General features: G+C 40.4%; 3 protein-coding genes and 1 long non-coding RNA gene across 4 annotated transcripts; 1 reads left to right on the forward strand and 3 right to left on the reverse strand.

Annotated features, from left to right (window-relative positions):
- Window positions 1-12,499: 12,499 nt before the first annotated feature.
- LOC120436104 lies at window positions 12,500-13,119 on the forward strand. Its single transcript, XR_005610140.1, has 2 exons — window positions 12,500-12,854; window positions 12,938-13,119. It is a non-coding gene; the product is annotated as an uncharacterized LOC120436104 (long non-coding RNA).
- A 28,124-nt stretch (window positions 13,120-41,243) lies between these two features.
- On the reverse strand, window positions 41,244-42,137 carry LOC120436097 (stonustoxin subunit alpha-like; the record flags this gene model as incomplete). Its single annotated transcript, XM_039606502.1, has 1 exon — window positions 41,244-42,137. A coding segment is annotated over one exon (585 nt), but the record flags the coding sequence as incomplete, so codon positions are not given.
- Window positions 42,138-42,450: 313 nt separating this feature from the next.
- Window positions 42,451-71,380, reverse strand: LOC120436282 (NLR family CARD domain-containing protein 3-like). Its single transcript, XM_039607040.1, has 8 exons — window positions 71,314-71,380; window positions 55,779-55,857; window positions 55,209-55,437; window positions 53,298-55,068; window positions 53,024-53,197; window positions 44,169-44,342; window positions 42,804-42,959; window positions 42,451-42,457 (listed from the first exon to the last, which is right to left on the reverse strand). The coding sequence occupies exons 2-8, from the start codon at window positions 55,779-55,781 to the stop codon at window positions 42,451-42,453; spliced, it is 2,514 nt and encodes an 837-aa protein (XP_039462974.1). The 5' UTR covers window positions 55,782-55,857; window positions 71,314-71,380.
- Window positions 71,381-89,579: 18,199 nt separating this feature from the next.
- Window positions 89,580-119,476, reverse strand: LOC116319845 (NLR family CARD domain-containing protein 3-like). Its single transcript, XM_039606481.1, has 12 exons — window positions 119,024-119,476; window positions 111,741-111,878; window positions 111,479-111,628; window positions 111,174-111,287; window positions 105,647-105,725; window positions 104,360-104,588; window positions 102,437-104,207; window positions 102,172-102,345; window positions 94,377-94,550; window positions 93,500-93,655; window positions 91,293-91,339; window positions 89,580-91,121 (listed from the first exon to the last, which is right to left on the reverse strand). Exons 2-12 carry the CDS (start codon window positions 111,827-111,829, stop codon window positions 90,520-90,522), a joined length of 3,585 nt encoding a protein of 1,194 aa, XP_039462415.1. The 5' UTR covers window positions 111,830-111,878; window positions 119,024-119,476; the 3' UTR covers window positions 89,580-90,519.
- Window positions 119,477-131,206: the final 11,730 nt, after the last annotated feature.

Consider the following 131,206-nt stretch of genomic DNA (forward strand, 5'->3'; position numbering starts at 1 on the left):
AGTTTTCCTCCGGCCACTGTCAACTTGATAAATCAAAGACCTGTCTGAATACAGTAAGGTATGTCAAATACAATCAATGGTCTTAGAATTGTCTCCTGGAATGTGAGAGGTGTGGGGAATGCAACCAAAGTCAACAAAGTTATGGCACATTTACAGCAGCTTAAAGGAGATGTGTTTTTTCTTCAAGAGACTCATCTCTGCAATAAAGAAGTAAGGCGACTCAAGAGAAACTGGATCGGCAATATATATCATTCTAAATTTAACGCCAAGGCTAGAGGGACAGCCATACTTATTCGTAATAATATTTTGTTTGAGCAACATAAAGTCATTGCTGATCCAGATGGCCGTTTCATATTTGTGTCAGGAAACTTGCAGGGCTCACTTGTGATACTGGCTAGCGTGTACGGGCCGAATTGGGACGATGGCTCTTTTATAGCTAAACTTTTCTCTTCACTCCCAAATTTGGAAAACTATCATCTTATTATTGGAGGCGACTTTAATTTCGTTCAGGACACTCTGCTGGATAGATCGTCAACTAAGACCTGTTCCCTGAGTAAATCTGCTAAAACCCTAGAAGTTTTCAAATCTCAGCTGGGGATTGTGGATCCATGGCGACATGCAAATCCTAGTACTAAGGCATTTTCTTTTTTTTCTCATCCCCACCATACATATACACGCATAGACTTTTTTCTTGTCGATATTAGGTTTCTCTGTAAAATTAGTCATTGTCAATATCATGCTATTGCTATTTCAGATCACTCACCAGTTTCTTTTGAGGCGGTATTAGCGACCCCGTCTCGACCCATTAAACATTGGAGATTTAATTCTAGCCTGTTGATAAGGGATGACTACACAAATTTTTTGAGATCACAGTTCTCACTTTTCCTTGAGTTGAACGACTCTACTGAAGTGTCAAGAGGTGTATTATGGGAAACGTCGAAAGCCTACATGAGAGGCCAGCTTATAGGCTTTGTCTCAAATTTAAAGAAGAAAGAGTTATTTTACACGTCCAGTTTATTGAATAAGATCAAAGATCTAGATGGCAGATATGCATCAAATCCAGATCCTAACCTCTATACAGAACGTGTGAAAGTTCAAGCTAGTCTCAATTTAACCACCACTGAAACAGCTATGGCTCAATTAATTAAGACTAAGCAACGCTTTTTTGAATCCGGCGACAAGGCAGGGAAACTACTGGCCTATCAAGCCCGTGCCGAAGCAACCTCCAAGTTAATCCCAAAGGTCAAATCTGCTGCGGGTGACATAATATTGGACCCAGAAGTAATTAATGAAATATTCGTTGGTTTCTATTCCAATCTGTATACTTCAAGCTCTCCCCCTTCACCAGAAAAAACTCTCCAAAATATACATTTTCCAAGAATAGATAACGATCTGACGAAGGGATTAGGGAGACCTATTACCGTAGTAGAGGTACAAGAAGCCATTAAATCCTTAAATACAGGTAAATCGCCGGGCCCTGACGGTTACTCTGCAGAATACTATAAAGCCAATTCTGATCTTATGGCACCATTGTTGAAAGATATGTATAATGAAGCCTTTTCAAAATGTCAGTTACCCAAGACTTTGTCCGAAGCTACTATCTGTTTAATCTTGAAAAAAGACAAAGATCCTCTGTTGTGCAGCAGTTACAGACCAATTTCTCTTTTAAATATTGATTTTAAAATACTATCTAAAATCCTTGCACTTAGGTTACAATGTGTTCTGCCACAAATTATCGCCTCTGATCAGACGGGATTTATGGCCGGCAGGCACTCATATGACAATTCAAGACGCCTCTTGAATATTATTTATACATCGTGCAACTCAATTCCAGAGGCTGTGGTATCTCTTGACGCGGAGAAAGCTTTCGACCGCGTCGAATGGAGCTTCCTCTATGAGGTGATGGATAGGTTTGGCTTGGGGGCTGACTTTATTCTTTGGGTTAAGTTATTATATTCCTCGCCATCCGCCTGTATTCGTACTAACAACAACTTGTCTTCGCCCTTTCCACTTGAGAGGGGCACTAGGCAAGGATGCCCTCTCTCACCCCTTCTATTCGCCATTGCCATCGAACCTCTTGCAATATGGCTGCGTTCAGAGGACAGATTTAAAGGTATTACAAGGTTCGGTGTGACCCACAAACTTTCCCTGTATGCAGACGACTTGCTCCTGTACATTTCTGACCCTTTAAACTCATTTCCGGTGCTTTTTGATATACTAGACCAATATGGTACATTGTCAGGATATAAGCTTAATTATAAAAAGCGAGTTGCAACCCCTTAATTCCCTGGCCAGAGCCCTTCCCCACTCAATAGTGCCTTTTAGGTGGACAGAAACCGGATTTAGATATCTAGGGGTTTTAATTTCTCTTCTATACCTATAATGATGAGGGAAAATTTTCTATCCTTATTAGAAAATGTTGGGAAAGAGTGTGACCGTTGGACTTCTCTACCATTGTCAGTGGTGGGGAGAGTTAACTTGATAAAGATGAGTGTCTTCCCAAAATTCTTGTATCTTTTTCAACATGTCCCAATTCTTCTTACCAAGGCATTTTTGACAAGTTAGAAAAAATTCTGTCACATTTCATATGGGGAGGGAAACAAGCTAGAATTGTAAGTCTATTCTTCAGTCCTTTAAAACTGACGGTGGCCTTGGTCTGCCCAATTTTAGACACTACTATTGGGCAGCTAACATACAAAAATTTTCACATTGGGTTCATAACGACCCCCCTGTACCAGCCTGGGTACAAATGGAAACTGCATCTAGCTGTTATTCATTATCATCAATACTCAGCTCACCACTCCCTTTTTCTCCAACCCTTGTTGGGGATAATCCAATAGTTAAGGAAACGGTAAATATTTGGCGACAGTTCAGAAAATATTTCGGCTACTTGGACCCTCTTTGCTAACACCTTTATCAAAAATTGTAATTTTCCACCTTCAAACATTGATGCGGTTTTTAGAACTTGAGAGATAAAGGACTTAGGACTGTTAAGGACTTATACAGTCAGGGCACCTTTCTATCTTTTGCTGACCTATCCTCTAAATACGACCTGCCTAATTCTAACTTTTTCCGTTATCTTCAGGCTAGAGATTTTGTAAAAACGCAGTTTCCTCACTTTCCCAATCGGCCTCCAGAAACAAGTCTGGATATCATCCTGCAGATGAACCCTCATCAGAATAGACTGATATCAGCCTTGTATAAAATGCTAGATGCTTTGGTCCCCAAATCCATTTCTCATACTAAGCTGAGATGGGAGGAAGAGCTACAGATAACCCTACCAGAACAGCAGTGGGATTCTGCCTTGAAATTGATTCACTCGTCCTCAATTTGTGCTCGTCATGCTTTGATTCAGTGCAAGGTGGTCTATAAAGTACATTATACAAATGACAAATTATCTAAAATCTATCCAACCGTTAGTGATGCCTGTAGCAGATGTGGACTATCGCCTGCCAACCATGTCCACATGTTTTGGTCTTGTTCGAAACTGAGTGCATTCTGGAGGAATATATTCGACACACTTAGCCAAGCATATGGCCAGACTGTCCCTCCTAACCCACTCTCTGCAATTTTTGGTATTCCTTCCGACTCGAACTTATCTGGCCCCCTCAAACAGGCCCTAGCTTTTACCACTTTACTAGCTCGGAGGCTTATTCTACTAAAGTGGAAGCTTCCCCACCCCCCAACTCATGACCAATGGGTGAGGGATGTACTCTTTAACTTAAAGTTGGAAAAACTTAAATTCTCCCTAAAAGGTTTTATTAGGAATTTAACAAAATCTGGAAATCATTTCTTCTCCTGGTGGATACCATCATTCTACTTCCTGAATCCGAAGTGAACTGAGCGAAGTGGTTTTTTTTTTGTTTGTTTGGTTTTTTTTTTGGTTTTTTTTTGTTTTTTTTGTTTGTTTGGTTTTTTTTTTGGGGGGGGGGGGCTTGTTTGTTTTTTTTTGTTTTGTTTTTTTTTGTGTGTGTGTGTGTGTGTGTGTGTGTGTGTGTGTGTGTGTGTGTGTGTGTGTGTGTGTGTGTGTGTGTGTGTGTGTGTGTGTGTGTGTGTGTGAGGGCAGAGACTGGCTCTGCTGTGTCCTGTCTAGTGTGGACCTGATAGGGGAGAATTCGGGTTGGGGGTTGTAGGGTATAATGGTCATACAATTGTTCTGAAATCAAGATTGACCTTGCAGTTGCTAACTTTGTATGCCATCATTGAAATCAATAAAACAAAGTGGAAAGATGCTCAAATATCTGAGAAACTCTCCCATAGCAACTTGAAGAAAAGATTATTTAGAAACAAGATTTCAGTACAACCGACTCAAATTATAAAAGTTAAATTATAAATAAGATGTAAAAAAAAAAAAAAAAAAAAAAAAGAATTTCTAAAGGGAACATTTCTTTTGTTTATTTTTATTTTATTAGTATTTTCCTTACATGTGTCAAATATATATTTTCTCATCTAAATGTCCACTGAGCTGTGAGCCAGGGGGCGATAGTGCGCCTTTACATTTGGTTCCCACCCAAGAGGAGGAAGAGGAGCTGCGAGCCAAGGAGGGAGGGGTGAGTGAGTGAGTGAGTGATTCGTTCGCTCTATGATTCAGCACAGGAGGGAGGGGGTTAGCGAGTCATGAGTGATTCGCTCGCTCTGTGATTCAGCACAGGAGGGAGGGGTTAGTGAGTCCTGAGTGATTTGCTTACACTATGATTCAGCACAGGAGGGAGGGGTTAGGTGAGTCCTGAGTGATTTGCTTCCCCACGATTCAGCGCAGGAAGGGAGGGGTGAGTAGCTCAAATGTGCTGTTAGCATGTTAGCAGAGCGATGCTACTGTGAACCGAGGAGCTATTGTCTTGATGTGAGGTTCTACTTAGGGTTTTTTCTTCCAGTTCAGAGCAGAAATGTTTTTGTTAAGATACTGGATGTTGTGTTTTTCTTCACAATTTGAATTATAAGCTAGATATATTTCTACTAATGAAATTAGTTTGCTAACAGCAACAGGGATGAGTCAGTGAGTCAGTTGCGCTTGTGAATCATGATTCACGAGTCAGTAAAGTGATTCTCGAGTATTGAACGATTCGTTCATGATTCGCGCATCACTATTATTTAACTTTATCTGTTTAATGTATGTTTTTTGGATTTGATTGGAAATGCTTTGGAGACATCAATAAAACATATAAAAATCGTGGAATTACACCTGTTATACAAATCCAGAATTTCCTTCGGGGCAAAAATACACATATCTGTACCATGTTTAGATTTAAACCCAAACTAGTTATCAGAAGTCTAGACAAGAACCTTGGATAACATGCTAGATAAGGCCATAGGTCGATAATTATCCTTGCTGTTTATTTTTCCCACTTTGCTGGATTCAATTGTTGCTGTTAGGTTAGTACCCATTATTAAGGACAGACTCCCATGAACTATGAACCCTGTGAAACAAATAGCAAGCACAGGACAAAGTTTTCTACTAGCAACAGTGTTGTGTTAGACTGCTATATTTTTATGTTCTTCGAACTGTAGATTTTCGCGTCTCTGGAATAGTTGGCAGTAACAAAGATGATTTTCTGTAAAAGCATATTGATATGACCCATGAATTAGATAACTGTTAGATCCGTTTTGTCACGTCAGGCGTGGCAGACATGTGGAGTAGGAGACTAGGACCCAAGACGCAACTTTTGATGTGAGTGAGCTTTATTTTATAAGGTGGGTGAAAACAAACAGTAACAGGAAAGACGAGGATGGAAAATAAGCAAAACCTAAACTTGGAAAAAACTAACAAAACAAAACTGAAACCAAAAACAGAGATGCAGGGAGACACGGAGAGAAAACACAGAATGATGGAGGGAGATTACGCGGACGAACCAGCGATGAGCATAAGATGACACACACTATAAATACACAGGCAAGCACAAAAGGGAACGAGGAACAGGTGGCAACACAGCTGGGACTGATTGGGGAGGACGAGACAAGGAAGCAAAACAGAACACACTCACATGAGACACGGACCTTCAAAAAAAACAGGAAACTCACAACAGACACACAGAGAGACACAAAGGGCAGAGACATGAGAGGGAATCCAATAAATTAAACAACCTAGGAACCGTGGAATAAATCATGAACTAACAAAATACAAATACAAGAAAACTGAGAACGCTGGGTCATTTTGACCCACCACCATGACAAGTTTAATGCTGCTGACACTTTCAGGTGACCGAGCTGGGAAACTCTGGGTTAACTTAGAGAGCTGAAGATGTCCTAGATATATCATGATTTATATTCACAATGAAAATATTAGTCAAACATCGCAAAGTATACAGAGTTTGTGTTTCATACACCTGTATGTGTATAAAACACATACAGGTGTTTCATAATGCCTAACAATCCTGGTACACAGATTACTGAACAAAGAACACAAAGATCAGATGTTTATTGGATTTATTTCTCCTCCTTAAATATGTTTAATGTTAATGTTAGTTATAATTCAGATTTAGCGACTAAAACAAGTATGACACATACGAACATCAGGAAATAAACACCCAACAGATATAACCTCAGTAAATGATGTTGTTGTACAGCCAGTGGGGATTATGACAGTTGTGCACTGGGAACTGAGCTTTGTTGGCGGTATAACAGCTCGAGCACCTGCTAGGCGAGGTCTATCCCATGCTTTTCCATGAGACTGGGCTGGGCAGACATCTCCAAAATCATCAAAGCACTTTTGCAAAGAGGCTCTATCTTGACAAACTGACCAGATATCTGAAGATTAAACCACTACATTCTAAAAAAATATTAAAAGTGTATTTGGTGACACACAAACAGGTTTTTTCAAAGTACAGTGCAGTTAGTTTCTACATGGTCATAGTTGTTGTTGAGAAATGCCCACTAAAAAGAATAGCCACCAGGCCAAAACAATAGTTTTGACTCAATCAGAGTTAACCCCGCCCCCTTAGTTTGATGGGTGAGGCTAACAGATACAATTAATTCATGAAGACAGCTGCAGAGCCAAGAGTGCCAAAATGAATTAAATAAATACATAATTAAATTAATTAAATTAAATTAAATGTGTCATTACTTAAATACAATTCAAAATAAATAAATAAATAATTTATTAAATATTTTAAATTAAACAAATGGGCATTTAATTAATTATTGAAATATTTATTTAATACATGAATTCCAATTTTAGTTAATCAATAAAACATTTAATTAATTAATTTTGTCACTCTTTGCACTGAGACCAACCACTGATTACCATCGAGATCTGAACTGGGATAGAAAGAGTAGAGCTAATTAGTTTTATGTTTCATTGATTATTTCTTATATTCTCCCTGGCACAAACACATCCTCCAACCACACACACACACATATTTCGTTTTCAAACTCCATTGCAGTTTATTTCCAAAAGGTTACCTCAAACCTTTTGGAAACAATTAAACAAATAAAAGTAAACTGCAATAAATTACAGGTAGCAATGAAATAAACTGCTACCTCTTTTATATAGCAGAAAACCAAACCACATTATGGTGTAATTATTTCACGTGTAGTTGTGTTTTGTAGTTGTGTAATAATATTCAACATTGCTATCAATACATTTTTACAAAAAATGCCTCTCTGTGCAAAATAGGTTTAAAAACAAACAACTGTGGGACACTGTTTGTCCGTGATTTGGACAAACGCAGGGTAAACAAATTCTATCATGGATACCTACCTTGGCACCACCACTGTGCAGGTGAAGCCAAAGGCAAGATATGCTTTATCATATTTTCTAGTCTTTGGCTTGGCAGGAAGTTGGTTTGGTAGCATATTCAGTGATGCTTTCGTCTGTTTTGTGTTTCTGTGGGAGCCCCCGTCAAAAACCTGTCTATTATGCTACCAGTGTTTAAGCATTCTTTCTTTTTTTCCCTTTCTTTTTTTAAATTAATACCGTGCCCGTGCCAGGACTCCAGTTTCATAGTTTGACTATGATCCTGTTCAGAGTCCAAGTGAAAACTGAGTCCTAGTAAACATCTCCACATAGTCAAACGTCTCTGTTAAAGAGTATCAGACAGTTCTAAATGTGATGTGAAGTGGATGGTGAGAAACATTTCATGATGTTGAAGCCAACCTGCATCTTCTGATAAAGACACTCAGACAGTTATTCTGATGTGAGGAGAATAAATCTCTACTTGCTGACTCTCTGTAAAAAGTCCATGAGCTGATATTTGTAGAGTTTATAGTTGGAGGAACTTTGTGGTTCGGTTTCCAAGACATCAAAGATGAAATGAAATGAAATCTGTTCTCTACATAAACACGCTCACAAAACCTCAGAGAATCAATTAATCAAACTGCTGTTCTGAAACTCCACTTTAAACAACAAACCAGACATTTATGAGTGTTTTATCACAGAGACAAAGCAATCAAAATAATCCTGAATTTAAATTTATGGCAGATTTCTGTGAAAAAAAAAAAATTTTGGTGGGAGAATAAAACATCAGTCTGTGACGGTGAGCAGAGTTTTTAAATTGTTTTGAAAAAATCAGTTATTTATTTATTTAATGCAATTTGCTCATGATTGTATACATGCAGATTTTGTAGTTCTTGAAAAAGAAGTTTATTTAGATGAGGATAAATAATATGCTCAGATCCCTGCTGTTTTGTTTTCATTAACAGTGACATTTTTTCACTTTTATTGTTACTCCTATTATCACACATTATTAGCAGTGAGAGAGACAGGCTATTTAATTTGACCTTGTATTTGTTATCTATCTACACATCACATGTCACATATGTGGTCATTCACACTACCTGGTCTCCCTTTCAGACTGTTGGTATTTCTTATCTTGTTTGTGGGCACCATAGAGCTGGTGTAGCTTGTATCAGTGGCATTGCGACTGACCCTATAGCTGTGAGGGACTAACTACAGAAGAACTGCAGTGGATCCCTCAAAGCCTCCACAAATCCATCCTGCAGTATCACTGGAGACTGACAGCAGCACTCAGAGGGAACCAGCAGGGGGCACTCACTGATCCATGTTAAATATTCTCCATGAATTATGGAGAATATTTAACAAATGAACATGAATCTTGATGCTCCATAAAACAACTTGAGTATCAGTCAGACTGGAGGATCTGAACCAGGTTCTCAAATCAGAGCTCGTTTTATAGTTTGATTATGAGCCTGTTCAGAGTTCACAAGAAAACTGAGTCTTACTAGATATCACATTACAGTCTGACCTCCTCTGTTAAAGAGGATCAAACAGTGGTAGATGTGATATGAAATGCAGAATGAGAAACATATAATGAAGCTGGTAACAACCTGCAGCCGTCTGAAGACACTGACACAGACTGTTCGCCTGAAGAAAAGAGAGTAAAGCAAATATCTACTTGTAGATGTCGACAAGTTTATTATTCAAGGCACATTATGTTTTTGAGTCTTTATCCAATGTATCACAGTCTTCATCTGTTCTCTGCAATAAACACACTGCAGCAGCTGCTTTGTGATGAAGACAAAACCTCAGAGACTAATGAATCAAAGTTTCACTTACTCAGCTTCTTCCAAAGAACTTTTTCACTCCTTGGCTCGCCACTGTGTGGACCATGTTTGTTTAGAAAAATAGAAAATCATCTGCTTCTTCTCTGTGATCCGGCTGCCATCACATTAAACACTTCAAACCATAAAAGAGTCTTAAGATGCAGCTCAAAGATCAGCTGCTGCACAATAATGTCTTTAACTTATCAATGATTACAGCAACAGCAACAACTTCCTGCTGTGACTCTGATGCTGTAAAACAAACAGACACAGCCACACTCAGCCTGCTTGTTTTATTTGAAATATGAACATTTGTACTGCAAAGGTTCAAATATGAATCAATTGGTTTACAGTTAACTTCTTCCAGTTAGAGCAAGAAACAGCAGCTACTTCAGACATCTAGAAGGAATCATGTTAGATAAGTATGAGTAATAAATAAAGGATGAATGTGATTATTTGTAAAAGTTCAGCACTGCTGCAAACAACAACAACAACCCCCCACCCCTACCCCTAGATACTGTGCAGTGAAATGTGCTGTCCAGTATCAGAAAGCTTTGTCTCAGTGTTTTTCTCTGTGTAAAATAAAACAGCTGCAAAGTTTTTTTTTCTTCACATCTGATTTTGTTGATCAGGTGCTTTGATGAAGGACTTCTAGCTTTTTCTGAGTAAAGGTTTATTACAGGAATAGTGCTGCTGTTTTGGATGCTAGAAACAATTTTTCTCTGCCTTTTTGCTCTTCATGATATGTAAACAGACTCCAGTTCCATATTAAACTGTGCCAGCATCATCATCACAGCTGCTGTTGTACTGAATTGGATACGGGCCTGATCCTATTTAAATCTGTTATCCTATCCAACCTGCCGGCCTGGACATAGTTTGCTGACCAATCATGAAGCCTATGATACACTTTGACAGCAACTTCATGAATGAGGAAATAACTGAATGTCAGCTGAGTGTCGAGCATGAGGGGAGGAGTCAAAAGGTAGTGGTGACAGAGCTGCTGACTTTACAAAGAAAAGTAAAATTATATTATGGGAAGTATATGAAGAGATACTTGTCATGGTCCTGGGTCGTGCAACCCAGTGTTTTGAGTTTTAGTTTATTTTGATGTTTATTGTTTGTTTAGGTTCATTAAGTTATTCAAGCTCATTTGTTATTATATTACCCTTGTTAAGTCTCCCTTGCCCTTCATGTGTTTTATGTCTGTGTGTCTTATGTTGTCAAGTTCATGTTGTCGTTTCTGTCATCTTCCCCTGTACTCAGTCTCCCTGTCATGTTTCATGTCTATGTGGTTATGTTAAGTTCATGTCATGTTTTATCTCCATGTCTATGTCTCCGTGTTTCCTGTTGTATTTTGGAAGAGTCTGGTGTTCTTTGTTCATTGTAGTTAGTGTTACTCTCCCCTGTATTGTCATTATGTTTCATTCCAGTCAGCTGTGTTCCCATGTGTCTCCACTTCTCCTGATCACCTCATGTGTGTATCTAAGTCCTCAATCTCCTTTGTTCGTCGTCAGGTCGTCTGTTTTCCTCGCCATAGTCAGAGTCACAGCCATTGCCATAGTTAGCTTTCATAGTTTGTTCCCAGTTTAGGTTTCTGTTTAGTGATTGCTCTTGTGCTGCCCTTGTTCTCGTTTGTTTTATTCGTGATCATTCAGCCACAATAAAAGGCTCGCTTTTTGTTTAAGTTCACTCCCGTATCCTCACTTGTGTTCGCACCTGGGTCCACCACACACATCTCCGCACGGTCTGTCTCCACAAACCGTGACAATATTAGCTATACTAGCTTAATACAAGCTAAAAAACAAAATGAGCATGCGTGACAGGAAAAGAAGTGAACAGAAGTTTCTTACTAAAAGGCATGTTTTAAAAGTTTGTTCAGTGAAACTGAAAAATAGCTGCACAAGTTACCACTGGGAATACACCCCTATATGAACTGTGACATTACCTGAATAAGATCAAATCCTATCTCGTAGTCATAACTTTTTAAAATTTTGCCTCAGGCAGTCAGAAATATTATAATTCTGATCACTTATCAGTCCATATCCATACTTTTATATCTATAAAAAGAACGCTGACACTTGTGAGACTTCATCAAAGGTGTAAACATCACAGCAGATGCCTTTGTGTCATAGTAACTCAGAATAAAACACAGAAAAAGATGAAGGAAATTTTCCTGGCCTGATTTTTCATAGCAGATAACCTTAAAACTTTTTACTTTAGTGCGACTTTGGTAAGCTACGAAGCCGCACCACTTGATGGATTGTTGGAGCATTACACCTACCGTAGTCAGGAGCCTCGCGGAGTAATCTGGGTCCAAAACTCCATCCGCTTCAGGTCCCAAAGTCAAACAAACACTGCAGCATCACTGAGAGTTAAAAACTGTCTAAATTCTTTCAGCTTTAATAAAATGATCAGCGTTGCTGCTTTACCGGGTGCAACAATTAAGAATAATGATTCTTCACTGGGGTGAAGAATTCTGCCACTGTCAGTATGGTTTTTTAACTCTCATGCTGTACAGAACCTGTGATGTCCAGACAGTATTCATCTTGTGTTCTGCTGTGAAAACATTAGGATCTAGGGATTAACATAGTTGCCAAGGTTTCTGTCTTCTTATTTTTCGGGTGTGATCAGGACAATTCTGGAGAAGATGGGCCTGCAGGGTAAAGTCACCCCTTGCAGGCCAGAAAAAAGTGTGATAACTTAAAGGCAAAATACAAAGTATGTTGTTCTTTCCAAGCTCCTTTGACTATGTTGTTATCATGAAGATGAATCGTGAGGACACAAGTCATTAAATGTACATTCACTGAGAGTTGTGTTGTTATCATTTGTCAACTGTCATGTTTTATTTCCTCTGCCTTTAGGACTGCAAGGATGCAGAGTCAGGAGAGGGAGTCAATGGGAAGCTCACTGCTGCTACTTGGCCCTGGTTTGCCCTCATGGAGGACAGAGGCCTTCGATTAGGCCTCCAGTCCTAATTTCCTCTATCCCGGAGGACACTCCAGGGCCAAGTTCAGCAGTGGGTGACCAAAATGAACAGGAATCTGTAGATGAGGAAGAGGATCAGCCAGCCACAACAGGGAGGAAGAGCAGAAGGGATCGGGACGACGAGCTGCTTAACCTCGTCAAAGAGGACATGCAGTACCTGTCATGGTCTCCGTGGCTGCCCGGCCGGCCCCACAAGGCTACATGTTCTGTTTTGGTTCTCTCTCTCTCTCTCTCTCCCTCTCTGCCTGGGCGGAGCTCACTGCGGGCTCCCGCCCTTGGCCCACACACCTGTCATCAATCACCAGTCATCACCAGGAGCACTACTTGAGGCTGGGACACAGATCCTCTCATCGCTGGATGATTGTGCTTAACACGTTAGTGACCCTCTCAGCTCTTGTGACGTTAGCTTGTGTGCGATTAGTGACTTGGAGTAACTTGCCTTTTCCCTGTGTGTTAGTTTTCCTCCCTGGACCTGTGACCTTCCCGCTGTGTGGTTGTGTGTGAGTTGGAGTAAGAGGAGGAGACGAGTGCGCGAGCGTTTTCCCCTGGATCTTCCCTGGGACCCTTCTCCTACCCGGATTTCCCCCACTGTACATATTCTGCACTTGGTGTTGTAAATAAACTCTGTGTTGGAACTGACTACCCACTCTGCGCTTGAGTCCCTGCACCAATTGTGACAGTACCAAAGGAAGTAGGAGGAGAGAAGGCCACAGGAAAGCAGACTTTTTTCCATCCTGGAATGTTTAATTCCAAAATGACAGATGCTTTCCTTTGAATATTTTTTTTTCTATTGTGACATTTGTGTTGTAAGTTAATTTTTCAGGCATCAAATACCTTTTGTTTCCTAAATGGCAGATGCTTTCGTTTAAGTCTTTTTGTTACATTGTGATATCTGTGTTGTACGTTAAAAGTCCTATGTTGTCAATAAATTAAAACAAGCAGTAATTGTAACTGAACCCATTGTTTTTTATTATGTATGTATTTAATGCTAACTCAGGATGATTGGAAATGGATATTTGGTCAATAACAATAGAGTACATATCAACAACAACAAAAAAGAATATTTAGAATGCACCAACAATATTTGAAGACAGAATAAAATATTTGCAGCTATTTCCAGTAGTTCACACAGGATTAACCTGAGTGACCTGTTCCTGGACCGTTTCTTTGACAACTTCAAGAAATTACAGGAAGTCTCTGGCAGTGTTGCTTGATCTGCTGAAGCAAGATCCCACATGATGGATGGGGTGCTGCAACTGAGACCTGCGGTTTGTCTTTTCTGGTCGGTGAGTGAAGAATCACACAGGGTGGTCAGCAAAGGGAACCTTAGGATGCTTCCTTCCACTGTCCACTGTATCGTCCATCCACAGGGTTTGCAGGGCTGGCTCAATCAACGGCTGCCACACCACTAAGATGTTGTGAGGAATATGCAAGCAGGAGATGGTGGATGCTATATTACGACTAGTACAACACTTGTAACTCTGTAGCAGACAACAGTTTGATAAAGTGCTAGATTATGCCAAGAAAACAAAAGGATTCCTAGATAGATTCCTAGTAGAAAGAATGCCACGGGTATGTTCAGCTGTTATATTTGCCAAAGGTGGCTATTTGATGAGTCAAAGGTTTAGAATACATTTTGGTCTATAAATTGATTCCATGATGGAAAAATTTGGGTGTTCTAAAACATTTGACCAGTATTGTACGCGGATATCACTTTGTATTCATTTTGGTGGATTATTCAACACAAGCTGGTTCCATGGAAGAGAGATCTCTATCCTAGTTATATAAAGTCTAACAGTCATAAGTAAGCCTGCAGTCTGAGTGTTAAGTGCTCTATTTGAATGATATGATACAATGTTGCCTTTAAGATATTATGGTATTTGGTGTATGGTAGGAAGCTGTGGGGGGTGTTGGACCTGATCAAGGAACACAGGGAGGAAGGTCCAACCCTAACCAGAAATGAGATTCACAACACTCTGGACCTGAGCGCAAAATAAACCTTTATTAATGATTAATTTTTGATCAACCCAGGCTGAAAGGTTCCCCTGCTTACAGTCTTTGTATTAAGCTAGGATAAACAATGCCATAAACCTGTCTCTATAAAAAGAATATTCTTATCTGACTCCAGGTCAGAGGGAGAAAAGTTTCATAGTTTAACATACAGAGATCTATCCAAATGGTGAATAAATAGTGACCATCTACATAATGTCGGGTCGGTCACCCAGTGTTTTTGGTTTTTGTACTTTTGATTTTATTATGAATTATTCAATTCAGTTCAATTCAAATCAATTTTATTTATATAGCGCCAAATCACAACAGTAGTCGCCTCAAGGCGCTTTATATTGTACAGTAGATCGTACAATAATAGATACAGAGAAAAACCCAACAATCATTTGTCCCTCTATGAGCAAGAGCTTTGGCGACAGTGGGAAGGAAAACCTCCCTTTTAACAGGAAGAAACCTCCGGCAGAACCAGGCTCAGGGAGGGGTGGCCATCTGCTGCGACCGGTTGGGGTGAGAGAAGGAAGACAGGATGAAAAACATGCTGTGGAAGAGAGACAGAGATTAATAACAGATATGATTCAATGCAGAGAGGTCTATTAACACATAGTAAGTGAGAAAGGTGACTGGAAAGGAAAAACTCAATGCATCATGGGAATCCCCCAGCAGCCTATGTCTATTGCGGCCAGTGATGGGAATAACGGTGTTACTAACGGCGTTACTTTTTCAGTAACGAGTAATCTAACTAATTACTATTTCTATCGTTACAACGCCGTTACTGTTACTAACAAGAAAATGCGGTGCGGTCGCGTTACTATTTTTCAACAAACAGACGGTTGAAGCTGTGTTCAGCTTACCGCATCTTATATCAGTTGCACAGAAATAGCTGTCTACGTAGGTAATCTGGGCGCTACAGCTTTAAGCAGCTGCGCGCGCTCCCGCGGACAGCAATCACTTTCTGCACGAGGATCACTTTTTGGCACAACACCTGGAGCTAAGGGGCAAAACAATGGCATGAGTGCTGCTGTTTGACTGAGGAAGAATAAAGTAGTCGTGGTAAGCCAATCACATGACCACTTCAAGATGACAAAGCAACAAGGTGATATATACCAGTTTTTAAATTGTGTTGATAGGCCACGTAAAACCAGAGTCATGACAAACAATATATACGCGACGTTTTTTCCTGAATAGTTTGGTCACGTTTACTGTCTAAGGACAGCGCTAGCAAGCACTCTCTGCTTATGAGCAAAAAAAACCCCAAAACAAAACAAAAAACAGCCCGTTCTTGTTCGTGGAAAAATGCACCATGTCGACCAATCAAAAATGATATGGCAACATGACATTTGGTTGTTTAAGAAGAGGGGGAAGTTTTAGGAGTGATGGCGAGAGAGAGAGAGAGAGAGAGAGAGAGTTTTGAGATGTGAGAGATTTGTGACGTTTAGCGTGTTTGGACTGTGTAGTTAATGTGTTGTCTTGTGTAGTTAGTGTGTAGTGTTGTGGATGGTTTTGTGCTGTGTGTCAGAACAATGAGGCGACTGCTGTCTCCAGGTAAAAAAAAGGAGTGATACACCTGCTGCTGACAGACCTGCTGTCACGGTTCTGGGTCTTTCTGACCCAGCTTTTTGAGTTCTTGTGTTTTTATATTATGGTTTATGTTTTGAGTCCTTTGTTGTACTGTTTGTTATTTCCCTAGGTTTCAGTTATGGTTATCATAGGTTTATTTCTTAGGTTTTGTAATATGGCTTCCCTGTGTTCCATGTTGTGTCTACTGTGCCTTTCTGTACCATGTTTCAGGTTCCTATGTTCTGTCTCCCCAGCTGCTGTTAAGTTTACCTGTCTAGAGTTCAGTCAGTGTGTTTCCTGTTTTACTTTGAAGGTCCGTGTCTCATGTCAGTGTTTCTAGTTTTGCTTCCCTTGTCTCGTCCAGCCTGATTACTCCTTCTGTGTCTCATTCCCTCGTTATCCCTCAGTATATTTAAGCCCTGTGTTTCTCTTTGGCAATGTCGTAGTCTCCCTCATGGCTGTGTTTCCTTGTGTTAGTTATCCATGTCCCAGTTTAGTTTTGTTATATTTTTTGTGCCATTCTGCAACAAAGCAGCTTTTCGAGTTTAATTCCTGTGTGGTGAGTTTTGCGTTTGGGTCCTTCTCCTGCCTGCACACAGCCGAAACATGACAGAAGACTACGACCAGACAATGGACCCAGCAGCTCACAATCCCTCCGCTGAGCTCCAGGAGGATATGATTTACGCGGTGGAGTTTCTATGTCAGGAGTGGTTTGCCCTGCCTATTAAGGAATACCAGGAGGAGCTAGCTATTCGGTTACAGAGAATGGTTTCTGGGTTTCCCTGGCTATTTGGCGCGCTACACCCACTCATTCAAGACTTCCTTGTTTCCACTGTACATGTCCACCCTGAGCGAAGAGCCGGAGGATTTTCAGCCGAGTCCGCTGGAGGATTCGCGGGCCGACTCGTCTCCTCCCTCTTCCAGGAGAAAGCGGCGTTCACGCCGCCGTTGCTCCACGGCAGCTGAGCAGACAACTTCCATGAGTGAAAATGACTGTTTGCTACATTCTCCGCAATCTGGTACCAGACCTTCTGCCATTTCATCCACGGTTAGTCATGCTGCTCCTATGAACACTTTAGTTTTTCAACCAGCTCCTCTGAACCTTCATAATCCTTATCCTGTATCTGAGACTCTTTGTGATGCTCCGCCAGTACCTCACTGTATTTGTTCTGTGCCTCAGATGGAAAATGTGACTAGCAACAGAGTGCCATCTGCCATATTAAAACTGGCTAGGAAGCTTGGACTCAGTGCCTCAGAACTATTGAATCAAGTTGAGTTTTGTGTTTCAGAACCATTTAACTTAGAACCTGCTCACCATGCTTTTGTGTCAGTCCCAGTTAACACTGTTCAGGCAGCATCTCATGAGACTGTTAGTATAGCTTTACCCCTGGACGGTGCTACTCACCAGCCCATTTACACAGAAACTGTCAATGAAAATGCTCCTGAGCTCCACTCTCTGCCTCCTGTCCCTGCACCCAGGGCAGCTCGGGCCCAGCTTTTCCCTGCACTTGTACCAGTCCCTCAGGTGAGGGAGGCTGAGGTCCAGCTGGTCCCTGCTCTGGTTTCCAGGCCGGCTGAGGCTCTGCCAGTCCCTGCACCCGTACCAGCTCCTCGGGTGGGGACAGCAGCTGCCCAGCTGTCGCCGGTACCTGTCCCGGCTCCCAGGGTGAGGCCAGCCAGCCAACACAGCCTACCTCCGCACCCGCACCTACTCCTCGGGTGGGAGTGGCTCATGTCCGGCGGGTGCCTGCACCCATCCCTGTGTCCGCTGGAGGCTCAGGCAAGCCTATCCAGTCCCTGTCCTTGTGTTCTGGAGGCTCAGAGTTAAGTCAGCAACCACCACCACAATCACTACAACCTCTCATTGTTTCCATAGTTCAGTCTGTTGCTCAGTTATTATCTCAGTCATTTGTTCCGTCATCAGTTTTGCCTCCAGGTCAGGCTTCAGTTTTGTCACCTCTACCCCTTTCATTAGCCCAAACGTCTGCACAGCAAACTGCTCAACAGTCTGCTCAGCACTCCGCGGCTCCCACGCCGCTGCCTGTTCCAGCTGGAGGGCCCGAGGGGCCCGTCCAGCCTCATGCCTCGTCAGCTGGAAGGCCCGAGGAGCCCGTCCAGCCTCATGCCTCGTCAGCTGGAGGGCCCGAGGAGCCCGTCCAGCCTCCTTTTGTTCCACCACCTGCGGCTTCCACGCTGTCGCCTGGTCCTGCCTCGCCTGGTCCTGCCTCGCCTGGTCCTGCCTCGCCTGGTCCTGCCTCGCCTGGTCCTGTGGTTGCTACGCCACCGCCTTGTCCACGTCCGGCTCAGCCTGCTCAACCTCGTCCACGTCTGGTTTGGAGGCTGCGGCCACCTACCAGGCCGCTGACTGGACTTCTTTGCCGGCACAGACAGCCTTTGGACCTGCTCAATCGCCACCACTGGCTCCGTGGTCGGCCTCCTGAACTGGTCGGCCTCCTGAACTGTTCAGTCATGGACTCCTGTGCTGTCACCCTCCTGGGTCGCCCCCCTGAAAGGTTTATGGACTATCTCCTAAGCTTGAGTGCCTTTCATAGACTTTTGTTTTGGTTTTCTCTCGCTTGGCTCATGTGTGATGTAGGGAGTTAAAGCATGGTGTAAAGCAGTGATTCTCAAACTTTTCACAATAAGTACGACCTCATTAAAATATATGGCTCTTGAAGTACCACCGTTATGACCGACATTAAAGTACAGTAGTATAGGCCGATTTACACCACATACAGTTTACACAAGACTATTTTATTTCTTATATGCATGTTATTTATTTTAACAGTCATAAACAGGATGTGACAAGGGATAATAATAACAGCTGTACTGCATTAAAACACTCACAGCATGTGTGATATCCAATCTTTAAGTGATGACCTGATGAAACATGTTTCCGGTCCCAAACTACTCTGCAGTTATTAAGGCTGCTGTGCTGCTGCTGTGTAAAGCGCTTTGGGGTCCTTAGGGACTGAGTAAAGCGCTATACAAATGCAGGCCATTTAATGGCCTCACTGAATCCGCTGTCCATCCACCGTGTGATGACCCTCCCCCGGATCCCCACACCCAAGGGAAATACACCGCTCTGAAGGCACTGCTGCTGTGGTGCTACTTCCTCTCTCGTTTTCTGGTTGACTCCGGCTCCCAGAAGAGCCTCGGGAACTCTCGTGTCATCTTTGCATACCTCCAGAGAGAGCCCAAGTGCCACTAGTGGTACACGTACCACAGTTTGAGAACCACTGGTGTAAAGAACATTTTCATAACCCCTTTAGCATGTTGGCAAAGAAAACTTTGACAATGAAGGTGAGATGTCAACTCCAGCAATATCCACCTCAATACAACTGGCAAGTTGAACAGGCACCAGAATTGTTTTCTAGTGGAAATCACTTGGTTGACCAAATGTACTCAGTTAACTTTTTGCTAAGTTTTTGCTAATACACCACCTTCATATTTTAATCCCTCTCTGGATATTGACCATTAACCATGTCACACAGTGCTCAAGCCATTTAATATTTCTGTGATTTATTAGGTAACAGTGTTTTCATTAATACAGATGACAGAAAATTATACCCCCCTGCATTAAAAAAATTATGTTTCTGCTTTCCTCCAGCAAATAGTTGGTATTAGTCAATACCAATAAAAATATTATATCATATACAGTTTTCTCTCAAAATTTAAATCTATTTCTTTCACATATGGTCCATTTGTGCTCATAGTAGTTCAGCTTCTCCAAAAGTTAAACAAGCTTCTCTTATTTAAGTAGACAGAATGACCAATTAACACAAATACACAGTAAGTGCCATTATGCATAGAACACATTTTAGAGTGGCTTTAACCTGTTAGTGAATAGAGAGAGACTAGATGCAGGAAACTCAGTCGCTTCCTTTGGCAGATCTAAATCTCAGATTAAATAATTTCACTCTGCCTGAGTGAAAAACTGGGGGACAGAAGAGATAGTAGATGATGGACCTTCAAATTCCCTGTTACTAAATGTTGCACATCTGGAGACAATGAAAAAGTGATATCATAGAGCAAACTGCATTTAATTTTTTGAAAGTGCTGAAGAAGAGTCTCCACTCCACACATGGACTGACACACAGGTGAGATTCCTCCAGGAAGGAGTCAAGACTCCTGCTGAAGCAGAACAGGAAGGAGGTGCTCAGCAGGAGCAGCAGACTTTAATGTTAACAGCAAAGGTTTTCTCTTTTCTTCTTTTCCCATTTCCTCCCTTTAAACATCTTCTCTAATTTTCCTGCAAATGCCACTCTCCCAGGTGACACAGGAACATCTCCCTCCTTTCCTTCCTGTTTGTACTGCATTAAATCTGCCGTTTGATTTCCCTCCCACCAACATGTTCAGGAAGCAGGCACAGCGTAACTTCACAAAACCTCCTCTGACCTCATGAATAAGATCAAATGAAAGTTTTTCTGGCACTCTGTGTCTCTACACAAGCAGAAAGCATTAATGTTAGAGTTCCATTCATACTGAGGGTGAGCCATTTTTAAATACAGATCATGTTAGGACAGAATAAGTAGCTGTGAGCCGGGAAACGACTGGAATGGAATTGGACATGGGCGTGATCAAACATAAATCTGTTATCCTTATCCAACCTGTCGGCCTGGACACAATTTGCTGACCAATCATGAAGCCTTTGATTCGCTTTGACAACAACTTTAAAAATGTGAAAATGAAACTGAGTGTCAGCTGTGTGTCAAGCGGGAGAAGAGGAGTCAGAGAAAAGTGTAGTGGTGAGCTGCTGACTTTACAAAGAAAGGTAAAAGTACAATATGGGAAGTATATGTGTCCCAAAACGTCGGCTGCATCCTCCGGAGGCCGCATTTGAAGGCCGATTACGTCACAGCCAGGCGACGAAGGCTGTCCCAATTCGTCGACTCCTTCAAATGCGGCTGACAAATGCGTCCTTCATTTCCCCGAATTTGAAGGATGGGTCGGGTGTGTCCTTCGTGGCCCACCATATCCCAGAATTCATAGCCCAGCCAAATTTCAGCTGCCAACAATGGCGGCCGCTACTAAGTTTTAAAATTAGTCTTATTTTTTTTTTTTTTTTTTTTTATTAATAATTTTTCCTTTATACAAAACAAAACAGACATCAAAACAGAAACAATAAAAGGAAGAGAAAAACCCCCAAAACAAAACAAAAAAACAAAACAAAACAAAAAAAAACAAACAAACAAAAAAAAAAAAAACAACCTCAAAACAGATCAAAGAAAAACCCCACAATGAGCAATCTGAGACATGTAAACGGAAACTGATACAGTATATATAATTCGGTCTACCAATCATTTACATATAACTCCTGACAATCTCAACCCGCCAGTGAAGTGGGGTTGTGCCTATCAGTATGGTTTTCTTCAGATCATCAGGTAAGTAATCCAATAGCGGGCGCCATATATCCCAAAAAATATCATCATTGCCACTTAATTTTGCACTCAGTCTTTCCGTTGGTAATACTCTAAAATTTTCTTTATACCACTGAGTTATTGTTGGTGGTTTTCATTAATCCAATTAAAAATACATTTTCTTGCCAAAACAGTAGTTTGCATAGAAGTATATGCTTGTTTTTATCTGGAAATTTGTTCGAAATTGGCAGCCCCAATAGATACTGAGCTGGATCTCTTTGTATTCTGCTTTTAAATATCCCTTTTAGTTCTTTAGTTACACAGAGCCAGAATTTTGAGATTTTTGAGCAAGTCCAAAGACAGTAACGTAGGACCCCGGCGCAGATTTACATTTAATACATTGTGCAGACCTGCTCGGATCAATTTTATTCAGAAAAATCGGTGTTCTATGCTGTCTATGTAAAATTTTATATTGTATTTCTTTAAATCTGTTACTAAGAAATAAAGAATGCACAGATTGTATGGACTCACCCAGGCATGATCATCACACTGACACTGGAGGTCACCCTCCCAGCTCCTAATCAGTTTTCCAATATTGTGTTTATTATAACCTTGTAGTGCATTATAAAACTGTCTTATAGTACTATTATCTGCACTTAAATGTAGGAAGAAATTTTCCATGGGTCCTAGTTGCATTGTATTATGCAAAGCATCATGACATGAAGTAATTAGGTGGCGAGCCTGTAAAAATGCAAAAAAATCCGTTTGATGTATAGTATATTTCTTTTGGACCTGCTCAAAAGACATACAAACATTCCCATCAAACAGATCACCCACCACACGTATTCCTGCACCAAACCATCTCTGAAATACTGCACTTTCCATTCCCGGTGTGAAAAAATTAGTCTTATTAATCTTTCTGGGTCACAAAATAAACTTTTAACATATTTTCAGGCGAGAAAGTAGCTGTGTAAATTTCAAATATCTGCTTGGTTTATCAAGACATCACATATTTGCAAAAGTGCGCCGACGTTTTCGGAGACGTCTGTTACCCACCCGCTCGATGGTTCAATGGTCACTCGGGCCAGCGAGAGCAGCGGACTCCCAGCTTCATCGTTTTCAGACCCCCGCTCTTTCGCTACTCAGGTTAAACATGATATATAAGTCACTCGGATAACTTAAAAATGTAATTGTTTGCCTTTTTTCAATGTTTTATTTGTTCCGGAGTAAATCGGGTTGGCTGAGATCAAAGTTATTAGATTATTAGATTAAATAAAACTTTATTAATCCATCGGGTGGGTTCCTCCGGGATTTTCACACAGCTGAATAAACGTCAAACAGAAAACTGATTAAGCAGAAGTGTGAGACGGTCGAGAATTTACGCCAGTGTCCTGTTATATTTTAGATAGGAAGGAGCAGACGGCCGACTTTATTAAACTCCACCAACACAGCGGTGATGCAAATCTGAAGGCTAGACCGTCCCATTTCACAGCCTCGCACTTCTGGCCTTCTCGGTCTTCGAAGGACCCGGCCCACGTAGACCGCGAAGGCCGGGTCCTCCGAAGGATGCAGCCGACGTTTTGGGACACAGCTGATATGAATTTGGCCAACGGCAGAGATACCGTCCTACCGTGATGGCGCATGTTGATGATGTCATCAAGCTGCGCCTGTTTTGGTCGAAAGCATAGCGGCTGTGGCTGTATCCCAATTCAGGGGGCGTTTATCAATATGCGTACTTGTGCGTACTTGCGTTCTCGTGTACTCGTGATACGTCATCAGTCGGAGACCAAGTACTGTTCCAATTTGAAGTACGCATCAAGCCGAGAACGCGAAAAAGTCCCGGATGTGTTCTCGATCCGCCCGTTTTATCGAGCATGCATCGGTGTGGACTTGGGACAGCTATATGTCCCAGAATGCATTTCGTCCAAAACTCAACAGCGGACTCCCGGCACATCGTTTTCACCCCCCGCTCGCGGACTTCTCACTACTCAGGTTAAAGAAACTCCAGCAGCTGTCTATAGTATTGAGTGTCCACTAGAATAGAAATAAAAGCGTTCTAACATCTCACCTGCTTGTTTTTATTAAGGTATGTACACGTATGTACATGTACACTATTTTTATTATTAGAGGTTTCACTAGTGCGGTTAAAAATGATATATAAGTCACTTAGATCACTTCTAAATGTTAATGGTTTGTGGTAAACTGGTTTGGCTGTGATTAAAGTTAAGCTTCATAACATGTTACTCACAGTTACATTAAGAGGGGACGGCAGTAAAAACTCCGGACCTGTGACATCATCACGTACGCTGGTGTTCCGACTGTACAAATCACGAGTCCGTGCTCGCGTTTGAGAATTGAGAAACGGCCCACGCAGTCCGTGTCGCGTTCTCGGCGGGTACGTACTCCCGTGCGCGCTCGGCGAGTACGTACTCACCGAGAACGCGAGTACGCATCGCATTTGGGCATTGATAAACGGCCAGGGTCTGCAGCCTTAAAGTACGCAGCCTCAACGGTCCTCAAGGGCCGCGTACTCAAAGGCTGTGTCCCAATTCAGGGTCTGCACGCTTGAAGTACGCACACTACGCGTACTACGTACGGTGCGTACTACAAGTACGGGAAGTGCGGAAGTGAGAGGCTTGTGAAATGGGACGGTCTAGCCTTCGTCGTCGCTGTTCAGGTTGCCTAGCAACCATGATACTAACCGCAAGAAATGTTTCATACAGCTTTGTGTGACAGAAATGAAGGAGAAAAAATGTTTTGTTGGTCATTCATTTTGTCATGACATCACTTTGATTAGTTGAGTATCTGAGGCTGAAACCACAGGACTGTAAAACATGATCATGTTTGAAATGAAGCCCAACTATCGATAGTTGGGCTTCATTTCTGTACTGAACAGTCATTTCAAGATTAGTTAGTAAATAATAATTAGCTAATGTTATTCATGAGACTAAAATTATATATATCTATATATACTGTATATATAGATATATACACACACACACACACACAGACACATATACATATATATATATATATTACAGCGGTGAGCTTGAACTCTGGGTCAAAGATTCAAGTTGCAGTTATTTATATTTCCTATCACCTTAAATCTTCACTCAAAGACAAGTATCTCTGACAGTGTATATAAAGATGTATTATATATAAGAGACAAACATTGTTCGTTTAATATGTTGGCATTATTACATTTGGCTCAATGCTTACATATATGTGTAAAAGGAAAATGTACGAGCTGTGAAAACTGTTGGTGATAGAATGAAGAGCAGACTGGTATATGAAATATTCCTTTATTGGGTGAGAAAATCAGACCATGTCATAACTGCTTTAAGTCATACAGAACAGATATCAGAGCCTTAAACAGGCCGACTTCTGCTAAATGGGTCAAACTGGGCAGAAAGTATACAAACACATAACATCCTTATAGAATATGATGTAACACTATAGATCAACTTACCTCAGAATATATAAAGCATATAAACAGTTACAGCAATATGATGCAACAAACACAGCAGTGCTATTAATCCAAAATACTCAAAGCTTCATAGAACTGAAACAAACATTTATTTTTAGCTCCATTCTGCTGCTGATACATACTTTAGGTTTCTGAATATTAAACTTGTTGCTGCCTTTCATAGTGTGTAACTTGAAGGCCCTGAGTACTTTCTCCCACACTGAAAACACTGGAATGATAAAATTATTTGAACATTACCTAATAAGACTGATTCAGGACAGACAATTAGTTATGTTAAACTTTCCTAGCAGTCCTTCACAAACAGGGAACAGTCTGTCTATTCTCTCCATCTGTCAGCTGCTGCTGGCTCTTCCTCCTCCTCTTCCTCACACACTGCTGAGTTTGTCCTGGTGGATCATCAGGGTGCAAAGCCTCACAGATGATGTGCAGCAGTGGGTCCCTCAGTCTGTCTTCACTCTGGACACTTGCAGTTGTCACACATGGAAATCAAATGTGTGATAAGCTGCAGGATTCAAACACAAGTGTAACTTATAAATACATGTTCATACTTTTATTCCACAATCAGAGAGAAAGAAACAGAGAGAGTGCAGGACAGACAGACAGGTGACAGTCTCAGGTGTATACACTGCTACAAAACAGCACAAGAGAAGGAGGATTTAGTGTTTGTGTTATTACGAGTGCTAAACAAGAAGAGTTCCCAGATGGTCCAGTGGACACATGTGTGACTCCTGTGATTAAAGCATCTTTCTTTCAGCTTAACGAGTGAACCGTCAGCTCGTTCAAACACACGTTAAAGTCCGTTTGGCTCGACACCACCGAGCAGAGGCAGCAATATAACATAGCTAACATTAACAGTGCAGTGAATCCTGCTTGTGCCGTGATATTCAGGACTGCAAACCGAGCAGCATCACTGACTTTCAGCTTGTTGTGTTTGTGGATATATGGCTGACTTTAATTATCCATAAAATCATCACATTCTCTGTAAGATTAAGGTCAACTATATATACATTTATAAGTAGAGGCTTTAAAACCAAGTTACCGCTGAAAGTACAAACATCACTAATGTCACATAACTTTGCCGACATGTGGCCAACAGTAATGTTTTAATGTTCTTAAACATTCGCACATAAATAAGTGACATAATATTCAGTACTTACTTTTGACAGTTCACTCTTCGGCCGCTCCCTTCTGCCGTATTTTGCGGCAAAATTATCCACACCGACCGCCGCGCTATGGATTGTGGGATATATGGGGCCACGAAGCGTGCACCGGACCACGCTTGATATTTGGGGAAATCGACGGCGCATTTGGAGTATGCATTTGAAGTACACTTTGAATTGGGACAGCCGTCGTCGCGTGGCGGTGACGTAATCGCACTTGAAATGCGTACTTCAAGCGTGCATACCCTGAATTGGGACACAGCCAATGACTGCTAAGGCCGGAAGTGTGAGGCTTGTGAAATGGGACGGTCTAGCCTCCGTCGCGCTGCCCAGGTTGCCTAGCAACCATGATAGCTGGAAACGTGTGGTTGACAGAAATGAAGGAGAACATATTTTGTTCGTTTGTTTGTTTCTACATGAGCTTTGTGTGATTTAATAAGTATCTGAGGCTGAGACCACAGGACTGTAAAACATGATTGTTGGGCTTCGTATCTGTATTGAACAGTCATATAAGATTAGCTAGTAAATAACAAATAGTTAATGTTGTTCATGAGACTAAAGTCAGTGTATATATGATATGGCCAATATTATAGTTATTATATTAATCATTATTAGTTACAGGGCCGTTGCTAGCCATTTGGGTGCCCTAAGCACAAATGCTTTATGGTGCCCCCCCCCCCCCGCCACTTAAAAAAAACCAAAAAAAACATTAATACTTTTGAATTTCTCAGTGGAATTTGTTTAATTAAATAACAACAAACATGACAGTTAAACAAATAAATAAGGTTAAAGGAGGTTAAAAATACTGTTACAAATAAATACTCAGGCCCCTTTGGAAAATTAAAATCAGAGCTGACATTAAAAGGACCTCTCCGCACAATTTCAACACGATCAGCATCTACAATGTGAGCTGGCCAAAGAGCAGGATCGGTTGAAGGGGCACACATGTCTCCACAGTGTCACTTTCTGATAGTCTCTCAGTGACAGGACTCTCAGTGGTACTTGTGTATGGAACTGTACCTGAACTGGTGGTTGATGGTTCTTGTTCTTCTTGGCTAGGGATTGTTGCAGGGTCTACAATGGCTGGTGGTTGATGTCCAGGGATGGCACTACTACTGGATGGTTCATCCTGTCCTTGAGATCCTCCTTGAACATATTTAAGCATTGACCCTGCATACAAGAGAAAATATTCAGGGATTTTACAGAAATACAATTTTGAATCTACAGTAGGCCTCACGAAAAATTGCATTATAAGACTAATAAATTAAGTAAGTCACTGGTACATTTAAAAATTACTAACTATATTTTACATGTATAGATTTTCATAATGGCAAATGGCAATATAAACATGCTGTACATAATTTGATATAAATGCGCAAGTAGGAAATCTATATTACTGAAGATATAGGTTTCATATTACACTGTAATATGAAACCTATATCTTATTTTATGCCGCATAAATAAGATATGCGTCTTTATAGATATCCTGAAATGCAGCAACATACAAAGTAATCTTGTCTAATCTGATAATAATACTTGACTGCATCACTGACCTATCCCAAAGTTAAGGTTAATCAGTAGCATGCATGACGTTAGCCAGCTAGCAACCTGAGGAGGGAAATGCTAGTCTCACGATTGCTAACGTTATCTGAAAACCGTCAATTGAGTGACCATGATGAGTTGCTTTTAGTAGTCCATTCTATATTCATATCCACAACGTAAACAAACTACCCAACATCAATCATTTGCAACATTTGTTAACACAGTATGAACACTGCTAACAGGAGCTATCACAGAGTTGACGGACATGAGCGTGCAAGCAAGGGCTACAATAATGAACTTTTTTATTGTTATTATTTAAACATTGCCTTACCGGCAAGCGACGCCTGAGTTTCATCACGCTTCCTCTTCTTCTTTCTTTTCTCCGCTCCCGACTCCTGTTGCCGTTTCGAGGCCATGTTCAAACAGGTGTTTACCAATACCGAATTGAGGCATTATAGAACAGACCACTGGGAGTGGGGGGGCACCAGGAGGAGACTGGAGACAGGGCACAAAGCAGATTCACCCTTTTCTCGGGAAAATTGTTTTATGTTGCTTTTTATTGTTTAACCATATTAATGCATATGATATTTATAGTATTAATATGGTTTTTTTTTTTTTTTTTTTACGACCCTGATTTTTTTGGTGCCCTACCGGCCATTTGGTGCCCTACGCAGTGTGCGTTATGTGCGTTTGCGGAGCTACGGCGCTGATTAGTTATTACAGCAGTGAGTTTGAACTCTCAAATCAAATCACTTTTATTGTCACATCACATGTGCAGGTACACTGGTACAGCACATGTGAGTGAAATTCATGTGAGTGAACTCTGTGTCAAATACTGAGCTTCAGTAAAGATTCAAGTTGCAGCTATTTATATGTCCTATCACCTTAAATCTTCACTCAAAGACACTCAAGTATCTTTGACAGTGTATATATAGATGTATTATATATAAGAGACAAATGTTGTTCCTTCAGTATGTTGGCATTACTAAATTTGGCTCAATGCTCACATATATGTGGAAAAAACAAATGTACGAGCTGTGATAACTGTTTCTGATAGAATGAAGAGTAGACTGATATATTAAATATTCCTTTATTGGGTGAGAAAATCAGACCATGTCATAACTGCTTTAAGTCATACAGAATAGATATCAGAGCCTTAAACAGGCTGACTTCTGCTAAATGGGTCAAACTGAGCAGAAGGTATCCAAACACATAACATCCTTATAGAATATGATGTAACACTATAGATCAACTTACCTCAGAATATATAAAGCATATAAACAATTACAGCAATATGATGCAACAAACACAGCAGTACTACTAATCCAAAATACTCAAAGCTTCATAGAACTGAAACAAACATTTATTTTTAGCTCCATTCTGCTGCTGATACATACTTTAGGTTTCTGAATATTAAACTTGTTGCTGCCTTTCATAGTGTGTAACTTGAAGGCCCTGAGTACTTTCTCCCACACTGAAAACACTGGGATGATCAAATTATCTGAACATTACCTAATAAGACTGATTCAGGACAGACAATTAGTTATGTTAAACTTTCCTAGCAGTCCTTCACAAACAGGAACAGTCTGTCTATTCTTCCCATCTGTCAGCTGCTGCTGGCTCTTCCTCCTCCTCTTCCTCACACACTGCTGAGTTTGTCCTGGTGGATCATCAGGGGTGCAAAGCCTCACAGATGATGTGCAGCAGTGGGTCCCTCAGTCTGTCCTCACTCTGGACACTTGCAGTTGTCACACATGGAAATCAAATGTGTGATAAGCTGCAGGATTCAAACACAAGTGTAACTTATAAATACATGTTCATACTTTTATTCCACAATCAGAGAGAAAGAAACAGAGAGAGAGTGCAGGACAGACAGACAGGTGACAGTCTCAGGTGTATACACTGCTACAAAACAGCACAAGAGAAGGAGGATTTAGTGTTTGTGTTATTACGAGTGCTAAACAAGAAGAGTTCCCAGATGGTCCAGTGGACACATGTGTGACTCCTGTGATTAAAGCATCTTTCTTTCAGCTTAACGAGTGAACCGTCAGCTCGTTCAAACACACGTTAAAGTCCGTTTGGCTCGACACCACCGAACAGAGGCAGCAATGTAACATAGCTAACATTAACAGTGCAGTGAATCCTGCTTGTGCCGTGATATTCAGGACTGCAAACCGAGCAGCATCACTCACTTTCAGCTTGTTGTGTTTGTGGATATATGACTGACTTTAATTATCCACAAAATCATCACATTCTCTGTAAGATTAAGGTTGACTATTGTATTATTATATTTTAAAGGCTTTAAAAGCAAGTAAAAGCTGAACGTACAAACATCGCTAATGGCAAATAACTTTGCTGACATGTGGCCAACAGTAATGTTTTAATGTTCCTCATTATTAAACATTTGCACATAAATAAGTGACATAATATTCAGTACTTACTTTTCACAGTTTACTCTTTGGCTGCTCCGCTTCTGCCGTCTGCGGCAAAATTATCCACACCGACTGCCGCGCTATGAATTGTGGGATATGTTGGGCCACGAAGTCTACACTGCCACAGCCTTAAAATTCAGGGAAATGAAGGACGCATTTGAGGGCCGCATTTCGAGCAGCCTTTGAATTGGGACAGCCTTCGGCGCGCTACTGTGATGTAATCGGCCTTAAAATGCAGCCTTTAAGGCTGCAGACCCTGAATTGGGATACAGCCTCAGTCAGGCTGCAAGCATGGAGCTTACAGGTAGGGAGGAGGAGGAGGTGCTCATAAAAAAGACCGGTGCGACGTCAGTCATATAGACCTGGTTTGGATTTAAGCAGTCGGATGTTGAGCAGAAAAATATCATCTGCAAATTATGCCAGGCGACAGTAATAGCAAAGAGAAGATATACAAGTAATTTATTTTATCACCTTACAATGAAGCATGTTTTGGAATATGAGGAAAGCCAAAAACGGCACCTTCCACAAATGCCCAGTCAGTCACATGGAAAGAAAAAAAGTGGCCCTACACACCAGCAGACTGATATTTTCCAAGCCTTTTCTAAAGGCACTCTGTATGAGAAAACAAATCAGCGGTGGATATCACAAATGCCATTACTGTGCACTTGTGGTTCCGTTTCTTACAGCGGAGAAAAGTGGCTTTAAGAATATGATTAAGACACTTGATCTACACTGAACAAAAATATGAACGCAAAACTTTTGTTTTTGCTCCCATTTTTCATGAGCTGAACTTAAAGATCTGTAACATTTTCTACATACACAGAGGACCCATTACTATTAAATATTGTTCACAAATCTGTCTAAATCTGTATTAGTGAGCACTTCTCCTTTGCCGAGATAATCCTTCCCACCTCACAGGTATGGCATGTCAAGGTGCTGATTAGACAGCATGAATATTACACAGGTGTGCCTTAGACTGCCCACAATAAAAGGCCACTCTGAAATAAGGAGATGCTCTGTCCCCACTGCTGTTCTGCATAGGCCTGAACCCCGTCAGTGAGATCATTAACAAGACTGGCTACGGATACCGACTACGGAACGGAGTGGTTGTCAGCCACCTCCTGTACGTGGATGACATCAAGCTGTATGCCAAGAGTGAACGAGACATCGATTCACTGATCCACACCACCAGGCTATACAGCAATGACATTGGAATGTCGTTCGGACTGGAGAAGTGTAGTCGGATGGTAACAAAGAGAGGGAAGGTAGTCAGAACTGAGGGGATTGAACTACCAGAAGGCAACATTGCAGACATAGAGGACAGTTACAAGTACCTTGGGATCCCGCAGGCGAATGGGAACCATGAAGAGGCCGCTAGAAAGGCTGCAACCACCAAATACCTGCAGAGGGTCAGGCAAGTCCTGAGGAGTCAGCTGAACGGTAAGAACAAGATCCGGGCCGTCAACACCTACGCCCTGCCCGTGATCAGGTACCCTGCTGGGGTAATAGGCTGGCCAAAGGAGGAGATAGAAGCCACTGACATAAAGACAAGAAAGCTCCTTACCATGCATGGAGGGTTTCACCCCAAGTCCAGCACCCTGAGGCTGTACGCTAAGTGGAAGGAAGGGGGCCGGGGACTGGTGAGTGTCAGCACCACAGTCCAAGATGAGACAACGAACATCCAAGAATACATTGGGAAGATGGCCCCAACTGACCGAGTGCTCAGTGAATACCTCAGGCAGCAGAAACCCAAGAAAGAGGAGGGAGACGAGGAACCATCATGGAAGGACAGGCCCTGCACGGTATGTACCACCGGCAGATAGAGGAGGTGGCTGATATCCAGAAATCCTACCAGTGGCTGGACAAAGCTGGACTGAAAGACAGCACAGAGGCACTAATCATGGCAGCACAGGAACAAGCTCTGAGTACAAGATCCATAGAGGCTGGGGTCTATCACACCAGGCAAAACCCCAGGTGCAGGCTGTGTAAAGATGCCCCTGAGACAATCCAGCACATAACAGCAGGGTGCAAGATGCTAGCAGGCAAGGCATACATGGAACGCCATAACCAAGTGGCCGGCATAGTGTACAGGAACATCTGTGCCGAGTATAACCTGGAAGTCCCGAGGTCAAAATGGGAGACGCCCCCAAGGGTGGTGGAGAATGACCGAGCTAAGATCCTGTGGGACTTCCAGATACAGACGGACAAAATGGTGGTGGCTAACCAACCGGACATAGTGGTGGTAGACAAACAGAAGAAGACGGCCGTAGTGATCGATGTAGCGGTTCCGAATGACAGCAATATCAGGAAGAAGGAACACGAGAAGCTGGAGAAATACCAAGGGCTCAGAGAAGAGCTCGAGAGGATGTGGAGGGTGAAGGTAACGGTGGTCCCCGTGGTAATCGGAGCACTAGGTGCGGTGACTCCCAAGCTAGGCGAGTGGCTCCAGCAGATCCCGGGAACAACATCGGACATCTCTGTCCAGAAGAGCGCAGTCCTGGGAACAGCTAAGATACTGCGCAGGACCCTCAAGCTCCCAGGCCTCTGGTAGAGGACCCGAGCTTGAAGGATAAACCGCCCGCAGGGGCGTGCTGGGTGTTTTTTTGTTTTTTTTTATATGTTAGTGGTGCAACAATACATGTATCGATATTGAACCGTTCGATACAGTGCTTTCGGTTCGGTACGCATATGTATTGAACGATACAAAATTTTATATTTATTTTATCAACTTTTCTTCTGACGATGCTGTCTGTGTTGAGAGCTTAGTGGATGTGCGTTCGACTACTCCGCCTAGGCTGCATTGTCGAGCACAGATCCACTGAGCGCCGCCCACATGCATTCAATCAAGATAGCGAGACAGAAGTTAAGCTCATTGCAACATGGCAACTGCCTCAACGCCTCCTGAAGTTTAACCTCCTCCACCGTCATTGAAATCTGGTGTTTGGAATTTTTTTGGCTTTCATGTGAAGTATGACCCTGATGGTAAGCGCGTTGTGGACAAAACTGCAGTATGTCGGATGTGCCACACCATGGTTAATTACATCGGTGGGAACACAACAAATATGAATGCACATTTACACCGACATCACCCTAGTGCAAAGACAAGTGAAGGGAGACAAAAACAACAACAAGCACGCATGCTACAAACTTTAGACAGCCGTTAGCGCATGATTCTAAGAGGGCAAAAGAAATCGACAGGGCAATTGCTACTTTTATTGCTGTCGACATGCGACCCTTTTCTGTTGTAGAAAACACCGGGTTTCAGGAAATGCTGAGAGTACTTGAGCCCCGTTACAGTATTCCTACACAAACCTATTTCACCAATACCGCAGTTCCTGCTTTGTACAAGGAGACAAAAGCTAAATTAGAGACGGCAGTGTCAGCAGCACCCGCTGTTGCTCTGATGACAGACTGATTATGTTAGCACTCATGTTGAAGACAGACTGTTTGTGGGGAGAGAACTGATGTGTAACTGGGACTTTAATGTCTTCAAACACTGACAGCTGCTTCAGGCTCAGTGGGGACAAAGTCAGTAGCAATTGTGACTGATATGTAATCAGCTTTAAATGATTATGTTTAAATTTAATAAAGTTTAATAATAAAAGTTCATAAAAACTTTTGGTCCTTCTAATCCGGTTAGTCTCTGAGTAACACCATTCCTCTATGGGTGTAAACTGTGAACTTTGGCCAACTTTCTGTTGGAAGAGAGCCAGAAGTTTGTGACGGAGTATTTTTATTTAGAGCATTATGTTGAATTTATGTTACGTCTGTATTAAATAATACAGATACTGACCCTCTGTCCTCCCTCTACCGTTCCCCCTACAGTCTTCGTGAATCCTGCCGAGTGATTACAAACACCGGAGCTCAGTCTCTCCAGCGGGTCTCCAGTGGAGCTCAGGCCGCATTTAGTGTATTAGTGAGTGGAAGAGGTGCGGCTCCTCTCCGCCTCCTCTCTGCCTCCTCCACAGTCTGATGGAGCCAGGAAAAGCTGCCTTCAATCATCAGGAAGTGGATCCACAGTAACAACGACTCTGAGTTTAGCTGCTGACCATAAACTACTGTTTCTGCTCTCGTTCCCGGACTCTGATCACAAACACTAACAGAAAATGGCGAACAGGTTTCAAGTCGCCTTGTTCATTATTCTGTTACCATGAGATATGCAGCAGCAGATTTGTGCTGTTTGTGCTGGAGCTAAGCTGCACAGAGCTGATGTTAACTAAAAAATCATTACAGATTGTTTCACTTGCCTTTACATGGACATTCACACCGAGACGATGATCTGCGACACCAAGTTTAGGAAAATGAAAACAAGCTTAAAAAAAGGAAACAGCCAGGACAGGAGGGGTTTGTGGGAAAGCTGGGGCTCGGAAACACAAGTTTATAATCACTTTTTTTGTTTAGGATTAAAAATGTAAATGTTTGTTGGACGGTTTAGAGAAGCCAAATCATTTTGTGTGACAGTTAAAATTAAATATGCTCGTAGTAGAGAGAGATCGTCTCTGCTGATCAAATAGGTCTCACTAATGTCTCTTTAGTCAGACTCAGTCTCTGCTATATTACTGACTGAAAGCTGTCACATTAACATTTAGTAATATGAATGTACCTTACACAGAATATACACTTTTGTTTTAATACTTTGCTGAGGGAGGGGGATTATTGTAACTCTACAGTTTAACATTTAATAAGCTTTCTGTCTGCACAAAGGGATAGTCAAACAAACAAATACCTTATTTTATGATTATTACTGTTGAATGAAGGATTTAAGTTGTTGAACCCTGACCTCTGGCATCCCAAATCAGTTGGTTTAGCTGTAAGTCTTGGTGTGTAACTGTATAGAGTGAGGAATTTATTGACAGTGGGGGTCTGCCTGTCATAAAATGAGGAGTAAGTGCTGCCTCTCCCTCTACGCAGAGGTTTTAAATAAAAGCTTTACAAGGGTTTTTAAAGGTATGATTGTTTATTTTTTGAGCTGAGTAACAAAGGACTGGAGAGATCGATGGGAATGATCTTGGCATTACTTTTTTTTAATCGCATTACTTTAGTATTATTATTATTATTATCATTATTATTATTATTATGATTATTATTATTATTAAAGAGGAATAAATAATAAGAGAAGGATCTGGATCAGCACCATGATGCAAACTTGTAGCCATAGTATGCACAGTATTCTGGAGAAGGTATAACACAGGGGTGTCCAAACTCCGGCCCGCGGGCCAACTGCGGCCCGCCATCCATTTTTTATTGGCCCGCAAGTAATTTTATAAATAGAATAGAATATGGTCTGCACTTCAACTTTTACTTGAGTGTATTGCACTTCTTAGTTTTAACACCAGGGGGAGCTACTGTTGATCAAGGCAGTTGCTCCACCAAAAACGACAGTCACAGAAGAAATTTACCCCCAAGTTACCAAACATGGCAGAACCAAAGAAGCGAAAGGTAGAAAGTGAGTGCAGAAAATTTCAGACACGGTGGGAGAGTGAATATTTCTTCAAAGAATTCAAGACAAAGTGTGTCTGTTTGATCTGCACTGAAACTGTGGCAGTTATGAAAGAGTATAATGTACGACGTCATTATGAAACCAAACATCAGGCCTATGTATCCTACACGGGTGCTGAATGAGAGCAGAAATTAAAGCAAATGCTAGCTGTCCTGCAGGGTCAGCAACAGTATTTTTTTCGTGCTCAAATTGTCCAGGAAAAGGCTACAATAGCAGCTATGAGGTCGCCCAATTCATCGCAAGATATGGCAAGCCTTTTTCAGATGGACACCTCATAAAACACGGCCTCGTTTAAGTCACCGAAATAATGTGCCCGGAAAAAGTGCAGGACTTCAACAACGTCAGCATATCCAGAAATACAGTTGTGCGACGCATTGAAGACTCGTCAGCCAACATTAAACTGCAACTGTCTGATAAAGCTGTGCTTTTGATTTTTACTCCAGCGCATGCGATGAGAGCACCGATGCCACAGATGCCGCACAGCTGCTATTTTTTTGCGGGGAGTGGACGAGAGCACGAGCACTTTAGGTGAGTAAAAAATATCTTCCACAGTACCCGTGTGTTAATAAGCATGCATGTGCAGGTACACATGCTTCAAATATCAATAATGCGCATCAATTCTGTCACTACCCTGCTTTTGCGCACCACTTTCTTATATGCGTTTTTCTTGTTAACACACAGAGTACACACCGCTGTGCACAGCGCACGCACACGCAAAGTCAGCTGATCTCATCTGATGCAGATCTGCTCCTTGATCAAGTGACATTTGTCCGGATTTTTGCCACGAGTGGCGTACGATCAGCACCGCGGCTGGATGGCCCGATTTACATACCCAGCGCAGCTGATACTCACCAGAATAATTTACTAAAATTATATGCACTCCTGTTATTAAGTCCAGTTCAGTTTGTTAATGTTGATAACGGTTTCAAACGAACGTTAACAGGTGTGTTGCTAAGCCTAAGAACTTAAATAACAAACTTGAAATTTACCCGTCCCATTTTCCCCTTTATTGTTTTTTCTCTGTACTGTAAATCTTCTGTCTAAGAAGAAATCTGAGGCTGCTGTTCTGAGAATGAGCTACTAAAGCTTTTTCTGAATAAATCAATAAAGATCCATTTATGGAAAGCTGTGATGAAGGCAGTTTTGTCTTTAATTATATTCAACAATATAACATATTTGACCACTTTTAAGTGATTTTTCTAACTTTAATACACTAAAGTTAAGGTTATATACCTAATTTCTAGTAAGTGGCCCAGCCACTCCTATATTTTTATGTATGTGGCCCTCAATGAAAAAAGTTTGGACACCCCTGGTATAACGTGGTAATAGTGATGTGTGAATCATGAACGAATCGTTCAATACTCGAGAATCACTACTGACTCGTGAATCGTGATTCACAAGCCCAACTGACTCATCCCTGTGAGTGAGTCCTGCGAATCACTCAGGACTCACTCACCCCCTCCCTTCCTGTGCTGGCGATGGCAAGCTACATTGTAGCCACAGCTGCACTGGGGCACACTGACAGAGGCGAGGCTGCCAGACACTGGTGCCACGGGGCCCTCTGACCGCCACCAGTAGGCAAAGGATGAAGTATCTTGCCCAAGGACACAACGACCGAGACTGTCGGAGCCGGGGCTCGAACTGGCAACCTTCTGATTACGAGACAAACTGCCAATTCTTGAGCCACGATCGCCCCATGACTGAATCACTCACTCACTTACTCACCCCCTCCCTCCTGGCTCGCAGCTTCTTCTTCTTCTTCTTGGTTGGCAACCAATGTTAAGGCGCATTACCACCCCCTGGCTCACAACTCAGTGGACATTTAGATGAGAAAATATATTTTTGACACATTTGAGGAAAATACTAATAAAATAAAATAAAAATAAATAAAATAAATGTTCCCTTTAGAGATTGTAATTGTTTTTGCTCTTTTTTGCTCTATAAAAATAGTTGTTTTTCTTTTTCAATCATCTTAGCAGTAGGATATACATGAAAAGAGAAACAAATTAAGTTTGAGTGAAAATGTACATTTTTGCACTCTCTGAGCAACTGACTCAGTGACTCAAATGACTCAAAAAACCCGATTCATTTTGGTGAGTGACTCATTCAAACTCAATTCAGTAAAAAGAATCGAGTTTACCATCACTACATGTTAGTGTGTGTGTGTGTGTGTGTGTGTGTGTGTGTGTGTGTGTGTGTGTGTGTGTGTGTGTGTGTTAATTATTCATGACAACATTGTCCAGACATGCCCTGTGAGAACATGAGGAGTTATCAGTGACAGGAGCTGTGTGAGGCAGTGGATCCCTCATCAGATGGATTAAAAAAAGCACATATAACAATAACACATGTACCAGTTGTTGCACTGCAGAGGTATTCAAGTATAATTGGAGATTAAGTATCGGAATTTCAGGAGCGGGACTGCACCTCCAAACACGCTCCTTCTGGTTCTAGTCTATATATGTTCCCCCAGTTCTACAAGCTGTTCGTGTCATGGCTGGGCAGCAGTCGTGTGGTGAATTGAGAAAAGGATCCAAAATGCAGGCACTGGCTGGGGTGCGAGTGAGTGTTTATTTACAGAGGTGATAAGGTGACAAAAAACAGGAAGAGCAGAGCGGGGAGTAAACAAACCTAAACTGGGGAAAACTAAAGAACTAAACTTAAACCAAACACGCACGGGAGGAGGAACAAAATGCACAAAGAAAGATGGCAGAGAGCCGCAGAACGAACACCGGGTTACACAGAGTAATGCAGACAGACATGGAGTTAAACAGACGACGCGACAGAGAGCACAGGAAAACACAGGGCTTAAATACACAGGGGAGTAAACAGGGAATGGGCAACAGGAGGGAGACACAGCTGGGAGAAATTAGGCTAATGAGACAGGGGAGAGGTAAAACTGAACACACTGACATAAGACATGAACTTTCAGAATAAAACAGGAAACAAACAGACACAGAGAACCAGACAGGACACTGAACTTGACAGGCAGACTCACGAGCAGACACAGTGACACCATAGACAGACGGAGGGAACACAGAAGTGGGAGGAGGCAGGCACAGAACAAAACCTTAACAAACGGCAACCCTCAACCAAAGATATAACAGGATAAACAAGCACAGGAAATAATATAAAGAAACACAAAACACTGAGTAGACAGACTCAGGACCATGACAGTTCGTTCCCGTTTATGTGCCCCACCCTCCCTCACCTTTTCAATTCTTTAACTTCTTCACTTCTATTTAGTACATGGGGATCTGCCAGGCCTGGGAGCCGTCTCCAGTCCCCTTCAAGGCTTTCTCCAAACCGCAGCTAAATTCATGTCCAAGCCATTCACCTACTAAAATAACCCTGACACAGCTCACCAGTCTATCACACAGAGACAAACAACCATTTGCACTCACATTCACGGGTAATTTAGAATCACCAATTAACCTAACTCAAATGACTGCATGACTTTCAACTGTGGGAGGAAACCAGAACACCCAGAGAGAAACCACTGCAAACTAGCCAGATTGTGGATTTGAACCCAGGACTTTCTTGCTGTGAGGCAACAGCACTAATCACCATGCCACAATCCAGGCTTAACAAAAGTAGGAAAGCTATGATTTCAAGGCTTGATGCAGCATTTTCTGTACGTTTTTGTCCTTGACAGGTTAAACCACAAGAAATAGTGATAGCATACATGTGGTGTGTGTGTAGCTGCCTGCCTCTTATAACTCCAGTGATTTCCCTGCAGTTTGAAATCTCGTGCAAGCTTGTGAATTTCATGAGTCCAGCAACTAGCCACTCTTACTAGATTGTATCATGTCATCTCAACAAGAACAAATTAAGTTGTTGAATTTCATACAGATCCTACATGATTTAATTACATTCAAGATAGAAACATGACATTTTTGTGTTCAAATTACAAGATAGACTTTTTTAATGTAACAACCACCCAATTTACTTTTTCAGTATACCAAAAAAAGTAGAGGCGGCTGCTCGACTTGACTGAGATGGATGCCTTCCTGAAACCACGATTCAAAGCGCACAAGACTGAAATCCCGTGCGGTGTCGCGGGATTTAACATTGCTATATTATTGACTTACTTCACTCACTCACTCAGATATGAACAATTTAATATACGCTCTCTGCATATCATGTGGTTTCTACACTATATAGTTACACTTAACTTTAAAGCATGAGGCACTTGTGTTAAATACACACAAGATGCTTACATAAATCCAAGAGATGGCCAATCCCTTTTTTTAGTGTAGTTGTACTGATAAGCGTTAACCACCAACAGCTTCCAGCTTCTGTCCAGTTCATCCATTAATGTGGATGAACTGGACGGTTCCAGGGAAACTATCAGGATCACTTGCCTTTAGTGGTCACTGTAAGTAAGTACAACTCTGCACATACAATAATTAAGATGAAGTGTCATTTGACCTTAGAACTGAAGAAGCTTCTCGGATGAGAGGTGAAACGTCTTCATGCAACTTAAAGAAGTCCAGATGCTTTTCTTTGCAAGCTCCTTTGACTACGATGACCTGGATGACTGAGAACCTTCACAGACATAAGATGAAGATATTTTTTTATTGTACAAAGATGGAAAAAAAAATTGTTTGACTCTCTGGCAAACGATGGCAGGAAATAAAAGTAGTTTGTTAAAAACAGACACAAAAATGTTAACGATGAAAAGAAATACAAACAACAGCAGGAGGGAGCCAGTAAGTATACATTATAACACTTTTACTGCAGTTTTCATCTCTAATGTTAATCAGCGTGATGATGGTGCTCTACATGTCAACACAGTTTCTTTGTAATCTGAGTAATACCACAGCATATCCTCATACAAGGCTGACAGGATTAGGATCAATATGTAGTAAACAATATTGATGTTGCCATGGTGACCACTGCCATATATATGTTATTCTGTTATCTCACTTGTCTTAAACTTCAACACTGGCTGCTTTTCAATTTACTGAGTCCACTCTGTTCCCTCACTTTTGCCTTTTCCTTATGCTTGAACTCCTCTCAGATAGTATTTTAGCAAGACCTTTGAGGATAAGTGGCTGTAACTCAGGAGATAGGGCAAGTCATCTAATGATCAGAAGGTTGGTGGTTAAATCCTTAGCTGCTCCAGAAAAGTGCTATGTAAGAAGCAGTTCATTTACCATGAAAATTTCAAAGTAGAAAGCAATGTCAGTTATAATGGGCTGTACATCTAAATCACATTGACCAAATAACACAAACACTTGTCTTTTGGACAATTTATGATTTACAGACTCTTGTATATCTTTTCATTGTCGTCTGTACCACAGAAAAAATCACTGTTGTAAAATATAATATTTATATGTACCATAGTTTTCGGGTCATAAGCCGCTTTCATGCGGCCAAAAACATTTTGCCTGGTAACAGTAGACCAATAAAATTGATAAGTACTATATATACGGTATATATTTTTACCGGTTGTTAAGAGACATTGTAATGTTGTTTGTGCACTGTTCCGTAAAAAAACCATAAGCAACGTAATGTGTGTGTTACTGATACGTACGTTTACTTAAAGGTAGCCGTGTTACAGGCGCTGTTCAAGGAAAAAAAGCATTTGCAGTATGTATTTTTGTATGTTACCATAACGTTTATGTTACCATGTTTATGTTACCTTACGGATTAAATTAAATGTTAAAAATCCTCACATGTAATATTTCTGTGTAAATATCTCATATTACAAGTGAAACGCATACGGCTTAAAATCCGGTGCGGCCTGTACAAGTACAAAATTGATTTTCTTTCTAAAATTAGAGCATGCGGCTTTTACTCAGGTGCGCTCTGTAGTCCGGGAATTACGATAGTTTCTAAAGGATGGTTTAATTCTCTAAATGCCGCCACTGACAAGTCAAAGTTGAGTTATTTCATCATTCTAAATGTACTGAAAATAAATATAAGGATGAGCCCTGGCTGCTCACCAGACTAAATCTCATGATGTGTTTCTAAGTGAAAGAGACAGACACGTACAGACTGAACTGTTTCTCTAACAGGGGAAGACTAACTACACAGAGTCACTGACTCAAAGTCAAATAATAGTTGATTCACAACATGCTGATATCTTTGAGCAGGATTCTTTGCCAAAATATCGGATGGATTCAAGAACCCAAATCCAGGATAAAGAGGTTCAGTGAATGTGGTGTTGAAGGTGTGGAGGTGGATCAGAGTGTCAGAGGAGACTCTGTAGAAGGACAGAGTGCCAGCAGGACAGTCCACATACACTGCTACTCTGTTAGAGACACAGGAGGAGGAGATGGATGTTTTTCTGGTTCTGTGCCAGGCAGAATAAGCATAATCAGTGCAGCTCAGACACCAAGACTGATCATTTAAGCCAAACACAGACTCACGACTGCCTCCTTTCCTTTTGATTCCACTGTAACTAACTGATACACAAGCCAGTCTCCTCCACTCGATCTCCCAGTAACAGCGACCTTTCAGATCATCTTTACACAGCAGCTGAGACCACCAGTCAAATCTGTCTGGATGATCAGGATATAATGGAATCGATATTATACGCGTCACCTTCCTGTTGTTGTCAGACAGTTTGAGGTTTCTGTTTACTGTGTTTGTGTCGATTGTGAGTTGACAGGAATCTGATGGAGAGAACAAACACAATCAAGCTGCAGTTATTGATCCATCATCTGTTCATTGATTGACACTTTGATGATGTTTCCTGACATCAGAGATGTGAATGAGTGATGTGACAGTTTGAAGATGGTTGAATGTGTGCTGCTTTGTTTTCATGAATCACATTATACACACACTTACACTTCCTCAGACCTGGTCTCAACCATTGTTCTCCAGCAGGCTCCACCCTGAAAGGAGGAGGGGGGTCAGACCAGCACAGTCTCTTTCAGCATGCCCACATGGACATTACATCACTCTCATACACATACAGTTAGACACTGATAAAGGAACAATCCAACATTTTGACACATACACTTGAAGAAAGTTAAACATGTGCTGGACATCGTCTCTGGACACAGATAAAACTTATTCTACACAAAGCTCAGAGAGTAAAAATGTAAGTTCCTTTCCAGAGATAAGGTTGAACACGTTTCACCATTGTTGATGACAGAGATTCTGTCCTTTGAGACAGACATCTACTGTTTATATTAGACCAGAATGGGAAAAATGTTCCTACATGTGGGATTTTTCAAATAACACTGGTTTTCAGCATTAAGTAATCAGACAGGGCTGGTTTCCTCATCTATCAGACACTGTTTGTGACTGTAACAGCCATCTACGTACCTCAAAGTGTCCAGTCTTAGCTGCTCAAGCATCTTCACTCCTGCTTCTCCCGGATTATTGTAGCTTAGGTCCAGCTCTTTCAGATGGGAAGAATTTGAGCTAAAAGTTGAGACCAAAGACTTGCAACCTTCTTCTGTGATCAGGCAGCCTGACAGCCTGCAGACATGACAAATACTTTTGGAGTATAGCAAAATAGCTAAATGCAAACAGGAAATTGCAGCCAAAAATCATTCAAAAATGACATGACTGAAACACGAGTTGGGCAGCACGGTGGTTAGTACTGTTGCCTCACAGCAAGAATGTCCTGAGTTCAATTCCACCATCGGGCATGGGATCTTTCTGTGCAGAGTTTGCATGTTCACCCTGTGTTTGCGTGGGTTCTCCCCAGGTAGTCCGGCTTCCTCCCACAGTCCAAAGACATGCTGTTAGTGGGGATAGGTTAATTTGAAGCACTAAATTGCCCATAGGTGTGAAAGAATGGGGGGAGTGAATTGCGCAATTGGTTGTCTCTGTCTATGGGTTAGCCGTGCGACAGACTGGGGACCTGTCCTGGATGTACCCTGCCTCTTGCCCTAAGACAGCTGGGATAGGCTCCAGCACCCCCCACAACCCTGAAAATATACGCGGAAGTAAATGGATGGATGAAACAGGAGTTAAAAATGGCCATTAGTCAATCTAAACCTTAAAATCTACTAGTGATGAAAATAGTGAATTAATTAAACAAAAAATACATAAAGTAGGACTGAGGCTCTTGAGAGTGTCATCAGCTTTGCTGCTATTTGGTTTTAATGAAAATATTGGGCAAGCTAGAAGTCTGACCAGATGATAACAGTAAATTAAAAGTCTATATTATAAAAACCTTTATATCTTATATTACCTTGTGAGGACAACGGAAACATCTAAAATATTTTTTTTTCAAAACCTATCAAATCTTTCAAGAATCAAACCAAAGTGCCTAATTAACAGTTACCTCCAATGAACTGTGCAATTGTCGAGATTAACATCAAGTAAAGATTTCATTCATTCATTCATTTTCATAAAGATTTCACAACACAAGAAAGGGAAATACTAACATATTGTATGCGGAGAACAGGATTTCAGCATGTTGGACAACTTCCAACACTTTTTATTATGCTGCTCATTTTTTGATCAGATACATCACGCAGATTAGAATGAGCAAACCGAAACAATAAGATAAGGAAAAAAAAAACATGAAACTTTTTTTTTGAGTAGATAGAAAACTAAAGGAGTTTAGATAATTTGAAAAATCACAACAGATAGTCCTCCATCACTTAAACACTAATACAATACAATAACAAACCAGATTTTAAATAGTCATCTGCTGAACATTTTAAGAATGCTGACCTGAGTGTTTCCAGTTCACAATATGGACTTTTCAGTCCAGAAGACAAAGCTTTCACTCCAGGGTCCTTCAGGTCATTGTTACTTAGGTCAAGCTCTCTCAAACTGGAGGGCTGGGAGCTGAGAAGTGAAGACAGAGTTTCACAGCTTCCCTCTGAGAGATTACAGACACTCAATCTGAAGAGACAATATTTGATGAGAAAAATAATAACATGTTAAACTTTCTGGTGTGAACCTTTAAAAACATACATCCTCTAGATCAAATATAATCTCTATAGATGTTAAATCACATGGACGGTTAATCAATGCATCATTAAATGATGAATTAAATGTCACTAATGAATTAAAATTGAAAGTACTTAATAAATTAAATATATACAGAATTGATTTAATGTCAATTAATTTCATTTAAAACGTTTAAGAAATTATTCATTTCCTATTTTAAATAATTAATCACAATTTTAATTATTTTTAATAGGTTTAATGAATCAATTATTGACACATTTAATTCATTATTTAATGATGTAGTATTTAATTAATTCATTTTGGCACTCCTGGCCCTGCAGCTGAGCATGTGGTACGTATCCACTAGCATGTATCCTACATGTAATATCACAGCAGGGCTGCTGTACATTGAATGACCAGCAGATGTCAGTTCTTCCAAATGAGCGGTTAAATTTGGCCGGGAAAATTTGACAATTTCACTGGGTTTTATTACACCATCACTAGACAACAATATAATTATTTTAATTAAAAGCAAATAATCACTTTTAAAGTTGCCTGTTGAATTCTTATAGTCCGAGGCCTGTAGGATTTCACTTATCCAGGTAACTCCAGGGTTAATCCTTGGTTCTGTGTCATGAAGAGGGTTATCTTCTTACCACAGTACATAACCATGGTAACTCATACTGTGAACCTAACCTACTCCGGAGGTTAAGAACCAGATTAGAGATCAACTGGAGTGAAATCACTGCCTGCTGGCCAATCAGTTCTCCAGGAAATGGGTAATAGTGGGTCTGCCTCTAAGTCTTTGTGTTTCCCTCATGAGTATCAGTAATTTAGTCATAGACACAATTTTATTCCTTTTTCATGTTGGCTGCAAATAATTTTACATACATGAGCTTCTTTATTTATAGCACGTTTTATGTGCAGTATAGATTATACAGTTACGTCCATAAATACTTGGACAAGACAAAGTTGTCTAAGTTTGGTTCTGTACATTACCACAATAAATTTTAAATGAAACAACTCAGATGTGTTTGAAGTGCAGACTTTCAGCTTTAATTCAGTGTGTTGAACAAACAGATTGCATAAAACTGTGAGGAACTAAAGTTTTTTTTAACATAATCTTTTTATATCTGGGGCTCAAATAATTGGAACAATTAAATAAGTCAAAATAAAATCTTCATTTCTAATACTTAGTTGAAAACCCTTTGCTGGGAATGGCAGTCTGAAGTCTTGAACTCATGGACATCACCAGATGCTGGGTTTCCTACTTTTAATGCTCTGCCAGGCCATTACTGCTTCAGCTTTCTTTTGCTGTTTGTTTGTGGACCTTTCTGTTTGAAGTTTAGTCTTCAACAAATGAAATGCATGCTCAGTTAGGTTAAGGTCAGGTGACTGACTTGGTCATTCAAGAGTATTTGACTTCTTTGCTTTAATAAACTCCTGGGTTGCTTTAGCTGTATGTTGGTTTCATCCAAAGAACTGCGCTGGCTCTTTTAGAAGTTGTCTAACCTTTCTCTTCTTGAGGCTTATGAGTGGCTTGCAGTGAACCCTTTGTATTTACTTTCACACAGTGTTCTCTCTAAAGTAGCCTTGGATATCAATATGCATACCTCCTGGAGAGTGTTGTTCACTTCGTTGGCTGTTGTAAAGAGGTTTCTCTTCACCATGGAAATTATTCTGCGATCATCCACCACTATTATCTTTCGCGGATGCCTTAATATTGTAGCAATTTCCCAGATAGGTTTAAAGATGGCTTGTCTGTTCACAGCAAAATCTTCCAAATACAAGCACCAAGGCTCCAATCAACTCCAGGCCTTTTATCTGCTTAGTTGAAAATGACACAAAGAAGGAATTCCTCACATCTTCCCATGACATAGCCTTTGAGTCTTTTGGTCCCTTTAAAGAGGGTAGCACATGTTAAAGATGCTGAAACTATGCTAAACCCTTAAACATAATATGAAGGGAATATGGGATGTTTTAAACGGTATCATTAAAAATAATTCTGGACAACAAAGTTATCCTCAATATTTTATTGACAATGGCAATATTATGGAAACACTGCTGATGTGGTCAACAGCTTTAATCATTATTTTGTAAATATTGGACCAAATCTGGCAGAACAAATTCCTGAGTCATTGCCATCAGTAGACTGTAGTGAATGCCTGACTGATAGGAACCCTAACTCAATGTTCCTCACAGCAGTGGCGGAAAAAGAAATAATTGACACTGTACACATGTGTAAATATAAAACATCTACTGATTGTAATGATATTGACATGAAAATCGTCAAGAAGATCATAGAAGGAATTGTAGGACCCCTAACATATATTTGCAACTTATCATTTCAGACTGGAAAAGTGCCAAACAAAATGAAAATAGCTAAAGTTGTGCCGCTGTATAAAACTGGGGATAGACACCACTTCACAAATTACAGGCCTATTTCGTTACTACCACAATTCTCCAAAATCCTAGAAAACCTGTTTAATAAATGATTAGACAAATTCTTAGATAAATATAAATTACTCTCTGACAGTCAATATGGATTCAGATCAAAAAGATCAACATCTCTGGCATTAATCGAATCAATTGAGGAGATTACAAATGCTTTAGATCAGAAACGGTATGCAGCTGGACTATTTCTGGATTTCAAAGCATTCGACACAATCAATCATGACATATTAATTAATAAACTGGAACGGTACGGGATCAGGGGGGTTGTACTGCACTGGGTGAAAAATTATTTAAGTGACAGGAAACAATTTGTGAAGCTGGGTGTCCATTCCTCATCATGCTTGGACATTGCTTGTGTTGTTCCACAAAGCTCTGTACTGGGTCCAAAATTATTTATTATTTATATAAATGATATTTGTAAGGCATCTGATATATTAAAATTAGTATTATTTGCAGACGACACAAATATTTTTTTTGTTCTGGGGGGAATCTAAAGGAGCTGCTGGATACAATTACTTCAGAAATGTGCAAAATTTAAAAATGGTTTAACAGGAACAAACTATCACTAAATCTAAGTAAAACTAAAATAATCTTATTTGGGAATTCCCTTAGAAATGCACAAGTTCAGATTCATATAGATGGTGTGGAAATTGAAAGAGTACTTGAACATAAGTATCTTGGTGTGATTATAGATGATAAATTAAAGTGGAAGTCTCATATAAGTCATATACATAAAATTTCAAGAAGTGTTTCAATTTTGAGTAAAGTAAAACACATTCTGGACCAGTGTTGGTCAAGTTACTTGAAAAAAGTAATCAGTTACTAATTACTGATTACTTCCCCAAAAAAGTAATCCCGTTACTTTACTGATTACTTATTTTCAAAAGTAATTAATTACTTAGTTACAAACACAATTTACAACCTGAATAGGTAATAAAGCGATAGATCTTTCAGCCCAATTCTACTTTTTCTGCATAATCCATCATACAAAATGTAATCAAATGGAAACGTCTCTTTTTAAAACTTGTTTTATTAGTTTTAATCTTTTAACTTAAATTATATGCAACATTCTCTGACTGGAAGAAATTTGTTTAACATTTAAACCTATTTTCTGCACATTCCAGCACATAAAATAAAATATTTTTTTTGTGTTTACACTCACTCTTTCAAATAGATGCAAGTAAAACACAGCAGAAAATAAATAAAGTCAAAGGCTAGTTGCTCTATTTTCACCTGTAAAGCAGGAGGTTTAGGCGGAGGTTTGCCCTGGTGCAGGTGTGCCGCAGCGGTCAGTGGAAGAATCCGCGAGTTTCTCTGTGAATTTCCCATTACAGTCGTAGCGCACTCGGTGCTTGCTTGGAAGTTTAGGGGTTTTTTCGCTGTAAAAAGAAGTTTTCTTCCCACGCACAACAGACACTAATGTTTTTGTCACTTTTTATGGAATCAAACTCAAAATAAGGTCAGTACTTCCACGCTTTAAACGCTGCATGCTCATACTCTCTCCCGCACTCGATATATTATCTATTGTTGATCTGCACACAGCTGTTGTCACAAACGTCGCACTCGCCACGTCACTGTCATGAGACATTCTCTTAAAAACTCACGGTTTTAGTAACGCAGTAACGCAGCGTTCCTACGGGAAAGTAACGGTAATCTAATTACCGTTTTTGCAATGGTAATCCCTTACATTACTCGTTACTTGAAAAAAGTAATCGGATTACAGTAACGTTCTGGACCACAGATCACTCCACATTCTCTATTGTTCCCTGATTGCACCATATTTGCATTACTCTGCAGAGGTTTGGGGCAATACTTACAAATGTTCGCTATAATTAATCTTTATATTACAAAAAAGGGCCATAAGGATAATCCATAAAACTGGTTACAGAGATCATACAAATCCACTATTCTTAAAATCAAAAATTCTAAAATTCACAGATCTGGTTCATTTTCTCACTACACAAATTATTTATAAAGCAATAAATAACCTGCCTCCTGACAATATTCTAAAACTGTCTAAAAGGGAACGGGGATCCAATTTGAGGGGGGAATTAAATTTAAAACATCCTTGTATCCGTACAACATTAAAAGTTTTTGCATGTCTATGTGTGGAGTAAAGCTGTGGAACAGACTAAGTAAAGATATGAAGCAATGTCCGAGCATGGCGCAGTTTAAAAAGTGGTTTAAGGATATGGTTTTTGCAGGGTACAGGGAGGAGGTAGAGATTTGATAGGGTGTTCTTGTCCAATATTTTCACGTGTGTGCAGGTGCACGGGTATGTTGGTATGGGTATATATATCTATAGGTTGTGTATCCTTTTAGGTGTTACTGGGGTTATTGAAAATGTGTATATGTGTGTATGTGTATATACGTATGTATGGATAGATAGAAACATATATATACATGTGTATGTATATATATATATATATATATATAAATAAAAATGCACGTAACATACAATTACATTATATGTTACGTATATTTTTATTTATTTATTTATTTCTGTAGTCTATTGATTACTAGATAGTGAACAGTATAAACTTATGCTTCTTCCTGCTCCTTTTTGAACATGAAAGTTATTTGTAGTTGTGGTTGCTCGTTTTCCTTTTGTTTTGCTTTGTTTATTTGTCTCTTTTTAATTCTATGTTGTTGTACTTTTTCAACATGTTCAAAATAAAGATTCAATCAATCAATCAATACCCTTCATCCAATTTGAATATGGGTACCCTCAAATTAAAGCTTAGAGTCTACACATTATTTCCATGTTTCCATTAGATAACTAATTGGAATGTATTAAAGTAAACAGGTAAAAAAAAACAACAACAACAACTTGAGTTTTGTAACTGTATGCAGGGGGAATACGCTTTATGAGCAGCGTTTAAGGCCCACTGTAATAAGATCACTGCAGTGCAAGCTGTCGCATTGTCACAGGAATGCGCGTGTATTTATTTGGTAATTTAGAAAATGTGTAAATGTTGTTCTACTTGATTGTAATATGCTGCTGAGTCTCTTTTATGCATGTGGAAATGCAGACAATAGAACACAGAACACATTCCAAGAATCCTTGTTTAACCAGTCACATTCCTTTCAGTTTGATCTGAAACAAACAAAACATTCATCTCGTAATTTTTTTTAACAGTGGTATATTTTTTATATTCTTTCAACTCTAGATTTTCACATCTCTGGAATAGTTGGCAGTAATTGGGGTGATTTTCTGCAGAAGACAGGCATGTGACCCATGTATTAGATTCATAGATGACCTGTAGATTAGTTTCATGCTGCCAACGCTTTAATGTGAATACGCTGGGAAACCCTGGGTTAACTCAGAGAGCTGATAACCAACTTCTTGTGACTGTTTATCCTGATCCCAGTGTTAGGGTCAGTGAATCCAGATACCAGAAAGATTTCTTGGATATGCCTCGCTTCGTGGTATACGGGGCTCTGACACAGTAGTATACTTGACTGCCTTTTTAGCCTCAAGATTAATATTCACAATAAGAATAGTAGTCTAACATCCAGAAGTCTGTACGATGTGTTTCATAGTGTTTAACAAGCCTTGTACAGTTAAACTTAACAGTTACTACATGACTGAAACACTGACATGAGCTGTGTCCAGATTCATGGGCTGCATCCTCCTGAGGACCCGGCCTTCATGGTCTATGTGGGCCGGGTCCTCAGAAGGTTGGGTAGGCCGGAAGTAAATGGCTGGGGAAATTGGACGGTCTAGCCTTCTGATTAGCATCACCGCTGTCTCGGTGGAGTTTAATAAACTCGGCCGTCTGCTCCTTGCTATCTAAAATATAACAGGACACTGGCGTAAATTCTCGACCATCTCACTCTTCTGTTTAATCAGTTTTCTGTTTGACGTTTATTCAGCTGTGTAAAAACCAAGGAGGAACCCACTCGGGGGATTAATAAAGTTTTATTTTATCTAATCTAATCTAATAACTTTAATCTCAGCCAAACCGATTTACTCACGAACAAATAAAATCACTGAAAAAGACAAACAACAATAAAATTTTTAGGTTATCTAAGTGACTTATATATTACATTCAACCTGAGTAGCAAAAGTCCGCGGTGATCTGAAAATGATGTGCCGGGAGTTGTGCCGTTCTCGACGACTTCAGTGACCCTCGAGCTCTCGGCTAGCTATCGAGCTGGTGGGTAACAGACGTCTCCGAAAACGTCGAAGCACTTTTGCAAATATGCGATATCTTGATAAACCGAGCAGATATTTGAAGTTTACACAGCTACATTCTCGCCTGAAAATATGTTAAAATTATTTTTTGTGACCCAGAAAGATTAATATGAGTCATTTTAAAACTTAGTAGCAGCTGCCATTGCCGGAAACTGGAGTTTGGCTGGGCCGCGCTATGAATTCTGGGATATGGTGGGCCACGAAGGACAGACCCGATCCTTCAAATTCGGGGAAAAGGAGGACGCATTTGTCGGCTGCATTTGGAGGAGTCTACGAATTTGGACAGCCTTCAGCGCGTCGCTGTGACGTAATCGGTCTACAAATGCATCCTCAGGAGGATGCAGCCCATGAATTTGGACACAGCTATTATCTCATAAAATATGTGTGAGCTGTGAATGCATATACACTCAGAGCTGCCGACTCAGTCAACTCAGAGTTTATGGCTAGAGAGTTTGTTGAACCTGTGCCTTGAAATAGGGCCATGGTTGTCCCTCATCTTTTTGGATTTTTGTTTTTGCCTTTTAGACTTTGCTTCCATTGGACTTTTTATCTGTAATACACGTTCACTTTTTGAACGGTTGAAACGATTAAACAAGTATAACACTTATGAACATCAGGAAATAAATCTCCAATTAAGTCCGGTGTTCAACCTCCAAATGGTAATAGTTACCACAGGATATGCAAGTTCCGCATTGTTGGCAGTATGCAAGCTTGAGCACTTGCAAGGTGAGCTGGCAGACATTACTGAAATCAATGGAGATGATTAGCTTCATTTTGACAACCTGACCAGATATTTGAACATTATGCCACAACATTCTTGGCTAGAAAAATATTAAAAGTGTATTTGGTGACATATAAATGGGGTAAAGGTTAAGTATAGTTTGGGTTCACACATGTCCAAACCCCTGTGTGCAGGCCTAATTGGTATTGAGAAATGCCCGCTAAAAGAATGGTCTTCAGAACAAAGTGATTGTTTTAACTAGATCAACACTAACCCTGCCCCCTGACTTTGATGGCAACAGGAGTGCCAACATGAGTTAAATATAGACATCATTAAATAGTTCATTTCTTGAGTCAATAAATAATTAAAATAGGAAACAAACAAATAATAAAAAATAAATATGCAAATAATCACTTAATTAATTTATTAAATATTTAAAATCAAATGAATGGGCAATTAATTATTTATATTATTTATATATATATTTATATGTATTTATATGTATATATGATAGATTTGATTAGTTCATTAGTGATTTAAATATTTATTCATTTTGGCACCCATAAAATTATTGCTAGTAAGTTTAAGACATAAATATTAAATGTTTAAATTATGAACATGAGTAGATGAAACTATGATTGAATGCAAAAAAATGTGGATTTCTTCAGCTTAAGCTAATGTTAAAGCCCTGACTCTGAATTGTGGTGTTACTCTCAAATGTTTTTGCTAATAATAATACCCTAATTACACTTTAGCCACAAGAGGGCAGTGGCATTAGTACAAGTCACATGAATATAAAGCCTTAAATAACTACAGTTAATTTTGACAAAGAAAACAGAACCTGATGGTGATGTGTCTTTCCAGGACAGATCTACCAACCAATAAGAAGTGATTTCTCTTGGTAGTTTTTTTCCCCCAAAGTTCCTCCTTTTGAAAACTGAATAACTTGACAACATCTCTTTCAACCCCCACTGTTGCAGTGTATCTGTCCTGCCCTGTAGTTATTATCTGTTCATTTCTGACACTTTCTCAATTTATTGCACAAACAAATGTAGACTTCACAGCCTGTTAGCAGCTGATAGATTAACTACTGTGAATCAGTGAGGTTTGCACCTCCTCGCTGTACCAAAAATCTGATTTTATTTTGTTTTAGACAAAAACAAGATGAAAGAAATTTCAAAGTAAGGATATATCAGTATAAAAAAAATGTAGCTTTTAATTTGTAGATTTCAAGTCAAATCCCAAAGAACATCATCTGACCTGAGTGTTTCCAGTTTCCAGTTCACAGTCTTCAGGCCAGAAAACAGTAGTGTCAAACCTGAATCTTGCAGGTTGTTGTTACTCAGGTCTAGAGCTCTGAGCTCACAGTCTTCTAGTTGAAGAGAGGAGGACAGAGCTTCACATGCTCTCTCTGACAGGTTACAGCTATTCAGCCTAAAGAGATATATAGAGATATATGTATAATAAGAAGAATGGAATAAGAAGGGTTCTCTGTTTCTAAATTGTATTTAAATCATAAAACTTTATAACTTACAGAGCTTTTTTAGAGGTTTTGACCACTGGCAGCAGCCTCAGAAGAGCCTCCTCTGAAGCAGAATATTTCTTCAGGTCAAACACATCCAGATCTTTTTCTGATGACAGTAAGATGAAGACCAGAGCTGACCACTGAGCAGGAGACAGTTCATCTGTAGAGAGACTTCCTGAACTCAGGGACTGCTGGATCTCCTCCACTAGAGAACGATCATTCAATTCTATTAGACAGTGGAACAGGTTGATGCTTTTCTCTGCAGACAGATTTTCACTGAGCTTTTTCTTGATGTACTGGACTGCTTTTTGATTGGTCTGTGAGCTACTTCCTGTCTGTGTCATCAGGCCTTGCAAACGAGTTTGATTAGTTTTCAGACCCAAGAGAAAACGAAGGAACAGGTCCAGGTGTCCATTTGGGCTCTGTAAGGCCTTGTCCACACAACTCTGATAGAAGTCTTTCTCTGTCTGAGAGCTTGTTTGTTGTTCTTCCAGCTGATTGACTCCAGAGTTGATGAAGGTCAGATGGACATGAAGAGCAGCCAGAAACTCCTGAACACTCAGATGGACAAAGCAGAACACCTTGTCCTGGTACAGTCCTCTCTCCTCTTTAAAGATCTCTGTGAACACTCCTGAGTACACTGAGGCTACTCTGATATCGATGCCACACTCTGTCAGGTCTGATTCATAGAAGATCAGGTTTCCTTTCTGCAGCTGTTTCAAAGCCAGTTTTCCTAGAGACTCAATCATCTTCCTGCTCTCTGGACTCCAGTGTGGATCCGTCTCAGTTCCTCCATCATATTTGATCCTCTTGACTTTGGCCTGAACCACCAGGAAGTGGATGTACATCTCAGTCAGAGTCTTGGGCAGCTGTCCTCCCTCTTTGTTTTTCAGCACATCCTCCAGAACTGTAGCAATGATCCAGCAGAAGACTGGGATGTGACACATGATGTGGAGACTTCGTGATGTCTTGATGTGGGAGATGATCCTGCTGGCTTTCTCCTCACCTCTGAATCTCTTCCTGAAGTACTCCTCCTTCTGTTGGTCAGTAAACCCTCTGACCTCTGTCACCATGTCAACACACTCAGGAGGGATCTGACTGGCTGCTGCAGGACGTGTAGTTATCCAAAGGCGAGCAGATGGGAGCAGGTTCCCCTTGATGAGGTTTGTCAGAAGCGCATCCAATGAGGTGGACTTCATTGTTTCAGTCAGGATTTTAGTCTTGTTGAAGTCCAAATTAAGTCGACATTCATCCAGACCATCAAGTATGAACACAACCTGGAAGTCTTCAAGCCTGCAGATACCTGATTCTTTAGTTTCAGTAAAGAAGAGATGAACAAGTTCCACCAAGCTGAACTTTTCCTCTTTCAGCACATTCAGCTCTCTGAAAGTGAATGGAAATATGAACTGGATGTCCTGGTTGGCTTTGTCTTCAGCCCAGTCCAAAGTGAACTTCTGAGTTGAGACTGTTTTCCCAATGCCAGCCACTCCCCTTGTCAGCACTGTTCTGATTGGTTTGTCTCTTTCAGGGGAAGATTTAAAGATATCTTCTTGTCTGATTGTTTTTTCTGGTCTTTTTGATTTCTTGAACGCCTTTTCAATCTGTCTGACCTCATGTTCATCATTGACCTCTGCAGTCCCTCCCTCTGTGATGTAGAGCTCTGTGTAGATCTGATTCAGAAGGGTTGGGTTTCCTGCTTTAGCAATCCCCTCAAACACACACTGGTACTTCTTCTTCAGTTGGGCTTTAAGTTCACGTTTACAGAGTGGAGCAAATATTTCTGAAAGTGATTTAGAAAAATTAATTATTATATGATAAATATCATAGCGTTTCAGTGCCCTGAAAGGATGAATGCGTATTGGTCCATTTCTTGAGATATTAGAAAAGACCAATATTCAACCTTTAGAGAAATTCTCTTACTTCTCTGCAGATGGTCAGCCATCTCATGCTGCTTAAGTCTCCTCAAGAAGTGTAATGTGATCTTCAGAAATGATTCTCTGCAGCTCTTGCTTTGACCTTCATCCTCACCTTCAAACATCTCCTCACCCTCCCTCTGGCTCTTTAAGGTTTCTGGGTGATCTGGTCTCAGAACCTTCTGGATCTTCTTCAGCTCATTCTTCACATACATGGTGATGTCGTCCTCCAGCCACTGGAAAAGAAGACTATATGAATTACCCAGTGGTAAAGTCATTCTCATTCAACCAAGCACATTTTATGCCTAAATGCTTTCCAACTTTAACACTCTCATGGATGCACCAGAGTGCAACTTGGGTTTAGTATCTTGCCCAATACATTTGCCTGCCAGGGCTTGATCCACCATCGTTATTAGAAGCTCACGGGCTCTATCTCCTGAGCTACAGGTACCCTATTCAGACTGATATCATGGAACCCAAAATCTGATTTATGTTGGACACACTGACAATCCACTTGGTTACAAAGTGCAGCATAGAGCTGACTGAAAAGAACAAATGTAATAGTAGTTTTACAGACCATAAACACAGAGTCCAGGTGTGTTTGATGCTGCAGTGCAGACTGACCAGTTGAAACCTCTACTCTCTCCTGGTCCACTCTGTGGAGGAGTAATGTATAATTAACTCATGTTATGTCAGTCCACACATAGACACAAGCTAAAGGCCCATGAAGTGATGTTTGGATCGGTTCAGTGAATCGGATGACTCCCTGTCATGGTGAAGCTTTGCAGGTCCTGGTGATCCCAGTGAGAGTTAAAGACTCAGTTTCCAGATGTGTGTAGCATTTCCTTAGTCCCAACAGCTCTTACAATCTCCTGCATAAAGCTTTCCCTCCATGCTGAGATGCCCTGGAGCAAGGTACTCTCTTTACATCGGTGACTGGTTTAAAGTGACAACTTCCAGTGCTCGGTCTACTTTGTGTCAGCAAAAGTACATCTAACATATCAGTGTAAGAAAACACTGTTTCACGTATTACTGATAAAAAGTCAAATACTCGCGGCTCTTTAGTTAGGGCTCATACTCACGCAGCGACCAGCAGTGAATGAGAGCTTCAAAAATCAACTTTGGGAAATTTGTATCAGTATCCAGTCCTATCAGACGGGATCAGTGGAGAATGCTTATAAATCCCTCTCGCTTCCTGCTCTGGGATCTGTTGACCATAACTGTGTGCATCTTCTGCCCATCTATAAAACTGTTTTATTACCAGAGAAGACAAGGACTAAGGATGTTGATATATGGTCAGAAGAATCTGTGCTTACCTTGCAGGAATGTTTTAAATGTACAGATTGGAAAATTTTTATTCCATCTTGTGGAGATGATCTTGACGCTTTGGTGGATGTAGCACATATGCAGTTTTTTGTAAAGACATGTTTATACCCCGTAAGCATGTTAAAGTGTACCCTAACAATAAGCCATGGGTCACCAAAAATGTCATATCCTGTTTAAGGAAAAAGAGACAGGCTTTTAAAGAGGGGGCTGTTACTGACTTTCAGACAGCCACCAAAGACCTGAAAGTCGAGATCTTGAAAGCAAAACAGAGCTACAAACCTTCTTGATAGCAAATTTGTTGCAAAAGATTTTGTCTGCCTGGACTTGTATGAAAACCATAGCAGGGTTTCAAATCCCCCAGAGCAGCAGTCAGATCATTTTAGATGGTTTTAATTCAGACAGAGCTTTTGCAAACACTTTGAATATCTTTTATGATCGTTTTAGTTCTTCTGATTTTAGCAAGGATATTTTGGAACTGAAACTATCATTGAACTTAGCAATATCCAAAAGGCCTTTCATACAGTTAATGAGAACAAGAGCCAGGGTCCTGATAACATTAGTGGCCACCTAATTAAATCTTGTCCTAAAGAACTCAGTCCTATATTTTGGGTTATTTTTAATAAATCCTTGCAAATACAACATGTGCCCTCTCTTTGGAAAGAAGCTGTCGTGGTTCCTGTCCCTAAACTGAGTCGTCCACAAGATCTAAACGACTTCAGGCCTGTTGCCCTCACCTCAGTTGTGAAGTCTTTGAAAAAAATCATCAGAAATGTGATTATGGAAGAGATTAAACAGCAGCTGGATCCAATGCAATTTGCATATCGGCCTAATAGAGGAGGGGAGGATGCGCTTTTGACTCTACTAAATCTGATTCTTAAACATGTAGAGAGTGCTTTTAATATAATACAGCCTCATATTTTAATTAAAAGACTTTTAGAACAGTTTGAAATCAGGAAAGACCTGGTGGGCTGGATTTTAGATTTTTTAACTGAAAGGTCATAAAGAGTGTGAATAAATGGTGTTCTGTCTGACCCAGTGTTCTCCTCCACAGGTTCTACTCAAGGGTGTGTCTTATCGCCCTTATTATTCATTCTCTATAAAAACATGTGTCAGAGCAGATATGAAAAGACCCATTATTAAATATGCAGATGACTCTGTTATTGTCAGCTTGCTGAAAGAGGGTGAAACTAGCTATGGTCCAGTCATTGATGACAGTTTTTTTTTTTTTTTTTTTTGAAGGGATGCCAAATGCTATCATTTTTCTGTAAATCAAATTTACCTATGGGTAGTTGTGAACTGAGTTTTGTAAGCTTGTAAACCAAAATATTTGAAAATTTTATGTTTGTGTATCTATAGATGTGAATTTGTGTGTGTGCAAAAAAAGATTTGTGTTTGTAAAAAGCATTTACAAAATGTACACGTTTTTTTTTTTTTGTTAAGGTCTGTTTACAGATACAAAGCAAAAAACTAAGGGTAAAACTCTGTTCTCAAGTTCCCTTGCTTGCATGTGAGTTTTAAATTTTGAACACATTTTTCTTTCTTTCAGCTGATTGGTATGGCGTTATTTTTGTGCCTCTATTCTGAGTGCACCTAAAAAAAAACAAAATTTGAGCGCACGTAAAAGAATTTTGCAACTACAAATGTTGCATTTTGAGGAGAAATTTAATTTGAGTGAAGAAAAGCTAAACTTGAGCGAACAAAATTCCCTGTGCGTGCAAAAAAATCTAATTCAGTGTTTGCTATTATCCATATTGAGGTCTGGGAAGTGTTTCCGCTCCTTTAAGGCTCCCACTCCCTGAGGAGAAGCTTCTACCCTCACCCTATTCGAGCCCTGAACCTGGGGTCCGTTCTTCGTACCTCGCTAAGTAAGTTAGCCGGATTTGATTGTTGACGATTTCGCGTGATCTTGGATCATTCGGTTCTCCGAAGCTCATCCGGGACTTGCTGTCATAGCAACAGATCCGTAAGCGTAAACCTGCTTGGGAGCAGGTTTACTTTATGTAAACAGGATTAGATCACGGCCACTCAGGTATGTCCGCTTCATTTATACGAAAGCAACAGCGATATTTCTCCACTGTTTTTTCATAAATAAATATTATCAATGTAACTAAAGATAATGCAGCATTTGATTCTTTTATTGATTTCATACAGATACATACAGGTCATTTCCTAAAAAAAGGGAAATGTACTATTAACCATTCTATTTCATGTATTTGATTATTTCAGATGTAATTCATATTTTAGAGTAGTAATAGTAAAACACTTCGTGTAATCAAGATGAGAGACCACGGCTATAAAAGCGAAGGTGGATTTGGGAGGTCTGTCGCAGCCATGTCCTGTCCGTTTGTACGCGAGCAAGGAAGGTGCAAGATTGATAAGGAGAGTTTACAGAATTCAGCGTATATTGCGGGATAGACAGGATCCTTTAGCTCAGCGCGACACTGTGCTCATAGAGAGATATCGATTTTCCCGTGAGGGTATTATTTACTTAACACTCTCTCTCTCTATATATATCTCTCCCAACTTACTGTGCATGCTTCAGTCACCCCTTGCATGGGAACAGGTAAAAGTGATGGAGTGTTATGTCAAACTACACACAAAAAAACCCACAATGTCAATAAATGTCACAGTACAAAGGGGGTGTGACGAGGGGTGCAGGACCACCACCTGTCTTTATTTGCTCTGCCCTTTTCTTGGTTGCTGTTATAAACAAACAAACAGATTATTTCAGGGTCTCTTTGCAAGAGACTAAAAGCAATATAAGTGATAAATATTACCATTCTGTAGAATATTCTTATATTTCACTTTTACTTGTTCCCATGTTCTAGTGGGTCCTGTTGTGGCTCTAATGTGAAAGAGGATATGATGTAATATAATATAATAAATTACTTACGAGTTTGATTTGTCAGCAACTTTCTGCCAGCCCTCTCTCCTTGCTTTTGCAGCCTTTGCAGTGTTCCCCTGCGTTTTAATTAAACTCTGAAACTCCTGAAATCCCTCAATCAAGAGTTCTTGCTCTGCTGCCGAAAAATACTGAGTGCGCTCCTTCGACATCTTCGCCAACCAATCACAGGGTTGCCGATCAATGTTTCTACTATCGATGCGTAGCCCCTTTTAAGCCACCCAGTGATCTCACATTACTTCATCCAGCTATACTAATCGTCAACAACAGGTGTGTTCGGAGAACCGGATTAGCGAGCTCAAAGTTAGCGCGATGATTTGATCTTGGATGTAGTAAGCGAGGTACGAAGAACGGACCCCTGGTGTAGGAATGGACTCTCATGCATCATGTCACCGCACGCACTCTGTTTATTTGCACACTTCTTATAATTTCTTTCTTAAATCGTTATTTGGACATTCTTTTTTTTACTGTAAATTTCTTAGTTAAAATCTTTAAATTTGTTTAATGGTTGGTCATTGCACAGCAATAAGCATTTCACCACATGTCGTACTGTGTATGGTTGTGTGTGTGACAAATGAATTTTGAATTTGAATTTAAATTTGAATTTGATCGCTTCACTCTCAGACTGCAGGATTACTTGTTGTTCCTAGAGTATTTAAAAGTAGAATGGGAGGCAGAGCCTTCAGTTTTCAGGCATCTCTTCTATGGCATCAGTTCCCAGTTTAGATTCGTGAGATAGACATTCTCTCTTCCTTTAAAGATCAGCCTTAAAGCCTTCCATTTTGATAAAGCATATATGTAGGGCTGCTTCAGGTAACCCTGAATCCTCCCTTAGTTACACTGCAATAGCACTAGGCTGCTTTGAGTTCCCCCTTGCTGTCAAGTTTTCTTCTTTGTAATACAAATTTCCCATGTAGTTACTTCCTGGTGGAAAGTGGCTGTGATGTCCATGCACAGTGTTACAGGTTATATCAAAAGTAGCAGACATCAAATTAAATTTAAGCTGATAGTGCTTATTAGATCTAGTCACTGAATTCAACCTTTACATGGAAAGCAGATATTATAAATTGTGTAAAATCTACTTACACCTTAGAGTTTTCTAAGTACACAGAGAGCAGTAAACCTCAGAGCACCAGCACATTAGCTGATCACACTTTGTGCAAAAAATCTAGTGGAGAAAATGTTTTGACCCATTTCTAAATGATTCTTTTCACCATGCTGCACCACAACACCTGATGTTAGGTTTCCTGACCTGTTGAATCCCACTTTAATGCTTGACTATACTCATTTTCTTATTTATGTGTTAAGGCAAAGTCACCCATTTACAATGGAGGCAACAGTAAATGGAGCTTTTTTATTCCATTTTTTTTTTTATTCCATAAATGTATATTTTTTTTCTCATGTTAATTCAGTTAACTTTCGACAAGAAAAGCTGGCAGAAATGTCCTTCAAACAGCTAGTTTTACTTTAATACTGTGAGTGCATTTCAGAGCCTGTACTTTTTTACCTTTAATCTAGTAAAGACGTTGAATCAGTATTTCACTTTAAGAGGGTATTTTTAACACAAATATCTGTCCTTCTGCTAAAGAATGTGTGGACTTTTACCTCTTTGTTTATGCCTAATTTAACAGTACTGTTAACGAATGAAATCAGTTTTATATTTAAGTTTATAACAGTTAATCCACCAGTGTACTCAAGCTTTTTGTAATTATAAAGATATTTTTAATGCTAAAATTTTTCAGCATTAAAAGTTTTTAGTTTTTCTTATTTGTGGATTTTTTTTAATTTACAGGTTGTTTGATGTTTTTTTTTTTTAATTATCATATGAGATTAGTTATTTACTTGGTTTCCTGAAGAGAAAAAAATATTTGAGGCTTAAATTTGGGTATAAAATGTCAAATTAGTTTGAAATTCTTCACTCCTGTTCAAAATGGTGAAATAAGGGGAACTCACTGAAAATTCCGCATTAAAGAACTTCATGATGCTGGATGATCTTTGTCACAACATGACACAACATAGAAAAGCCCCCTCGCTTATTATGACCCACAACCTTTTCCACACCTTGGCTCATGTGATGATTGACATGATCAAAAGTGGGTCAACAACCCTCATAAGGGACAGCTGCCACTAAGGCTTAAATACCAGGGACTTTCTACTAGTTGCCCTTAGAACTGAAGAAGCTTCTCATATGAGAGGTGAGACGTCTTCAATAAACTTAAAGAAGTCTAGACTCTTTTCTTTCCAAGCTCCTTAGGGTGCGTTCACACTGAACGCGATAGACGCGACCAGAGCGTCGGGTTTACATGTAAAGTCAATGAGGAAGCGCACGACTGGGGGTCCCATGAAAATTCAGAAGCACATTTGCGTCAGTCGCGCGTCCAAGTAGCGCGACTGACGCGTTTGATGCGCAAATAAAAATATGCGCGTCAGTTTGTGTGGTGCATTTTGTGGATTTTGTGCATTCGTGCGTATAGCGTCTACCGCTCGAGTTGGAAAAATCTGAACTCCAGCGTCAAGTCACGCCGTGACAACCAATCAGGAGCCTGGTGACGTGATGCTCTGACCTAGTTCAGAGGGGCAGGTCCAGCGAAAGCCCTTCATTCTTCATTCAATATGGAGGAAAGGCTCATCAACGCCGTAGCAAACCACCCGGAGCTGTACAACACCAGCTGCTTTCTGTACCGAGACACGAATAAAAAGGACCTAGCTTGGAGGAAGATATGTGAAGAGATCGGGCAACCTGGTAAGTTCATTCATTTCTCTTTTGAAATTTTTGACTGACCCGGGGAAGCCACGCAAAAGCTAGCAAGCTCGCCTACTGTCCCGCTATTTTCCCACTGATTGACAAATCTCCTCCGTGTCGTGTCTCCTGCGCTTGCCAAATTTATCATGTTTGGTTTTGATAACCATCACGTCCAATAGAAAAAAACAGCACAAAAACACCCATAACTTTGACCCTCATTCGGAAATAGACACCTGCACCGGGAGGGAAAAAGGCGCACAAAACTGGCGCGCAGACGAAGAAAAAAACGCGGCATAGTAATACTTTTACGTTTTGAAATCTACAAAGGTTTGCACATTGAGAATCAACTTGTGAGAACTGTGACTAATGTTCATGTGTGTGTGAAAAAAAATTGTATAAAGTGCGTGGCGAGGGGCTAGTTATTCTGAGAACCCCTGCTGCAATAAATGAGGGACCACTGTATATACTTTCTCTATGATTATTGTTTTCAACCTGTTAACATTTAATATTGTCTTGACAGAGCCAACTGATTCTGCAGCAGAGCATCCCCTGTTGCTTCTCCTGGCTCCCCAGTCCCTGAGCTCCTGCTGCTGTACCCACAGGTATGTAATTGTAGCAACAAATGTACAGCAAGCATTGATAGCTTTTTACTCGCTTGAATTCCCTTGTGATTACCTTTACTAAATATCTACAACCAATCTGATTATATCCTGTTTTTCTCAATGTTGAAAATGAAAATCTAGTAGGAGCCTTCTCATTTCTTTGTGTTGTTTTGTGCTGTGTTTTACAGGCCCACAGAGGAGGACAGCTCCGAGGCGGACGTGGGACAGGTCCCAGGATGGTCCATCGGCGGTGGAGCTGGCCATCGTGGAGTCCCTGAAGAGGCCATGCCTAGCAATCAGTAGTTTTCTGATGAGGCAGCAGGCTCTCCAGGGCAGAAACAATGTTCTTATTTTTCTCCTCCTTCTCCCTGAGGCTCTTCCACTTTAAGCTGGGTCCTTTTTATTCCTGTCTCTCTGTAAATACTTATATTTTATATATTTATGTTTAATGTTTTTCTGTTTGAGAATTTTAATATTATTTCAAATAAATTTTTGTAATGACTAATGTCTCAGTTCTACTACAGAACAAATATTGGCACACAACTTGACACATGTAGAATTTATTTCATATTATACTAATGAAAAAATATACTACTATATAGGAACATAGTGAAGACCAGTTATTTAAGAGAATAAAGAGACGTTAGTTTATTTTGGAGGCAAGCTCCATTTATTAAGATTATTATTAAAAAAAGGCAGGAATGCTCTTTAGAGGTTTGTGGGTGGCTCAGAGCCATTGTGGGGAAGTCACTGGGACTTCAAATGGGCTATTCTTTTGGCTGCCAAGACGCTGCTCCCTCAGTCGAGAAGTGGGCCATGAACTTCTCCCTCACCAGGACAGCCTCTCTGGAGGAGTTGGCTGCTACACGACCCAGGCCTTTTTTGAAAATTAACCTGTGATAAGACATAGCATATCAAGATAGAATTGTTATTATCATATAACTAAAGATAAACCAAACTGTTCACAATTTTATCTAGCTCTCAGTTTTAAAAAGGCTGGTGACCCCTGTTATAGAGTCTGACAGCTGTGAGGATTATATACAAATATTCAGCTGGTTCTATACCAGAATTAAACCAGGTCTAAATAAAAAAAAAAGGAGTGAGTATCACTACAAAGATTACCAACAGTGGTCCTCATACCACAGTTTGATATCAGCAAACACCGAGAGCATACATTGATATGACACCACAGCCATGCTATCATTGCTAACACTGATAACAGCATAAATCGAATTAAATCAGGACTTGATGAGACCTTTCGAGTATCAGTATATTATAAACAGTCGTCTCCATACCACAGTTTGCTATCAGTAAACACCGACGGCATTCACTGGTAGCATACCACATCCATGTTTTCAGTGTATAAACTGATAGTTTAGCATATATTAGCACAGGCATCGATAACGGACTACCGTATTAAACAAGGAAATTTACTAACCGCAGGCAGATGGACAGGCGCTCTGCAGGTGGGAGTGAGCGCCTGTAGTTGGTGTCTAGGCGGGCGATGCTTGGACCGACGCGGGACAGCAGGTCCTCAAACTGGGCGAGGGAAAGACAGTGGTACCGCTGAAAGCGGCCGTCATCCAGATGCAGCTTCTGGAGCAAATGGTGAAACTCACCAAACTGCTCATGCTTCTGGAGGGCCTGATGGACCCAGGTACAGTGAGGACGTCCTGCGCTCCACAGTAAATAGAGAAGGGAGACTCTAGCTGTGTCCAAATTCATGGGCTGCATCCTCCTGAGGATGCATTTGTAGACCGATTACGTCACAGCGACGCGCCGAAGGCTGTCCAAATTCGTAGACTCCTCCAAATGCAGCCGACAAATGCATCCTCCTTTTCCCCGAATTTGAAGGATGGGTCGGGTGTGTCCTTCGTGGCCCACCATATCCCAGAATTCGTAGCGCGGCCCAGCCAAACTCCAGTTTCCGCTACTAAGTTTTAAAATTACTCTTATTAATCTTTCTGGGCCACAAAATAAACTTTTAACATATTTTCAGGCGAGAATGTAGCTGTGTAAACTTCAAATATCTGCTCGGTTTATCAAGATATCGCATATTTGCAAAAGTGCTTCAACGTTTTCGGAGACGTCTGTTACCCACCAGCTCGATAGATAGCCGAGAGCTCGAGGGTCACTGAAGTCGTCGAGAACGGCACAACTCCCGGCACATCATTTTCAGATCACCGCGGACTTTTGCTACTCAGGTTGAATGTAATATATAAGTCACTTAGATAACCTAAAAATTTTATTGTTTGTCTTTTTTTCAGTGATTTTATTTGTTCGTGAGTAAATCGGTTTGGCTGAGATTAAAGTTATTAGATTAGATTAGATAAAATAAAACTTTATTAATCCCCCGAGTGGGTTCCTCCTTGGTTTTTACACAGCTGAATAAACGTCAAACAGAAAACTGATTAAACAGAAGTATGAGACGGTTGAGAATTCACGCCAGTGTCCTGTTATATTTTAGATAGCAAGGAGCAGACGGCCGAGTTTATTAAACTCCACTGAGACAGCGGTGATGCTAATCAGAAGGCTAGACCGTCCAATTTCCCCAGCAGTTTACTTCCGGCCTACCCGACCTTCTGAGGACCCAGCCCACGTAGACCGCGAAGGCCGGGTCCTCAGGAGGATGCAGCCCATGAATTTGGACACAGCTTCTTTCTTCAAATGCTAGATCGACAGCTGCCATCTTGCAAACATACCTCTGGCACTACTTCCTCCCACATTTCCGCTTCACGCGCGTCAAAATTGCATATTGTGACGCGCGACGTGTCGAGGTGCGAATGTGCACGCGTCTAACGCGACCAAAACGGTGTGAATGCACCGTTAGAATGTCTGCTGCTTGGTTATTTCTACGTTTTCACTGGTTTCTTTATTTACGGCATTCTTTAAGATTAATGTACATTCTCTGCTGGGTGTTCAAGCTTCAGCTGTACCTCATTATCATTATGAACGAAGCCCAGCTGTAAATTTACAGCAGTGCACAATGGGTTTCACATTGTCACTGGAATTTGAATGTATTCAGTTAGTGATACAGCAGATGTGTAAATGTTGTTACACTTGATTCTAATCTGCTGCCAAATCTTGTTTACACTACTGGAACTGCAGCTACTAGAACATAGAAAGCACACCAAGAATCCCTTTTCAATCAATAATCTAGCAATAAACTGAAGCATTTTCACATTTACTTAATTAGGCTACAAGACAGTAACCTTTAATATTTAAAGACAGACATGCATTAGACTCTAATTTGCAGCCGTCAGGTTAGAAATGAACAGCAGCTCTGACAGTGGATGCAGCATTAAAATAGTTAACTAGAATTAAAATGTGATTTTATAGTTCTGTGAACTAAATAACAAAATTATTGGTTTCTTTTTCTGTGATCACACAGTATCTAAAGCAGAAAGCCAAGATTAACAGTTACAGATATTAATCGTTCTCTATCATATCGAGACTATCTCTCCACTATTCCATATGTACGGGATATGACTTCCTCTTGGTCGTGGCGAGTGGATACTTCTTTAACACACCCGTAGCCCGGCTACACCCAACAGCTTATGTATAAAACAGCTGTGCAAATGTGACACCGGTGATGGTTGATCTCCTCTTGTTTATGCGTGTGTGGTTCACTGGTAGTACCTACGTGTGGTGCTGTGTGACTGTGTGATAGAGGCAGTGGTGTTCATTTGTGGGAGCCTGTTTTGGCAGCCTCCCTGGACGCTGCCTCCCCCCTAGCCCCCTGTCTCCCTTAGCAAGCTCGTTAGCTATAGCTGGCGTGCTCGAGTGGCTTACTAGGCTGTGCTCCCCTGGCGTATTGCCCATGTTTCGCCGGCTTACATGCGAGTCGGACCTTGCTGTGTCTGATACGTCAGCTGGCGAGTGAGAGTTTTCCAGCCTGTTTTAGTCGGTCTGGCGTATTCCCTGCTGTGCGCGGGTTTACACAACCAGCGGAGCCCCTCTCATTGCTCGGCGGCTACATTGGCTGATGTTCTAGTGTTCCCTCAACTTCAGAGAGAGCGAACACATAAAAACGAGAGAAACCCTACCATACATACTGAGGGAATAAACAGTGTGGGGGAGATTTAGGTGGCAGCTCATGCAAGCTAACCTAAGAGTAGCTGTTTCCTGATTAGCGTGTGGCCCTGCCCCCTTGCTTTGGCAGAAGTATGGCAGCCCATACCTCCCAAAGTTGTAACTGCATCGATGGTCCCCTGCCTGCAGACGGTTGCTGCCATGCATGGCCGGGTGCAGGTTGTCTGTGGCCCCCTCCCCCGGTAGATCCGCCCCTGGCCCCTCTGGTTGCCCCTTTGGGCCCCCTCTTGGGGTAGTCTGCATGCCCTAATGAGAAAGTGGGGGTGTTGGCTTCCCTGTTGGCCTAGCTGCACGGAGCCATGGCGACGCAGGCTCACCTTCCCAGCTCGATGGCGATTTTGTTGCTGCGCTTGGCGCGACAGCTGCAGGTGGGCTCTAGAGACCCAGACGGTACAGGGGAGCCGTTGGCTGCTCGCCATAGCAACTGGCTGCTCCTTAGCCTCATTTTGGGTGGCATGCCCCCACCTCTGGCTGTCACAGTCCCGGCTCCGGTCTGATGCCCGCGACTGCCTGATGTGGCTGCCGGCCAACCCTACAGCCATGTTCGGCCCAGGGGCGGCCCAGCTCTTGCAGCTAGCTACAGTAAATCGCCGTGCTGCTCAGGGGATGTCACGAGGCCTGCGCTGGCGTACAGCCAGAGTGAGGAGGCCCAGGGCTTCGGTGCCTCAACCTGCCAAAGCTGAGGCTCTGGCTTGGGGCTCTGGAGATCTCGGACCCCAGCTAGGGGCTTTTCATAGACGCGGCGGCCGCACACCAGGGAGGCGAGAAGGGCGTGGAGCCAAGGCTCAGTCGTCCTCCAGCCACCCACCTCCCTCCTGACATCCTTTGAGTCAGGCCCAGTGGCGAGGTGCGGCTGCAGGCTATGTTCCCCTGGCGTATTGCCTGCGGTTTTCCGGTTTACACGCCAGTTGGACCTTGCTGCGTTTGTCGTCTCAGCTGGCAGTAGAGAGTTCTCTTGCCCGTAGCTCTGGCTCTCTGTCTAGCATATTGCTTACATGTTGCAAAGCAAAGGCCCGCTCAGTGAGCTGACACTTCCTGGCTGCCCACAGTTGTCTCATTCCCGAGTTTTCTCTTGCTGCTCCCCTGTCCATGGCTGGTGCAGAGGGGCTGCTCGGTTCTAGGGAAGGGCCTTTGGGTCACGTCCCTGGCTCGGCCCTCCACTTAGCGGCCATGCTGCTGCGGTTGCTGCAGGCTGTGTTCTCCGGGCGTTTTCCTGCTGTTTGCCAGGTGTCATGCCGGTCGGATCATGCTGTGTCTGATACGTCAGCTGGCAAGTGTGAGTTCTCCAGTCTGCAGCGTCAGCTCCTTGTCCAGTGTATTGCCTATGGGTCGGCGGTTTGTTCAGCTGGCATGGGGCTCCTCAGTGTGTTGAGTTTCCTGGCTGCGCCAGTGTCTTATTCGAGTTCACTCTTGCTGCCCCTCTGTCTGCGAACTGTGTGGAGCAGCTGCTGGGCACTGAGGATGGATCTTGGGTTCGCATCCCTGGCTCTGCCCTCTGCTTCAGCGACTGCACTGCTGCAGGCTGTGTTCCACTGGCGTATTGCCCGTGGTTCGCCAGTTTACGCCCAGTGGGACCTCGCATTGTCTGATACGTCAGCCAGCGGGTGTGTGTTCTCCAGCCTGTTGCTCCGGCTCCCTGTCTGAAGCATCACGGTGGGCCATGTTCCTGGCTGTGCACGAGTGTCTTGTTCTCAAGTTCACTCTTGCTGCTCCACTGTCTGCAGACAGTACGTGGCTACTGCTCAACCCTGGGACGGACCTTCGTGTTGAGTCCCCGCATGGCCTTCCAGGGGGCTCGGCCGCCAGTCCCCTTCCCAGTCTGTGGACAGTGCGCAGCTCTGGGGATGCACCCTTCGGGTGACCTCCCTACCTTGGCCCTCCACTTTCAGTGGCTGCGCTGCTGCACGCTGTGTTCCCCTGGCGTATTGTCCGTGGTTCGCCGGTTTGCACGCCAGTCAGACCTCACTGTGTCTGGGGTATTGCCCGCATGTCAGGTTTATTTTGCCAGAGTGAACTCACTTGGTGGATCCATGGGTTGGGCTTCCGGGCTGTTACAAGCATCACTCTCTCTACTCCCATGTCTACGGACAGCGATTAGCGACTGCTCACTGCTAGCGGTGGACATTCAGGGCGTCCCTAGCTTGGCCCTCCACTTCAGCAGGCTAAGCTGACAGCCCCCTCCCCTGTCTGCAGACAGCTCTAGAGATGGACAGGTCACACCCCTAGCTTGTCTTACATAGTTGCCCCATACATATGGAATATGTAACGGAGTGGAGAGATAGTCTTCATATGATAGAGAACATACAGTTACATTGTAACCTTGGTTCTCTGAGTGAGAGACGCTCTTTCTCTTTTTTCTTTTTCCTTTTTTTCCCCAGATATTTTTTTTTTAATTTTATGCATCAATTTTTAAAAAGACAACTTTCTTTTTGTAGAACATAAAAACAATATGACACATACATTCCCACCTCATTATTACAACAGCGCCAGTAGATGTGGAAAAAAAAAAAAAAAAAAGATCCAAGCTAATAATACAAATAATCCATCCATGCATCCATTCACTTCCGCTTATCCTTTTCAGGGTCACGGGGGCGCTGGAGCCTATCCCAGCTGTCATAGGGCGAGAGGGGGGGTACGCCCTGGACAGGTTACCAGTCTGTCGCAGGGCTAACACACAGAGACAGACAACCAATCGCACTCACATTCACTCCCGCATTCACACCTATGGGCAATTTAGATTGATCAATAAACCTATCCCCACAAACAATAATACAAATAATAAACAAATAATAAACCCTGGATTACGAAATAACAGTTCCTGAGTGGATAAAAGAGATGTGCAAAGTTTCAAAACCCACACCCCTACACATACACAAAAAAACAACCCTTCTCCCCTCCAAAAAAAAGGTCTTAAATTAAAAATGAGTGGGCAGCTTAGTCATAGTAGTAAATCAAATCCGTAAAACAGAAAAGTTATAAATAAAGTAGATAAATAAATGCCATCATAAACTGCAGGCACAATAAAATTTGTATAATTAACCATAAAATAAATTTAAGTCTGGGCTGGCTAAAAGGGAATGTTGCGGGACTGCAAGGTCTGAACATGATCAAAAAAGGGTTGCCATATGTTAAAAAATTTGGCAATAGACCCACGCAGGGTGAATTAAATTTTTTGAGTTTGCTAAAATGCAAAGCATCTCTGATCCAGATTTCCCACGATGGGGGAGAAGGGGACTTAACATAACAGTATTCTGCGTCTTGCTAATAAGGTGAGAAATGCTACCAAATCCGCCTGGGGTGTCGGCAAGACAACCGTATCGGGAAGAACCCCAAACAAATTCAGTTGAGGGCACAGGTTGGAGGGACAGCTAGATGCTCTTTGATTGAGTCCGAAAAATATTAATCCAATATTGTTTGAGGGAGGGACATGACCAGAACATGTATATTAAGGAGGCAGGTGTTTGATGACAGCGGTCGCAATCAGGGCTAAGGTTGGGGTATATTTGAGCAAGTCTAGCTTTAGTCCAGTGTACATGGTGTAAAGTCTTACATTGAATTAACCCATGTTTGGCACATAATGAGGAGCCATGGACCCGGTAAAGAATTTTATCCCAAAAGTCATCCTGAATCACACATCCCACACAGCTGTTTTATAGGTAAGCTGTTAGGTGTGGCTAGCCGGAGTGTCTTAAAGAAGTATCCACACGCCACAACCAAGAGGGGGCCATACCCCGTACATATGGAATATGTAATGGAATAGAGAGATAGTCTCTCACTCAGAGAACCAAGGTTACAATGTAACCATATGTTATCCTGCACTGTGCTTTCAGGTTTTGTCAAGCTAGCTAGCACAAAGAATGGCAGGCTATGTTGAACTTCCTTCTGGGGCCTATACTACAAAGCGAGTTCAACATTACCAGGGTATCTTTCCCTTATCAGGATTCACTTTAGCATTCACAGTCACGTGAAGCTGGTTATTAACTCAATAAGTACACCCAGGGTTTCAGCTGGGCGTTCACATGAAACACATGGTGTTGGCAGCATCTGATCAATCATATTCATGGATAAGTGTATCAGCAACAGACCAGCTGAATTTTCAAAAGAAAGTAAAACTATACCATAGGAAAAATATGAAGAGATTAAACACATAATAAAATACTAGTATTAACACAGCTGCTGCAGACAAGTCAGTAGTGTGATGGTGTGTGAGAGGTAAAGCGCTGTAAACTAGTTTGATATTAAAATAACTGTATGAATGTGGGAGCATTTGAAGTCCTTTTAAAAGGCCAATATAAAATTTTGTCTGTTCAAAGGCAAAACAGAAAGCCAGCAAAAATGCTGACTGTGAAATTTAAGAGTGTGTGAAAAAGAGCTGAGTTGATATTGCACACAATAGAGGATTTATTCACAAACACTGAGTAGTCAACAACATTTAGACACACATTACCTCTCGGCAGCAGAAGGACATCCTTTAAGGTTTTCACAAATCTCCTTTGACCAGTCGCTCTTTAAGGATACACAGCTGGGTTCAGGTCCAGGTTGGTTCCTGTGAATAATGATGGAGCAGTGATGTGAGTGCTGAGCTGTGACATGGAGAAGAGTCATGGACAGTTAGAGATGGTCATCTCACCTCTGAGCTTTGGTCTGGCTCTCATGTTCCCCACACAGAGTGGTTTTAGAGGGAGGGACTCCCTCCTCTCTGTCCTCACACTGATCCATGCTGCTGAATTCACATCCACATCAGCTCACACACACTTTCTACCTTCACCTGCAGAGGAAACACAAATCATTCATGCACTCTTAGAAAGGATGTGTTAAAAAATGACACAAAAAATGTGTTGTTACACTATTAACACATTTTGTGTGAATTTTAACATAACATGTGTAAGAAATTGTGTAAACATTGAAAAAATGTGTAAAAAGCTTAACACACTTGATGTGTTGCACAGTTTAACACATTTTGTGTGTTATTTTCGGAATCTAACAACAGGACCTAAAATTAGCAGCGCAGTAATTTGATGCTAGCCCTGTGTTTAGTGAAATAAATTGTAGATGAACAATGTATTATAAGTATATTAACTGAATAAATAAAATGTTTAGTTATTGTTTGTTTTCCATAATCCTTTTCTTATTACTTTCAACAAATAAAACATTTTATAATGTAATGTGGACCAAGGTGTGTATGGTGTACTAAAATTCTGAAAGAGGATTAATTTTTTATTTCTCAGTGTGTATGGCATACCAATTAATGGCCATGGCTATACTATAAGCATAAGTATCCACACAGAACAGGCTTAATTTTGACCGTAACATGTGAACGAGGGCAATACAATTGAAGCAAAAGTAGAAAATGAAATGAGTAAGAACACACATGCTGAAAATTGAAACAAATTCTGCCCAGCAACATGACATACCAGCGGCGGGAAGGGGGCGCTATGTTTTCGCGCCACTGAGACAAAGGAGACAAAGATGGAGGTTACGTCGCCTAGTATGTTGTCAGACCTTACAGTAAGTATAATTTACCAGTTTATCTTAATGTACTGAAAATATGTCGGGTTTCTGGAAGAATGCGAAACTTTGAATTTATATAAAATATAGGAGTTTTGAGTTTAAGTTAATTACTGCTTAACTATACCTAGCTAACCTTAATGTAACAGTCTTGCTAACATATCCAACTCTTAATTTTAGTATTAGTTCTTGGCTTTAGTGCCATACTTCATTAGAGTAAATGTGTTTTGGTAGTATTTTTATGTATTACTTTATTCATGTATTTATCTATTTACTTTATTTATGTATTAGAGTATTCAGAAATTGCTCTTAGGACCAGAGTTGTAGTTGAGCTAGCGGCTCCGACAGGCATTCTGGTGTCTATGAGCAATGCCAGAGTCAGCGCCTAACCGTAGCAGTGTTGTGTAAAATGACAATATTGTTGTTAGCTCTGAATATAGCAAATGTAGTTATCACCGAGACCATTTGTTTGCTAGCACAGAATAGGAATAAAGACTGAGTAACTTTAACATGAAATATACCTCATATTGACAGAGATAATTATTTTTAAGCAGTTAAAGCAGTTTTGCATCTAGTATGATTAACTAAAGTATGTGCGCATTCCTTTTAAGGGTTATTGCTGGAAACATGCTCTGATATAGTTTCTTTTTATGCAGAACTTCTGAGGAAGTAATAGTCAGTGTTATTTAAAAAAACAACAGCAACTTGACCAAGCAAATTATCTTACTTATTCGGCCATGTGTTTTTTTTTTTTCAGCAGCGCATATGACAACTTAGAATCTGTCAAAGTCCTTGTAACCACTTTTATAGATGAGAAGTAAATTTTGTAAAGTAAATTTAGCATTTTAATAATGTAAATTCCACTACATACTGTAAATTGCACTTGTTCCCACTTACTATGTATCTTTTAACCTTTATCTCATTATTTATTAGAGCTTTTTTTTCTCAGTTAAAATTGCTCAGCTGTTACCCATATACCTGTGTCCTGTCTTCCTCAGGAGCATTATTATGATCCAGTCTCCCATTATGGATTCCTAAACTGCGCAACCTTAGACGGAATCTCGACCAGGGGCAGAGACGTTATAAGTAGCGAAAAGTGACAGATGACTGTGGTGAAGAGAAGAAGCTCAGGCAAGAGGATGGGAATACCAGCAGCACAGATGAGTGGGTTACCCTGATCAAAAGATTGCGGCCCTCAGCTGAGAACCTTCCAACTATCATGTCAGGCATGGAGGAAACATAAACCAGTCGCAGAGCCTGGATTAGCAAGGACTCCCCCACTGCCGCTGAAATATTCAGAGAGTACCCACGGTTTTGGACATGCCAAGTCTGGTAAGTTGCTTGGTTTCCTGGTAATTGTTTATGTACTCCTTCTTCACTCAGTTGTGTTTTGCATACAAAGTATGTAACAGGAGTGGATACATTTGGAGGTATGTTTATGAGCTCCTAGTGAATATTTTGAAAGTTTTATAATTTCAGAGTTGGATCATTATTCACTGGGCTTTTATTACAATGAGCATTACTTTTCACATGATCCAAAATCTTACTCGTACCACCAAATGACTATAATAGTAGGGACATCAAATGACAATGTAGAAGTACTGCTCATGGAAGTGAAAAACCTACAAAAAAATCACCTAAATCTGTATGAAACTCTGCTTTCAGCAGCACTATTTTCAGCAGAAAAAGCTCTACAGGACAAACCGCAGACAGACAAAATAAGAAATTGGCTGCTAGAACATCAGCTAAAAAGTCCTAATTTTTTTCTAAGGGTCTGATGGGACCCAATTCATAGCTAAAATTAAGGAATAATGGACTTGTATTCAAATACCACTCCAATTGTTATGTTTCAATGTGTAGGTAAGCTTGATGTGGAAGTGGGTAACAGAAATGTGATACTGTAAAGTTTGATTTTAGCCATACAACTACCAAATGGGCAGAATGTACTTTTGATTTCATGTATTTAATGCTTTATTTTAAAATTAAACACTGTTTTTTCTCTCCATAAGGTGGACTTGGAGTTTGGCAAGCTTACAGGAGGAAAGGCGGATCTCTTTTTACGAAAATGGGAAGCCAATATCATTCCGAAGCTCACTACCACCACCACCCCCCCCTCGCGTTTTAACACACCTGCTTCCACCAGTTGGTGCCAGTTGTTGCAGCCTTAAATCAGCTATAACGCACCTGGTTGATTTTGCACTGGTATGTATTCAGTAAAGTTCACATGGTATTTACCTGAGGAAGGCATTTGTCGACACCTCACTGAATACTTCTCTAAAAATCTATCTTTATCTTCCCCATCTTCAAGCCTGGAACAAGTATTGCATCGTTTTGCAGTGATCCTGAAGCATCATCCACAACACACCAACCCCAGCTGATATGCATCGGTGATCTAAAGAGTGCAACCAGGCAGTACATCATTGTTGCTAAGAATGACAAAGTAACCATTCCTCTGAATGAAGCCCAGACGTGTATTGTGGATAAGCTTTTCAAACTGTACTGGGTATGTAACTTGTCCTATCCAGCACTGCTTGTCTTCACCTTCTTTGAGTTTGTCTATGACCTGCCGCTGTCCACCCAAAGGAAAACCAAAGTACTGGAGCTGATTGCACAGATTAAAGCATGCAAGTAAAATGTTCACCTGTCCAAAATGTAGAGAGTCTCTGTTCACAAAGGTGAGAAACCTCATTTGGCATCTTTGTCAAATACACTGCTTATCGGGACTCTGACCATTTTTATGCCTATGCAGTGGAAAGGTCAGACAATATGAACTGATTGGCTGAAATGTTTGATTTTCTGCCTTTAAGTATAGTGACAAGCTTTGATGCTAATAAGCTGTATTTAAACCCAAGGTACATAATTGTATAACCTGGATGCTATATTCGCCAAAATGTATGTTTTTCTCCTTGCATGCAACCGCACATTTGTTGAATGTTGACAATTTGTTGAAGATGACAATTGTTACCTTTAAAAATTTTTAATTCATGTATTGTCTGGACATGATTATATCAGAACATATGTATGTGTGTGTATATGTATATATATGTATATATATATATATATATATATATATATATGTGTGTATGTATGTATGTATGTGTATGTATGTATGTATGTATGTGTGTGTGTATGTATGTGTGTGTGTATGTATGTATGTGTGTATGTATGTGTGTATGTGTATATGTATATATGTATATGTGTGTATATGTATATATGTGTGTGTGTGTGTGTGTGTGTGTGTGTATATATATATATATGTGTGTATATGTATATATATATGTATGTGTATGTATATGTATATATGAGAGATATAGATATATATGATATTTTGCCCTTTTTTCAATTTTTTTGACATTTTAATGATCTAGAGAGATAGAAAGTTAGTCAGATATGAATTTTGTTTGATTTTGTCAAGTAAAAATTGTGATATAGCTTTGGCTAAAATTGAATTTAAAACATTTTAATTGAAAAGATTCTGACAGCTGTTGTTTATTCAGTTTGTAATGATTTACAATATGCTAAATAAAAAATGGAATTCAATAAATGTATAATATATACCCATCTTTTTTCTCCTTTTTTTCAAAAATTGAAATGTACACATTTTAACACATTTTTGTGTCAAAATAACACATCCTTGTGTTTACGTTTTTTAACACAGAAGATGTGTTAAAGGAGCAGACACATTAATTGTGTTAAAACTGACACATCATGTGTTGTCCCTGAGCTGATGCAGCACATGTGTTAAAATTTAACACATCATGTGTCAATTTTAACACATCCTTTCTAAGAGTGTGTGCACATCAACTGAAATCCTCCTTTCCATCATGTGTGCTGTCCAAATATCAGCAGCTTCTTTTCGGCTTCATCTCAGTGTCAGCTGACAAATATCATTGATGTGTTCTATTCTTAAAACAAGTCAAAACTTAAACTAAAATAAATGGCTAAGATTTTTCTTTTAAAAAGCCACTCAAGATGGCTGCACTAGATAAAAGAGAACTATCTACTAGTTGTTAATGATGAGCTTCTGCTGATTTTTTTTTTTTTAACTAAATTAATTACTTAAACAATAAGAGCTGATCAAAGGATGCTTTATGCCTGTCGAACATCTTTCATGTTGTCACACATGACTAGTTTGTCATTGATCTAACTGCACAAATGCTGGTAAAAGTTGTGTTATTTTTTAAAGTCAGTGAAGTTCTAATTTGAATGGTAAATAGACTGATTCTTATACAGCATGTCTCATTCACACATTTGTATTTTTCTTCACCTAAGTGCCTTCTAGTCATACACGTGCCTGCCACACAGCTGACCCTTACAACAATTCACGAAAGAAAAAACTACCAAATTCATTAACATTGCTGTCCCGATGACACTGAACTGGAAATGAAAAGTGTAACTGGAGTTATGTAGCTGTGAAGGAGTAACTACAGTGGGACTTCAGGTAATGCCTGACAGCCACTACATAATAAGGATCATTGGAGACTGACAGCAACACCTAGAGTGAATAATTTCCATGAACTATGGAGAATATTAAACAGACTGACATGAACTATGATCCTCTAAAGAACAACTTGAGCATCAAAGTCAAAGTGGAGTCCACCATCTAAACCAGGATCTCATATCAGTTTTCCAGTTTTAGTTCTGATTGTGAGCCTTTTCAGAGTCCACATGAAAACTGTGTCTTATGAAACATCACAGTGGAAGTCTAAATTTAGTATAGTATTTGTTAAAGAGGATGTGACAGTGCCAGATGTGAAAAACATTTCATGATGTTGGTACATACCTGCAACCGTCTGATGAAGATTCCATAGATTTTATGGTGTGAGGGTATTTAGTGAGCCTTGCATTTGCACAATAATAAATAATCATCATGCTGTAGAGGGTTGCTTTAATAGGTTATTAACACAGAATTAGATAGAAACAGGTAGCTTTGCATTTTGCAGCCCTGATTCTAGGTTATTACAGGGACACTACTACAGATATTTCCAGGTAAAAAGCCTCCCAAAAAGCACAACATTTACATTGTTACATTCCAGTATCAGGTACTAAAATAGTACGACCTAATGGAAAACTCTCAAAACCTTGGGGAGCCGATCCAAATAGGTACTAATGGAAAAAGGGCTTTATTGTGCCCTGGTCAAACAACATGCTAGGAACCTCTAATTCCATTATAATAACAATATTTCAAAATATTGGAGCAGAATCTTGTAAATATGTAATCAGTACTTTGATTTTTTAACTGCAGCTGTGAGAAAATGTTAAAAAAAAAGTGAAATAGTCAAATAAAGCATTAGTAGTACTTCAAGAGAGACATGAAGGAAGTGTTAGGTTACAGCAACCGACCAAACAGCCTCTAACATTTTAATGGAAGAGTGAATCATCCCGCTCACACTCACACAAGATGTCAGATGAGATGGTTAAAGGTCGCCTCCTTCACAGGTCCAGCTGTGTCTGTTACAGTGAACTATTGAGAGGCAGATTTTATTTTTGCTGGAACTAAGCTGACCACAGCTGCTGTTCATGAGGAAAATGACACGTTTTCATGACAGTCATGAGACACTTCACATAGAAACGATTATCTGACAGCAGGTCTGGGAAAGTGAAGTGAAACTATGAAAAGAAAGAAAACAGCAAGTAAGAAGTTTAAAGAGAAATTGTGAAACAGATATATCAGGAACTGATCAGTTTGAAATGTTTGACTGAGTTTTTACAGAAACCTACATCACACTGCATCACTGTCCTGTTATTGCACATACTGAATGTAGCCTCCGAAATGCTCTTTTTATATTATGGTGTGAAACAGGAAATTATTTTTATGTCACTAGTGGTGCGTTAGAAAAGACACAATCCAAAAAACAAAGCAAATAACTTGCTTTAGAAAGTTTATAACTTGGTTTAGAAAGAAATTCTTTAGAAACCCTTCAAACCAGAGGCAAGTTCTGAGGCCTGTGCACCACAGTCCACTCCAGATTACTTGTAGTGTCCTAATTCCATATTTGAGAGGGGCAAATGTTTCTTATTTCTCAGGGTATACTAATGTGTGGCGTACTGTTTTTATGTGATTTTGAGAGAGAAATGAGAAAGCTGGTATTGAATGCTTCATTCCTCAATGTGTAAACAAAAACAAAAAATTTAGATAGCTAGATTTTCTAGCTAAGAGTTAGATGTCCATTCCCACCCTACATTAGTCAAGACTTTATTCTGCAATTCAAAATATAATCCTTAAACACAGCACTGTGCTCTTCATAAACTAGTCACACAAATATACCTCCGACTTCTTGAAATAAATCCTTTGAAGTCCATGTCTTGTTAAAAACTACCTAAAAAATGGACAGTTAGAGATGGTCATCTCACCTCCGAACGTTGGTCTGGCTCTCATGTTCCCCACACAGAGTGGTCTCTGTCCTCGCACTGATCCATGCTGCTGAATTCACATCCACATCAGCTCACACACACTTTCTACCTTCACCTGCAGAGGAAACACAAATCATTCATGTGCACATCAACTGAAATCCTCCTTCCCATCATGTGTGCTGTCCAAATATCAGCTGTTTCAAACAAGGCTCAACTCAGATGGAGAGAATTAGGAACTGAAGAAAACTTTTGCTGTTTGGCTGTCCGTATATTTATATATTTCCAAAATCACATTGTAGTGACGTATACTGAACACAATAAATTATATAATGTAAACAACTATCTGAAAAACAGCAGATACAGCAGATAAATTAAATACAGGCTATTACTTTTGTATCGTTTATTGCATTGATGGAGGGAGTGATGTATGCTGGGTAATGGCACAGCTAGCGACTGGGTGACTTTATTCACCCGCTTCGGATGTTATCAGTACATACAATGGGCGTTATTAGCAGAAATCAGTCCCATAGATATGGGCCATCTCCACCTGCTAGATCACATGTGTCAAAGTCAAGGCCCGCGGGCCACATCCGGCCCGGCGTACATTTATATCCGGCCCGCGAGGTCATTTTATATAGATGTACTATTATTGTTATGCATGGCCCGGCGATATGAGGCGCTAATAATATACAAACTACAGATCCCATAATGCAGCGCTGCAGCCTCCTTGCTGAACGCTAGGCTAACTGGGAACATTCCCGAGTCAATCAAGTCAAACTTCTGTTATTGCGAAGCTAGCCGCTCACAATAGTGGAGAGAAAAGTTGATTCTGAAAGCAGAGCCTTTCAGCACCGATGGGTGACTGAATATATGTTTACAGACATTGCTGGTAAACCCGTGTGTCTTATTAGTGGAGCTAATGTGGCTGTAATTAAGGAATTTAATTTAAGACCGCACTAGAGGCAAAACGTCGGGATTAGCTGAAAAACCTAAATGCAGAGCAGAAACTAAAGAAAGTAGAAGTCTAAAGAAGAATCTGACATTTCAGCAGACTTTTTTCATCAGAGCAAAATCACAAAGTGAAGCTGTTGTGAAAGCAAGTTTTATTGCAGCAGAGGAGAAAGCCAAATCAGCCCGGCACTCTGAAGAGCTGCATGATGAAGCTGTGCGACGTCTTGTGTCCAGACAAACGCAGATTTTGGCAAATATGAGCCTGAGGAGAAATACGATTGCTGATCGGGTTTGTGAGATGGCCACTGATTTAAGAACACAGTTGTGTGAAAGAAGCAAAAACTTTATTGCATACTCTCTTGCTGTGGATGAAAGTATAGACATGATGGACATTGCACAGCTGGCCATCTTCATCCGTGGAGAGGAAATATTGAACATTAAATCGATGTACGGGACAACGACAGGAAAAGACATTTTTTAAAACGTATGTCAAAGTGTAACCGACACGAAACTGCCCTGGGACAAACTTGTTGGGACAAACAGATGGAGCGCCGGTGTTGTGCGGTGAAAAAAGCGGACTAGTCAGCAGGATGCGAGTAAAGATGCAGGAGGAGAACTGTACCGGTGAGTTAACAGCATATCACTGCATCATACACCAGGAAAGGCTGTGTGGTAAAGTCCTAAAAATGGAGCATGTAATGATCACCGTAACGCAAACCGTAAATTTTATCTGAGCTAAAAGTTTAAATCACCGTCAATTTCAGTCTTTTATGTGGGAAATAGATTCAGAGTTTGCCGACATTCCTTATCATACAGAGGTCCGTTGGTTGAGTTGTGATAAAAGTTCTCAATAGAGTTTTTGAGCTCAGCAAGGAAATCTGTCAGTTCATGGACATGTATGATGCAGTGAAGGCATTTCAAGTGAAGCTGTCACAAATGCACCAGTGCAACCTGCCTCACTTTCTCTGTTGCCAAGTAATGTTGAACCAAGTCAGCGGACTTTGCTGAACTGCACCTGTGCAGATTCAGATGGAGCTGCAGTGTAATGATACCCTCAAGGGAAAGTACGACACTGAATGGCCCGCACAGTTTATTAGTTCCATTCCTGAAGCAATGCCCCAGCTCTTTACATGCGGCTCCAACCTTGTGTTTGCTTTCATTTATTTTTTCTGGGGTTTTTGGCAGCATGTTCATATTTCTAACTTGCTTAATTTTGACAGGATATATTTTTATGAGGAGCAAAATATTTAAAGTTAAAGTGTTTTTTTTTAAGTTTATTTAATCTGGAATAATATTCCTGTCTGTTTTTATTCATATTTATGTTTAAAAAAACATTGTTTTAGTGTGTTCAATAAATGTTTATCTTGTTTGGCCCGCGACCTAAAGTGTGCCTTGAGTTTTGGCCCCCTGTGCAATTGAGTTTGACACCCCTGTGCTAGATAGTTCAGAAGGTCGTTATCATCCATCCAGATGGAGGATCACTAACAGGAGCATGAGAAGACTCCAGAATTTACTTTGGCTGGAATCCGGTGATTACAGCAGTGTTACAGGTAAGACCATTTAAACGGACAGCATTTATAGAATGACTATTAAAAGTCAGCGAGTCTCAATAATGTTAATGTGGTTATGTTAGTAATACACCGAGTGCTAATATAACAGCTTTAAGATGCATTTGTGGATATTATTACGTGTTTTACCGTCTTTATGGTGCTAGCTTAAAGTTACGGTGTAAACGTTAGCTTATATTGTAGTAAAGCTGTTACTGTTCAAACGATGTTAGGACAGAAATATTAGCTTCTGTTATGGACTAATGAAGTTACTAGTTAATAAAGTTTCTAGTAAAGTGATTAATAGCAGCCACAGATTGACAGTAAATATCCCGATTAGCTTCAATGCATCTGTAATAAATATGTGCAAGTTTCAGTGCTTTGTTTAAACTGTATGATACTTATGCTGACCCAGGGTCAGTGTAAAATACAATCCTAGCTGTGTGAACAAAGTCTGGCTCCTTTAATCCTGCATGACAAACCTCAGGATGCAGGTTTGTTGAGCCTCTTTCCTGCTGGCACACCTGTCACACCTGAGAGTCAGCTAGAAACTTACAGTGACGTGGACATCATGCAAAGACTGCCAGACTCTGTGATACTGTAAATGATGAGTGACTCAGGTTAACACTAAACTTTAAATAGTACCTCTGTGTCTCTGTGTGTCTATGCTGAACATCTAGCATCAGGCCTGAGACAGGCTGCATTAACTGTGGGACTTTTCTATGTTAAAAACAGGTTGAAGACGGCTCAGAAACATTTGAATATTAAAACTTAGCATTATGGCTGATGGTGGTTTGTAAAGCCTCAGCTGTATTTTTGTTACTAATTTATGTTTGTTGTTGTTTAACACAGATTTCAGAAGAGCAAATATAAGCACTGTTGCTTAATCCTTAATAGTTTAAACCAGAACTTTATTGGAAATCAAAAAATCCAGATTCTTCTTCCACAGAAGTTTCATTTGTCAGTGTGGGACTGCTGAGTCACCTGAAGAACTCATTTCATTCATTCTCGACACGGTGTTCATTTACAGAAATGTTTCACAGGAACTGATTTCTCCCAAGGAGTGAACTAGTGTGTTTCGATAGATTATCTCTGTATGAATGTACTTCTTAAATGAAGGCAAGTGTTTGTCCTTTTTTGTTCCTTAGGTATAGTACGTTATATTAAGGGGAGGCGGTCAACACTGTGGGAAGAAAAGAAGCAGAAGTACTTCCAGAAACCTTTAAATAATATTTTAAATAATAATCACAATTATGATTATTATTATACATATCAGACATTTAAGTGTATTTTTTGTCACACGTATTGTGTTAGCCTTGTGATAAAATAACAGCCTGTCCTGCCTTTGGCCAAAAATATGAAGAACAACTTGAATCTACAACTTGAATTGAACTGCTTCATTATGTTTGCCACTCTCATATCATGTGACATTTCTGTGAGATATCAGGGTATCATTGTGCTGCTTTGAACATGTATGTGTTGAGTGAAAACATAACACAAATCCTACCAGTGATTCACTTACTTATAAACCACTGAATTAGGTACTGAAGCAGTAACGTACAGAATGAAGCCGTTACTGATCACTAAAATAAATGTTCAGTAAATGTTCTTGGTGCCATTATTATTCTTTCCACATATTCATGTAATTTGAGGATGATCACCCCACAAGTACTAAATACACTTAATATTGTGTACACTCGGATGTTAGTCCAGTGGTCCTAAACTGACACACCTGAACCTGGATTCATTCTGACCAGATTTTAGCTCAACAATTTCTGTTTCATGCTTAATATATTATTGAGCAAAATGGCCAGTTTATTAACTATGCGGAATTTATGCACTGGCATCAGGGCAGTCACCTACAATACACAAATGAATATCACCAGTTAAACTGAAAAAGGGGGTGAAATGCATACAAATACGACAGCAGGCTATAGCGAGCGAGCAAAGATGCATTTTAAAGAAGAAATGTTGGCAGCGATTTCCGAAAAACAACTCTTACGACACACCTGTCTCACTCTTAGCAGTTAATGATCATCCACAGACTGATGGAGGCAGGAGAAGCTGCCTTCAGTCATCAGGAAGTGGATCCACAGAAACAACGGCTGTGTCCAAATTCAAGGGAAGGATGCTCCGAAGGATCCTACCTACCTATGTCACGTAGGTAGGATCCTTCGAGGACCGGGTAGGCAGGAAGTGAGCGGCTATGAAACTTGACCAGTGGACAGCCTTCGTCGCGTCACTGTGACGTCATTGCCTCCAAATACGGCATTTGAAGCATCCTTCCCCTGAATTTGGACACAGCCAACGACTCCGAGTTCAGCTGCTGATCATCAACTAACTGCTGCTGCTCTCATTCACGGACTCTGATCTCAGCTGATGTTAGCCAGGAAAACATTAGATACTGCTAACATTACCTTAACATGGAGACGATCAACTGCGCCACAACATTCAAGAAAGTGAAAGTAAACAAGAGGGAAGAAAACGCCCAGAGAGGCGTTTGACAGCAAGTTCAGAAACTGATCAGTCTGGAGTTCAATTCTGTTTTCATCTTTAGAAACATCAGGAAATAGTTATAAAAAATACTGTGTAATAAGGAAAAATAGTGTTGTTTAGTTTGAGTTGTTTTTAGCTGAGCTGTGTCTTTAATCAAATCTGATCTGAAGACTTCATATTGTCGAGGAGCAGCAAGACTTTCAGTGTGACTCCAAGGAGAAAGTCTCCCAAATGTCTGTTGTCTTAATAGTGGAATTATTTGGAAAATGAACCAATTCTTTAAAGTTGCTTTTCTATATGAGCAATCAAAGCATTTTATACAATGTGCTTCATTCACACATTCACACAGCACTTTTTTTCTAACAATGACACTATGATGGATGCATCTGAGAGCAAGTCAGGGTTCAGTATCTTGCCCAAGGATACCAAGGCATGCAGACTGGAGCAGCCAGGGATTGAACCTCCAACCTTCCAGTTAGTAATTCTACCTGCTGAACTACAGTCACCCCAAAGAAATAGGTGACGTAAAAGGTGGGATTTAAAAAAAAGAGTACTTCCTAAAGAACACACCCTCCTTTTGTTTCTTTACTTCCAGTAGCAACCAGGACCATAATGAACCCTGACTCTAGAAGACACTCAGGATCCACCTGGCCCAGTAAGTCCCCTGTTAAGCATACCTATCAGGAGACCTGACCTTCTGCAGAGCCCAGGCACCTACCACCTAACCGTGGCCCAGTCACCAGTTTATGATCCTGGTACTCCGAGAAGAGAACCAGAGGCAGGAGGAGAGATCAGGGCCTCTGTCTTCATACTGTTACTGTTACACTGCTACATGCTTGTGCTCTGCTGTGACACAATATGACAGTCCACCCAGATTAACCTTTTAGCTCCTGTTCCATACTTCTGTTTCATGTTCAATTCTTCAGACACGACCTCTGCAACTGTTTTATGTATTGCGCCTTTACAAGCAAACTATGAAATAAATAAAATGTCAAATGTAAGTCTACTCTATTTAGCAGTGGCACGTGGTGATTCTGCAGAAAGACATTCAGAGATGACCCCCGCACACCCCTATGCAAATATAAAAAAATATGTAACAAGATAAACTGGACCAGATTAGAGCATACTGTCTGTCCTCCCTCTCTGCACTCTACATGGACATCGTGACCTTCATATCATTCAGATTTGTTTACTTCATGTGCCTCAACATTTAACTCTGTTAATAATCAGACCACAAAAAAATTCTAAAGGTGTTTTTTTATAAAAACAAAAGTGCTCTGTTCAAATGGCTTTTAATGAGCTATATAAAATAAACACAGTTAAAATTAAAAACATCTAGAAATTAAATCAAGGGTAGCCTGAATTTACAGTCACACTGAACACATCAAGTGTCCCTGCTCTTAGATACAAAATCTGCCTTTAAGTGAATGTTAAGTGTAATGAAATCAGCAGTACTGATTCCATAATTTGTAGTCTCGCACACCACTTGTGCAGAGTGGTTTTGTTGTTTTGGTTTACATAGGTTGATATTCTGCTCTGAACAACTAATGAGAGCAAGAGAACATTTCCTAAAACCTTTGAGTGTCCATCAGGATCTTGTAGAAACAGCTTCCTTCTCAGAGATCATTATTCTGAATTCTGTTTTGTATGGAAAAGATTTCTAGAAAAGTCTCTAAAGAATTCAACATCTATTTTGTTTTCTATTATTTATATTTCTTTTTAAATGTCATTCTAGCACAGATTTCTTTAGTCACATGTCTTTCTGTGTCTCCCATGGAATCTTTAAACATGCAAACATGAATTCCTCACGTTTAATCAGAAAGCAATCAAAGAGCTATCAAGTGGCCGCAATGACTATCTACAGCTACACACAAAGCATTTGGGTGTAGCTTACATTCAAATCAAACGCTATATACAATTACAATAATGGAAAATATGATTTAAATAGCAATACACCACAACCACTGGTAACAGAGGATTATGGTAATAAAATGGTTAAAAATACACTCAAAGTGATCTGAGAAAAAAACATAAAAAACCCCAATGAGAGTTTCAGAGGAGACTCTGTGGAAGGACAGAGTGCCAGCAGGATGATCCACATACACTGCTACTCTGTTAGAGACAGAGGATGAAGAGGAAGAGGAGGAGATGGATGTGTTTTCCTTATTGTGATAAACAGCGAATCCATAGTCGTGAGAGCAGTGCAGACTCCAGGAGTGATCATGCCTTCCAAACAAAAAGTCATTACTGTCCCTTTTCCTTTCGATTCCTCTGTAACTCACTAATATATCAACCAGTTCACTCCATTTGACCTCCTAGTAACAGCGACCAGTCAGACTATTTTTACACAATAGCTGAGGATACTGGTAAGCAAATCCGTATGAATGATCAGGATATGACTGAACCTCCTCCACACGTATCACCTTCCTGTTGATGTCAGACAGTTTGAGGTTTTTGTATACTGTGTTTGTGTCGATTGTGAGTTGACAGGAATCTGATGGAGAGAACAAACACAATCCAGCTGCAGTTATTGATCCATCATCTGTTCATTGATTGACACTTTGATGATGACTCCTGACATCAGAGATGTGAATGAGTGATGTGACTGTTTGAAGATGGTTGAATGTGAGCTGCTTTGTTTTCATGAATCACATTAAAAACACACTTACACTTCCTCAGACCCGGTCTCAACCATTGGACTCCAGCAGGCTCCACCCTGAAAGGAGGAGGGAGGGGTCAGAGCAGCACAGTCTCTTTTAGCCTTCCTGTCGTGTTCAAGTCAAATCTGAGCTATTTACAACTTAAAACACTCATAAATATTGTTGTTGGTTTTTTTTGTTTTGTTTTGTGTTTGTCACCACATTGTCACCATGCGCTGCTTTCAGATTGTTTGAATGTTATATTATGAATGTTTTTCAGACTTTATAATGCTTATGCAGCTCACTTTAAACTCTTTTTTCAGTGAATTTCAAATGTCAGACAGATTGCTGAAGAAAGTTTTATGCTCCAGGGATGAACAACAGTCAGCATCAAGAGGAATGTAGTGAGAATCTCATGTTTATCTATTAGTCTTGATTATGTCAGCTTGAAGCTAATGACTATGCTAAGAGATTGATAGTATTCCTCTTCACCCTCTACACTGCAGACTTCTCCATCAACTCCCCACACTGCCACCTACAGAAGTTCTCTGACGACTCTGCCATAGTCGGCCTCATCACAGGTGAGGACGACTCAGAGTACAAACAGTGGACTCTGGACTTTGTGGACTGGTGCCAGCAGAACCACCTGATGATCAACGCCGGGAAAATCAAGGAGTTGGTGGTGGACTTCAGGAGACGCAGACCCACCACACTGACACCAGTGAACATCCAGGGAGTGGACATTGAGATAGTGGACTCTTATACGTACCTGGGTCTTCAGGATGTAAATGTATGTAAATGTATGCATGTAAATGTTGCTGAACTGCAGAGCTCCTTCAGTGACAGACTGCTGCATCCTAGATGCATGAAGGAGCGTTTCCGCAGGTCCTTCCTCCCTGCAGCTGTCAGACTGTATAATCAAAACTGCTCCCAACAAACATAGATGTTTACATCAGCGCTGTAACTTGTACTAATCAACCGAACAATTTCTACTGTTATAACTTGAACATTACTTTTCTCAGTTTATATATACTAACTTATTGGAAGTTACATGTCTACTTTTTAATGTACAGGTACAATACACAATCTGCACTTTTGTAATTATTCTAAATATTCTTAACTATTTAAACATCTTTCAGTATCCTGCTCTGTTTGCACACTACAACCTGGGTTTGTCACTTATCTGTACTCTAATTTTTAATAACTGTACAGTACTCTGTTTTGGTAACTATTGATTGATTGATATACCTTTATTAGTCCCACAAGGGGAAATTTCATGTTAAGGCTGCCGACCTATTGCACACAATGGCGGTGCCATCTTACCCTCCGACCATACATACATTACACAAAAACATCACACGGGGAAGACAGATCAGAGAGGTATAACAATGGGAAATGCACCACATGAGGAAAGATAAGGAGGAAAAAATAACTCCCCCCAGACTGAGCTCCAACAGGGAGATCAGTTTGAGAACAGAAAAAAAACACCTCTGCACATAGCACATGAAAAAACTCTTAATACACCAAAGAAACACATGACAAGCAACAGGGGTGGGTAAAGGGTGAGAGTCAGCCAATGTAGACAGTACATCCGGGCCTGCAGCCAATGCGCTGGTCTCCTTGATCCACCGTCAGCATCGGAGGGGAATAAGCGTCGAAGGCGTTTGGAGGGGGGAGCGGGGATGAGTGTATATCTGCATGTGTTTAAATATGTCTATTGTGCATGATGTAAATATCGAAAAATTGTGTGTGTCCTGTTCCGTTTATATATGTGATTTTTTTGCTGCTGTTACAACCAAATTTCCCCTTGTGGGACAATTAAAGGATTATTCTATTCTATTCTATTCTATTCTATTCTATTCTATTCTATGTCTGGACTCATGGACTGATGACTGATTGACATGCAGTTAGAATCAGTTTCAGAGACATTCTGGTTGATGTGGGGGGAAGCGGGACTCCACTTGGTTCTGAAAGACAGAGAAAAGATTACTTTTTAATCAACACTGACCGAAGTGTTTTGTCTTCTCTGTCCCCTCAGATGACTTCTTCCTTGACACTGTAACCAAGGACACCTCATAGGGGATCATCTGATTGTTGCATCTCTAATAATCTTCCTAATAGTAGTATTGTACACTGTTATGTTACAGAGTTAAGTGAGATAAGTGCTGTAAAACCTCCATAACACTGAACAGATTCCACAACAGATATGTTGAAATCTCGGTCAAAACTAGCAAGCAAAAAATAATTAAATCCATGAATCAGAAATGCTGATTGTTGAACAGATAATTCAGTCTGTACATGAGGAGGATACACCTTAGACTAAACTACATGCTGAAACACTAGGGAACCAGGGCACAGTGTAAATCCAGGACCTCTGCATGCAACGGTTGACCTGACACAAACACATTGCATTGATTGAAGCCCACGTTGATACTTTCTGGCAGTTTAAATTTGTGTTTAACTTACAAATTCGAAGTAATACATGTTATTTCAAATCAGAATCAGAAAAGGGTCTATTGCCGAATGTTGAGCAGATTTACAACATTAGAAAATTGCTGCGGTACTTTGTGCAAAACATACTATAAGAAAAACACTTAAACATAAAAATAAAAATAAAAAAGTGCTAAGCAGATTGATATATACATGAGTGCAGGTGATGATCAGTGCAAAAATGGAACAGATGCAGAGGCCACAATATAGGGTCATGTGTTTGAATCAGGGCAAGTGGTGGGAACAGTCTTATGGTTATTGTTCATGAGTCCAACAGCAGAGGGGAAGAAGCTGTTCTTATGGTGAGAGGTTCTGGTCCGAATGGACTGGAGCCTCCTGCTTGAGGGGAGCAGGTCTGTGTCCAGGGTGGACACAGACCTTGTGTTTCATCTCATGTCCTACTGCTTGAGTCTGTGTAAACAAAATATGAGTAAAACATTACCCAGCCAGATTATATTTGGCATATTTTAAAAATAGAGTACATTACGGTGAAATCTGCTTTCAATTTGACATTTATATTTACCCTTTTAAAACACAGCTTAGTTATATACATCAGACAAACTATTTGTAGAGCACTTAAATGTTTAATATTGTTTTTATAGTTGTACTGATAAGCGTTGATCACCAACAGCTTCATTAATGTGGATGAACTGGACGGTTCCTGGGAAACTATTAGGATCACTGGCCTCTAGTGGTCACTGTAAGTAACTACAACTCTGCACATACAATCATTAAGATGAAGATATTTTTTATTGTAGAAAGATGGAACAAAATTTTGTTTCACTCACTGGCAAACAATGGCAAGAGATAAAAAATAGTTTGTTAAAAAAAGACAAAAATGGTAACAATGAAAAGAAATACAAACAACAGCATATCCTGATATGAGGCTGACAGGATTAGAATCAATACAATACGCAGCAAACGACATTGATGTTGCCATGGTGACCACTGCCATATATAGTATTTCTGTTACCTCACTTGTCTTAAACGTCAATATTGGCTGTTTTTCATTTTACTAATGAGTCCACTCTCTTCCCTGTCTTCCTCATGTTTGAGATTCTCTCAGAGAGGGTTTAAGAAAGAGCGTTGATGATGGCTGGTTATAGCTCAGGAGACAGAGCAATGCATCTAATGATCAGGATGTTGGTGGTTCAATCCCTGGCTGCTCCAGTTGGCATGCAAAATATACTTGAGCAAGATACTAACCCTCTCCATCATCCATCAGAGTATGAATGTGTGCACAAAAGTTCTAAACAAGAATCAGTCTATTTACCATGAAAATATCAAAGTAGAAAGCGATGTCAGTTATGATGGACTGCACAACCAGATCACATGACCAAGTGAGTGGTACAAATAACAGGAAATCTTCTCTTGTGGTGTTAATAATCATTTGAATTAATAACTTATGATTTGCAGACTGTTTTATATCTTTTCATTGCCATCTGTACCACAGGAAAAAATCATGTTGGAAAATATAATATTTATATCTAGTTTCTAAAGGATGATTTAATTCTCCAAATGCCACCACTGACATGCCAAAGTTGAGTTCTTTCATCATTCTAAATGTACTGAAAATAAATATCAGGATCTTTCATACATCTCATGATGTGTTTCTGAGTGAAAGAGATAAATATGTACAGACTGAACTGTTTCTCTAACAGGGGAACACTAACTACACAGAGTCACTGACTCAAAGTCAAATAATAGTTTATTCAAAGGAGGGCCATAAATGTCGATAATACCCTTTGCTAAACCGTCCGATGGAGCCCAGAACCCAAGTCCAGGATAAAGAGGTTCAGTGAATGTGGTGTTGAAGGTGTGGAGGTGGATCAGAGTGTCAGAGGAGACTTTGTAGAAGGACAGAGTGCCAGCAGGACAGTCCACATACACTGCTACTCTGTTAGAGACAGAGGAGGAGGAGGAGGAGGAGACGGACGTTTTTATGCTTCTGTGCCAGACAGAATGAGCATCATTAGAGCATCTGAGACTCCAGGACTGATCATTTAAACCAAACACACACTCATCACTCCTTCCTTTCCTTTTGATTCCTCTGTAACTCACTGATATCCAAGCCGTTCTTCTCCACTCAACCTCCCAATAACAGCGACCTTCAAGCTCATCTTTACACAGCAGCTGAGGATACCAGTCAAATCTGTCTGGATGATCAGGATATAATGGAATCGATAAAACACGTATCACCTTCCTGTTGTTGTCAGACAGTTTGAGGTTTCTGTTCACTGTGTTTGTGTCGATTGTGAGTTGACAGGAATCTGATGGAGAGAAAAACACAATCCAGCTGCAGTTATTGATCCATCATCTGTTCATTGATTGATTTGATGATGACTCCTGACATCAGAGATGTGAATGAGTGATGTGACAGTTTGAAGGTGGTTGAATGTGAGCTGCTTTGTTTTCATGAATCACATTAAAAACACACTTACACTTCCTCAGACCTGGTGTCAACCATCGGACTCCAGCAGGCTCCACCCTGAAAGGAGGAGGGGGGTCAGACCAGCACAGTCTCTTTCAGCATGCACACATGGACATTACATCGCTCTCATACACATAATGTTAGACACTGATAAAGGAACAGTCCAACATTTTGACATATACACTTGAAGAAAATGTCTAAATTTCAAAAGAGCAAAAATGATTATCACATTACATCATAATCTTCATTATTAAGCACGATGTCCAGAGAGCACTCAACACGTGCCACAGTCAAAGTTCAGCACACTGTGACATTCATTCACACTGTCAGGGAGTGAGTACATATTAAACATAAAGACTGGGACTGGGTACAAAAAATGATTTAGTACAGGTAGAGTGCAGCAGCCAGTGCATCACATATTTTGAGCTAATGTAGCAGTCATAGAATATGATGTGATCCTCATGATCATTTAGTGTACCCTAACTCTTGGCTATTGCTTTTACAAAGGTTATGCTTCAGTCAGGATGGAATAATTTATAGATTTAATGTACTAGCTCCACGTATTAGAACACAAATCTGCAATTTCCTGCTTTAGTCTGTAAACAATTATAACTGTAATAAATGAGACATGATACAGCATCCCACTGTAATATGACACAAACAGCAGGAATAGCCAATGAGCTTAATTTACCTAAAATTAAGTCAACATTCCTGCTTCCTGCCACTCATTCTGAGAAAGAGTTCCTCTTTCATCACCCTATAAAATCAGCTGGTTCATTTTGTAGTTCATGTAAAATCATCTATTATTGTTTTGTTCAGACTTCTCTCTGTTTGTTCTAAATTGACAACATCAGTGACTCTGTGACCTGTTAATTAACAGGTATGTTGTATTTTTCTGCATGTGAATGATCACTGAGGGACCTGCTTACTTTTTATTTTCCCGTCTGTGATGTGCTGCTACTTGACCTGAATGTGAACGGTAAGAATGCATAAATAATCAGATCAATGTGCAAACAAAAGCAGTTGCAGTTAAGTCAAAAGGAAGCAATTGTCACATCACTTTTCATTTGTTTCTGTTTTCGTATTTTCTTGCTCTGTTTTACTCACTCTCATTCTCATTCTCATACTTGTCATTTTCGGATTGCTTCTGTCTTTCTTCTAAACTTTAATTTTTCTGGCTGACCTTTATGATGTATAGATTTATTTCATATTCTCCTAACAGTACATAACAGTATATATCCTAACAAGTATTTGTACATTTGAGAGTTCAGTTGACCACAGTATGTAATTTCAGTGATATTTCACAATATGATGTATCACAGCATCACACTAAAATAATTATAGCATATGTTTACATGTTCCTTTTGTAAGTGTGTTTAAAGGCTCATCATCTTCATTTTTTTACGCAAAAATTATATCAATAACATTTGACTGAAGTGCTGGTTAGCTGCAGGGCCACCATGCAGGCTCTCTGGAGCTCTCAGTGGCACAGTACATATCCTGCAGTGCAGGCTGCAGGGTAATAGGACCAGTTGTTGTTAATGCTAGACTGGCTTTACAGTCAAAAACACCCACTAGTCTGCTCCACCAACTCCATTCCATTGTTCCTTAGTATTTGCTTTCTGCTGTAATGATTATTTCTTATTATAATTTGAATTTGAATTTCAAGGTTGATCAAACAAAGTTGATTAACTTTGACTATATGTAACTGTGACTGTGTCATCACAAAGTCCAGAGGATCAATTTGATATTTTAGCACAAACAAGTCTCAGTAGTAAACGGTCAGAAGCAGCAAACTAGCAATGCAAAGCCCATTTTAGTAGGTGGCCAGTTAGGTTGAGTGACCTAGTAATCCATTTATTTTTATAATTCTTTTTTTCTAAGCTAGGCAAACAATGTCAGAATTAGGGGCTAAACATGTCCTGGGCATGGTCTCTACACACAGATAAAACTTAATCTAAATAAAGGTCAGAGAGTAAAAATGTAAGTTCCTTTCCAGAGATAAGTTTGAACAGGTTGCACCATTGTTGTTGACAGAGAATTTGTCCTTTGAGACCCCATACAGACATCTACTGTTTATGTCAGACCAGAATGGGAAAAATGTTCCTACATGTGTGATTGTTCAAATAACAATAGTTTCAAGCATTAAGTAATCAGACAGGGTCAGTTTCCTCATCTATCAGACACTGTTTGTGGTTGTAACGGCCATCTACATACCTCAGAGTGTCCAGTCTTAGCTGCTCAAGCATCTTCACTCCTGCCTCTCCTGGATTATTGTAGCTCAGGTCCAGCTCTTTCAGATGGGAAGAATTGAGGCTAAAAGCTGAGACCAGAGACTTGCAACCTTCTTCTGTGATCAGGCAGCCTGACAGCCTGCAGACATGACAAATACTCTTAGAGAATAGCAAAATAGCTAAATGCAAACAGAAAAATTGCAGCCAAAAATCATTAAAAAATGACATGACTAAAACAGGAGTTAAAAATAGCCATTAGTCAATCTAAACCTTAAAATCTACAAATGATAAAAATTAATGAAATTAAAATTAAGACAAAAAATACATAAAGTAGGGCTGAGGCTGTTTTGGGTGTCATCAGCTTTGTTGCTTTTTGGTTTTAATGAAAATATTGGGCAAGCGAGACGTCTGACCAGATTATGACAGTAAATTAAGTCTATATTATAAAAGTCTTTATATCTTATATTACCTTGTGAGGACAACAAAAACATCTGAAATAAATTTTTTTCACAGCTCATCAAATCTTTTCAGAACCAAACCAAAGTGGCTAATTAACGGTTACCTCCACTGAACTGTGCTATCGGGGAGGCTGACATCATGTAAAGATTTCATTGGAAAAAAGGAAGAGAAAAAGACAAAATGAGAGAGGGGAATACTAACGTATTGTATGCAGAAAATATGACTTCAATATGTTGGACAACTTCCAACACTTTTTTTATACGTTTTTCATTTTTGGATCAGATACATCACGCAGATTAGGATGAACAATATAATAGATAATTTGACAAATCACAACAGAAAGCCCTGCATTGCTTAAAGATTTTAAATAGTCATCTATAGACCATTTTAAGAATGCTGACCTGAGTGTTTCCAGTTTACAATACAGACTTTCTAGTCCATAAGACAAAACTTTCACTCCAGAGTCCTTCAGGTCATTGTTACTCAGGTCAAGCTCTCTCAAACTGGAGGGCTGGGAGCTGAGAAGTGAAGACAGAGTTTCACAGCTTCTCTCTGAGAGATTACAGACACTCAATCTGAAGAGACAATAATGAGAAAAATAATAACATGTTAAACTTTCTGGTCTGAACCTTTGAAAAAAAATATGATCTTGATAAAATATCATCTTTATTAATTAAACATGTTATTAAATAATTTATTAAATGTCATTAATTTAATTTAAAACATTTATTCAATGATTTATTTCCAAATTAATCAATGACACATTTAATTAATTATATATTTAATTAATCAATTATTGAAACATTTAATTAATTATTTAATGATGTGTTTACTTAATTAATTTAGCACTCCTGGCCCTGCAGCTTTGTTCATTAATTAATTTCATTTGTCACTCATCAAAGTCAGGGGGTGGGGTTAGCACTGCCACTCCAGCTTGTGTAACATCTGATTGCTTACCGCACACAGTAAATGAAGACAGTTTGATCTTAGATAACCAACTGCTATGGATTGACTGTAGTATTGACTTATCTCAGAATGCATTTTAAATCACAAGTGGCAATGGTGCTGCTATAAACTGTAAATAGTGATGGTGTGATGAAGCCCCATGAATGTGTCGAATCATTCCGGCCAATTGCTTCACCAAAAGGCAGATCACACGAAGCCTTGTTTAACCGCTTATTTGGAAGTACTGACACCTGCTGGTCATTCGATGTACAGCAGCCCTGTGATTTGAGCTGATGTTCATATGTGTTAGACTGGAATTCGATGACACTGATAACTATAAATATGATAACTATAAATAAACTAATTGTACATTTCTTTTGTAATGAAAATGTAAACACTCATATCGCCGGTAAGTTAACGCGATGCCAGCTGTTTAATTCACAGTAGCTTTTCCAGTAAGTATGGTAACCACAGACACTGATCCAGGCCAGACTTTGGGGAGTACCCTTCATGTCTCTTTGAAACTAAAAAACAGTCATTCATCACAGTCAGCTGTGAAGTGAGTTCATTGATTGTCTTCTGCATCGATGAAAATGTCTCTCCTGTTTGTCTCTCAATTCGCATTTATTATAGCAATTATATCATGTTTTATGTGCAGTATAGATCATACAGTTACCAATTACCATTAATTGCTAACCTTATAGAAAAGGTTGTGGCTAAGCAACTTATAGCAGTTCTAGACAAACACAGCCTTTTTGACAAGTTTCAGTCCGGCTTTCGTAGAGTTCACTCTACGGAAACAGCCCTTCTTAAAGTCTCTAGTGACATTTTGATGAGTAATGATGCAGGGAAATGTTCTGTTCTGCTTATGTTGGACCTCATGTCGAGTTTTGACACAGTTAACCACAACACTTTGCTTGAAAGGCTAAAATATTGGGTTGGTATATCTGGAACTGCCTTGGAGTGGGTCTCCTCATAGTTACATCAGTAATGTTTTTCTGTGGCGGTCTCTAATTTCAGGTCATCCTCTACCTCGCTTACTTACGGTGTCCCTCAAGGATTTGTTTTGGGGCCTTTATTGTTTTTAAATATATTTTCTTCCCCTTCAATGTATAATGAGCCCCTCTGAGGACATTTCCTATCACTGTTATGCTGATGACATTCAGTTATACATTTCTTTTAAGCCCCAAGATTTATCTAAGCTCCAGCTTATGAATGACTGCTTAGATTCGATCAAACGTTGGATGGCTGTTAACTTCCTCAAACTTAATGAGGGGAAAACTTAAGTCCTTGTATGCGCTCCTGACAGATTTTTACCCCAGATAGTGTAAGCCCTTGGTCCTCTTTCTGTCTATGTTAAATCCTCTATCAGGAATTTAGGTGTAACTTTTGACTCAACTCTCACATTGGATGGTCATGTCAAATCTCTGGATCGGTCTGAACTGGAGATTGCTATACATACATTTATTTCTTCATGCTTGGACTACTGTAAGTCACTGTTTATGTGTCTAAACAAAGTTTCCCTGGATTGTCAGCAGGTTGTGCAAAACACTGCAGCTAGGCTTCTGACCAAATCCTCCAAATATTCACATGTGACACCGTTGCTATATCAGTTATACTGGCTTGCTGTTGAATTCAGAGTCCATTTTAAGATGCTGGTTTTGACTTTCAGATCTTTGCAAGGACTGGCACCAGCTTACATTTCTGATCTTCTACAGCCCTGTGTCCCTAGCAGGTCCCTGAGATCATCGGCTCAGGGGCTACTTGCTATACAGCAAACTAAGATGAGAACTAAGGGTGATAGAGCTTTTGCCACTGTGGCCCCTGTTGGTGTGATTTTGATAAAAGTTGTCATTGTTGTACTTGAAATTGTAAACCTTGTCCTGAACTGCATGTTCAGATATTTTTCTGTCCCTCCCCTACATGTAGGATGATGGGGGAGGCAATAGCTATAGTGTTTAATTGCAGGCACATTCTATGTAAGGTTCTGGTTTGCTTAGTTAGTAAGGAATGTTTACTTCCTGCCATTTATGGGCTCACCTGTGCTTGTATATGGTGGACCATTAAAGGAGTTGAGCCATATATGGGGGTGAGGGGAGATGACCCTTTTATGACCAGCAGAAAGTCACGTATACAGAGATACACACACGCACACACACACACAAACACACACGCATGCACACACAGTGCCTTTAACTTTTATGACACACCATATGGGTTTTACAATGGGGTTGTGTGTTCACTGAATAAAAGGCTGCAAGGGGACGCTGGTTTTTTGGAGTTGGCTGGGATCAGGTGAGGATCTTGTAGCTCCAAGATCCTGATCCGCCTGGCTTCCCTTGCAAGTTTGAAACCGATCGAGCTCTGATTGTCTTGCTTTGTTCACGGGGATAAGTCTCTGAACTAGCGGGGCCTGCAAGTGCAGACCTAACAGCCCCCAGACTGTGGAACTCTCTCGCTCTGAGAACTGTGGACTCAGTACCGTAGTTTTCGGGTCATAAGCCGCTACTTTTTTCCCCACACTGTGAACACTGCGGCTTATACTGACGTGCGGCTAATGCATATTTTTTTTCATGCGGCCAAAAACATTTTGCCTGGTAACAGTAGACCAATCAAAATGATAAGTAGTCTATATCCGGTATATATTTTTATCGGTTGTTAAGAGACGTTGTAATGTTGTTTGTGCACTGTTCCGTAAAAAAAACACAAGCAACGTAATTTGTGTGTTACCGATACGTATGTATACTTAAAGGTAGCCGTGTTACAGGTGCTGTTCGAGGAAAAAAAGCATTTGCAGTATGTATTTTTGTACGTTACCATAACGTTTATGTTACCATGTTTATGTTACCTCACGTGTAATATTTCTGTGTAAATATCTCATATTACAAGTGAAACGCAAACGGCTTAATGACAGCCTTGAAGTCTTGAACTCATGGACATCACCAGATGCTGGGTTTCCTCCTTTTTAATGCCCAATGACTTTACTGGAGTGACTTTCATATGCCGTTTGTTTGTTGGCCTTTCTGTCTGAAGTTTAGTCTTCAACAAGTGAAATCCATGCTCATTTGGGTTAAGATCAGGTGACTGACTTGGCCTTTCAAGAATATTCCACTTCTTTGCTTTGATAAACTCCTGGGTTACTTTGGCTGTTTTGGGACATTGTCCATCTGTATTATGAAACACCACCCAATCAGTTTGAGTGCATTTAGCTGGATGTGAGTAGACAGTACATCTCTGAACACATCAGAATTCATTCAGCTGCTTCTGTCCTGTGTCACATCATCATACCTTTTTCTAGCCATCATTCTGGTAGATGGTGTTCTGTCCAAAAAACATTTTTTCCAGAACTGTGCTGGCTTTTTTAGATTTTTTTTTTTTTTTTCACCTAAGTCCAATCTAGCCTTTCTACTCTTGAGGCTTATGAGTGGCTTACACCTTGCAGTAAATGCAGTCATTTGTTTATGGTAGCCTTGAATATCAATACGCCTACCTCCTGGAGAGTGTTGTTTACATTGTTGGCTGTTGTAAAGGGGTTTCTCTTCAGCATGGAAATTCTGCAGTCATCCAGCACTATTGTATTCCCTGGACGTCCTAATATTGTAGCAATTTCTCAGATAGGTTTAAGGATGGCTTGTTTCATGGAGAGCTCCTTTGACCACATGTTGTCTGTTCACAGCAAAATCGTCCAGATGCAGGCACCACACCTCAAATAAACTCCAGGCCTTTTATCTGCTTAACTGATCATGACATAAAGAAGGAATTGCTCACACCTTCCCATGAAACTGCTTTTGAGTCTTTTGGTCCCTTTAAAAAGTTGCTGAAACTCCTAAACCCTTCATCCAATTTGAATATAGGTACCCTCAAATAAAAGCTGAGAGCCTACACATTATGTCCATGTTTCCATTATATAACTAATTAAATATATATAACTGTTTAGTTATATATAATATATATAACTAAACAGGTAAAAAAAAAAAAAATTTGTGGGGGAATACACTGCCCACTGTACTAAAATCCACTGAAGTGCAAGCTGTGTGTCGCATTGTCACAGGAATGTGCGTATATGAATTTGGTAATTTAGAAAATGTATAAATGTTGTTCTACTTGATTCTGATCTGCTGCTGAATCTCTTTTATGCTGATGGAAATGTAGAGTTTGATCTGTGACACACTGAAACATTAATCTCTTATTGGGCTCTTCAGTGTCTCCAAGAACCCGGGCCTGTTGCATGGTGGTACAGTGGTTAGCACTGTCACCTCACAGCAATAAGGTCGTGAGTTCAACTCCACCAACAGGTTGGGGTCTTTCTGTGTATACGTGGGTACTCCTCACACAGTTCAGAGACATGCAGTTAGTGGGGATAGGTTAATTGGAAACTCTAAATTGCCCATAGGTATGAATGTGAATGATTGCATTTGTGTGTGTTAGCCCTGCGACAGACTGGCGATCTATCCAGGGTGTACCCTGCCTCTCACTGGTGGGATGGCTTTGATGGGTGAGGCTGACAGAAAATTTATCCATGAACAAATCAGCAGGGCCAGAAGTGCCAACATGAATTAAATAAATACATAATTAAATAATTCTTTAAATGTATTATTGATAATTAAAATAGATAATAAACTAATAATGAATTACATATGTAAAAAAAAATCAATTAAATGACTATATAATTAATTAAAATTGGATATAAATAAATCTTTTAAAATGAATTAATAGAAAATTAATTATTTATTTATTTATTTAATTAATTAATTGAAATTTTTATTAATTATTAAAGCATTTCATTATTTAATTAATTTAATTTAATTAATTAGTGATGTTTAAATCATTTTTGCACCTGTGGCTCTCCATAAAATCATTGCTAGTTTCCTAAAAAAAAAATTCAAGACATGAATATTAAATGGTTAAATTATGATCATGAAAACATGAAACTATGACTGAATAAAAATTACAATTTCTTAAGCTAAAGTGCTTTCTCTGAATTGTCATGTTACTCTCAAATTTCTTCCCTAACAATAATAACATAATTACACTTTAGCCATAAGAGGGCAGTAGTATTAATACAAGTCACATGAATATAAAGCCTTAAATAACTACAGTGATTTTGACAAACAAATCAGAAGTTGATGACAGTGTGTATTTTCATGAGAGATCTACCAACCAATCACAAGTGATTTCTCTTGGTAGTTTTTCCGTGAAGTTCCTCCTTTTGAGAATTGAATAATTTCACCACATCTTTGTCAACACTGACAGTGGCAATATATCTATCCTGCCCTGTAGTCATTTATCTGTTCATTTCTGACACTTTTCTTGCACTAACAAATGTAGACTTCACAGTCCGTTAGCAGATGATAGCGTAACTACCGTAAATCAGTGAGACTGGCACTTCCTCACAGGACTAAAATTCTGATTTTAGTTCATTTTAGACAAAAAACTGTTGAAAGAGATTTCAAGAGATTCAAGAGACAGATTCAAGAGCTTATTCAAGAGCTTTATTGTCAATACAACAGTATACACAGCATACACAGTATACAGCGTACCGAAATGCCGTTTCATTCCCGTACCAGATAGTGATGTAGCAGCAGAGGCTCTCAGTGGGTCCCTGGTAAAATTATGTGAGTATGGGAGGAGGGAGACTGGCCTTCTTCGGTTTCCTAAGAAAGTGAAGACGTTGTTGGGCTTTCTTCATGTTGGTGGTGGTGTTCAGGTTCCAGGAGAGGTCATCTGATATGTGCACACCAAGGAACTTCACACTGTTGACCATCTCAACAGCAGATCCGTTGATGTGCAGTGGGGTGTGGGCCATTGAGCTCTTCCTGAAGTTAACAATCATCTCTTTAGTCTTCTGAACATTTAGAGAAGGTTGTTATTTTGACACCAGTCCACCAGGTGTTGTACCTCCTCTCTATAGTCCTCTCAGACTCATCAATGTTAGTTATGAAACCCACCACTGTTGTGTCATCTGCAAACTTGATGATGTGATTAGAGCTGTACTGTGGAGTACAGTCATATGTTAGCAGGGTGAACAGCAGTGGACTAAGCACACAGCCCTGTGGCGATCCTGTACTCAGTCTGAGGACTTTGGAGGTTTTATTTCCTATGGAGACAGGTTGGGGCCTGTAAGTTAGGAAGTCCAGTAACCAAATGCAGAGAGTGGAGTTTATTCCTAGTAGGTCCAACTTCTTTACAGCTTCTAGGGAATGACTGTGTTGAATGCTGAGCTGAAGTCAATAAACAGCATTCTGGCATACGTGTCCTTTTTGTTGAGATGGGAGAGAGAGGTGAAGAGCAGATGAGATGGCATCATCTGTGGAGCGGTTTGGGCATTAAGCAAACTGTAGCGGGTCCAGATTCGGTGGAAGCTGAGTTTTCATGTGCCTCAATACCAGCCTCTCAAAGCACTTTGTGATGATGGGCTTAAGTGCCACCGGCTGGTAGTCATTGAGGCACAGTGGAGTTCATTGGCACTGGGAAGATTTTTGTGGCTTTAGGCATGCAGGTACTACAGCTGAGCTCAGAGATGTATTTAGGATGTCTGTGAAGATGCCTGCGAGCTGGTCAGCACAATCCTGAAGCACCCGGCCAGGTATGTTGTCGGGTCTTGCAGCCTTTCATGGGTCTGCTCTGCGAAGTGTCATCCTGCTGTGGACAGACAGAGTACTTGGTTGTTGGGGGAGGGGGGCATCTTCCTTGCTCTTTGTTCTCTGCCTCAAAATGTGCAAAGAAGTCATTCAGTTTGTCAGGCAGGGAGGGATCACTGCTGCATGCCGGAGGTGTTGGCTTGTTTAAATGCCCTGCCACAACAGCTGAGTGTCCTTTGAACTTGTGAAGTGTGTGTTGATCTTATCTGCCTCTTTGATGGCCCGTGATAGGTCTGCTCTGGCTGTAGTGTAGGCTTCTCTATTGTTGGTCTGTTCAGAGCTTGCAGAATGCCGCAGCAGCGCAGTTTCTCCACCGTGTCTCCATCTGGTTGAGTTTACAGGTGTTTTCCTAAATCCAAAAGTGGTTGGCGGTTATAGAAGTGTTTGACTGTAGTTCTGACGGACATTACAGCTATATAATAAACCAGGACTCAAATAGAACCATGGTTTGGACACGGTGTGGCCGCTGCGACCTAGCGCGCCACCATCATGGTAAAATACCATGTATTTACCGTAATACCATACCAAAAGTAAGGATATGTCTGTACAAAAATAAATGTAGCTTTTATGTTGCAGATTTAAAGTCAAATCATAAACAACATAATCTCACCTAAGCGTTTCCAGCTTCCAGTTCGTAGTCTTCAGTCGAGAAAACAGTAGTGTCAAACCTGAGTCTTGCACGTTGTTGTTACTCAGGTCTAGATCTCTGAGCTCACAGTCTTCTAGTTGAAGAGAGGAGAACAGAGCTCCACATGCTCTCTCTGACAGGTTACAGCCATTCAGCCTAAAAAGATACATGTATAATAAGAAGAATGGAATAGCAAGAGTTTTCTGTTTGTAAACTGTATTTAAATGATAAAAACATCATAACTTACAGAGCTTTTTTAGAGGCTTTGACCACTGGCAGCAGCCTCAGAAGAGCCTCCTCTGAAGCAGAGTATTTCTTCAGGTCAAACGCATCCAGATCTTTTTCTGATGACAGTAAGATGAAGACCAGAGCTGACCACTGAGCAGGAGACAGTTTATCAGTGGAGAGACTTCCTGAACTCAGGGACTGTTGGATCTCCTCCACTAGAGAATGGTCATTCAGTTCATTTAGACACTGGAACAGGTTGATGCTTTTCTCTACAGACAGATTCTCACTGAGCTTGTTCTTGATGTACTGAACTGTTTCCCGATTGGTCTGTGAGCTACTTCCTGTCTGTGTCACCAGGCCTTGCAAACAAATCTGATTAGTTTTCAGACCCAAGAGAAAACGAAGGAACAAGTCCAGGTGTCCATTTGGGCTCTGTAAGGCCTTGTCCACAGAACTCTGATAGAAGTCTTTCTCTGTCTGAGAGCTTGTTTGTTGTTCTTCCAGCTGATTGACTCCAGAGTTGATGAAGGTCAGATGGACATGAAGAGCAGCCAGAAACTCCTGAACACTCAAATGGACAAAGCAGAACACCTTGTCCTGGTACAGTCCTCTCTCCTCTTTAAAGATCTGTGTGAACACTCCTGAGTACACTGAGGCAACTCTGATATCGATGCCACACTCTGTCAGGTCTGATTCATAGAAGATCAGGTTTCCTTTCTGCAGCTGATCAAAAGCCAGTTTTCCCAGAGACTCAACCATCTTCCTGCTCTCTGGACTCCAGTGTGGATCTGTCTCAGCTCCTCCATCATATTTGATCCTCTTGACTTTTGCCTGAACCACCAGGAAGTGAATGTACATCTCAGTCAGGGTTTTGGGCATCTGTCCTCCGTCTCTGGTTTTCAGCACATCCTCCAGAACTGTAGCAATGATCCAGCAGAAGACTGGGATGTGACACATGATGTGGAGGCTTCGTGATGTCTTGATGTGGGAGATGATCCTGCTGGCCTGCTCCTCATCTCTGAATCTCTTCCTGAAGTACTCCTCCTTCTGTGGGTCAGTGAACCCCCTGACCTCTGTCACCATGTCAACACACTCAGGAGGGATCTGACTGGCTGCTGCAGGACGTGTAGTTATCCAAAGGCGAGCAGATGGGAGCAGGTTCCCCTTGATGAGGTTTGTCAGAAGCGCATCCAATGAGGTGGACTTCATTGTTTCAGTCAGGATTTTAGTCTTGTTGAAGTCCAAATTAAGTCGACATTCATCCAGACCATCAAGTATGAACACAACCTGGAAGTCTTCAAGCCTGCAGATACCTGATTCTTTAGTTTCAGTAAAGAAGAGATGAACAAGTTCCACCAAGCTGAACTTTTCCTCTTTCAGCACATTCAGCTCTCTGAAAGTGAATGGAAATATGAACTGGATGTCCTGGTTGGCTTTGTCTTCAGCCCAGTCCAGAGTGAACTTCTGTGTTAAAACCGTTTTCCCAATGCCAGCCACTCCTTTTGTCAGCACTGTTCTGATTGGTTCATCTCTTCCAGGCAAAGATTTAAAGATATCTTCTTGTCTGATTGTTGTTTCTGGTCCCTTTGATTTCCTGGATACTGTTTCAATCTGCCTGACTTCATGTTCATCATTGACCTCTGCAGTCTCTCCCTCTGTGATGTAGAGCTCTGTGTAGATCTGATTCAGAAGAGTTGGGTTTCCTGCTTTAGCGATCCCCTCAAACACACACTGGAACTTCTTCTTCAGTTGGGCTTTAAGTTCACGTTTATAGAGGGGAGCAAATATTTCTGAAAATAAGTAATTCAGACTAATTAATTATTATATAATAAATATCACAGCCTTTCAGTACCCTGAAAGGATAGATGTGTGAATAGATATTGGTGCATTTCTTGAGATATTAGGAAAGATCAATATGCAATCTTTAGAGAAATTCTCTTACTGCTCTGCAGATGGTCAGCCATCTCATGCTGCTTAAGTCTCCTCAAGAAGTGTAATGTGATCTTCAGAAATGCTTCTCTGCAGCTCTTTCTTTGATCTTCATCCTCACCTTCAAACATCTCCTCATCCTCCCTCTGGCTTTTTATGGTTTCTGGGTCATCTGGACTCAGAACCTTTTTGGTTTTCTTCAGCTCATTCTTGACAAACATGGTAATGTTGTCCTCCAGCCGCTGGAAAAGAAGACCATATGAGTTACCGAGTGGTCTTTCTATACAGGCCGCTTGTTATGGGAACAGCTATGTTAAGGACCAAAAAGCTATTCAGAGAGTGAACCGTACAGCAGAACGCTGCTGCAGGGCTGCTCTCCCCTCCCTACAGAACATTTACACCAGGAGATGCTGGACTAGAGCAGCTCAGATACTGAAGGACCTGTCCCATCCCAGCAATAAACTGTTCCAACTTCTGCAATCAGGCAGAAGGTTCCGCACCATCTGAGCAAAAACAGACTGGCTCAAGAGAAGCTTGTATCCTCAGTCCTCAGGCCATCCTTGCATTAAATCAGGACATGCTGCCCCCCCCCCTCCATCCTCCATAAGTGAGTGAGACAGGACTAATTGTTACCACATTCTCATATCATGCCTGATCCTTCTGGTTTTACAACGGCACAAGACACTTTAACACACCACTCAGAAAATGTACATTCTCAGATTCAAACTGTAAATTTCCAGATTGTTTTATTTTATTTATATAATGTATATAACTCACTCACTTACTGCACATAATGTCCTCTTTGTATATATTCACTCCCTGTATATAATGTTCTTTCTCTCTTGTTTTTTTGCACAGTCGAGCAAGGTCAGGTCACATTTCACTGCATGTTGTACTTGTATAACTATGCACGTGACAAATAAACAATCTTGAAATGCACTGGTTCTTATACAGCTCTTCTATACTCTGTGCATTCAAAGCACTTTATACAACATGCCACAATCAACTATGCACATTTTTCTATGCTCAAATGCTTTTTAACTTTAACACTCTGATGGTTGCATCAGAGAGAACTTTGGGTTTAGTATCTTGCCCAGTACATTTACCAGCCAGGGTTTAATCCACCAACCGTCTGATTAGTAACTGACCTGCTCACCTCCTGAGCTACAGGCACCCCAATTGGACTGAAATCATGGAACCAAAAATCAGATTTATATTGGACACACTGACAATCCACTCGTCTACAAAGTGCAGCATAGAGGTGACTGAAAAGAACACATGTAAAAGTAGTAGTACAGACCATAAACACAGAGTCCAGCTGTGTTTGACGCTGCTGTGCAGACTGACCAGTGGAAACCTCTGCTCTCTCCTGGTCCACTCTGTGGAGGAGTAATGTATAATTAGGTCATGTTATGTCTGTCCACACACAGACGCAACCTAAAGGTCAACGAAGTGATGTTTTGATGGGTTCTGTGAATACGATGACTCCCTGCCATGGTGAAGCTTTGCTAGTCCTGGTGATCCCACTGAAAATTAAAAACTCAGTTTTCAGATGTCCGCTCAGTTTTTTTAGTCCCAACAGCTCTTATCATCTCCTGCATTAAGCTTTCCCTCCATGCTGAGATGCCCTGAAGCAAGGTACTCTCTTTGCACCAGTGGCTGGTTTGAAGTGACAACTTCCAGTGCTCGGTCAACTTTGTGTCAGGAAAAGTACATCTAATGTATCACTGTAACAAAACACTGTGTGGATTGTAGATTTTATTCGGAGAACGCAGGCATAGATTTCCAGCAAAAATAAGCACGTATTACAGATAAAACGTCCAACAGAAGCAACGTCTAAAAGGTGAAAACAAAAATCCAAAAATATGAGGGACAAACAGGGACCTATTTTACGGCGCAGGTTCAACAAACTGAGTCTAGCCATAAACTCTGAGTTAACTCTGTCGGCAGGCTTGAGTTTTCAGTTCCAGAAAGCCTGAGTTACTTCAATCAAGTCTGACTATGTTGACTTTGAGTTGTGGAGCTCAAGGTGCACCAACTAAGAAGGCCTGGAAAAGGCTGATGAAGGACAGGGTTTGAAAGCACCAGAGACCGAAGATGAAACAGACATCAGGGAGACACAGAAGTAGGAGTTGTCGGCAATTGCTACTATGTATGTATGTGGTTTTATGTCACGACGGCCAACACAGGTTAAAGGACTCAGGTGCAGACACCACTCTGAGGCTCGGAGGATCAGAGAAAAGCAAGATTTTATTTCAGTAAGCAAAGGTGACACAGGGGAAAATAGTTAAAGGCAGAAACACTAAACAAGAACAAAAGGCGAGAGGAATAAATCTAACCTCTGGAGTTACTCAAACTAAAACCTAACATGATGCTACAAACTCAGGGGACTAAGAAAGTGAGAGTAAACACACTCTATGGCAGACAAGAAACTCAATCACTAGATACAAAATCAGAATATTACTATGGGACACTATGAACAAAAGCAGAACTATGAAGCACTAAACTATACTAGAGCTATCTCAGCAATTCACTCAACAGTCATAAAACATGAAAGGATGAAACGAGTGTTTTAGCAGAGTCCAAAAGGAAAAGGTCTCTTTAGCAGGCTGAGGAAGCAGCCAGGGAACCCGACATCGGGTATTTTCTAGAACTGGCACCCTGAGCTGCGGGGCAGGAGGAGGATTATGGAGTTACGCTCACAGAGTCACTGTAATGAGGGAGAGCAAAGTTAAAGTGAGCCCCAAGCACCAGTCCAGGGAGAAAGGGCAATTTGCAATTATCTTACTTTTGCAGGCAGAGGCGAGGCTAAGGGGTAGTAAGGTCCAGGCAAGGCTAAACCAGTCCAGATTCACTCACTGGAAAACTGGGCAGGGATGTAAGCAGGTGAGTAAACCCCGAAAACAGCACGCAGACCAGCGACTGTGTGAAGGGAAGAAAAAATGACGGCGTGATCCAGACATCCGTGAGACTGCTGCGAGTAGAAAGACAAGATTAGCTCCAAAAACTACTATGATGAGAACTACTTAACTGTGGCTTCTGACGAGGAGTTTTTGTTAGTGGTGGGCGGATTGATCGAAATATCAATTGTATTGATACTAAATCGGTATCGGATCAATACTAGCTGGTGAGATCGATTATTTACTTTCAATTCCGCTCTTGTTTGCAGTGCTTTGGTTTCAGCACGAAAGAGCCAGGTCGCCGGATTAGCTGCTCCTGTGTCAGCGTAGAGCAGGCACACTTTGCTCCCCCTCCCCCCTCTTGTATTTATATTTTGCAGCGTCACGTGACGTGACTTAGATGCACAAAGCAAACAAACAAGCAAGTTGCCAGCTCAGGTTCATCAGCACACGTCACGCACAGAGAAAATACAACAGAAGAATGGCAGAGAGGAAGAGGAGCGCCGTGTGGCTGTATTTTCAAGTCGAAAATGAGACAACAGCAAAATGTGGGATTTGTAAAAAGTTTGCCAGGTATAGTGGAAACACTACCATTTTATATAAACATAAAAAAACCCATCTGTCCCATCTGCTCTGCCCCAACTCCTGAAACTACCTCAAGCTCGTCTGGAGGGGCTGCTTCATCCCCACCTGCAGCAAAAGGTGGGATATGGGAAGAATTTCACGCTAAAGTCCTAGCATCTCAGCAGCATCGGACAACTGACACTCATGCCCTAATTGAGATGCGCAGGTACACTGAGGAAAGGCCAGTTCTTTGAGTATAGGATCCACTACTTTGGTGGAAAAACAATGAACAAACATTCCCATCTCTGAGCAAACTTGCCAAAAAATACTTGGCAGTGGTTGCAACATCAGTGCCAGCTGAGAGGATTTTTTCAAAAGCCGGGCAGTTAGCGAGTAACAGACGAAGTTCATTAAAAGCAAAAAATGTTAATATGATACTGTTCTTGAACAAAAACCTGTAACCAAAACCTTTGTTCTGCACAGACTAACTAAAGGCTTTGGGAGTTGTTAAGTTGTTGACATATTATTGATATTTTCACCAGTTGTTGTTTTTGTTGTTGAGAATTTTAATTGTAATTTTTGTATTATAGTTTCTCAACAGTACTTGTTTGTTTTAATTTGTTTACTGGTTTGCATGCACTTTTTAATTAAGATTTTTCCCCCCAAAAATTGCTAATAAAGCATAGAGCTGGGCGATAGAACGATAACGATATGTATTGCGAAATAACTTTTTCTCGATAGAAAAATGAAACTATTGCGATAGACCTCATCTCTCTCTCTTCCTGTCTTCAAAAAAAAAGAACAGCCAATCCAAATTAAGTAGCGCATAGCCGAACCAATCACAGCCGCACCGTCACGTCACGTGACTTGTTACGTACAGCACAAGTGCCAAGCCGCACATGTGTATTTGTTTGGGAAGCAGCCAGCCGCCCTGCCGGCCGGTTAATGAAGAAAATGAGTGTGCCAACTAGAGAAAAATCAACCGAGAGCTTGGGTGACCAGGTTACCGAAGAGAACACAGATGACGGTTCCAATGCCGGAGAGATTGTCGAAAGGAAGGGCCAGAGAAGTTCCGTAGACTAAAAGCGCTAATTCGTCATCGAAAACAACCAGGTGAATCCCTGCGAAGCAACAACAGTCAATTGAGTCGGCTTTCTCCAGCGTCTTACCATATGACAAAAAAGCTAAGAGACATAGCGACATAACGAATGCCATAGCCTACTGTCTTGCTAAAGACATGCTACCAATAAACACGGTCGAAAATGAAGGATTCAAGCAGCTAATTGAGGTGATAGCTAAGCTATACAACAAGGAGAGATTGAGAATTTCCTTTTAGTTCTCAGTTTATTTGATATTGATTAAAGTTAGTCAATTTTGTCTGTTCTTCTGTAAAACAAACTAAGATTTATTTTTAGAATTAATATTTTCTTTCTAAGTGGAATTGAAAATTTAGTAGTCTGTTTTGTTTGTTCTATTTTGAAACTTAAATGCTTTAGCGGCTACCTTTTGTATTTGCCTTTATTTATCTGAAACTGAAGTCTCGTGTTCTTTAAGTACATCTGCCCTGTTGAACTTATTATGGGAAATAAATATTTAAATCAAAACAAGCTGCTGATTATTTCACATTTTACTTGTGAGCAACGGCACATTTAAATCTTACAAATATAGTTATTTGGCTTATATCGTGATATATATCGTTATCGCCTGAAATGAAAAAAACATATCGTGATATGAAAAAATCTTATATCGCCCAGCTCTAATAAAGCATTTTCTATTTAGTTATAAACTTTGTCCTAATTATGTCCTGGGTTTTAACTATTTAATAATAAAAAAGGAAACATCAGAAAAAACACTTAAGGTCATGAAAATTAATTGAGATTTAGCAATTCAATGACGCATCCACCTTATTTACTGAAAAGTATCCGTATCGGCAATACTGGCCCGTATTTACTTGGTATCGGATCGATACCAAAATATGCAGTATCACACTCCGCTAGTGTTTGTGAGTGCTGGTCTTAAAAGCCTGCTGGCTGATTACTCACAGGTGCACCAAGCGAGAGGAGGTGTGGCGACTCTGCCCAATGGTGGATTCACTGGCACGCTGGAAAACCCAGCACTCACTCAGACCATGACAGTTTTATTGTAGCAAAATTAAAATCAACTTCTGGTCTGGTCTTCATAGTTTCTGAGGGCTGTCCATAGAAGCCCTCTGTCCCTCTCCTGTAGGTCTCCTTGGCTTGTCTGATGCTTCTCCTCAGGTTGGCTGTGGTAGTGTTATACAGAGAATTGTTCTGATCAGAGCCTGTACTTTACTCTTCATCCAAGGTTTCCAGTTAGGAAGAACCTGGATGGTTTTGGTCACTGTCACATTCATTACACAGCACTTAACAATTACACAACACCTGCTGTTTGAAGATGGACCAGTCTGTGAGATTAACACAGTCCTGTAGATGGTGGAGAGCATCATCTGACCATGTTTTAATGACCCAGATGCTTGAAGGAGTTTGTTTCTTGTGGAGGGTGTAAGCAGGGATGAGGAGCAGATAGAGGTGATCAGATGGTCCTAGGTGGGGGAGGTGTGTCGCTTTGTAGGCCTGCTTGATGTTACTATACACATGGTCCAGTGTCTTGTCCTGACAAACTAGTTGATGCATTTATTGCTTCTGGGCTGGACTTCTGTAATTATCATCAGCATATCCTAAAACCTCCCTGAAAAGCCTTCAGTTGATCCAAAATGCTGCAGCAAGAGTATTGACTAGAAAGACAGCATATTTCTTCTCTATTGCCTTCTCTTCATTGGCTCCCTGTTAAACAAAGAATCAAATTTAAAATCCTGCTCCTCACGTACAAGGTCTTGAATAATCAGGCCCCATCTTATCTTAATGACCTTGTAGTACCATATCACCCCATTAGAGCTCTTCACTCTCAGACTGTTGGCTTACTTGTTGTTCCTAGAGTATTTAAAAGTAATCCATAAACCTTCATAAGACAAACATCTCCCCAGAACATTGAGCACTGCTGAAGTGTCATTGAAGAGGAGAAAAAACTATTTGTCCTCGTCCATCCGGCAACACCTGAAACACCAGACTGGAAGTTCCCACCTACACTGTGTTTGATGCAAAGCACAAAGGAGACACATGCTGGAGCAGCTGGAGTCCTACAGACACTCAGCCTCTTCACTACAGAAACCCCTTCTGCAACATCCATTCTTTACACTCTGACTGCTGTGTTTGTGGAAACATTCCAACACACACCGCTTCACATATGAACATAGAAATGTGTGTGAAAAAGAGCTGAACTGATATTAAACATGATGGAGGATTTATTCACATTTATTCACAACGACATTTAGATACACATTACCTCTTGGCAGGAGAAGGACATCCTCTAAATTTTTCACCAATATCCTTTGACTGATGGCTCTTTAAAGATGCACAGCTGGGCTCAGGTCCAGGAGATTCTGGCTTCTTACTGATCCTAGAAGTAAAACAATAAATGTAACAGTTTCATGAGACAGATGGAAAAACTGGAAATATTAAATTACTTACATGATGAACAAAATTACTCAAATCAGAAAAAAATGATGTAAAACAAAAAAAAAAACAATTTAAATGAGAATACTTAATCCCCCAAAACATAAACAACCAGAAAAAAAGTAAACTACTTACTCTTTGTCACATAAAAGTTCTTTTTTAAAGTCAGCACCAATATCCTTTGACAGGTCACTCTTTAAGGAAACACAGCTGGGTTCAGGTCCAGGTTCTGGACTAATTTTAGGCTTAGGTCCAGCAGACCCTGGTACACCCTGCACCTCTGGGCTTTAAAACAACATACACAAAAGTACGAGTGTGAATAATGATGGAGCAGTGATGTGAGTGCTGAGCTGTGACATGGAGAAGAGTCATGGACAGTTAGAGATGGTCATCTCACCTCTGAGCTTTGGTCTGGCTCTCATGTTCCCCACACAGAGTGGTTTTAGAGGGAGGGACTCCCTCCTCTCTGTCCTCACACTGATCCATGCTGATCAATTCACATCCACATCGGCTCACACACACTTTCTACCTTCACCTGCAGAGGAAACACAAATCATTCATGTGCTCATCAACTGAAATCCTCCTTTCCATCATGTGTGCTGTCCAAATATCAGTTGCTTCTTTTCTGCTTCATCTCAGTGTCAGCTGAATGCAGTCAGACAGCAGTGTGAGGCAGAGGAAGCTGCCATCAGCTGCTCTACTTCTACTATCAGTCCAATAGATGGAGCCATGAAGCACACATGATCACGGTTGGGAAGGTAACTTTTAACATGTATTCCACTACAGATTACAGAATACATGCCCCAACCTGTATTTTGTAACGTATTCTGTTACGTTACTCAATGAGAGTAACATATTCTGAATACTTTGGATTACTTAATATATTGTCATGCGTTTTACAACTGCATGAATGTACTATTGCTGTGTGATTTATTACTATTACTGAACGTTACTCGAGATACCAATAGCAACTAGATTTTTAATTCTTAATATAAAATGAGTAACAGTAGGGTGGACATTAGGTAAGGCTGCACTTTTTGCAGCGATCTCATATTGAAAACTATTCCGCTGGTATATAAAACAGCTCCACGGCTCCAAACCGTAGTAAAGGGACCTCTGGCTAATACGTCGGGTTCTGTGTCGGGCTCGTAGCCGAAAACTAGCTTTACTTTGTTGTCTGGGTCAACTTTGCTAGCGAGAGACAGAGAGAGGCGTTGAAAGGCTGCTCCAACGGAACTTATTGTTTTGTAGGAAAACACGAACACAGTGTACAGTTGAGTCTTAGTAGCTTACTTACAACTGGGCTCGTCAGGCACTCTTTTTGGCTGCAGTGGTTATTATTATATTTACTATATATATTATTATATATATTTCTTATATCACATGCTTCCATCTCCCGTTTCTGGTCTGTGACAACTCATACTTTTGACTCTCCTTTGTCTCCCTCCCTCGCGCTCACAGACACATAACGGGTATGGCAGTCCATTCTCCCTCCCCCTGCAGCACGGACTACACTGCCCATGAGGCTACCTTCTTTAGAGCTATGCCTGTAACACTCTGCCTATTGCCTTCATATTAAATGATTTTTTGAATAATAATTTTGAAAAAAAATTTCTTCACGTCATTTATATGAGCCGCAAGTAGAGGTGACATGGGCCGCAAGACTGAGATACAGGCATTAGAGCCTCGTTTTCTTAGGGTTTTCCACAGGTGTGAAATTAACAAAAATTGAGAGGGCATAGTCTAACATATAAAACAGGAAAAGACTGCCATGTAATCCATTTATCTCAACAAATATTCTGAATATCACCTTTTTAAACGGTAACTGTAACAGAATACAGTTACTCATATTTTGTATTTTAAATACATAAAAATATTCACTGACACACACTGCATGCTGGTGGAATAAGCTCTTATATAACTATCATTAGCTTAGTGTTTAAAGTATGTGCTAACTAAAATTAAGATGATAGTTTATTAAACTTTTAATGAAATTTGCAGACTCAGCCGTCTGCTCCTTGCTATCTAAAATATACAGGACATTGGAGTAAATTCTCAACCATCTCACACTTCTGTTTAATCAGTTTTCTGTTTGACATTTATTCAGCAGTGTGAAAACTATAACTTTAACCTCAGGCAAACCGATTTACTCAGGAACAAATAAAACACTGAAAAAAGCCAAACAATACAATTTTTAAGTTATCTAACTGACTTATATATCATGTTTAACCTGAGGAGCGAAAGACCACGGGGGGTTTGAAAACGATGTGCCGGGAGTTTGCTGTTCAAGCTGGCTCTAGAGAGCTTCGAACCCCAGGCTAGCTATCGAGCTGGTGGGAAACAGGCATCTCCGAAAACGTCGGAGCACTTTTGCAAATATGTGATGTCTTAATAAACCGAGCAGATATTTGATGTGATCGGCTGCTACATTCTTTCCTAAAAATATCTGAAAACTATTTTGTGACCCAGAAAGAGTAATAAGAGTAATATTAAAACTAAGTAGCTGCCGCCATTGCTGGAAACTGGAATTGGCTGAGCCGCACTGTGAATTCTGGGATAGGTTGGGCCACAAAGGATACACCAGATCCATCCTTCAAATCTGAGGAAAAGGAGGATGCATCTGTCGGTTGCATTTGTCAGAGTCTTTCAATTTGGCCAGCCTTCGTCACATCGCTGTAATGTAATTGACCTTCAAATGCGGCCTCCGAAGGATGTGGCTAAATTTGGACACAGCTACGATACTGGAGGCTCCTTCTTCTTCTTCTTCTTTGGTGTTTAACAGCAGCTGGCATCCTTGTATATGCATTGCTGACATCTTCTGTTTCACACTCTTAAATCCTACTACCTATTCCTGCATCTTTCAGGATCTTAGCTTCAAATGACGCACCAAACTCAAATTAGTCATCGACGTAATCGTGACTAGTAGACTAATCGTGGCAGCCCTACTCAGGATAACTGTTTCTGTCATGTAACTGGATTGCAATTTATCAGGCCTCTACCCTAAGACCTGACCAACTTGAGTGTCCCACCTGAAGGTTAAGCTTCTGCGGGTCTAGCTTTTATGGTCACTAAGGCACGCAAACCCCCTGACCACGTTAAGGTGGGAATCCCTCGGGGGGAAAACAGAAAAGCAAAAACACCAAAAAAATAAAATAAAATATTCTTCATCAGATTCTAACAACTAAAAACACAACATTTACCTTAATTGGATAGCCTATATCAAATATATTCATACCAACAATAAAACTTCTCACTATTGCCAATATGAACAAAACTAAAAATGGTAGGCCCAGTTACAAAAAGAAAAGGAGAATTTGCAAAGTCTTGGAAAATAACACTGAAAAATACAAATAAAGAATAAAATAAAATATCCATCCAGATCTTTACAATCAACAACATAAAATCGAACTTAATTGGATGGCCTAATTCAAATAAATGTGCAAAATTAAATAAAACCCAGCAACACACTCAGACAAAAACTGGCTCATCCAAAAGACAAAACTCCTAAACACAAACTTAAAAATGTAGTGTATGCTGTACAGTGTAGCGAGGAAAGCCCAGACCTCTAAGATGAAGAGACCAAACAGGGCCAAACAGGGGTAGGGTTACCTATCATCTCATTTGTGCCTTTTCCAGCGGATTATTAAGCTACTGTAGTAAATCTTGCCCATATTCAGTTTGTGGGTAATCTATTATTTTCTTTCTCAACTTCTACATTTTGACTTAAGGGGGCAGGACGTTTGTATAAGGGGGCATTGATCCCTCTTACCCCAGCGTATAGCCGGCCCTGCTTAAGCCCATTAATATTCAGTCAGTTCAACACCTCTGAATAACATTTTCAAATATTTCAGTGGATCCATGAAAAGGTTCACAATAATTATTCTTACGCAGAGAAGTGTACACACACATATTGATTTACAGTTAATAAGAAGCATCTTCCATCCAGTAATGTTTTATCGCCATAAGTTTCAGGATTAATTAGTTGATGAGTTATCACTGGGAATATACCCCTGTAAGAAGTGAAAACTAGGGGTGGGTTTTTATAATCGATTTATCGATTAAAATCGATTCTGGCTTGGATAACGTGAAATCGATTCATTAAAATCCTGAATCGATTTTTGAATATAAATTTATTTTGCCCGAAATGCCAGAATCTCAGGTGAAACCTCACAAAATTTCAACAACCACCAAACAGCTAAGACAGTAAATGAGAGCAGGTACACGGATTCTGCACAAGGACGTAAACACACAGCGCGGACCCGCGGATCAGAATCAGTGATGTCCGAAAGTCTCCTTCAATCGCATCGCTATAAGTGCAATGTTAATTTCTGCCGATAACTTCCACTTTGTTCTTACTGTTTGCTGCGGTGATGACGTCACATGATTTTACGACGGTCCTGCCGTATCAGGAGTCCGAGGAGCGCTAGGCAAGTTTTTCTCCATGAGTGCGGAGGAATAGCGATCTCCAGCCGTGTGCGTTCCTGCGCAAATGTGAGTCAAAATCCCTCCAGTTCCACGAGTCCATTTCCACTTATAGCACGGGTTGTACTTTGATGTTAATTACAGGGGGTTTATCGAGATTGATAGAGGCATGTAGGTTAGATCTGTGCACCGCAGTTGGGTTATTTAGCCACTAGAGGGCACTGAAGACCATGTAATTGCTGACCTTTCCTAATTTGGGGGCATTAGGTCTTTTCTGTTGCCTGAGATATGCAGTTATTCTTGTTTCCTGCCTGTTCAAATGGGATTTTGGGACTTTCTTATGTCAGAGCATTCAGCTGATTATATATGTAACAGTTCATTATATTGGCGTGATGTTGGGAAGTGATGATTGTTATGTTTACATGTGATAATTGTTTCTCCTTGTTTCTTGTTATTCAGAACCACACGCCTGTCCGCCCCTCCCACACTTGTTAAGTATGTCTACTGCTGTACTGTTGAGCTGCTGTGAACTTTCATTAAAGTATATCCGGACCTCACTCTCTGTGCCCCACTCTCTGACCGGAGTTTAAGTCCTGAGGGAGCTATCATCCCAGCATCCCAGAGATAACTCTGTAACAGGTGAGATGTCACCTTTCTCACCCAACGGCACGGACACGGTCGGGGCTGAAAGCCGACAGCTCGCTGATTCTGATCTGTCGGCAGGTCCGCGCTTTGTGTTTACGCCCTTTTTGCGCTGATTCTAAAGCTGTATAGTTTTCTCTCTCTCCAAACAATATTGACCGAACCAGCAGCAAAAGAAGATCCAAACTACGCTTCACATAAACATCGTCATGAATTCACTCTGACTTTTGCTGTTTTGCTTCCACCAGGATAAAATCACACTTCATGCACAGCTCTCTCTCTCTCTCTCTCTCTCTCTCTCTGTACTTCAAGAACAGTTTCCCGTCTAAAAATCTGTTTTCTGCATTATTCGCTTGCTTGTTACGCACAAGTCTACTGTTGTTTACAGTGCTGTCGCCACTGTTTTTTTTTCTTTTACATTCTTCCGAAAAGAAAACCTAATTTCTGCCGTTCAATACTGAACAAATTTAAACTTTTTAAAATTATGCAAAATGCAAAACGCTTAGCCGTGTCTCTAATAAAACCGCTGTAATGTCAGAGGTAACGTTCATATTTTTATTTTATATTTTTATTAATAGTTTTCTTTCATTTTTTGATGTACTGCAGAATATTTTTATAAAATTCCAGGCCAGGAAAACCACCTTCATGTTTTTCTGTGTTTTATCTTCAGCTACTTTGACACAAAGGCATCTGCTGTGACGCTCACACCTTTGATAAAGACTTGCGTGTGTCAGCTTCCTTTTTATAGATAAAAAAATGTAAATGTACTGATCTGAATTATAATATTTCCGACTGTCAAAATTTCCCAGATTCAAATCAAATCGAATCGCATTGAATCGAATCGTGGATCGAATAGATTCGGGACCTTGTGAATCAAAACGAATCAGTTCTAGAAATCAGTGACGATACCCAGCCCTAGTGAAAACCCAGGATTAACCCTAACCCTGACATTATATGGATAAGATCAAATCCTGTGTCATAGAACAAGCTTCAGTACGTGGATGTGGTCCAGTTACTCTTATATGTTAGAAGGACTAAGGACTGGTGCTTCCCAGTCTGCAGTGTGCCTGCAGAAAATCAACCAATGGAACCAACAAATTACAGCTGATTATTTAACACACAATATTATAGCTCACCGCTTCAGAATTAGAGCATTGAACCATTGTGATCACAGAGAAGTCTAACATCATTTTTAAAAACACACTTTGTTTTAGTAAATTTCTGAGAAAGATCCATGAAATGTACTCTGATTTATCATTTTCATTTCTAGCCAATAATTATTCACTGATTAATAAACATTCTTCATGTGCTCTTTTGTTCTGTTTGTCTATAGATGTAGTTTGTGTTTACATTGAGAGATCTTATTTTAATTTAATGGTTCAGCAACATTTTATCTGTATTTAAGAGTTTTGAATACTTTAGTGTAAAATGCTGTCAGAGCACATCTAGACTCTCTGTAGAGGCTCAACAACTCCTCAGAAATATATTCAGTGATGTTTAGAATCAGTCATATTGGGAAAAAGCTGCCCTGATGTCCACAGACTCCCCAGATAGCAAGAAGACATTGAATTGATGTTGATTTTTGACATGTTAAATTGTAACTTAACAGATGATGGTTATCTTTTGTTTTTTTAGATAATACACAGTTGTCTTTTGTTTAAGTATTGATGGTAATTTGCAGTGGTTTAGTATTGGTTGAAGTCCTGTCGATTTTCAATCATGATTTTATTGTTGTTTCAGTATTAACCAAGGCTGAAACATGATGTAAAATCAATGTCAGATTTTAGTGCTGATTCAACGGAATTGCCGGATATTGATTTAAGATTATTTCAATGAATGTTCGCTATCTGGAGCGAACATATATATTGATGACAGACTGATGATATCAGCACTCATGTTGAAGACAGTCTGTGTGGTATGAATTTATGCCTAGCTGGAACTTCAATGTCTTTAAACACAATCTTGCAGATTAAGGAAATGATGAGTCACAGACAGCTGCTTCAGGCTCAGCGGGGACAGTCAGTAACAATTGTGACTGATATGTTTAAATTTAATGAAGTTTAATAATAAAGTTTTAAAAGCTTGATGTGTTTAATCCAGTTAGTCTCTGAGTAACACCACTCCTGTGGGTGTAAACAATGAACAATACTCCGCTTTCTGTTGGAAAAGAGCCAAAAGTTTGTGACGCAGTATTTTTGTTCATTTTTTATTCTGTTTTGAATTTATGCCTTATCTATATTTAATAATAATAATCACACCGTCCGCTCTGACCCTCTATCGTCGCTTTACGCTTTCCTCCCTACAGTCTGTGTGAAAATCCCGCAGAGTGATTATAAAGACCCGGAGCTCTGAGTCTCTCCAGCGGCTTTCCGGTGCAGCTCAGGCCGGATTGAGCGTGTCAGTGAACGGGAGAGGAACGGCTCCTCTCCGCTTCCTCCATAGACTAGTGGAGGCAGGAAAAGTTACCTTCAGTCATCAGTAAGTGGATCCACAGTAACAATGATTCTGAGTTCAGTTGCTGACCATCAACTAAAAGACCTTTCACATAGGACGCGGCACTCATTCATGTCTATTCTTTGCGCCACGCAATAACGGTTTCCCGCTGCGTGGACATACCTTCGCGCGACCAGTAGAAACTGCTGCGCTAAGTTGAACCTCACGATGAAGGAAAACATTCTGTCCGAGTCCGGTGAACTTTTTGTCACAGGTTCAACGGATCTCCAGAGCCTTTTCTACGGCTCTGCGGGGAAAACCGTGTTGTGGAAACGACACACTCTTCACTGGTCGGGATAGTTAGAAAGCTTTCTTCTTCATGAATGAGCGATACATTTTTCTTATTAAACACTTGCACATAATACATAAAACACAAATTCTCGTAGAGGATACAAAGTCAGAGAGGTGAAAGTCTTGATGCAGGCGCATCTGGTACACGCAGAGCGGCCGCAAAGAAAATAAAAAGACGTACAAGCAGAGCGCGGCGGCCAGCGAAGTTTGATGCGCATGTCGCGTCCAGTGTGAAAGGGCCTTAACTCTGCTGCTGCTCTCATTCCCGGACTCTGATCTCACACACTAGCAGAAAAAAGCGAACACACTTTGGACACACCTCGTTGGTCCAGCTGTGAGTCCGTTACCGTGAAGTATGCAGTTTCACTTACCTTCCATTCATACCGAGACGATCATCTGCGACGCCAAGTTCAGGAAAAAGAAAATAAATTTAAAAAAAAAAAAAAAAAGGGAAACAACAAGGGCAGGAGGGGTTTGTGGGAACGCTGGGGCTCGGGAACATAAGTAACGGATTAGTTTATGATCAATTTCTGTGTTTGGGAGTATTAATGTTTTTAAGCATATAAATGTTTGTTGGAGGGGTTTACAGACGCTGAATCATTTTGTGTATACTCGCAGCAGAGAGAGACTGTCTCTGCTGATCAAACGGGAGAGTCTCACTGTAATGTCCCTATAGTCAGACTCTGTCTCTACATTACTGACTGAAACTTGTCACATTCACATGTGAATGTGCCTTACATGAGAGATACACTTTTCTTTTAATACTCTGCTGAAGGAATACATTTTATAAATGCAACCTGTTGAGCCTTATCTAACACAGAAGGAAGCAGTGCAATAAAGTTACAGCTAAACAAAAGTCACATGAATTTACCTGCATTCAGCTTGTGATGCATAACGTATATGTTTTTATGTTTGATCTTAATCTGCTTGACATACCTGATAAAATAAAGATTATAAAATTGATCAGTCTGTTTGAAGGCTGCTCATCACTGCCTGTCATAAGTCAAATGAATTTCACTTTTATCTGAACTAATTTAGATGTCTGCTTGAACTGTGGAGCGGCAGATAAGGATGTGGTACACACAGTGGCGGTCCTAGCCTGTTTGGCGCCCTGGGCGAACACTCCCTCTGGCGCCCCCCCCCACACACACACGCACACACACACACACACACAAAACATGTTAAGGATTGTACATTAACATAAAACTGTTGTCCACACACACATATGAAGAGAGATAGAGAGAGTATGCATAGTATGCAAACGGCTACCAAACAGCCATCATAATTCGTCATACAATGAGAACAAGACAAATCAACAATTGACAATGACTAATTAATATTAAAATCTGTAACATAATGTATTGTTTGGAGTTTAGTCTGTTACTGTTACTATTTTTACCAAAGTATTCTGATTCTGATTGTTTCAGGATGACCTGCCATTATCCAATGACACATCTGCTTACCTGTATCTTTTGTTCGTTTCTTCTCCTCTTTTCTTTTTTCTAAACTGAGCACCTGATGGCTTTGAACTTTTCTTGTCCATCTTCCATTGGTTTTAATTTTGCACTCCAGTATGAACACCCATCCCTCAACCAGAGGATCACCACAACATAACCTAATAGACCTACACCTTAGTTCACAGATTAACTTTGTCTAGGGTGTATTTCTGGGATTTCACACAACCCAGGATTCAAATCATGAATACATAATGGGCTTGGCTTTACAACATTATGAATGAAATGTGCTCTATCTGGAAGCAGCAGGGCTCTCCTCCCCTTTCGATGGGTTATGTGTGAGACTTTAAATCCTCAAACTGTAAATTATAAATTTTAAATTGTTATTGATCCCTTTATCCCGAGTCCTAAAGTGTATATTTATTTTCTTACTCTATTGTTCGTTTATTTGCACTGCTGTAACTGGAGCCTCGTCGTCTCGTCTCTCTATATACTGGACTGTATGTAGCGGAGATGACAATAAAGTTTACTTTGACTTCAGCAACGCGCAGGCGCACCGAGGGCTCTCGCGCTCAGTTTTCGTGTATAGAATTTCGAAAAAACATCGGTGCAAATTATAAGTCTGTATCATAATGTCTGCTGTTTTCGTGTTTGTTGTTTTGTTTTTATTTTGTTTTATTTTGCGAGTTGGTTATTAGATGCTGCTCCAGCCAGCCAGAGAATCCCCGCCGCCCGCCCTCTCCTCCCTGTGCCGCAAGCAGCAGGCGCACCTCGCAAACGGAGGCGCCCTTACTCCCAGCAAATGGGCGATAGAAAACCGATCGGTGCCTATGACATTCCCAATATGCGCTGGCTGCCGTCGGGCAGCATGAGTCTGAGCATTTTTTTTTTTTTTTTTTTTTGCCGATGCCCGTGATGCGCCCATCATCACGATGCCGCCCGGGCAACCGCCCGTGTCGCCCGTATCTAAAACCGCTACTGGGTACACAGGCTTTTGTAACATTTTATTGGACTTGTATTAAAGGAAAATGAACAAATGTACAATGTTGGTGAATAAATAAAATTCCATATAACTTTTAAAGGATCATTTAATTCTTCAAACATCACCACAGACAAGTTAAAATCAAATTCTCATTACATCATTCAAGTAAAAATAAATATCAGGATGAACCCTGGCTGCTCACCAAGAGCTGAGCAGTTTGTAAATTCATCTTTTAAGTCATGCAGTGATTCCTCTCTGATATCACAGTTTGTCTCATCTGCAGCTGACATGAACTCAGTCATCTCAGCTGAGCTCAATTAAGGACAGTTTCTGACCCACCCAGGAACTTGAAATAAATCCATGCACAGATTATTTAAATATATGTTGATCATATAAATGACACCTATCATGAGACAAAATACAAACCTAGTTGTTAAAAAAGTGATTGCAAAATATTATTTTAAATGCAAAATAGTAATTATGCACTGCAAGTTCATAATTATTGTTCCCACAGCTTATGTGTTACCCTGCTTCTGAAAAATACTTTGTGAAAACAAAGAAAGAAAACTGTGACTGTTATTGCTAACTTCATGAATATACAAAAGGTCAGTCCTCTTTGACAAATGCTTTTAGTTTTGGAGTATTTTCTGACCAGATGTGTGAGTGTGTTACTCTAACCCAGGGGTCTGCAACCTTTAACACCCAAAGAGCCACTTGGACCCAGTTTCCACGCAAAAGAAAACACTGGGAGCCGCAAATACTTTTTGAAATCTAAAATGAAGATAACACTGTATATATTGTTTTTTTTACCTTTATGCTTTGTGTGAACAACTAAAGTAAGTAAGTAAAGTTTATTTATTAAGCACTTTTCACAGACAGGCAGTCACAAAGCGCTGTACACAAATATTAAAATAAACAATACAATCAATAGACATTATACACAATGTAAAAGATCAAATGTAAATAATGTAAAGAATATAAAATACGTAGATCAACAAAAGGCTTGTTTGAACAGAAAAGTTTTTAACTGCTTTTTAAAAGAATCCACAGAGCAACTAAGGTGTTCTGCTTATGAAATCCATGAAGTGCTACAGAGAAAATTACATTTTATTTAAGTAAATAACACATTTTAAACTCTTAAAGAAATATAACAAAAGGAAAGACACCCAGCTGAACTAAAATGATCCATGTAGCAAACAAAAACTGTTGTCAGCCGCCACCCTTATATCGCCTTTGGGCTTTTGGAGCCTTGACCTGACTTTTAAAAAGTAATTGGGAAAAAAAGCACTATGCTGCTAAAAAAAATAGATATTTGCAAAATTGGTTAATGTGTGTGGCGGGGCGTGGTCTGCAGTGCCGCTGCATGGGAGTCGGACGCACCTGAGCGGCACCCGCAATCAGGCCTCGCCGCCTTAAAGTCTGTGCTCTCTCTGCTGTTGTGGTGTTGGGCTGTGAGCTGAAAAGCTACAGCCGGCTGTATGCGTACAGCAACCGTGTGTGAAAAGTGCTCAATAAAGAGATGCTGAAAAGCATGTCCATGCAAACATCGTCGGGTCTGCCGTGATATGTTTACAATAAGACTTATGGTCCCGAACCTCTGCGCACAGCGTCTGCAAATCGGGGCTTTCATCTTTACGCAGGACTGTAAGCTGTCATCTGTGAGGCGGGAGCGGTGTTTGTTTTTAACATAGTTCACGGTGGAGAACAGCTGCCGACATAATGTGGATCCAGATCCATAATTGGCCTACCTGGTGTCAAAAGTCTCGATAAATGCACTTTCGGCGGGTACACCGGCTTCCGCGAGTGTGACGCTTATTTTGAGCGATGAAAAAATAATAAGATATAATTTTATTTTTACATTTCAAAATCACAATAATCTTCCAATTTAGAACTACAAGTTAAAAAAAGAACTAAACACAAATAAAATACACTTCAGCTAAATACTTCTAATTTATTTTCCCAAACCACCCGGAGCCGCAAAATAAAGACTAAAGAGCCGCGGGTTGCCGACCACTGCTCTAACCAATACAACCTTGTTACCCATATTAATAGAAGAGGACAAATTATTTTCAACATCTCCTTCCTTTATTCAGACAACTACACTTATCCTTGACTTTCACAGTAAATGATAATCCACAGCTGGTGTCTGTTTCTGAGAAAACAGTAATACTAGCGCTGATCTGCAACCATGTTATCATACATATAAACCAGGATTACAAACATGCTGTAAGGTTCAAAAGAACAAAAGAATATTATTAAACAACCTTGTAGGTGGTCCTGAGACTTCATTTGTTACATATATGTCATAATCTACAAGTAAAAGTAACATGTCCATTCAGTTATGTTGTGCTACTCTGTTTTATTTGACCCCCCATTATCACAACATTTTAAAAATACAATAATGATAAATGTGTTTTTTACCTCGCAGGGGTTTAATCTGATACCTTTGTAATTGTTTGAATTATAATATGAATACTTTTTTTAAAAAAAAACAAAAACAAAAAAAACCTCACATGTTTACTGAAATGCTGGATGAGGTGGATTTCTAAAGTTTGTTGACTTAATACGTATAGGATCAGGAAATCATTAACAACATTTATTTCTTTGATAGGGCCCAGGATAGCACCAGGTCTACTGCCCTGATTATTGTCCCACCTCCTGCCGCGCTTGACAAATCTACCATGTCATGATTATTCCCTGAAGCTGACCTTGAATCTTAATTTGAGCCTTCTACTCTCTTAGAGACAGAGGAGGAGGACAAGGAGATGCACATTTGTCTGTTATTGTGCCAGACAGAACGAGGACTACCAGGAAAGCAGCTGAGACTCCAGAACTTATCACTCCTTCCAAACAGACACACATTGCTGTGCCCTTTCCTTTTGATTCCCCTGTAACTCACTGAGATATTAACATCTCCTTCCCAAGCGACCTTCCAGTAACAATGGCCAGACCATTTCTATACAACAGCTGATGCCAGTGAAATCTCTCTTGATGTGCAGGATCACTCCACATGTGTCAACGTCCTGTTGTTGTCGGACAGTTTGAGTTTTCTGTTTACTGTGTGTCAATTGTGTCAGTTGTGAGTTGATAGGAAACTCAAGTGAATGAGTGAATGAGAAAAACACACATGCAAGAAACAGAACATGAACTCTCACTCATGTTCACTTTTATATTCATGTCAATATGAGAGGATGGACAGCAGCTCCAGAGAGACCAAAGCAGGAGGCTTCAGATCCAGGAAGAGGAGAGCTTTAGAGAGAAGAGAATAGAGAAATGCAGCTCTACGTGAAGAGGAGGCTGCAGCTGCAATGGTAGGAATGAACACTGTGACATCATGGTTCACAAATGTACTTTCCTAAATCCTTTTCAAGCAAGCAAGACATACAGGGAGTGCAGAATTATTAGGCAAGTTGTATTTTTGAGGAATAATTTTATTATTAAACAACAACCATGTTCTCAATGAACCCAAAAACTCATTAATATCAAAGCTGAATGTTTTTGGAAGTAGTTTTAGTTTGTTTTAGTTTTAGCTATTTAGGGGATATCTGTGTGTGCAGGTGACTATTACTGTGCATAATTATTAGGCAACTTAACAAAAACAAATATATACCCATTTCAATTATTTATTTTTACCAGTGAAACCAATATAACATCTCCACATTCACAAATATACATTTCTGACATTCAAAACAAAACAAAAACAAATCAGCGACCAATATAGCCACCTTTCTTTGCAAGGACACTCAAAAGCCTGCCATCCATGGATTCTGTCAGTGTTTTGATCTGTTCACCATCAACATTGCGTGCAGCAGCAACCACAGCCTCCCAGACACTGTTCAGAGAGGTGTACTGTTTTTCCTCCTTGTAAATCTCACATTTGATGATGGACCACAGGTTCTCAATGGGGTTCAGATCAGGTGAACAAGGAGGCCATGTCATTAGTTTTTCTTCTTTTATACCCTTTCTTGCCAGCCACGCTGTGGAGTACTTGGACGCGTGTGATAGAGCATTGTCCTGCATGAAAATCATGTTTTCTTGAAGGATGCAGACTTCTTCCTGTACCACTGCTTGGAGAAGGTGTCTTCCAGAAACTGGCAGTAGGACTGGGAGTTGAGCTTGACTCCATCCTCAACCCGAAAAGGCCCCACAAGCTCATCTTTGATGATACCAGCCCAAACCAGTACTCCACCTCCACCTTGCTGGCGTCTGAGTCGGACTGGAGCTCTCTGCCCTTTACCAATCCAGCCACGGGCCCATCCATCTGGCCCATCAAGACTCACTCTCATTTCATCAGTCCATAAAACCTTAGAAAAATCAGTCTTGAGATATTTCTTGGCCCAGTCTTGACGTCTCAGCTTGTGTGTCTTGTTCAGTGGTGGTCGTCTTTCAGCCTTTCTTACCTTGGCCATGTCTCTGAGTATTGCACACCTTGTGCTTTTGGGCACTCCAGTGATGTTGCAGCTCTGAAATATGGCCAAACTGGTGGCAAGTGGCATCTTGGCAGCTGCACACTTGACTTTTCTCAGTTCATGGGCAGTTATTTTGCGCCTTGGTTTTTCCACACGCTTCTTGCGACCCTGTTGACTATTTTGAATGAAACGCTTGATTGTTCGATGATCACGCTTCAGAAGCTTTGCAATTTTAAGACTGCTGCATCCCTCTGCAAGATATCTCACTATTTTTGACTTTTCTGAGCCTGTCAAGTCCTTCTTTTGACCCATTTTGCCAAAGGAAAGGAAGTTGCCTAATAATTATGCACACCTGATATAGGGTGTTGATGTCATTAGACCACACCCCTTCTCATTACAGAGATGCACATCACCTAATATGCTTAATTGGTAGTAGGCTTTCGAGCCTATACAGCTTGGAGTAAGACAACATGCATGAAGAGGATGATGTGGACAAAATACTCATTTGCCTAATAATTCTGCACTCCCTGTATATAGTCTAAGGAGCTTGGAAAGAAAAGCGTCCAGACTTCTTTAAGTTGCCTAAAGAGAAGCTTCTTCAGTTCTAGGGTCAAATGTCCCAGATTTAAACCCTGTGGGGGTATCCCCCCAAAGAGGGACAATGGACCCCCTAATGATCCTCTACCTAATCACGTGAGCCAAGGTGTGAAAACGGGTGTGGGTCACAATCAGCCAGGGTTTCGGGTGAGCTCGTAAAACCTAGTCCCACCCTATCATGTGATTTCCTGAGGTCAGATGGCCCAGGAGTTGAGTGGGTGTTAAGGCGTCTGGGAAGGGATCTCAAAACTGGATTATAGATGGCAGACAGTTGGTGTCGTAAACCATCGCCTGTATTCAAAGATGGTCTCTCACAGTGCACATAAATGGCTTCTTTTAGTCCTCTTTCAAACCATCTGTCCTCTCTGTCCAAAATGTGAACATTGGCTTGCTTGAAAGAGTGACCTTTATCCTTTAGATGCAGATGGACCGCTGAGTCTTCTATGTTGTGCCATGCGTTTATGAAGTGGCTGTTTGGTCTCTCCAATGTAGAGGTCTGGAGTAAACTGTTGTGCTTGGAGAAAACTCTCCTGAGTTTTTTCTGATACACCGGGAATGACAGTGTTGTTGTCTTTCTTATCCTCCTTAGCTGGTGTCTGATGTTCTTTTCTGTGCATCTTTGCTGACTTGATGAAAGCCCAATTAGGATAGCCACATGTTTTAATCAGTAAACGCTGAATACTAAGTTTGTGTTCCAGAGGGTGATGGGAGTCAAAGAGGAGGTACTGGTTCGTGCATGTGGGCTTCCCGTAAACTTAAACGCTGAGGTTTCCATTCTCTTCAATGTGCACAGCACAGTCCAGGAAAGGCAAACAGTTGTCCTTTGTGTCTTCCCTGGTGAACTTGATGTTTTTATCCACAGCTTTAATGTGAGCAGTGAAGGGCTCCACTTCTTGTGTTTTGATTTTGACCCAGGTGTCGTCTACATATCTGTACCAGTGGCTGGGTACTCTCCCTGGTACAGATATGTAGACGACACCTGGGTACGTATATGAATAGGAAGTTAGTGTGGGAACACACTGCTTCCTATTTTGGTGTATTTGTAATGATTACAGTTGGTAACAAATGTGTGTGTGTTTGTTTGTTTGTTTGTTTGTTTGTTTTTTCAGTGTCTATCCAAACTTAAATGTGTTTCCAATAAAGAATCTGGGGGGAAAGAGAAACATATAGATCTGTATGCAAGAACTGAGTGACCTTCACTCTTCTAATGCAACTGTAAATTAACAATTTATTAATGCTACACTTCATTACGCAAGGTGCTTTCATTCAGTAGTGATCTCTCACAAATCCTAAATTAGTGCAATGTCCCATAAATAATTGTAAAACCTATAAATAAATGTATGAAGCTTATTCTCATTGTTCTAACACTGTCATATGTGTCAAGAACCCACCCACCACTTTAATCACACTCTAGATCTTGTTTTAACATATGGCATAGAAACTGAACATTTAACAGTGTTTCCTGAAAACCCTCTGCTGTCTGATCATTTCCTGATAACATTTACATTTACAATAATTGATTACACAGCAGTGGAGAGTAGACTTTATCAAAGTAGATGTCTTTCTGAAAGTGCTGTAACTAAGTTTAAGAATATAATCCACCCACTGTTATCATCTTCAATGCCCTGTACCAACATAGAGCAGAGCAGCTACCTGAACGCTACTCCAACAGAGGTCGATCATCTTGTTAATAATTTTACCTCCTCACTACGTACGACTCTGGATACTGTAGCTCCGGTGAAAAACAAGGCCTCAAATCAGAAGTACCTGACTCCATGGTATAATTCTCAAACACGTAGCCTAAAGCAGATAACTCGTAAGCTGGAGAGGAAATGGCGTGTCACAAATTTAGAAGATCATCATTTAGCCTGGAGAAATAGTTTGTTGCTTTATAAGAAAGCCCTCCGCAAAGCTAGAAGGTCTTACTATTCATCACTGATTGAAGAAAATAAGAACAACCTAGATTCAGATTCAGAAGACTTTATTTATCCCCAAGGGGCAATTAAGAGACTGACCTTGCCTTTCTCTTCAGCACTGTAGCCAGGCTGACAAAAAGTCAGAGCTCTATTGAGCCAACCATCCCTTTAACGTTAACTAGTAATGACTTCATGAATTAAAATTTTAACCATTAGAGAAAAAATTACCAATAATCATCCCACAGATGTAATATTATCTACAGCTACTCTTAGTACCATTGATATTCATTTAGATTCTTTTTCTCCAATTGATCTTTCTGAGTTAACTTCAATAATTACTTCCTCCAAACCATCAACGTGTCTTTTAGACCCCATTCCTACAAAACTGCTCAAAGAAGTCCTGCCATTAATTAATGCTTCAATCTTAAATATGATCAACCTATCTCTAATAATTGGCTATTTACTTAAAAAGCCAGGTATTACAGGTACTGTACTGCAGTGGTTTGTATCATATCTATCTAATAGACTCCAATTTGTGCTTGTAAATGGAGAATCCTCTTCACCCACTAAGGTCAATTATGGAGTTCCTCAGGGTTCAGTGCTAGGACCAATTCTGTTTACATTATACATGCTTCCCTTAGGCGGTATAATTAGAAGACATAGTATACATTTTCACTGCTATGCAGATGACACCCAGCTCTATCTATCCATGAAGCCAGATAACACATACCAATTAGTTAAACTGCAGGAATGTCTTAAAGACATAAAGACCTGGATGGCCACTAACTTTCTGCTTCTTAATTCAGATAAAACTGAGGTTATTGTACTCGGCCCTGAAAATCTTAGAAACATGGTATCTAACCAGATTCTTACTCTGGATGGCATTACCTTGGCCTCCAGTAACGCTGTGAGGAACCTTGGAGTCATTTTTGACCAGGACATGTCCTTCAACACACATATTAAACAAATATGTAGGACTGCTTTCTTTCATTTGCGCAACATCTCTAAAATTAGAAATATCCTGTCTCAGAGTGACGCTGAAAAACTAGTTCATGCATTTATTACTTCCAGGCTGGACTACTGTAATTCATTATTATCAGGATGTCCTAAAAACTCGCTGAAAAGTCTTCAGCTGATCCAAAATGCTGCAGCAAGAGTACTGACAGGGACTAGAAAGAGAGAGCATATTTCTCCTGTTTTGGCTTCCCTTCATTGGCTTCCTGCTAAATCCAGAATTGAATTCAAAATCCTGCTCCTCACATACAAGGTCTTAAATAATCAGGCCCCATCTTATCTTAATGACCTTGTAGTACCATATCACCCTATTACAGCACTCTGCTCTCACACTGCAGGCCTACTTGGACATGGGCAAGAGGAGGATGCTAGTAAAGCTGACATCCATCATGAACAACCCACATCACCCTCTGCATGAGTCTTTGAATGTCTTGAGCAGCTCCTTTAGTCAGAGACTGAAACACCCTCGCTGCAGGAAGGAGCGCTTTCGCAGATCATTCATCCCAACAGCAGTTAGACTCTATAACTCCTCAATCATGATGTCATAAGTCACTTGTAATTGTGGACATCCACGGTCACCACTTTATGCATAATGCACCTTCTATGTGTAAGGACGTGTGGAGGTATATATGTATGTATATGTATATTTAGTGTGTACATGTGTGTGTATGTACATGTCTATACTGATAGATATCTATTACTTACATAGGAATAGTAGTGGTAGAACAGTTATGTTAAGCTATATAGTTTATGTCTTGCATTTCTCCACAACCATATCCATAATCACATACTGAGTATGCTACTGTTGTATATTATGTATTATCTTACTTATTTTGTATGTTTTTGTATTTTATTTGTATTTTTTGTATTTTCCTCTGATACCTGACGTGAGGTAATGCAAAAATTTCCCCGTCGTGGGATCAAAAAAGTCCCACCTAATCCCAACTAATAAATTTAGTTGGGATAAAAATAAATCAAGGCTGATCAGGCGTCAGACTGGTAATTTCAAAAGCTCTATGAAATCTGAACTTGAGTGTCTTAGCAAAGGTATAAAACCCCATTGAATCAGTGCTACCACACATAATGACATGAAGAATGGCTTTATTGGAGTTACAAGCACAGTACACATGTTTTCGTCACAACAAAGGAAAGAAATTATATTATCTTAGATAACTTACATTAACCCTTTAAAGCCTGAATCATGAAATAATTGCCAGAAAATTTTACTTTTTAAAAAATAGTGTTTATTTAACCTTCTTTCGTTTCATTTTTTAAATAAAAAAAAAATCACATTTCCATATATGACATTTAATTTGTATCATATTTTCTTATGTTTTTTTAATTGCTTAAAAATATATTTTGCAATTTATTTAGGTTTTACAGGGGGAAAAATTCACACAGTTGAAAAATTCACAATGATGTTGAAATCCCCAAAACTGGCAAAGAAAAACCCCTCTATGTGTCAAATATGATACACTAGGCGTTAAGGAATTAAATAAGGTCACAACCAAAAAAGCGATGTAAAAGTCTAGACACACCAACATAATTTTAGGTTCTCAGAGGCAGTGTCATGCTCATCCAATAAAAGGACTAAACATTTACTAAAAATTCATCGTTCTTTGAATGTACATTGGAGAGAGATT

The sequence above is a fragment of the Oreochromis aureus genome, linkage group 23 (assembly GCF_013358895.1).
Source record: "Oreochromis aureus strain Israel breed Guangdong linkage group 23, ZZ_aureus, whole genome shotgun sequence".
NCBI lineage: Eukaryota > Metazoa > Chordata > Actinopteri > Cichliformes > Cichlidae > Oreochromis > Oreochromis aureus.

Excerpts from the sequence above, each read along its gene's own strand:
- LOC120436282 (XM_039607040.1), bottom strand. Across the intron at positions 55,069-55,208 it reads GGCTGACCATCTGCAGAGAA|AAATATTTGCTCCACTCTGT; the intron begins GTAAGAGAATTT and ends AATCACTTTCAG. Across the intron at positions 44,343-53,023 it reads TGGAAACTGGAAACACTCAG|ATTGAGTGTCTGTAATCTCT; the intron begins GTCAGATGATGT and ends TTGTCTCTTCAG.
- LOC116319845 (XM_039606481.1), bottom strand. The coding sequence starts at position 111,829 with ATGGATCAGTGTGAGGACAGAGAGGAGGGAGTCCCTCCCTCTAAAACC. Across the intron at positions 105,726-111,173 it reads TGTCCTTCTCCTGCCAAGAG|AGTGGACCAGGAGAGAGCAG; the intron begins GTAATGTGTATC and ends ACTCCTCCACAG. Across the intron at positions 104,208-104,359 it reads GGCTGACCATCTGCAGAGCA|AAATATTTGCTCCCCTCTAT; the intron begins GTAAGAGAATTT and ends ACTTATTTTCAG.